This window comes from Salmo salar, chromosome 25 (genome assembly GCF_965601325.2).
Source record: "Salmo salar chromosome 25, fSalSal1, whole genome shotgun sequence".
Taxonomy (NCBI): Eukaryota; Metazoa; Chordata; class Actinopteri; order Salmoniformes; family Salmonidae; genus Salmo; species Salmo salar.
Window position 1 is genome coordinate 49,448,744 of NC_138315.1, and position 144,179 is coordinate 49,592,922.

The window sequence follows — 144,179 nt, forward strand, 5'->3', positions numbered from 1 at the left end:
ACATTTGTTATTGAAGTAGCTGTCCTGGGTGTGCATTCTGACGAAGACAACAAAAGGTAATGACATTTTTATAATAGTAAATATGATTATGGTGAGTGCTAAACTTGCCGGGTGTCTAAATAGCGAGCCCGTGATGCCTGGGCTATGTACTTAGAATATTGCAAAATGTGCTTTCACCAAAAAGCTATTTTAAAATCGGACATATCGAGTGCATAGAGGAGGTCTGTATCTATAATTCTTAAAATAATTGTTATGCTTTTTGTGAACGTTTATCGTGAGTAATTTAGTAAAATGTTAGCGAATTCCCCGGAAGTTTGCGGGGGGTATGCTAGTTCTGAACGTCACATGCTAATGTAAAAAGCTGGTTTTTGATATAAATATGAACTTGATTGAACAAAACATGCATGTATTGTATAACATAATGTCCTAGGGTTGTCATCTGATGAAGATCATCAAAGGTGAGTGCTGCATTTAGCTGTCTTCTGGGTTTTGGTGACATTATATGCTGGCTTGAAAAATGGGTGTCTGATTATTTCTGGCTTGGTACTCTGCTGACATAATCTAATGTTTTGCTTTCGTTGTAAAGCCTTTTTGAAATTGGACAGTGTGGTTAGATTAACGAGAGTCTTATCTTTAAATGGCTGTAAAATAGTCATATGTTTGAGAAATTGAAGTAATAGGATTTTTAAGATTTTGAAAATCGCGCCACAGGCTGCAAGTGGCTGTTACGTAGGTGGGACGAATTCGTCCCGCCTAGCCTAGAGAGGATAAACCCAGAAGACAGCTAAATGCAGCACTAACCTTTGATGATCTTCATCAGATGACACACCTAGGACATTATGTTATACAATACATGCATGTTTTGTTCAATCAAGTTCATATTTATATCAAAAACCAGCTTTTTACATTAGCATGTGACGTTCAGAACTAGCATACCCCCCGCAAACTTCCGGGGAATTTACTAACAATTTACTAAATTACTCACGATAAACGTTCACAAAAAACATAACAATTATTTTAAGAATTAAAGATACAGAACTCGTTTGTGCAATCGAGGTGTCCGATTTTAAAATAGCTTTTCGGTGAAAGCACATTTTGCAATATTCTCAGTAGATAGCCCGGCCATCACGGCTAGCCATTTAGACACTGACCAAGTTTAGCCCTGACCAAAGTCAGATTTACTATTACAAAAGTTTGATTACCTTTGTTGTCTTCGTCAGAATGCACTCCCAGGACTGCTACTTCAATAACAAATGTTGGTTTGGTCCAAAATAATCCATCGTTATATCCAAATAGCGGTGTTTTGTTCGTGTGTTCCAGACACTATCCGAAATGGTAAATCAGGGTTACGAGCATGGCGCAATTCGTGACAAAAAAATTCTAAATATTCCATTACCGTACTTCGAAGCATGTCAACTGCTGTTTAAAATCAATTTTTATGCCATTTGTCTCGTAAAAAAGCAATAATATTCCGACCGGGAATCTCCGTTTAGGTAAACAAAGGAAAGAAAACAAAGCTTTCGGTCGACGCGGGCACGAGCCTGAGTCTCACAGTACTGTAACCAGCCACTACCCAAACGCGCTACTTTTTTTCAGCCAGAGCCTGCAAAGCCACGATTCAGCTTTTTGCCGCCTTCTGAGAGCCTATGGCAGCCGTAGGAAGTGTCACGTAACAGCAGAAATCCTTTGTAATGGATAGAGATGGCAAAGAAGGCCAAGAAATGGTCAGACAGGGTACTTCCTGTACAGAATCTTCTCAGGTTTTGACCTGCCATTTGAGTTCTGTTATACTCACAGACACCATTCAAACAGTTTTAGAAACTTTGGAGTGTTTTCTATCCAAAGCCAATAATTATATCCATATTCTAGTTACTGGGCAGGAGTAGTAACCAGATTAAAGCCAGATGATAGCAGTGTGAGCTTGTTGAGGTTGTTGTCCTTGATGATCTTTTTGGCCTTCCTGTGACATCGGGTGCTGTAGGTGTCATGGAGGGCAGGTAATCTGCTTTTAGGTAAACAGACAAAGGAAAAGAAAGCATTCGGTCGAAGCGGGCACGCGCCTAAGCCCATAGTACTCTGAGTGGCCACTTGCCAAAAGCGATAAAGTGTTTCAGCCAGAGCCTGCCTCGATATCGTTCAGCTTTTTCCCGGGCTCTGAGACCCTATGGAAGCCGTAGGAAGTGTCAGGTTATTGCACAGATCCTGAGTCTTCAATAAAAAGAGCCAAGATGAAACACTACTTCTCAGACAGGCCACTTCCTGCTTGAAATCTTCTCAGGTTTTGGCCTGCCATATGAGTTCTGTTATACTCACAGACACCCTTCAAACAGTTTTAGAAACTTTAGGGTGTTTTCTATCCAAAGCCAATAATTATATGCATATTCTAGTTACTGGGCAGGAGTAGTAACCAGATTAAATCGGGTACGTTTTTTATCCAGCCGTGTCAATACTGCCCCCTAGCCCTAACAGGTTCATGTGAACTTCTATGGGCAAGGTGGGACGTCAGCGTCCCACTCTGTTCAACAGCCAGTGGAATCGCGTGGCGCGAAATACAAATACCTAAAAAATGCTATAACTTCCATTTCTCAAACAAAGACAAGACTCTCGTTAATCCAACCACGTTGTCCGATTTCAAAAAGGCTTTACAGCGAAAGCAAAACATTAGATTATGTCAGGAGAGTACCCAGCCAGAAATAATCACACATTCATTTTCAAAGCAAGCATTAATGTCACAAAAACCAAAACCACAGCTAAATGCAGCACTAACCTTTGATGATCTTCATCAGATGACACTCCTAGGACATTATGTTATACAATACATGCATGTTTTGTTCAATCAAGTTCATATTTATATCAAAAACCATCTTTTTACATTAGCATGTGGTTGTGTTGCCCTCTGGTGGTTAAGTTAAGTAAGTGAGGTGGAGGAGCAGAGTTTAATTGAGTGAATGATTTGAGTCTCAGTTGTGTAGCCTGAGGAGATTGTGTGAAAGTGCAGAGGATTTGGATGAGGTTTTTCCTCCATGTTAATGCTGGATCAAACTTTCATTTCCTTAGGTTGTTCTTGTTGTTTCTTCATATTATTCTAATCATTATTTTCAGCATATTTGTTTTATTTATGATCCTGTATCTGTGTAGTCATGTTATTATTTCATATTATGGATATTTATGATTATTTTAAAAAGTTTTAATTGTTATTTAATTGTACTATCAGATATTGGTCTAACATTAAAAAAAAAAATAGATATACAGGTTTAAATGAGAACACTTAATTTCCATGGTACTGTCACTCACTATATATTAAACATAATGGGTCACTTGCAATAACTGATGGCCACTAGATTATAGCCAGCTGGTCTCTCATTAAACCATCGACACCCAGAAAATTCCCTTCACAGCTTATTTCAATAGCAACCATCATCCGCCAATGATTTGGCAACTACACCACCCACAACCGCAGGGCTCTCCAGAGGGTGGTGCGGTCTGCACAACGCATCACCGGGTGCAAAATACCTGCCCTCCAGGACACCTACAGCACCCGATGTCACAGGAAGGCCAAAAAGATTGTCAAAGATAACAACCACGTGAGTCACTGCCTGTTCACCCCGCTATGGCCACTTTAATAAATGGAATACTAGTCACTTTAATAATATCACTTTAATAATGTTACATATCTTGCATTACTAATGCCATATGGATATACTGTATTAAACACGTGAATGTGATAAATAACATTTGATTTGATTGATGACCGAAATAAAAATGTTTGATCCATTTTAGAATAAGGCTGTAACGTAATAAAATGTGGAAATAGTTCAAGGGGTCTGAAATACTTTTCTGAATGCACTGTATGTGGTAATAAGTAATCTTAGGTGAGTACATGGGGAGATATATCTCTGCAGATGATCTGGTCTAAATCACTGATACAGGTCCCGCTCCACCCTCCTGTGGTATGGATAGCTTGTTATTATGTCCCCAGAGAAACCTAGATTCAATTAAAGGTCCTATCTATTGTCATTACGTGGCCCTGGGTATAGATTGTTCTCTCTCTCTCTCTCTCTCTCTCTCTCTCTCTCTCTCTCTCTCTCTCTCTCTCTCTCTCTCTCTCTCTCTCTCTCTCTCTCTCTCTCTCTCTCTCTCTCTCTCTCTCTCTCTCTCTCTCTCTCTCTGGTCGTAAATTCCTGGAGGAGACCCTCTCCCCCTGGCCATGCAGAAAGAGACACATAGAGAGAACAAAGCATTTCACAGCGAACTCCTAAATCCTCAAAATGGGGATTTGATACAAAATGTCCACTTGTGAGAAGGTGGGAATGGTCCATGGATACTTAAGGGACGGGTATGACGAGTGTGTTTCATTTGGTGACCTCAGAGAGGACAGGAAACACACATTATTATATCTCTGAATATGTACACTTCTCAATTATGGGGTTTGCATCTTATTCTTGTATTAAATGAATGAGTAAAAATGCCAGAACCCTGTTTGTTGTTTGAGTTAGTCTTGTCCCAACCAGCTACGGAGCATTTGGGAGATGCTGGGATACGTTCACACTCCATTTGGGAGTCCAATGACCGTCACATTCTCAGTTAGACGAGCTGTGGTCTTTAACTATAAGAGGAAAATAAATAAAATACAATTAGGTAAAGTTATTATATTCTATTTGTATAATTCAGAATAAACCTTGAATAAACTGTATAAACATTCATGTCAGTGAAGATAATCAGTATCAATTGAATGCATTTCTTATAAAGCCCTGCATTCATTTAAAGTTTATACAAAATAAGTACTATATACTGTAGAAATGAGACATTAGGGGTGTCTTGAAGATTACCTTCAGTAGCATGATGTCATAACTGATCTGCGTTATATTCTCATGTAAGGGATGCCGATGACATTGTGACACCTGAATATTTTGACAACTCTTCTTGAAGTCATGGGCTCCAAACAACACCATTAAAGGATAAGCACTAACAGAAAATCAAAAAGGGTCGCAAGACATAGAATGAAATAGAAGAAGTCCTCAAGAGACGTAACAAGATGCAACAAAACATACCGCATCTGGATTAATTTGTTGTCTATGACAAAGAAAGACTCACTTCCTTAAGCAGTGTGCTGAATTCAGGACAAAGTCCTCCCGGATGAGCAGGTGAGATGGAGTGGAAATATCACACATTTTTAAGTTGGTTGTAAGTGGCCTCAGATGATTCATACCAAAAATCACCTTTTAAAACAAAGTACACCATCCGTATGTCTCTTTAGAACGTCATTCATGTCCCTAACCTGTCAGGACCTCAACAGGAACAAGAACATTAGAAATGCTTCTCTTACTTTACAATTCAACAAATAACCTTGTTTACTACCTCACTGAGCACTTTCTTACGAAGAAAATACGTTTTGACACAAATGTAACGTCTAACTTGCGCCAAAATGGTTTGTAGTTGTAAATCCCAGGTTGCACGGCTGTAACACACGATGGGTATAGTGTGGGCAGGGATTTTTCTTCTGACCAATTAGGTGAGTTTATGGCCTTTTCCTCCGACCAATCACGTGAGCGTATTGCCTTTTCTTCCGACCAATCACGTGAGGTGTTGTCTCTCTATATACAGTGCTACCTCCTTTACAACCCCCACCTCCCTCCTTCCACACCCCTCCCTCCACACACACACACACACACACACACACACACACACACACACACACACACACACACACACACACACACACACACACACACACACACACACACACACACACACACACACACACACACACACAGTGAAATGGTGCCATGGTCTAGCAGATTATTCATACTGAAAGTGAAAGCTGAGGTAAGGTGAGCTGGAGTGGAAGTGGTGAGTGGTCTCAGATGAAGCAAAAATAACCTTTTTAAATAAAGTACACCACCTGAACGTCTGCTCAGATAAATATTTACTTTGAGGTTTATCAGTCAGGATTATTGAGATTTATCAGTCAGGATCATTGAGGATTATCAGTCAGGATCATTGAGGTTTATCAGTCAGGATCATTGAGTTTATTCTCTATTACAGGTCCATTACTACAAGGAGGGCACACCAGAGGAGAAGACCTACTGCATAGAATTATGGGATGTTAGAGGATCTGTGGGCTGTGCCAGCAGTCTGAATGCACCAGAGTGGTTTTCTACAACTCTGTCAATGGTAAAGTCAAACATCTGGTTGGCTGTATAAGTCATAACATAAAGCAAACCTACTGTATAGATCAGTAATGACACATTATTTGTGTCCTCACATGAATTGTATTTGTTCACGACTTGACAAACAAGAAATCCAACCAGAACCTGCAGTACCAGTCAAAAGTTTGGACACACCTACTCATTCAATGGTTTTTCTTTATTTTTACTATTTTCTACATTGTAAAATAATGGTGAAGACATCAAAGCTATGAAATAACACATATGAAATCATATAGTAACCAAAATAGTGTTAAACAAATCCAAATATATTTTATATATGAGATTTTTTTTAGTAGCCACCCTTTGCCTTTGACAGCTTTGCACACTCTTGGCATTCTCTCAACCAGCTTCATGCTTTTCCAACAGTCTCTTCATGCTTTTCCAACAGTCTTGAAGGAGTTCTCACATATGCTGAGCACTTGTTGGCAGCTTTTCCTTTACTCTGCGGTCCAACTCATCCAAAACCATCTCAATTGGGTTGAGGTCGGGTGATTGTGGAGGCCTGGTCATCTGATGCAGCACTCCATTAATCTCCTTAATCAAATAGCCCTTACACAGCCTGGAGTTGTGTTTTGGGTCACTGTTGAAAAACAAATAGTAGTCCTACTAAGCGTAAACCAGATGGGATGGCGTATCACTGCAAAATGCTGTGGTAGCCATGCTGGTTAAGTGTGACTTGAATTCTAAATAAATCACAGACAGTGTCACCAGCAAAGCACCCCCATAGCATCACACCTCCTCCTCCATGCTTCACGGTGGGAACCACACATGCGGAGATCATCCATTCACCTCTATGCGTCTCACAAAGATACAAATTTGGACTCATCAGACCAAAGGAAAGATTTCCACCAAACTAATGTCCATTGCTAGTGTTTCTTGGTCTCTTCTTATTGGCTTCCTTTTGTAGTTGTTTCTTTGCAGCAATTCGACCATGAAGGCCTGATTCACGCAATCATCTCAACAGTTGATTTTGAGATATGTCTGTTACTTGAACTCTGTGAAGCATTTATTTGGGCTGTAATCTGAGGTGCAATTAACTCTAATGAACTTATCCTCTGCAGCAGAGGTAACTCTGAGTCTTACTTTCCTGTGTTGGTTCTCATGAGAGCCAGTTTCATCATAGCGCTTGATGTTTTTTGCGACTGCACACATTTTCCGGATTGACTGACCTTGATGTCTTAAAGTAATGATGGACTGTCATTTTTCTTTGCTTATTTATGGGCTCCCGAGTGGCACAGCAGTCTAAGGCACTTCATCTCAGTGCTAGAGGCATCACTACAGACCCTGGTTTGATCCCGGGCTGTATCACAACTGGCCGTGACCAAGAGTTCCATAGGGTGGCGCACGATTAGCCCAGCGTTGTCCGGGTTAGGGGAAGGTTTGTCAGGGGTAGGCCGTCATTGTAAAATAACAATTTGTTCTTAACCTCTATGGGCTAGGTGGGACGGTAGCGTCCCACCTGCGGGACACAGCCAGTGAAATATCAGGGCGGCAAATTGAAAAACAACAAAATGTCAAAATTCTACTTTGTCAAACATATGACTATTTTACACCATTTTAAAGATACCCTTCTCCTTGATGTAACCACATTGTCTGATTTCAAAAAGGCTTTACAGCGAAAGGAAAACATTAGATTATGCTAGGAGAGTACATTGACAAAAATAATCACACAGCCATTTTCCAAGCAAGGACATGTGTCAATTAAACCCAAAACACAGCTAATGAAGCACTAACCTTTGACGATCTTCATCAGATGACACTCCTAGGACATTATGTTACACAATACATGTATGTTTGGTTCGATAAAGTTGATATTTATATCCAAAAACAGCATTTTACATTGGCCCGTGATGTTCAGAAAATATTTTGCCTCCAATACTTCGGTGAATCAGCACAACAATTTACAAAAATACTCATCGTAAACGTTGATAAAATATTAAACTGTTATTCAAAGAATTATAGATGAACATCTTTATGCAACCGCTGTGACAGATTTCAAAAAAGCTTCACGTGGAAAGCACACTTTGCAATAATCTGAGTACTGCGCTCACAAAAATACACCAGGCATTACAGATACCCGCCATTTTGGAGTCATCTAAAATCATAAATAGCATTAGAAATATTCACTTACCTTTGATGATCTTCATCAGAAGGCACTTCCAGGAATCCCAGGTCCACAATAAATGTTGTTTTGTTCGATAAAGTCCATAATTTATGTCCAAATAACTCCTTGTTGTTTGCGCGTTCAGTAAGCTACTCCAAATGTAGGAAGCGCACCGAAAATTTCACGACAAAAAGTTATATTTACGTTCGTTGAAACATGTCAAACGTTGTAAAACATCAATCTTTAGGGCCTTTTTAACTTAGAACTTCAATAATATTCCAACCGGACGATTACAGTGTCTTGAAAAATGTTTTGGAACACAGCTACCTCCTCACGTGAACGCGCATAATTGTGGCCTGTCATTCTCTCGGTCATCAGACTCCAGGAGGTCTTGTTCGCTCTCTGTTGACTGCAAAAGCCTGAAACATGTTCTAAAGACTGTTGACATCTAGTGGAAGCCTTAGGAAGTGCAAATTGAACCCTAAGTCACTGTATACTGAATAGGCCCAGTCTTGAAAACTACAATCCACTTCCTGGTTGGATTTTTTTCTCAGGTTTTTGCCTGCCATATGAGTTCTGTTATACTCACAGACACCATTCAAACAGGTTTAGAAACTTCAGAGTGTTTTCTATCCAAATCTACTAATAATATGCATATTATAGTTTCTGAGCCAGAGTAGTAACCTGTTTAAATTGGGTAAGTTTTTCATCCGGACATGAAAATACTGCCCCCTAGCCCAGACAGGTTTTAACTGACTTGCCTAGGTAAATAAAGGTTAAATACAACGTTTAGCTTTTCTTGCCATAGTATGGACTTGGTCTTTTACCAAATAGGGCTATCTTCTGTATACCACCCCTACCTTGTCACAATACAACTGACGGGCTCAAATGTTTTAAGATGGAAAGAAAATCCACAAAATTACTTTTAACAAGGCACACCTGTTAATTGAAATGCATTACAGGTGACTAAATCAAATCAAATCAAATATTATTGGTCACATACACATGGTAAGCAGATGTTAATGCGAGTGTAGCGAAATGCTTGTGCTTCTAGTTCCAACAGTACAGGAATATCTAACAAGTAATATCTAACAATTCCCAACTACCTACTACACACAAATCTAACAAGAAATCTAACAATTCCCCACCAACTACCTAATTCACACAAATCTGAAGGGGTGAATGAGAATATGTACATATAAATATATGGATGAGCGATGGCCGAGCGCCATAGTCAAGGTGCAGTAGATTATATAAAATACAGTATATACATGTGATATGAGTAAAGTAAAATATGTAAACATTATTAAAGTGGTTGAGAGCGGTGCAGTTGCTGTACCAGGCTGTGGTACAGCCCGACAGGATGCTCTCGATTGTGCATCTGTAAAAGTTTGTCAGGGTTTTGGGTGACAGGCCAAATTTCTTCAGCCTCCTGAGGTTGAAGAGACGCTGTTGCGCCTTCTTCACTACACTGTCTGTGTGGGTGGACCATTTCAGTTTGTCTGTGATGTGTACGCCCAGGAACTTTAAACTTTCCACTTTGTCCACTGCTGTCCCTTCGATGTGGCTAGGGGGGTGCTCCCTCTGCTGTTTCCTGAAGTCCACAATCATCTCCTTTGTTTTGTTGACGTTGAGTGAGAGGTTGTTTTCCTGACACCACACTCCGAGTGCCCTCACCTCCTCCATGTAGGCTGTCTCGTCATTATTGGTTATCAAGCCCACTACTGTTGTGTCGTCTGCAAACTTGATGATTGAGTTGGAGGCGTGCGTGGCCACACAGTCGTGGGTGAACAGGGAGTACAGGAAAGGGGTGAGCACACACCCTTGTGGGGCCCCAGTGTTGAGGGTCAGCGAAGTGGAGATGATGTTTCCTACCTTCACTACCTGGGGGGGCGGCCCGTCAGAAAGTCTAGGACCCATTTGCACAGGGCGGGGTTGAGACCCAGGGCCTCCAGCTTGATGATGAGCTTGGAGGGCACTAGGGTGTTGAATGCTGAGCTCTAGTCAATGAACAGCATTCTTACATAGGTATTCTTTTTGTCCAGATAGGATAGGGCAGTGTGCAGCGTGATGACGGTTGTGTCATCTGTGAACCTGTTGGGGCGGTATGCAAACTGAAGTGGGTCTAGGCTGGCCGGTAATGTGGCGGTGATATGATCCTTGACTAGCCTCTCAAAGCACTTCATGATGACAGAAGTGAGTGCCACAGGGCGGTTTTCAGGGAACTCAAAGCAGCAGGAGGGGTGAAGTCAGGCGCAGGAGACCAAGGTCCGTGAACACACGTTTAATAGGCAATAGTCCAAACTGCTAACAACATGTAAGGCAGGGCAAAAAATACAAGTAAGGAAGAGCCCGAAAACAGAGTAGAAGAGGCCCCCCCCCCCCCACTAACGATCTAACACAATACAGGTGCTCACATAAACCAGACCAAACCAAAATAAAATGAACAGAGGATCGGTGGCAGGTAGTAGGCCGGCGACGATGACCGGCGAGCACCGCCCGAACGAGGAGAGGCGCCACCTTCAGTCGACGTTGTGACAGCGGTAGTCATTTAGTTCAGTTATCCTTGCCTTCTTGAATGGTTAATGGTAGCCATCTTGAAGCATGTGGGGACAACAGACTAGAATAGGGAGTGATTAAATATGTCTGTAAACACACCAGCCAGCTGGTCTGCGCATGTTCTGAGGACACGGCTAGGGATGCCGCCTGGGCCAGCAGCCTTTCGAGGGTTAACACGTTTAAATGTTTTACTCACATCAGCCACTGAGAAGGGGGGGGCAGACTTTGGGCGGGGGGGGGGGGCAGACTTTGTTAGTGAGCCAAGACGATGGCACTGCATTAACCTCATTACCTCATGAAGCTGGTTGAGAGGATGCCAAGAGAATGCAAAGTTGTCATCAAGACAAAGGGTGGCTACTTTGAAGAATCTGAAATAACAAATATATATTTTATTTGTTTAACACTTTTTTGGTTACTACATGATTCCGTATGTGTTATTTCATAGTTTTGATGTCTTCACTATTATTCTACAATGTAGAAAATAGTAAAAATTAAGAAAAACCCTGGAATGAGTATGTGTGTCCACACTTTTGACTGGTACTGTATATTGCTTGTCACTAGAGGCCTTGAACAAAGACTCCTCCCCAACAGGGGTAATTGTCTCATGGGTGTATCCTACTGAAATAACTGAATTTGAAATGTTTTAACATATATTTAAAGTTAAATATAAGTTATTATCATGGAGAAACTATACTTACTTGTCTTGTCTTGAATATGTTCCCTTGCCTGAACACCTCCAATGATTACGACAGAGAGCAGTTTGCTGATAGCTCCGTGCCTTTTCTCCTGATAGTCACCAAGTTTGATCAGATCCCAGAGAACAAGAGGAATGATGTTCTCACCAGGACAGCTTTCCTGTCTGAAGACTTCAATGCTGAGGAGATCAGCCTGGTAGATGCATCCTCACTTCAATTAGCCTTCTAGGCCTCTATCGATACTGAGTTATCCATCACTCGGTCAAAGACAACCTGCAGCCTTGTCCTTTTGCTATCAATTAAAGCCCAATGTATGGATAATGTATGGGCAGTGGACACACATCATTAGTATGGTAACAGCTATAGGTAATGGACTTATTTTTTTGACCTTTTTGATGTTTGTGATTCTTATGGCATTACTCACGGTCAGTGTGAACGAGAGTGACTTGACACAACGGGCGAAGCAAGCTGTACAAACAAAACAGAAATGAAACAGGACCTCTTAATAATGAAAGGGGTTGAAGTCTGCCGTGAAGCGTTCATCCATGAATACGGGTAAGAGTCTAGCTACAGTATCAGATATTATACGTTTCTAATGTTCTCAGAAAGTTGTTTTCATTGCAAGTTAAAGTTTACTGTTAACTAACTAGCTGACGTTAGACGGCTGGCTCGCTAGCTAACATTACGTTTATGATCTGTGTAGTAATGTTTTCTCAGAATGCCATTTTGCATTGCTAGTTACAGCCTAATGTTAACTAGCTAACAATGAACATGTTTGGTTAACTATAGCTAGTTATGACAATCTGTTTCTATTGCTAGTACTCTGTGGATTGGGATTATGGATCATTGTTTAGATAGCTAGCTACATGTCTAACAAATTACCCCAAGTTAAAGCTTACTGTTAGCTAGCTAGCTGATGGCCCATCAAGTTAGCCAGGTGTGTCTGATGGTGATTACGGCTATCTATTGTATAATAATGCTAAAATATTTGTATCTGGAATTTGTCTTTCAGCATCAGTAGAACACGCCTGAATCTCCTCCACCAGTCAAACAAGAAGAATGCTCTAATGCCTCTCATTAAAAAGAGAGCTGGTCCAAGCAAGCACAGGTTACACCTGAAGCATGAGGACTTGCAGCGAGTGGTGAACTTCATCAACAACTACTTAGAGGAAAGTGCAATAGTATTACCAGGATGCCACCCAGGACACAAACACTTTGGTGGAAAGCTGCAGCCATCCCATGTGACAAAAACAGCAGTGTGGCATATCTACAAGGAATCGTTGACAACACTTGGTATGTAAAGCAGAAACAACATGTTTTGATTATAGAATTGACCTCCAACATGATTGGCAATTTGTCTGAGATTGCTGGTGTTGTGAAGGACAACACTGTGGCAGGGGCCAACATCCCACAGCTGGTTGGACTGGAGGATGGTAAGGTGCTGGTGGAAAGCTATGGCTGGCAACAATACCTGACTCTGTACTTCTGGCCACTGCCACAGATGAAGCAATACCAGCACTACAGGTGAATATCATTTTCATTGCATTGTATGAGGTTATTCTTCTTATCTAAACTTGGGAGGTGAATTGATGTTGTGCAAGGTTGCAATGTCTTCTGATGTTTAGTTGTTGTTATTTCCTGTTTTTCAGCTTCGATGCTCTGGAGCCATAGATGGTCTGCCTGTACACGCACCACCTGGACTGGACACAGCTAGACAAATGTATCTTTTTGAGAAGATCAGGAAGTTTTGTGATGAAGAGGCTATGGACATCAAATGCCCTGCACCAAAGTCAAGGAGAGGACAGAAACAGGCTCTTCGATTATAGATTCCCTTGTTCATGTGTGGTTCAGACGGACCAGTCATCATCACTATCTGCAGTGCCTCTATTCAAATGACTCTCTCCTAACACACACGCATTGCTGATACGATTTGTTTTATCCCGCTGCTTAGCCACTTTACCCCTGATTGTATGCATTTAACTACCTCATCTATCACTGATATCGTTATTGATACTGTTCTTGTACATACTGTATATTATTATATTTATATTGACACTATCTATTTCTGATATTGCTACTATGCAAGTACCGTATATTCCGGACTATAAGCTGCAACTTTTTTCCCACGCTTTGAACTTTGCGGCTTAAACAATGACACGGCTAATATATGGATTTTTCCCGCTTTCAAATTTGTGGGTCCTGACAGCGTGGAGCATTGTCAAAAAATCCACTATCATCAACGGGTTTCGAAAGGCTGGACTGCTGCGTGTTGAAGAGGGCTCAGCGGGGGATTTGCCTCCGGATGAAAGTGACGAGAGTGACAATGAAAATGATCCAATATCGGATGAAGCAATTCTGAGGCTATTCAAATCCGACACCGAAGGAGATGGTTTCAGTGCACAGGAGGAGGAAGATGGTGACCAATGACTTTCTTGGTAGGCTACTGTTTACTGCTCATTTTTTATTTTTTGTTACAAGCCGTGATTCGTTAAAGCCTATTTATTTTTGTTACAAGCCGTGTTTCGTTAAAGCCTATTTATTTTTGTTACAAGCCGTGTTTCGTTAAAGCCTATTTATTTTTGTTACAAGCCGTGTTTCGTTAAAGCTGTGTAAAGTTCATTTGTTTCAATGTACCGGTAGGCACCTGCGGCTTGGTGACATGTGCGGCTTATTTATGTTCAAAATAATATATATTTTTTTTAATTCAGTGGGTGCGGTTTATATTCAGGTGCGCTTGACTTGTTATGGATAGGGGGCAGTATTTTCACGGCCGGATAAAAAACGTACCCAACTTAATCTGGTTATTACTCCTGCCCAGATACTAGAATATGCATATAATTAGTAGCTTTGGATAGAACACACTCCAAAGTTTCTAAAACTGTTTGAATGGTGTCTGTGAGTATAACAGAACTCAAATGGCAGGCCAAAACCTGAGAAGATTCTGTACAGGAAGTACCCTGTCTGACCATTTCTTGGCCTTCTTTGTCATCTCTATTCAAAACAGAGGATCTCTGCTGTAACGTGACACTTTCTAAGGCTCCCATTGGCTCTCAGAAGGCGCCAGAACGTTGAATGATGACTCTGCAGTCTCTGGCTGAAAAACATTAGCGCATTTAGATAGTGGTCGATCTGAGAACAATGAGACGGGTGCGCGCCTGCACGTGAAGAGTCCATTTTACATTTTCAGTCTTTGAACGAAAACAACGACTCCCGGTCGGAATATTATCGCTATTTTACGAGAAAAATCGCATAAAAATTTATTTTAAACAGCGTTTGACATGCTTCGAAGTACGGTAATGGAATATTTTGAATTTTTTTGCCACGAAACGTGCCGGCGCGTCACCCTTCGTTACCCTTCGGATAGTGTCTTGAACACACGAACAAAACGCCGCTATTTGGATATAACTATGGATTATTTGGAACCAAAACAACATTTGTTGTTGAAGTCCTGGAGTGCATTCTGACGAAGAACAGCAAAGGTAATCCAATTTTTCTTATAGTAAATCTGAGTTTGGTGAGTACCAAACTTGGTGGGTGTCAAAATAGCTAGCCTGTGATGGCCGGGCTATCTACTCAGAATACTGCAAAATGTGCTTTCACCGAAAAGCTATTTTAAAATCGGACACTGCGATTGCATAAAGGAGTTCTGTATCTATAATTCTTAAAATAATTGTTATGTTTTTTGTGAACGTTTATCGTGAGTAATTTAGTAAATTCACCGGAAGTATTCGGTGGTAATGCTAGTTCTGAACGTCACATGCTAATGTAAAAAGCTGGTTTTTGATATAAATATGAACTTGATTGAACAAAACATGCATGTATTGTATAACTTAATGTCCTAGGAGTGTCATCTGATGAAGATCATCAAAGGTTAGTGCTGCATTTAGCTGTGGTTTTGGTTTTTGTGGTTAACCTCTTACATCTAGACGTTCCGCTAGCGGAACTCCGCTCCAATATCCAATGATGGGCTTGGCGCGAAATACAAACTCCTCTAAAATACAAAAAATTCAATTTTTCAAACATATGACTATTTCACAGCATTTTAAAGATAAGATTCTCCTTTATCTAACCACACTGTCCGATTTCAAAAAGGCTTTACAACGAAAGCAAAACATTAGATTATGTCAGCAGAGTACCAAGCCAGAAATAATCAGACACCCATTTTTCAAGCTAGCATATAATGTCACAAAAACCCAGAAGACAGCTAAATGCAGCACTAACCTTTTATGATCTTCATCAGATGACAACCCTAGGACATTATGTTATACAATACATGCATGTTTTGTTCAATCAAGTTCATATTTATATCAAAAACCAGCTTTTTACATTAGCATGTGACGTTCAGAACTAGCATACCCCCCGCAAACTTCCGGGGAATTCGCTAACATTTTACTAAATTACTCACGATAAACGTTCACAAAAAGCATAACAATTATTTTAAGAATTATAGATAAGTACATAGCCCAGGCATCACGGGCTAGCTATTTAGACACCCGGCAAGTTTAGCACTCACCAATATCAGCTTTACTATTATAAAAGTTTCATTACCTTTTGTTGTCTTCGTCAGAATGCACTCCCAGGACTGCTACTTCAATAACAAATGTTGGTTTGGTCCAAAATAATCCATCGTTATATCCGAATAGCGGCGTTTTGTTCGTGCGTTCCAGACACTATCCGAAATGGTAAAGAAGGGTCGCATGGCGCAATTCGTGACAAAAAAATTCTAAATATTCCATTACCGTACTTCGAAGCATGTCAACCGCTGTTTAAAATCAATTTTTACGCCATTTTTCTCGTAGAAAAGCGATAATATTCCGACAGGGAATCTCCTTTTCGGCAAACAGAGGAAAAAATCACAAAGGTTGGGGCGGTCGGGTCACGCGCCTAAGCCCAGAGTCCCTTGATCGGCCACTTGAGAAAGGCGATAATGTGTTTCAGCCTGGGGCTGGGATGACGACATTCTGTTTTTTCCCGGGCTCTGAGCGCCTATGGACGACGTAGGAAGTGTCACGTTAGAGCAGAGATCCTTAGTAAAAGATAGAGATGGAAAAGAAGTTCAAGAAATGGTCAGACAGGCCACTTCCTGTAAAGGAATCTCTCAGGTTTTGACCTGCCATTTGAGTTCTGTTATACTCACAGACACCATTCAAACCGTTTTAGAAACTTTAGGGTGTTTTCTATCCATATGTAATAAGTATATGCATATTCTAGTTACTGGGTAGGAGTGGTAACCAGATTAAATCGGGTATGTTTTTTATCCAGCCGTGAAAATACTGCCCCCTAGCCATAACAGGTTAATAGTCCAGAAATTACGGTAACCATTTGGCTGTACCGTTTACACCTTCTGTAGAGACCCATCCTCTTGGCAAGATGTGGCTGGGGAATATCGCATTTCTCTCACATGATCCATTAATTTAGACAAGTGTGTCTGGGTAAGTATCATCTAATATTTATAAAATATTTTTATCTGGACACTTTGTGTTTACCTGGAATTTTTCCATATTGTAGGCCACTACTTTTAGCACTTTTAGTCTTAATCTTTACTGCACTATTTGCTGTTTAGCACATGACCTCACATGTGAATCCTTCAAGAGATGGGTGGGGCTAAAGCTTAAGAGGGTGTGACCGATGCTGAATGGGTGTAGACAAAGGAGAGCTCAAAATTCTCAAAATTGAGGTTACATGTTTATCAAGTTTCAAAGCAGAATTACTTTCCCATTGTTCCTCAAACATGCAGTGCATGATATACCATTTTGTAGCTCTGTGTCTCTGCTTATATCCTATGTAAAAAATACAATTTCAAATGTTGCTACATAAGACCGAATCAAGGTTGTCTGTCACATACAGTATACTGTTATTTCTATACATGAGTATCCACATTCTAAGAGTGTACATAAACATGTCCTCAATCACTGAATACTTGTGCTTATTATTTTAGGTCATAGAGAAGAGATACTTCACAAGAGACCCAAGTCAAGTGAGTAAGTGTTTGTCTTTGTGTCCATAACAAACATGCAACACTGGTCCGGTTCTTTCCCATGTTGAAACCATAACTATATCATCTCTCGACTTGAGACATAAAACCATCTCCCTTCCTCTCTCCAGATGACAGGTTTCACAGAGAGGAAACGCTTCAACTTCAAAAGCCCCCACTATGGCTGAGAGGAACACCACAGGTCTCTGTGGTTTCAGCATGCCTCTGTGCAGTCTCTCACTCAACAAGTCAACTTCCCTTTGTTTCTCTTTCTCTCTCGCTCTCTCTCTCCCGCTCTCTCTCAATGACATTTCTGTGTAAATACTTCACCAGTTAATTTTTTTGGACTGCAATAGAGTGGGCACCTAAATAGTGGAAGGCATCCTGGGTATGCTTGGGGAAATTTTGGTTCAAATGCACACAGCATAGTTATAGGAATTGATTTATTAAATAAGTTGTTTTTTTATACTTTCAACAAATGTAATTTATGTAATTGTTATCTTAAATATTTGTTTGCTATGTTCGCAAATGGATTGTACATTGTGTGCATCCCATTTTAACATGTAAAATAATAACAAACATGACACAGTAAAGATGTATTCAGTGTTTACATTTATTTTCCAATACTAATTGCTAAAAAAAACATTTGTGTAAAATTGAGACAACATTAATCCTGGACACTAAGGTATTTTCGTCTACACATGGGTGTCCTTGGGATGATCACATTCCTTGGAAGAAGTAAGAGCATCCCTGGGTCCAAGCATGGGATGCTTCCTGTGGTATTGTTGAATAGGACCCGTCCTTAGTGCTTGTCAATTATTGGTCTAAGAGTTTGACCACCCATTCCGGGAAATTAAAGCGACTAGAAGAAAACCAGTGTGGATGAGCATACAAGGTGTGTGTGCCCTGCTGTAAACTGTGTAGACTTAGGGTGTGTGCTATGAATCACTCTGTTTTACAAGTACAGGAACAGATACTAGATTAGATTAGATGACCTGTATTGTCTACTTAGGTAAATAAATACGTTCTTATGGTCAGCACTCAGCACAGAGTCGACTCACATAATGCAGTCAGATCCAAACAGATACAAACAAATCAGAGAGAGGGTCAAAACAGAAGGTCCAGGGCAAGGTAGCACGTCCGGTGAACAGGTCAGGGTTCCATAGCCGCAGACAAAACAGCAGAAACTGGATCACCAACACGACCAGGTGGAATTGGAACGGGGACAGCCAGCTACCACCCAGGACACCATCGCGGCCCGTGGAAAATTATTTTTCGTAGGCCCTCCTACAACTAAATAGTCAGAGGATAATCAAGTCCTTATCAAAAAAAGTCTTATCAATTTGGTTCATAGGCTAATGATTTACCTCAATCGTGATCAAATGATCAAACACTTTCACTTTTACAGTATATGCGTTCTATAAAAGCTGCAAGATTTGAGCTGTAGACCACTATACAAGAAGAGCCTGAAACAACTCAAACAATTCAGCAAGCAACCTGCCTGCCCGAAAGCATCCATTCCTTAAAGGTAATTCTGCATGTATGTCAATCTCCAGGAGGACTACATCTGTAACTCTGTCCATTGTATTACTATACCACTGTACCATTCCATTGTATTACTAAACCACTGTACCATTCCATTGTATTACTATACCACTGTACCATTCCATTGTGTTCCTATACCACTGTACCATTCCATTGTATTATAAGACATGTTGCTCATTCAAGGCCCCACACGGGAGTCTTTCAATGGTGAACACCTTATGCCATACAAATTAAATTAAATGTTTAACGGATTTCATTTTCTGAAAATTGTCTGTGAGCAAAAAAAATGTGAAAATACATATTTTTTTAAACTATAGTGACTTTAGTTCAACCTAATCAATATATTTTAGCCTCTTGGGAAGGCTATGTTGGTTTCTAGCTTGAGTTTGAAATACTTGCTATATTAGAAGTTATAGGTTACATGAATGAGGAATATATATGCTGGTGTCAATGGAGAGTGGATAAGAGCCATGGGGCCTGAAGAGTTACTAGGTAAGGGAAAAATTAATCACATGGTTACGTCACTGATAAGGGTGGATAGCTGTGGATTAGTGAGGAATGGGGGCCGAGGTCAGGTCACACGAAGTGGGAAGGAACAGTTTATTACCCACATCACAACCTGTTGGGGCTCGGGGGCAGTATTGAGACATTTTGAAAAAAATATGTGCCCATTTTTAACTGCCTCCTACACCAACTCAGAAGCTAGGATATGCATATTATTACTTACACATTCGGATAGAAAACACTCTGAATTTTCTAAAACAGTTTGAATGGTGTCTGTAAGTATAACAAAACTCATATTGCAGGCAAAAACCTGTGAAAAATAGATCCCCAAAAATTTTGAATTTTGTGACTGTACTATTTAGTGTCATTGTTTTATAGATAACATAGTGAGAAAGGATTCATTTCGCAACACCTACGGCTTCCACTAGATGTCAACGATCTTTATAAAGTTGTTTGAAGCGTCTATGATAAACAGAGAGCAAATTAGAATCCAAGGAAGTTGACATGTCATCACTTCATTTTTTTTGCGCCTGCGCATAAATCTGAGAAACGTGGGTTTGTCATCATTTTTTATCTAGACATAGGATAGGTTGTGTGAAAATATTACTGATGTTTAACGTTAAAAATGGACCAAAAGATTAATGCTAAACAACATTTGACATGTTTGAACGAACATAAATAGATTATTTACTAGGTTTTTTTTAGCTTTTCGGCGTGATTTTACACTCCCCCCACCACGTTTTGTGGGAGCATAATGAACGCTAAGTACTTGGTGTTATTTGGACATAAATTATGAACTTTGTCAAAAGAAACCACATTTGTTCCGGACCTGGGATGCCTGCCTTCTGATGGAGATAATCAAAGGTAAGGGGATATTTACAATGTTATTATCGATTTTAGATGATGCTAACTGTATAGCATAGCCTGTTGTTCTTAGCATAGCACCCCGTTTATTGCAAAATGTGATTTCCCAGTAAAGTTATTTTGAGATCTGGCCATTCGGTAGCAATTACAAGATGATAATATATTATTCTTTGAATGACAATATTATAATTTACCAATGTTTTCGAATAGTAATTTTGTTATGTTCACCGGAAGCATTTCAGAGAAGAAAAAAATCTGAATTTCACGCTACTGTAAAATGCTGTTTTTGGATATAAATATGAACTTGATGGAACAAAAAATGCATGTATTGTATAACATAATGTCCTAGGAGTGTCATCTGATGGAGATTGACAAAAATTAGTGCATAATTCTAGCTGGTTTCTGCTTTTGGTGACGCCTGACCTTGAATTGAAAATGGATGTTTGTACTTTTGTGGCTATGTACTGTCCTAACATAATCTAACTTTATGCTTTTGCCGTAAAGCCTCTTTGAAAATCGAACAATGTGGTTAGATTAAGGAGATGTTTATCATTTAAATTGTGTAAAATAGTTGATTGTTTGAGAAATTGAAATTATTAGATTTTTGATGTTTTGAATTTCCAGCCTTGTTAGCAATCCCGACTCGGGGTTCATTGCTAACCTGTAGCCCCAACACTTCCTGCCTAGCAACAAATATGTCATGTTTAGAGAGAAGGAGGAGACTCCGCCTAAAGGGGGGTATAAATATTGATGCTGGTGGGAACATGTCTTGGTCTTTTCAGCTGTTGGACACCATTGGGTGAATAAACCTGGTTTTAGCTTTTCCTAGTTGTCCGTCAGTTTTTACTCTGTTTATTTAGAACCTAACAGCTAAAAGAGTCATCCAACTGGGAACATACTGGTTTAATCAATGTTATTTCCACGTCATTTCAACAACAACTAAAAAGCAATGTGATGACGTTGAATCAACCTGGAAAACTGATTGGATTTGCTAAATTTCATAATTGTAACTTTTAATTTCAATCTATTGACATGGTTCACATTTTTATTGATTTCAGGTTGAATTCACACATTAGGTGACGACTCAATCAAATACATCAAAACTAGACGTTAAACTGGCATCTTAGAACAGTTGGATAGTTCAGCCATAATCCAAGAGGATGTTGTGCATCTCCTTATTGGAAGCTTGAGGACGTCATATTTGCTATAATTTACATTTAACTATTTTTTGATGAAAATTGAAGAGGGGCATTGGTTAAACATTTAATAGCCTTAGGCTACAATAAATATACCAGGTGTTCACCATTGAAAGTCTACCCATGTGAATTAATAAAATATGATATGACAGATAAGTAGTGACTTATAATCATTCTAAAAGCAAATGAATTGCTCTTAAAAAATTATAAAAAGGTAAGAAAAACAATTTGGATTATTTTAACAGCTGCATAATGCAGTAAGAGAATCAACACTTATTGAGTAGCTGGCTTCTGATATAAGTTTAAAAAATGCCCAACCATACCTCATTCCCAAACATTCAATGAATGCTTGAAAATGTGAAAAATGACCATATGGATGTGCTCGCTTGTCACAAATTTGTTTATAAAATGGAAAGTTGTAAGGACCAAGGCTGGAGTCTAGAAGCAGGTACGGGGAGTTGAACATTTCATAAGGAACAGACATCAAACAGGACAGAGACAGCGTCGATCCCACTGAGGCGTGGGAGCCCGAGGATCCGGCGGAGGGGTGAAAGCCTGTCGATCCCACTGAGGCGTGGGAGCCCGAGGATCCGGCGGAGGCGAAGCAGCGTGACGTGCGGCTGGGTATAAAAATCTGACGATCCAGCTGAGGCCTGACATGGGATGGGCGCCTTCCGATCCAACCGAGGAAAGAACCTCTCAAGCCAGCTAGGGCGTGACAGCCCGACGAGCTGGCTTAGGCATCCCCGGTTCCATCCGTGGCGGCCTCCGGACCCGACTTCACCACCAACCGGAACGCCAGTACTCCCCGATAATTCGTATGATGGCTTCAGGATTCTGTATGTTCTGACGCTGGGGTCGAGGAGCAACTACGGGGAGTTGAACATTTAATAAGGAACAGATATCAAACAGGACAGCGTCAGAACTGGGTATGCAAAGACAAACAAACATTAATCCTGAATTAGGGAACAGGGCTTGGGAACAGAGAGATATAAGGGAGGTATTGACAGAGGTGATTGAGTCCAGGTGAGTCCAATAATCGCTAATGCTCGTGACTGGGGAAGATAGGTGTGCATAACGCTGGGGAGCCTGGCGCCTTTGAGCACCAGGTATTTTGATATTTTATTAGGATCCCCATTAGCTGTGGCAAAAGCAGCAGCTACTCTTCCTGGGGTCCACACAAAACATGAAATATAATACAGAATGACATAATACAGAACATCATTAGACAAGAACAGCTCAAGGACAGAACTACATAGGGATGGGGGAGTGGTAGCATGTGTGACAGAAAGTATCATATTTTTACTCAAGGGTGTATATGAACATATTTTTATTAGATTTAATAGTGCTACAATGGTCAGTTCCTTTTTAAAAGTCCATAAAAATGTCAATTGAATTCTAGAAAGTCAATGGATTCCAGACAGTTTTGGAATTCAAGTATTCAGGTAATGTTAAATATCTGAGGTGGGTTGGGCATGGGCGTTGCTACAGGTAATCAACTTGGTGGAACTTGAAGGTGCATCTTCAGGATAATGGGCTGGTCTCATGGGAGAAAAAATATGTTTTAATTGATACGGGTGAGAGATAAATACCCCATGGTCCTTTAAGAAATGTTATTGTGATTTTTATCATTATTTGGCTAATTGGCTGCTGTACCATTTCAAAGATACCGGCTCAAAATGAACCCAAGTGTTAGAGAGTTCTGGTTCCAGTCCGGTCCGGCCAAAAAACAGGAGACGCTTCACTCTTCAAGAACTGAGAAAATAAAGGATCTCCGGACTACAGTGATGAGGGAACCAGTGTATCTGATTGAGGTGAGACGTTGGTTTGTTAGGGAGTGAACGTTATTTATATTGAGGGATGCCTGGATGGCCCTCCACCTGAGGAAAACATATATTTACCTGGACCGCACCGAGCGTTTGAAAAAACAAACATGTAACCCTCCCAAAATGATAATTAAAACAAAGTAGCAGGGAATATTAAATCCCTTTTTAGTAGGCAATCAAGGTTACAGTCCTGGGACCGGATTCACAAAACACTTCTTACACAAAAAAAAAACTGAAGAAGCTTCTTAAAAAAAAACATAAGAAGGTCATGATGGTAACAATTGTGATCACTCCCTTAGACAGGACACCATCTGGACAAATTATTTGTACTTTTATTGTGTTCTATTGTTTATTTGATTTTCTGTGTAGTCCACGTTTGCAAATTGAAATATACAGAATATTTTTCTTTCATATGTAGGAATATTTATTTAAATGTTTAAATCATGTATTGAAGTTCTATAGTACCATTAAAGGTTATCATAATAACAACATCAGTTCGCTTAATACAGTTTATTTGTACTTAAATTCAAAGAAAATACATTAAATATATTAAAAGTGTGTCCAATTTAGTATGACAAGTAATAAGTATATATAAATAAATAAAAAATATGTAAAAGTATTGGGAAGGCCACAACTCAATATAAACAGTTCAATAAGATGTGCTCCACTCTTTCCGATTTTAAAAAGGGGACTCACCAAAGATTGCAGAATTCAACCGCCCTCGGTTATGTCCAGTCTGACCCAGCAGTTTCTACAGTGATGATGGAGGAACCAGTGTGTCGGATTAAGAACGACATCGCTCGTGTGTTTGAGCCCCTGGAGGAGGCTTTGAGTCATGGATCCTACATTCACCCAGGGGGTTACAAAGACTTCCATGACAACCTACAGAAGCTAACCAAGCAATACAGAACAGAGAGAGGCAGAGGAGTTATGGTATGTATGAGGACATGGGGGGGGTTGGCTAACATTTAAACACATGTCCATGTTTCATATAATAACCATGTAACTGCTCTTAGGTGCTGTAGTCCTCTTAATAGCTGCTCTGGTCTTATCTGTGTGTTGTGTGTGTCTGTGTGTGTGTCTGTGTCTGTGTCTGTGTCTGTGTCTGTGTGTGTGTGTGTGTTTTCAGAGTGAGGAACTATTGAGAGAGTATCTGGATGAGAAGGCTAGAGTGGGGAATACTATCCTCTTGGTTGACCAGACACTCAGCAAAGAAGAACACAAAAGTGAAGGTAAAGTCTGTATCATAATTACTCTGCCATTTGAGATGTGTGATCAGTTCCAAATTGCATAGACTATTAACAATTAAATAATTAAATAGCATTTTTAAACAAAAAATAAATTGGTGGGGGGCAGGAAATGGAAAACAAAAAAATATTAAGGCATTGTACATTTTTCAATTTTTATCAATTAACCATTCAAATACTTAAATAAAAGTACTAAAATAAAAGTACAAATAAAAATGTTGGGCTGTGTAACTGAAAATCACAAGAGGCTACTGAAGGGAGAACGGCTCATAATAATGGCCGGAACGGAGCAAGTGGAATGGCATCAAAACACCTGGAAACCATATGTTTGATGCCATTCCACTTAAACACTAAAATACACAGATACAACTTTTTCCATCGTTTTTTTGTTCCATCCCACTTGACTTAATCGATTTTGTGCTGATTGTATCCTTTGTTTTGACCTTTATTTGGCTTGGCCACAAGATTTCTTAAATTTACAATAACTTTTCTTATCAGACAGACCAGATCTGTTTGCTGTCTTTTAGGCATCATTACGATGAACCATTGCATTTCTCATCTCATCAATCCATGAGGCACCGTTTGACCTCAGTGTGTTTTCTTAATGGGACGTGCTTATCAACAATTCTCATAAATAATTTCATAAACACAATCAGTGCCATTTCAGGGTCATCCTCACTACCTGGGGCGGCAAGTAACCTAGTGGTTAGAGTATTGGGCCAGTAACCAAAAGGTTGCTAGATTGAATCCCTGAGTTGACAAGGTAAAAAATCTGAACAAGGCAGTTAACCCAGTGTTCCTAGGCTGTCATTGCAAATAACAATTTGTTCGTAACTGACGTGCCTAGTAAAATAAAAAAACTACACACTTCTAAGCACATTCTTAACGTCATCCACAAATGAGTCCTGATTCAACCCCTTGTAGGACCTTCGGTAGATTACCTTTGGTAAAAAGAAAAATGCCACCAAGTTATGATCACTACAACCTCGTGCCACTGATACAGCTTTAGAACAATGTTCAGCCATGTTAGTAAAAATATGATCAATACAGGTTGATGATGTGGTGCTGAACCTATGCTCAGGTTGGTAGTGTCATAACTTGGGTCAGGTTACATACTGTATTTTGTCCACAGAACGAAGATTTGTCCTTAGTGGACAGTTGATGACAATCAATTTTCAAATCACCCCCAAAATACATTTCCCTGTTTTCATCAGATACCTTATCCAACATTTCACAAATTACATGAAGATATTTCACATCAGCACTATGTAGCAGCAGCGAGCTAGTTTATGTTTCCAATATGGTAAATGCACCCACAGAGCTTCTATTTCATTCAAAATGAAGTCCTTGCATTGTTTGGGTGGAATCGATAAAAGACAGTACTGTGCAGCCGTCTTCATTAACCTGGCCAAGGCGATCGAATGTCAATCACCGTATTCTTATCGGCAGACTCAACAGCCTTGGTTTCTCAAATGACTGCCTCGCCTGGTTCACCAACTACTTCTCAGACAGAGTTCACTGTGTCAAATCGGAGGGCCTGTTGTCCGGTCCTCTGGCAGTCTCTATGGGGGAACCACAGGGTTCAATTCTCGGGCCGACTCTTTTCTCTGTATGTATCAACGATGTCGCTCTTGCTGCGGGTGATTCCCTGATCCACTGTGTTAACTAACCTCCAAACAAGCTTCAATGCCATACAACACACCTTCTGTGGCCTCCAACTGCTCTTAAACGCTAGTAAAACCAAATGCATGCTTTTCAACTGTTCGCTGCCCGCACCCGCCCGCCCGACTAGCATCACTACTCTGGATGGTTTTAACTTACAATATGTGGACAACTACAAATATCTAGGGGTCTGGCTAGACTGTAAACTCTCCTTCCAGACTCATATTAAACATCTCCAATCTAAAATTCAATCTAGAATCGTCTTCCTATTTCGCAACAAAGCCTCCTTCACTCACGCTGCCAAACATACCCTCGTAAAACTGACTATCCTACCAATCCTCGACTTCGGCGATGACATTTACAAAATAGCTTCCAATGTTCTACTCAGCAAACTGGATGCAGTCTATCACAGTGCCATCTGTTTTGTTACCAAAGCCCCTTATACCACCCACCACTGCGACCTGTATGCTCTAGTCGGCTGGCTCTCACTACATATTCGTCGACAGACCCGCTGGCTCCAGGTCATCTATAAGTCGATGCTAGGTAAAGCTCCGCCTTAACACAGCTCGCTGGTCACGATAACAACACCCACCCATAGCACACGCTCTAGCAGGTATTTCTCACTGGTCATTCCCAAAGCCAACACGTCCTTTGGCTGCCTTTCCTTCCAGTTCTCTGCTGCCAACGACTGGAACGAATTGCAAAAATTGCTGAAGCTGGAGACTTATATTTCCCTCACTAACTTTAAACATCAGCTATCTGAGCAGCTAACCGATCGCTGCAGCTGTACATAGCCCATCTGTAAATAGTCCACCCAATCTACCTATCTCATCCCCATATTGTTTTTATTTACTTTTCTGCTCTTTTGCACACGAGTATTTCTACTTGCACATCATCATCTGCTCATCTATCATTCCAGTGTTAATTTGCTAAATTGTAATTACTTCGCTACTATGGCCTATTTATTGCCTTACCTCCTCACGCCATTTGTACACACTGTATATAGACTTTCTTTTTTTCTATTGTGTTATTGACTGTACGCTTGTTTATTCCATGTGTAACTCTGTGTTGTTGTTTGTGTCGCACTGCTTTGCTTTATCTTGGCCAGGTCGGAGTTGTAAATGAGAACTTGTTCACAACTAGCTTATTTGGTTAAATAAAGGTGAAATAAAAATAAATAAATAAAAAATATGACTCCGGACGTAAACTGCAACTACCTCCAAATCTATTGGCCCAGTAAGCTGCCAGAAGGGGACACGAACAGAAAACATGGGTCAAGTCCCCAAAGGAGCTTTTACACCTGTCACATGTCCCATGAATATTTGGGTGTCATTTGGATAATCTGGTTTTACTGCAATGGAGCGCAAGTACATGGCTGAGCCGGGCACAAGAAGTACTCGCATCTCAAATATTTGCAACCCGGGTACCGATGCGTATCGGAGAATCGTTACATCCCTAGAACAAGTCCTCAGTTCTCTAGAGAACTCTCAGATCTCTTCAGGCCATGACCAAGGCTTGACAAACTGATAGCTGATTGACAGCTCTTCAGGCAACTAAGAAATAGATGCACTTCCTCAGTTAAAAAGCTAATTCAATCTACCTTCTCAAAATTTTTGGCTATCTACCAGGAAGTTTGAAAAGACAGGCTGAGTGGGCGGGGAGATTATATTCATGAGCTTGCCTTGACTGACACCCCTTTGAAACACCTATCTCAATTAACTTTGATGCAGTGTTGCAGTAAAATCATCTCAAGAACATTTGGTGATACACAAAGCAACTTAAACAACATTGAAATTGCATCAATGGTGTAATGTTTTGTTTTACACATCTCACGTTTGGCATGTCTCTTATGATGCAGTTCACAACAGCACTAATGTAAGTGTTGACTTGACAACTGCAGCAGAGTTTTGAAGAACCCTTCCCTCCCTCTTGTTCCATGCTGGCTGAAGACCTACAGTAACTAGCCAGTAACTAGCTAACACCAGACAGATGAAGACCTAGCTAGCCAGTAACTAGCTAAAACCAGACACAGATGAAGACCTAGCTAGCCAGTAACTAGCTAACACCAGACACAGATGAAGATCTAGCTAGCCAGTAACTAGCCAACACCAGACTCAGTTGAAGACCTAGCTAGCCAGTAACTAGCTAACACCAGACAGATGAAGACCAAGCTAGCCAGTAACTAGCTAACACCAGACAGATGAAGACCTAGCTAGCCAGTAACTAGCTAACACCAGACAGATGAAGACCTAGCTAGCCAGTAACTAGCTAACACCAGACACAGATGAAGACCTAGCTAGTCAGTAACTAGCTAACACCAGACAGATGAAGACCTAGCTAGCCAGTAACTAGCTAACACAGATGAAGACCTAGCTAGCCAGTAACTAGCTAACACAGATGAAGACCTAGCTAGCCAGTAACTAGCTAACACAGATGAAGACCTACCTAGCCAGTAACTAGCTAACACAGATGAAGACCTAGCTAGCCAGTAACTAGCTAACACCAGACACAGATGAAGACCTAGCTAGTCAGTAACTAGCTAACACCAGACAGGTGAAGACCTAGCTAGCCAGTAACTAGCTAACACCAGACACAGATGAAGACCGAGCTAGCCAGTAACTAGCTAACACCAGACACAGATGAAGACCTAGCTAGCCAGTAACTAGCTAATACCACACAGATGAAGACCTAGCTAGCCAGTAACTAGCTAATACCACACAGATGAAGACCTAGCTAGCCAGTAACTAATAACAAACACAGATGAAGACCTAGCTAACCAGTAACTAGCTAATACCACACAGATGAAGACCTAGCTAGCCAGTAACTAGCTAATACCACACAGATGAAGACCTAGCTAGCCAGTAACTAATAACAAACACAGATGAAGACCTAGCTAGCCAGTAACTAGCTAACACCAGACAGATGAAGACCTAGCTAGCCAGTAACTAGCTAACACCAGACACAGATGAAGACCTAGCTAGCCAGTAACTAGCTAACACCAGACGCAGATGAAGACCTAGCTAACCAGTAACTAATGACAGACACAGATGAAGACCTAGCTAACCAGTAACTAATAACAGACACAGATGAAGACCTAGCTAACCAGTAACTAATAACAGACACAGATGAAGACCTAGCTAGCCAGTAACTAGCTAACACCAGACACAGATGAAGACCTAGCTAACCAGTAACTAGCTAACACCAGACAGATGAAGACCTAGCTAGCCAGTAACTAGCTAACACCAGACACAGATGAAGACCTAGCTAGCCAGTAACTAGCTAACACCAGACACAGATGAAGACCTAGCTAGCCAGTAACTAGCTAACACCAGACACAGATGAAGATCTAGCTAGCCAGTAACTAGCTAACACCAGACAGATGAAGACCTAGCTAGACAGTAACTAGCTAACACCAGACACAGATGAAGACCTAGCTAGCCAGTAACTAGCTAACACCAGACACAGATGAAGACCTAGCTAACCAGTAACTAATGACAGACACAGATGACGACCTAGCTAACCAGTAACTAATAACAGACACAGATGAAGACCTAGCTAGCCAGTAACTAGCTAACACCAGACACAGATGAAGACCTAGCTAACCAGTAACTAGCTAACACCAGACAGATGAAGACCTAGCTAGCCAGTAACTAGCTAACACAGATGAAGACCTAGCTAGCCAGTAACTAGCTAACACCAGACACAGATGAAGACCTAGCTAGACAGTAACTAGCTAATACCACACAGATGAAGACCTAGCTAGCCAGTAACTAGCTAACACAGATGAAGACCTAGCTAGCCAGTAACTAGCTAACACCAGACACAGATGAAGACCTAGCTAGCCAGTAACTAGCTAACACAGATGAAGACCTAGCTAGCCAGTAACTAGCTAACACCAGACACAGATGAAGACCTAGCGAGCCAGTAACTAGCAAACACCAGACTCAGTTGAAGACCTAGCTAGCCAGTAACTAGCTAACACCAGACAGATGAAGACCAAGCTAGCCAGTAACTAGCTAACACCAGACAGATGAAGACCTAGCTAGCCAGTAACTAGCTAACACCAGACACAGATGAAGACCTAGCTAGACAGTAACTAGCTAATACCACACAGATGAAGACCTAGCTAGCCAGTAACTAGCTAACACAGATGAAGACCTAGCTAGCCAGTAACTAGCTAACACCAGACTCAGTTGAAGACCTAGCTAGCCAGTAATTAGCTAACACCAGACACAGATGAAGACCTAGCGAGCCAGTAACTAGCTAACACCAGACACAGATGAAGACCTAGCTAGCCAGTAACTAGCTAACACCAGACAGATGAAGACCTAGCTAGCCAGTAACTAGCTAACACCAGACAGATGAAGACCTAGCTAGCCAGTAACTAGCTAACACCAGACACAGATGAAGACGTAGCTAGTCAGTAACTAGCTAACACCAAACAGATGAAGACCTAGCTAGCCAGTAACTAGCTAACACGGATGAAGACCTACCTAGCCAGTAACTAGCTAACACAGATGAAGACCTAGCTAGCCAGTAACTAGCTAACACCAGACACAGATGAAGACCTAGCTAGTCAGTAACTAGCTAACACCAGACACAGATGAAGACCTAGCTAGTCAGTAACTAGCTAACACCAGACACAGATTAAGACCTAGCTAGCCAGTAACTAGCTAACACCAGACACAGATGAAGACCTAGCTAGCCAGTAACTAGCTAATACCACACAGATGAAGACCTAGCTAGCCAGTAACTAGCTAATACCACACAGATGAAGACCTAGCTAGCCAGTAACTAATAACAAACACAGATGAAGACCTAGCTAACCAGTAACTAGCTAATACCACACAGATGAAGACCTAGCTAGCCAGTAACTAGCTAATACCACACAGATGTAGACCTAGCTAGCCAGTAACTAATAACAAACACAGGTGAATGCCTAGCTAGCCAGTAACTAGCTAACACCAGACACAGATGAAGACCTAGCTAGCCAGTAGCTAGCTAACACAGATGAAGACCTAGCTAGCCAGTAACTAGCTAACACCAGACACAGATGAAGACCTAGCTAGCCAGTAACTAGCTAACACAGAAGAAGACCGAGCTAGCCAGTAACTAGCTAACACCAGACACAGATGAAGACCTAGCTAGACAGTAACTAGCTAATACCACACAGATGAAGACCTAGCTAGCCAGTAACTAGCTAACACCAGACACAGATGAAGACCTAGCTAGCCAGTAACTAGCTAACACCAGACACAGATGAAGACCTAGCTAGACAGTAACTAGCTAATACCACACAGATGAAGACCTAGCTAGCCAGTAACTAGCTAACACAGATGAAGACCTAGCTAGCCAGTAACTAGCTAACACAGATGAAGACCTAGCTAGCCAGTAACTAGCTAACACCAGACACAGATGAAGACCTAGCGAGCCAGTAACTAGCTAACACCAGACACAGATGAAGACCTAGCTAGCCAGTTAGTAGCTAACACCAGACTCAGTTGAAGACCTAGCTAGCCAGTAACTAGCTAACACCAGACAGATGAAGACCTAGCTAGCCAGTAACTAGCTAACACAGATGAAGACCTAGCTAGCCAGTAACTAGCTAACACAGATGAAGATCTACCTAGCCAGTAACTAGCTAACACAGATGAAGACCTAGCTAGCCAGTAACTAGCTAACACCAGACACAGATGAAGACCTAGCTAGTCAGTAACTAGCTAACACCAGACAGGTGAAGACCTAGCTAGCCAGTAACTAGCTAACACCAGACACAGATGAAGACCTAGCTAGCCAGTAACTAGCTATTACCACACAGATGAAGACCTAGCTAGCCAGTAACTAGCTAATACCACACAGATGAAGACCTAGCTAGCCAGTAACTAATAACAAACACAGGTGAATGCCTAGCTAGCCAGTAACTAGCTAACACCAGACACAGATGAAGACCTAGCTAGCCAGTAACTAGCTAACACAGATGAAGACCTAGCTAGCCAGTAACTAGCTAATACCACACAGATGAAGACCTAGCTAGCCAGTAACTAATAACAAACACAGGTGAATGCCTAGCTAGCCAGTAACTAGCTAACACCAGACACAGATGAAGACCTAGCTAGCCAGTAACTAGCTAACACAGATGAAGACCTAGCTAGCCAGTAACTAGCTAACACCAAACAGATGAAGACCTAGCTAGCCAGTAACTAGCTAACACCAGACACAGATGAAGACCTAGCTAGCCAGTAACTAGCTAACACAGATGAAGACCGAGCTAGCCAGTAACTAGCTAACACCAGACACAGATGAAGACCTAGCTAGACAGTAACTAGCTAATACCACACAGATGAAGACCTAGCTAGCCAGTAACTAGCTAACACCAGACACAGATGAAGACCTAGCTAGCCAGTAACTAGCTAACACCAGACACAGATGAAGACCTAGCTAGCCAGTAACTAGCTAACACAGATGAAGACCTAGCTAGCCAGTAACTAGCTAACACCAGACACAGATGAAGACCTAGCTAGCCAGTAACTAGCTAACACAGATGAAGACCTAGCTAGCCAGTAACTAGCTAACACCAGACTCAGTTGAAGACCTAGCTAGCCAGTAACTAGCTAACACCAGACACAGATGAAGACCTAGCGAGCCAGTAACTAGCTAACACCAGACAGATGAAGACCAAGCTAGCCAGTAACTAGCTAACACCAGACCGATGAAGACCAAGCTAGCCAGTAACTAGCTAACACCAGACAGATGAAGACCAAGCTAGCCAGTAACTAGCTAACACCAGACAGATGAAGACCTAGCTAGCCAGTAACTAGCTAACACCAGACAGATGAAGACCTAGCTAGCCAGTAACTAGCTAACACCAGACACAGATGAAGACCTAGCTAGTCAGTAACTACCTAACACCAGACAGATGAAGACCTAGCTAGTCAGTAACTAGCTAACACCAGACAGATGAAGACCTAGCTAGCCAGTAACTAGCTAACACCAGACAGATGAAGACCTAGCTAGCCAGTAACTAGCTAACACCAGACACAGATGAAGACCTAGCTAGTCAGTAACTAGCTAACACCAGACACAGATGAAGACCTAGCTAGCCAGTAACTAGCTAACACAGATGAAGACCTAGCTAGCCAGTAACTAGCTAACACCAGACACAGATGAAGACCTAGCTAGCCAGTAACTAGCTAACACAGATGAAGACCTAGCTAGCCAGTAACTAGCTAACACCAGACTCAGTTGAAGACCTAGCTAGCCAGTAACTAGCTAACACCAGACAGATGAAGACCTAGCTAGCCAGTAACTAGCTAACACCAGACACAGATGAAGACCTAGCTAGTCAGTAACTAGCTAACACCAGACACAGATGAAGACCTAGCTAGCCAGTAACTAGCTAACACAGATGAAGACCTAGCTAGCCAGTAACTAGCTAACACCAGACACAGATGAAGACCTAGCTAGCCAGTAACTAGCTAACACAGATGAAGACCTAGCTAACACCAGACTCAGTTGAAGACCTAGCTAGCCAGTAAGTAGCTTACACCAGACACAGATGAAGACCTAGCGAGCCAGTAACTAGCTAACACCAGACACAGATGAAGACCTAGCGAGCCAGTAACTAGCTAACACCAGACACAGATGAAGACCAAGCTAGCCAGTAACTAGCTAACACCAGACCGATGAAGACCAAGCTAGCCAGTAACTAGCTAACACCAGACAGATGAAGACCAAGCTAGCCAGTAACTAGCTAACACCAGACAGATGAAGACCTAGCTAGCCAGTAACTAGCTAACACCAGACAGATGAAGACCTAGCTAGCCAGTAACTAGCTAACACCAGACACAGATGAAGACCTAGCTAGTCAGTAACTAGCTAACACCAGACAGATGAAGACCTAGCTAGTCAGTAACTAGCTAACACCAGACAGATGAAGACCTAGCTAGCCAGTAACTAGCTAACACCAGACAGATGAAGACCTAGCTAGCCAGTAACTAGCTAACACCAGACACAGATGAAGACCTAGCTAGTCAGTAACTAGCTAACACCAGACACAGATGAAGACCTAGCTAGCCAGTAACTAGCTAACACAGATGAAGACCTAGCTAGCCAGTAACTAGCTAACACCAGACACAGATGAAGACCTAGCTAGCCAGTAACTAGCTAACACAGATGAAGACCTAGCTAGCCAGTAACTAGCTAACACCAGACTCAGTAGAAGACCTAGCTAGCCAGTAACTAGCTAACACCAGACACAGATGAAGACCTAGCGAGCCAGTAACTAGCTAACACCAGACACAGATGAAGACCTAGCGAGCCAGTAACTAGCTAACACCAGACACAGATGAAGACCTAGCTAGCCAGTAACTAGCTAACACCAGACAGATGAAGACCTAGCTAGCCAGTAACTAGCTAACACCAGACACAGATGAAGACCTAGCTAGTCAGTAACTAGCTAACACCAGACACAGATGAAGACCTAGCTAGCCAGTAACTAGCTAACACAGATGAAGACCTAGCTAGCCAGTAACTAGCTAACACCAGACACAGATGAAGACCTAGCTAGCCAGTAACTAGCTAACACAGATGAAGACCTAGCTAACACCAGACTCAGTTGAAGACCTAGCTAGCCAGTAACTAGCTAACACCAGACACAGATGAAGACCTAGCGAGCCAGTAACTAGCTAACACCAGACACAGATGAAGACCTAGCGAGCCAGTAACTAGCTAACACCAGACACAGATGAAGACCTAGCTAGCCAGTAACTAGCTAACACCAGACTCAGTTGAAGACCTAGCTAGCCAGTAACTAGCTAATACCACACAGATGAAGACCTAGCTAGCCAGTAACTAATAACAAACACAGATGAAGACCTAGCTAACCAGTAACTAGCTAATACCACACAGATGAAGACCTAGCTAGCCAGTAACTAGCTAACACCAGACACAGATGAAGACCTAGCTAGCCAGTAACTAGCTAACACAGATGAAGACCTAGCTAGCCAGTAACTAGCTAACACCAGACACAGATGAAGACCTAGCTAGCCAGAAACTAGCTAACACAGATGAAGACCTAGCTAGCCAGTAACTAGCTAACACCAGACTCAGTTGAAGACCTAGCTAGCCAGTAACTAGCTAACACCAGACACAGATGAAGACCTAGCGAGCCAGTAACTAGCTAACACCAGACACAGATGAAGACCTAGCGAGCCAGTAACTAGCTAACACCAGACACAGATGAAGACCTAGCTAGCCAGTAACTAGCTAACACCAGACAGATGAAGACCTAGCTAGCCAGTAACTAGCTAACACCAGACACAGATGAAGACCTAGCTAGTCAGTAACTAGCTAACACCAGACACAGATGAAGACCTAGCTAGCCAGTAACTAGCTAACACAGATGAAGACCTAGCTAGCCAGTAACTAGCTAACACCAGACACAGATGAAGACCTAGCTAGCCAGTAACTAGCTAACACAGATGAAGACCTAGCTAACACCAGACTCAGTTGAAGACCTAGCTAGCCAGTAAGTAGCTTACACCAGACACAGATGAAGACCTAGCGAGCCAGTAACTAGCTAACACCAGACACAGATGAAGACCTAGCGAGCCAGTAACTAGCTAACACCAGACACAGATGAAGACCAAGCTAGCCAGTAACTAGCTAACACCAGACCGATGAAGACCAAGCTAGCCAGTAACTAGCTAACACCAGACAGATGAAGACCAAGCTAGCCAGTAACTAGCTAACACCAGACAGATGAAGACCTAGCTAGCCAGTAACTAGCTAACACCAGACAGATGAAGACCTAGCTAGCCAGTAACTAGCTAACACCAGACACAGATGAAGACCTAGCTAGTCAGTAACTAGCTAACACCAGACAGATGAAGACCTAGCTAGTCAGTAACTAGCTAACACCAGACAGATGAAGACCTAGCTAGCCAGTAACTAGCTAACACCAGACAGATGAAGACCTAGCTAGCCAGTAACTAGCTAACACCAGACACAGATGAAGACCTAGCTAGTCAGTAACTAGCTAACACCAGACACAGATGAAGACCTAGCTAGCCATTAACTAGCTAACACAGATGAAGACCTAGCTAGCCAGTAACTAGCTAACACCAGACTCAGATGAAGACCTAGCTAGCCAGTAACTAGCTAACACAGATGAAGACCTAGCTAGCCAGTAACTAGCTAACACCAGACTCAGTAGAAGACCTAGCTAGCCAGTAACTAGCTAACACCAGACACAGATGAAGACCTAGCGAGCCAGTAACTAGCTAACACCAGACACAGATGAAGACCTAGCGAGCCAGTAACTAGCTAACACCAGACACAGATGAAGACCTAGCTAGCCAGTAACTAGCTAACACCAGACAGATGAAGACCTAGCTAGCCAGTAACTAGCTAACACCAGACACAGATGAAGACCTAGCTAGTCAGTAACTAGCTAACACCAGACACAGATGAAGACCTAGCTAGCCAGTAACTAGCTAACACAGATGAAGACCTAGCTAGCCAGTAACTAGCTAACACCAGACACAGATGAAGACCTAGCTAGCCAGTAACTAGCTAACACAGATGAAGACCTAGCTAACACCAGACTCAGTTGAAGACCTAGCTAGCCAGTAACTAGCTAACACCAGACACAGATGAAGACCTAGCGAGCCAGTAACTAGCTAACACCAGACACAGATGAAGACCTAGCGAGCCAGTAACTAGCTAACACCAGACACAGATGAAGACCTAGCTAGCCAGTAACTAGCTAACACCAGACTCAGTTGAAGACCTAGCTAGCCAGTAACTAGCTAATACCACACAGATGAAGACCTAGCTAGCCAGTAACTAATAACAAACACAGATGAAGACCTAGCTAACCAGTAACTAGCTAATACCACACAGATGAAGACCTAGCTAGCCAGTAACTAGCTAACACCAGACACAGATGAAGACCTAGCTAGCCAGTAACTAGCTAACACAGATGAAGACCTAGCTAGCCAGTAACTAGCTAACACCAGACACAGATGAAGACCTAGCTAGCCAGTAACTAGCTAACACAGATGAAGACCTAGCTAGCCAGTAACTAGCTAACACCAGACTCAGTTGAAGACCTAGCTAGCCAGTAACTAGCTAACACCAGACACAGATGAAGACCTAGCGAGCCAGTAACTAGCTAACACCAGACACAGATGAAGACCTAGCGAGCCAGTAACTAGCTAACACCAGACACAGATGAAGACCTAGCTAGCCAGTAACTAGCTAACACCAGACAGATGAAGACCTAGCTAGCCAGTAACTAGCTAACACCAGACACAGATGAAGACCTAGCTAGTCAGTAACTAGCTAACACCAGACACAGATGAAGACCTAGCTAGCCAGTAACTAGCTAACACAGATGAAGACCTAGCTAGCCAGTAACTAGCTAACACCAGACACAGATGAAGACCTAGCTAGCCAGTAACTAGCTAACACAGATGAAGACCTAGCTAACACCAGACTCAGTTGAAGACCTAGCTAGCCAGTAACTAGCTAACACCAGACACAGATGAAGACCTAGCGAGCCAGTAACTAGCTAACACCAGACACAGATGAAGACCTAGCGAGCCAGTAACTAGCTAACACCAGACACAGATGAAGACCTAGCTAGCCAGTAACTAGCTAACACCAGACTCAGTTGAAGACCTAGCTAGCCAGTAACTAGCTAATACCACACAGATGAAGACCTAGCTAGCCAGTAACTAATAACAAACACAGATGAAGACCTAGCTAACCAGTAACTAGCTAATACCACACAGATGAAGACCTAGCTAGCCAGTAACTAGCTAACACAGATGAAGACCTAGCTAGCCAGTAACTAGCTAACACAGATGAAGACCTAGCTAGCCAGTAACTAGCTAACACCAGACACAGATGAAGACCTAGCGAGCCAGTAACTAGCTAACACCAGACACAGATGAAGACCTAGCTAGCCAGTAACTAGCTAACACAGATGAAGACCTAGCTAGCCAGTAACTAGCTAACACCAGACAGATGAAGACCTAGCTAGCCAGTAACTAGCTAACACCAGACACAGATGAAGACCTAGCTAGCCAGTAACTAGCTAACACCAGACACAGATGAAGACCTAGCTAGCCAGTAACTAGCTAACACCAGACACAGATGAAGACCTAGCTAGCCAGTAACTAGCTAACACCAGACACAGATGAAGATCTAGCTAGCCAGTAACTAGCTAACACCAGACAGATGAAGACCTAGCTAGACAGTAACTAACTAACACCAGACACAGATGAAGACCTAGCTTGCCAGTAACTAGCTAACACCAGACACAGATGAAGACCTAGCTAGCCAGTAACTAACTAACACCAGACACAGATGAAGACCTAGCTAGTCAGTAACTAGCTAACACCAGACAGATGAAGACCTAGCTAGCCAGTAACTAGCTAACACAGATGAAGAGCTACCTAGCCAGTAACTAGCTAACACAAATGAAGACCTAGCTAGCCAGTAACTAGCTAACACCAGACACAGATGAAGACCTAGCTAGTCAGTAACTAGCTAACACCAGACAGGTGAAGACCTAGCTAACCAGTAACTAGCTAACACCAGACACAGACGAAAGGGGAAACATATAAGGATATTTTCCATAGATGAATAGGGTAAACTTTTTATTATATTGGCTGACACCCTACAGTCAAGTTTTGGCACCGGTTGAGTAGCTATCAAGCTATATAAACCACGCCACCTCTAATAACACTCCTTCTCTGACGTTGGGTAGTAGGTCATACTTATTTAAATTAGGTAAGAGAATATCATGTTACCATTGGTGTATTAAAATGAGAGAGTTAGGGTGATGTCTCCCTATCCCTTGAATAATCCTGCCTCCTGAAACCAAGTGTTTGACACGGGAGAGGGGATCAGTAACTTAATGATCAAACTTTATCAATGTAGAAGCAACAGTCATTTTTCAGACTTTGGTCATCATACTTTGATCTGGTTTCATCCAAATATCATCACATTTCATTAAAAACTTGATTTTGACTGTTCATGACCTTTAATGCACTAAAGCCTGTGGATTCCTCTCCTTTCCTGCCTAAGCAAGTAGTTTCAGACTAAATCAAGATACGTGCTGCTTTTAAATCAGCATTTTATCGCAGAAGAATTTTAATTTGAAAGAAATGGTGGTATAACTGGCCCTGGTCAGTCAGCTGACTGCTCTTCCCCCAGACAGCCTTCAGTTGGCTCAATGGAAGATCAATCAACCTCGAGTGAATCTTTGTTTTCACTTTAGCAATTTTCTGCTGGTGGTATGCTAGACGCCTTGCTTAAGATGTAAAGAAATACACAGGAGTTGATGTACAGTACATGTAGTTCGCTATATACAGTAAAGAGACAACATGGAGGCTATATACAATAAAGAGACAACATGGAGGCTATATACAGTAAAGAGACAACATGGAGGCTATATATAGTAAAGAGACAAATGGAGGCTAGATATAGTAAAGAGACATCATGGAGGCCATATACAGTAAAGAGACAACATGGAGACTATATACAGTAAAGAGACAACAAGGAGGCTGTATACAGTAAAGAGACAACATGGAGGCTATATACAGTAAAGAGACAACATGGAGGCCATATTCAGTAAAGAGACAACATGGAGACTATATACAGTAAAGAGACATCATGGAGACTATATACAGTAAAGAGACATCATGGAGACTATATACAGTAAAGAGACAACAAGGAGGCTGTATACAGTAAAGAGACAACATGGAGGCTATAAAGAGACAAATGGAGGCTAGATACAGTAAAGAGACAACATGGAGGCCATATACAGTAAAGAGACAATATGGAGGCTATATACAAGGGGTACTGGTACCAGGTAAATGTGCTGGGGTACAGGTTAGCTGAGGTAATTTGTACATGTAGGTAGCTTTATACAAGGGGTACCGGTACCAGGTCAACGTGCGGGGGTACAGGATAGTCGAGGTAATTTGTACATGTAGGTAGGCTATATACAGGGGGTACCGGTACCAAGTCAATGTGCGGGGGCTACAGGTTAGTCTTTTTCGGTTATTGTACCACCAACTGAATTTTGCTCTGCCAGGACAGCTTCAAAAGTAACCCCTCATATGCTTTTTACCAGTAAGCGTAGGGTCTCATGAGTCTTCTCAAGGGTTCCTTGTGTATAGGCCAATATCTTTTTGAGCTTCAATCTACCTTTACAGCCTGGCAGAAAGCCTTTGTTGAATTGAAGCTGTTTAATGCAGGTAAATCACATTAAAAAACATTCTGATGATTTGTGCACTCATTGATCATATCTGGGCATCTGGATTGACGACAGGCTTTCCTACACAAAACATGTTGACGAGTTAGTTAAGAAATTGAGAATTCAAATAGGCTTCGTGTACAGGAACAGATCATGCCTTTCATTAAATATCAGAAATAAATCATTCAATCAACATTTATTCCACAATCAACTATGGCAGTATGATCTAGACCAGGGGTGAGCAATTCCAGTCCTCCAGGGCCTGATTGGTGTTACACTTTTCCCTCCATCCCTAGCAAACACAGCTGATTTAAACTAATTGCATACTAAACTGAAGATCATGATTAGGTGATTATTGGAGTCAGGTGTGTTAGCTGGAGCCTGGGGCAAAACTGTGACACTAATCAGGGCCTCGAGGACTGGAATTGCCCAACCCCTGATCTATATGAATGCAGCTTCCACTGTATTGAAGTCCTTATACACAGTTTACCATAGAGCACTACGTTTTAATAATAAGGGCGATAGGTTCAGCACACATCTCTGCATTTTGTATCAAAAAGTAGACTGTCCCTCTTTGAGGTCTTGTAGATCGATGCATTGCACTTTGTTTATGAAGCCCTCTCCCATAAACTCCCATCATACCTTACTACATTGTTGACGTACAGGCATATGGCTGCCGGACCCGGGCTCAGGGATGGCTAATATTGGAGATCCTGTAAAAGAGACCTTGGTCTCAGTGTGACTTCCCTGTTTAAAGAAATAATACTAATAAAAACAATTTAAAAAACGTATATAGTGCAATGCTGAAAGAGGAAGATGGGGGGGGTTTCAATTGCTTCTGCTGAGTGGGACAATGCCTGAGATCCATTGACCAACTCTATATCTCTCTCTTGCTCTCTCTCTTTCTCTCTCTCTCTATACAGTGGAGAGGGTGAAGAAGGAGGCAGCAGAACAGGCTCGGAGAGTGGCAGAAGAGCAGATTCAGATTCAGCAACAGCTGATGGAAAAGATTGAGAAAGATCGAGAGATCACCAAACAGGAATATAAACAAGTGCTGGAGGCCAGACTTAAGGTATGGAAGGAAGGAGAGGGAGATGTTTTCTTATCTAGACAAAAACCTTTACCATACCATCTTCTTAGCTAGCCAGTTCAAATAATGACTGCAAATTATGACAACGTATTGACTGCAGCCAACTTGTATTCATTATAACAGGAAAATGAACACGTTACAAGATAATTATTTACAAGTTGCTGACAAATTCGTTAGCAACAAACTGCTCAATTCTTCAATGTTTGAGTGTAGCCTTCCACCAACTGCTGCTTTCAGATCTTGCCATAGGTTTGTGAAGAGATTCAGATATAGACTCATTGCTGGTCACTCCAGTGTTTATTCTTGAACCATTCCTGGGTGCTCTTTGATGTGTGTTTGGGTTGTTGTCCTGCTGGAAGAACCACAACCTTCAACAGAGACCCAGTTTTTGGACGTATTGCACTCAAAAAACCCTGATTATCTGCTGATTTAATTATGTCTTGCACATGTTCAATACCCCCAGTACCAAAGGCAGCAAAGCAACCCCAAAGTATTATCAAACCTCTCCATCCTTGATCTGATTCAAGATGGTGCCAACAGACACAGTTGCCCTGTTTCTAGTTTCTAGCCAACTTTGCAATATTGTAAAACATTTTGTCGTACGTTTCTGGTATAATTTTCTACAACCGACAATAACTATTGAACATTAGATCACTCACCACAAATTAGACTTCTCTGGACCGGATCCTTTGTTTGGACTTCCTGAGGGAGCGCCATCCATCCTGGGTGTTCAACCAAAATGACACCTCCGGAGGAGAGGAAAGAGAGGTGGTGTTCTCGTCAGAAGGAAGGCAAACCGTCCACTGCTTCCCAATGTATTACTTGCCAATGTTAAGTCTCTGGACAATATGGTAGACGAGCTCATGGTGAGGTTCTCCTTTCAGAGAGACAACAGGGACTGTAACATACTCTGTTTCACGGAATCATGGCTTTCTCCGGATATTATGTCCATTTAGCCAGCGGGGTTCTCCGTCCATTGCGCAGACAGGACAAAATAACTCTCCATGAAAAACAAAGACCGAGGGTTAAGTTTCATGATTAATAACTCATGGTGTGATTGTGGCAACATCCAGGAAATTAACCTCTTACATCTAGATGTTCCGCTAGCGGAACACCGCTCCAATATCCAATGATAGGGTGTGGCGCGAATTACAAACACCTCAGAAATCCCAAAATTTAAATTTTTCAAACATATGACTATTTTACACCATTTTAAAGACAAGACTCTCCTTTATCTAACCACATTGTCCGATTTCAAAAAGGCTTTACCACGAAAGCAAAACATTAGATTATGTCAGGAGAGTACCCAGCCAGAAATAATCACACACCCATTTTTCAAGCTAGCATATAATGTCACAAAAACCAAAACCACAGCTAAATGCAGCACTAACCTTTGATGATCTTCATCAGATGACACTCCTAGGACATTATGTTATACAATACATGCATGTTTTGTTCAATCAAGTTCATATTTATATCAAAAACCAGCTTTTTACATTAGCATGTGACGTTCAGAACTAGCATACCCACCGCAAACCTCCGGTGAATTTACTAAATTACTCACGATTATCGTTCACAAAAAACATAACAATTATTTTAAGAATTATAGATACAGAACTCCTTTATGCAATTGCGGTGTCAGATTTTAAAATAGCTTTTCGGTGAAAGCACATTTTGCAATATTCTGAGTAGATAGCCCGGCCATCATGGCTAGCTATTTTGACACCCACCAAGTTCGGCACTCACCAAACTCAGATTTACTATAAGAAAAATTGGATTACCTTTGCTGTTCTTCGTCAGAATGCACTCCCAGGACTTCTAGTTTACACCCAATGTTGTTTTGGTTCCAAATAATCCATAGTTATATCCAAGTAGCGGCGTTTTGTTCTTGCGTTCAAGACACTATCCGAAGGGTGACGTGCCGGCGCATATCGTGACAAAAAAATGCAAAATATTCCATTACCGTACTTCGAAGCATGTCAAATGCTGTTTAAAATAAATGTTTATGTGATTTTTCTCGTAAAATAGCAATAATATTCCGACCGGGAGACGTCGTTTTCGTTCAAAGACTGAAAATGTAAAATGCACTCTTCATGTGCACGCGTGCACCCGTTTCATTGTTCTCAGATCAACCACTATCCAAATGCGCTACTGTTTTTCAGCCAGGGACTGCAGAGTCATCATTCTCCATTCTGGCGCCTTCTGAGAGCCTATGGGAGCCTTAGAAAGTGTCACGTTACAGCAGAGATCCTCTATTTTCGATAGAGATGACAAAGAAGGCCAAGAAATGGTCAGACAGGGTACTTCCTGTACAGAATCTTCTCAGGTTTTGGCCTGCCATTTGAGTTCTGTTATACTCACAGACACCATTCAAACAGTTTTAGAAACTTTGGAGTGTTTTCTATCCAAAGCTACTAATTATATGCATATTCTAGTTTCTGGGCAGGAGTAATAACCAGATTAAATCGGGTACGTTTTTTATCCGGCCGTGAAAATACTGCCCCCTATCATAACAAGTTAAGACCTTTTGTTCACAGAATCTGGAATGCCTCACTATCAAATGCTGACCCCATTACCTCCCAAGATAATTTTCAGCAGTTATTGTTACAGCCATGTATATTCCCCCTCAAGCTGACACCACGTTGATACCCAAGGATCTGTACGGGGCTTTGAACAAACTGGATACTGCATTTTCTGAGGCCACATTTGTCGCTGGTGACTTTAACATACGGAATCTGAGGAAAGTGCTTCTGGTAATGCAAACGAAACATTGCTTGACCCTTGACCCGAGACAGCTACAAGGCTCTCCCTTTGGCAAATCAGATCACGCCTCCATCCTGCTGTTTCCCACCTATAGGCAGAAAGTCAAACAGGAAGGACAATTTGGAATCTACGCCAAAGGACTGTTTTGATCAGGTAGACTGGGATATGTTCCCGGGTCTGGGTTGCTTCCCGATCAAAGAGGCAGAGCCGCTGACTGAGTTGCTGACGTTGTCCCCCACAGCTCATGAGGACTTTGGGCTCCCTGTCTCAATGGCCGACATGAGTAAGTCTATTAAGCTTGTTGACCCTCGCAACACTGCCGGACCGGACGGAATCCCAAACCGCGTCCTCAGAGCATGCACAGACCAGCTGGCTGTTGTATTTATGGACATATCTTCCAATCCCAGTCTGTTGTCCGCACATGCTATAAGATGTTCACCATTGTTCCTGTACCCAAGCAAGCTAAGGTAAATGGAACTAACTGATTATTGCCCCGTTGTACTCACTCTGTCATCATTACGTGCTTTGCGATGCGAGACAAGGATCACATCACCTCTACATTACCTGACCCCCTCAACCCACTTGCATACCACCCCAACAGATCCACGGATGACACAATCGCTATTGCACTGCACACCGTTCTATCCCATCTGGACAAAAGGTTTACCTATGCGAGAATTCAGTTCATCGACTACAGCTCGGCTTTCAACACCATAGTGCCCTCCAAGATCATCAGCTCAGGGCCCTGGCACTGAATCCTACCCTGTGCAACTGGGTCCTAGACTTCATGACAGGTGGTGAGGGTAGCCAACAACACCTCCGCCACGATGATCCTTAACACGGGGCCACCCGGGGTGTGACTGCGGGCTAGGCATGACTCCAACTCAATCATCAAGTTTGCTGATGACACGACAGTGGTAGGCCTGATTGCCAACAACAATGAGACAGCCTGCAGGGAGGAGGTTAGAGCCCTGGCAAAGTGGTGCCAGGAAAATAAGCTCTTCCTCAATGTCAATAAAACAAATGAGCTGATTGTGGTCACCAGCGAGAGCACATCGCCATCTACATCAACAGGGCTGCAGTGGAGACGGTCTAAAGTTTCAAATTCCTGAAATGTTCCCACCACATCGACACCGTGGTGAAGAAGATACAACACGTTAACAATGTTTAAGTATTGTTTTACCTACTTGATATGTACAGTATATACTGTATTCTCGACATAGCTTTTTATATAATTACTGCTGTACACATCTTTTCTATTTATTTACTGTCTATACACACCACACATTTACACACACACACACACACACACACACACACACACACACACACACACACACACACATATATATATATATATATATATATATATATATATATATATATATATATATGCAACATGTAAAGTGTTGGTCCCATGTTTCATGAGCTGAAATAAAATATATTTTTATTACATCCCAGTTAGTGAGCATTTCTCCTTTGCCAAGATATGCCACACCTGTCAGGTGGATGGGTTATCAAGAAGCTGATTAAACAGCATTATCATTACACAGGTGAACCTTGTGCTGGGGACAATAAAAGGCCACTCTAAAATGTGCAATTTTGTCATTTAACACAATGCCACAGATGTTTCAAGTTTTGAGGGAGTCTGCATTTGGCCTGCTGACTGCAAGAATGTCAACCAGAGCTGTTGCCAGAGAATTTAATGTTAATTTCTCTACCATAAGCTACCTTTAACATTGTTTTAGAGAATTTGGAGGTACGTCCAAACAGTTTCACAACCGCAGATATGATGTGTGGGCGAGCCCCATGCCCCATGATTGTGATCGATTATGGGAAAGGGGGATACAAAGTCAGTTGTACAACTGAATGCCTTCAACTAAAATGTGTCTTCCGCATTTAACCCAACCCCTCTGAATCAGAGAGGTGTGGGAGGCTGCCTTAATCGACATCCATGGCACCCAGGGAACAGTGGGTTAACTGCCTTGCTCAGGGGCAGAATGACAGATCAGCTCGGGGATTCAATCCTGCAAACTTTTGGTTACTGGCCCAACGCTCTAACCACTAGGCTACCTGCCGCCCAAGCTATGGACAACGAACACAATTGATTCATCCACCGCCATCACCTCATGCATGGCCCCATGTCGAAAGGATTTGTACACAATTCCAGGAAAATGTCCCAGTTCTTCCATGGCCTGACAGACATGCCACCCATTGACGTCACCCATTGATCATTTTTGGGATGCTCTGTATCGACGTGTATGACAGTGTGTTCCAGTTCCTGCCAGTTCACTATGCGAAGGAAATGTGTCGCCTGAGGCAATTGGTGGTCACAGCAGATACTGACTGGTTTTCTGATTCACGCCCATATTTTTTTTAAAGATATCTGTCAACATATGCATATCCATATTCCATAGATTAGGGCCTAATGCATTTAATTCAATTGACTGATTTCCTTATATGAACTATAACTCAATAAAATCTTAGAAATTGTTCCATGTTGCATTTATATTTTTGTTCAGTATAGATTCTGGACTCTGACATTGCTCGTTCTGATATTTCTTGTTTTAATTTTTTTAATTGTATTTGTGTATCATCGATATTGTACTGTTAGAGTGCGCCGTTTGAGCTAGAAACATAAACATTTTGCTGCAGCTGCTTTAAAATGAGCTAATCTGTGTACGCAACCAATAAACTTTGATCTGATTGAATTATAGTGAGGATGTTCTTTTATTTGATTTGCTTCATTTGGTTGGTAAACTTTGGATGACCTCACTACTGAAGGACACACAAGAAAGCCTCATTGAACTTAGCAAAAAACCCACCTAAAACAAGCTTTAATCCTTGGAAAATGTTCTGTGGACCAATTAACCTTTTAGTGGCCCTTAAAATGACTGTGTTAGCTATGGCCATGTAGCAGCTCAGAGCTTAGACAGGTAGTATTAATATGACTGTGTTAGCTATGGCCCTGTAGCAGCTCAGACGCTTAGACAGGTAGTATTAATATGACTGTGTTAGCGATGGCCCTGTTGCAGCTCAGACCGTAGACAGGTAGTATTAATATGACTGTGTTAGCTATGGCCCTGTAGCAGCTCAGACCTTAGACAGGTAGTATTAATATGACTGTGTTAGCTATGGCCCTGTAGCAGCTCAGAGCTTAGACAGGTAGTATTAATATGACTGTGTTAGCTATGGCCCTGTTGCAGCTCAGACCGTAGACAGGTAGTATTAATATGACTGTGTTAGCTATGGCCCTGTTGCAGCTCAGACCGTAGACAGGTAGTATTAATATGACTGTGTTAGCTATGGCCCTGTTGCAGCTCAGACCGTAGACAGGTAGTATTAATATGACTGTGTTAGCTATGGCCCTGTAGCAGCTCAGACCTTAGACAGGTAGTATTAATATGACTGTGTTAGCTATGGCCCTGTTGCAGCTCAGACCGTAGACAGGTAGTATTAATATGACTGTGTTAGCTATGGCCCTGTTGCAGCTCAGACCGTAGACAGGTAGTATTAATATGACTGTGTTAGCTATGGCCCTGTAGCAGCTCAGACCGTAGACAGGTAGTCTTAAACAAAATTAGAGTTCCTTGGCAATACCGATCAGAACGATACTAACTGATGACCAAATGAAACATTCAAGGAATAGAACACCCTCACTACAATAAAACATGGGAGAGGTTTGATAATGCTCTGGGGTTGCTTTATTGCCTCTTGTATGGGAGCCTTGAAGGTCTGCAAGACATTTTGAAATCAGTAGATTATTAAGGTGTTTTGGAGGGCAATGTTCAATCCACTGTCAAACAAAAAATGGGTCTCTGTTTGAAGGTTATGGGTTTTCCAGCAGGACAACAACCATAACACATTTAGATATAGCGTTTCAAATTGTACGGCTCTTTTAACTTATTCAAAATACAAAAGAACGGTTGTTTTTTCCTTTGTATTATCTTCTACCAGATCTATTGTGTTATATTCTACTACATTCCTTTCACATTTCCACAAACTTCAAAGTGTTTCCTTTCAAATGGTACCAAGAATATGCATATCCTTGCTTCAGGTCCTGAGCTACAGGCAGTTAGATTTGGGTATGTCATTTTAGGCGAAGATTTGGGGGAAAAAGGGTCCGATCCTAACGAGGATTACGATAGAAACACCAAAAACATTTAAATGTTCAGACTTAAAATATTATTATTATTATTTTAAAACTACTACAATCATAGATTTTGTTTTAGATGGTTGAAGCAGGCACACACATTTTCCCTTAAAATCTAAGTTTTCTACTTGTTCATTTGTTTTCATTATTACATTTCAGGAGCTGAAGGACCTAACGGATAAAGGCTTTAAGGAAATAGGAGAATACATGGAGAAAAACAAAAACAGCATTCAAAGTAACGATAATCCAACTCCTCAAAATAATGTCTCCAAAATGTTGGATGGAGTTGGGACTATTTGTTCCTTTGTTCCTGGCGTTGGCACTGCGATTGGGGGCGGTCTTATTGCCAGTGCCAAAGCTTTAGACTACGCATCAGAACTCGTAAAGTAACTGTCCAGTGTTTCCAGATTTCTATAAAATGTGATCAATTATTTATAAAAATGTGAGGGAAATATTTTCCTTAAAAAAAATAAAGTAATTAGGTGTGTTTTCTGTGTTGGAATGATGCTGGTCTGTACAGAAACAGAAGGGTGCGAGTGTATACCGGTCATTGTAAATATTCACGCAAGTAGACCACTGATTGGCCAGCTTAGCCAATGATGCAGGATGGCATCATTCTCTATGAGGAAATAGCGTACATTTTAAAACTGTCTGTTTGAGATACAAAGTTTGACGTTGTTTAAAAAAAATATATATTCTCCAATTTATGCTTTGGCCACAATTACGAGTATTGGATGAGTCAGCAACAGTATTTCGGTATGAGGTAACAGAATATGCACGATTTCCACTGGACAGTTACTTTAAAGGGGCAACAGCCCAAATGCATACTGTACTTTGCAATAGAAACAAATAAGCTGCAATTGGCAGGCTGATGGCCAGGCACCACAGGCTGTGCTTGGTCAGCTGAGGGCAGGCTGATGGCCAGGCACCACAGGCTGTGCTTGGTCAGCTGAGGGCAGGCTGATGGCCAGGCACCACAGGCTGTGCTTGGTCAGCTGAGGGCAGGCTGATGGCCAGGCACCACAGGCTGTGCTTGGTCAGCTGAGGGCAGGCTGATGGCCAGGCACCACAGGCTGTGCTTGGCCAGCTGAGGGCAGGCTGATGGCCAGGCACCACAGGATGTTCTTGGCCAGCTGAAGGCCAGCTGAGGGCAGCTGAAGGCCAGGCACCACAGGCTGTACTTGGCCAGCTGAAGGCCAGCTGGAGGCCAGGCCCCACAGGCTGTACTTGGCCAGCTAAAGGCCAGCTGAAGGCCAGCTGAAGGCACAGGCACCTCAGGCTGTTCTTGGCCAGCTGAAGGCCAGCTGAAGGCCAGCTGAAGGCCAGCTGAAGCCCTTCTCAATAATGAGATAGGTTGATATTTTGATCCATAGTATTATTAAAAAGTAACATAAATTCAACTGGTAAACGTTGATTGTTATATGATTAAGGGGGGAAACATTACCTTATGAGGGTGGTGCCTGGCCTTAAAGCCACAGTCTAATGAATTCTGTTTGATTTTCCTTTTGACTTAGTCCCTTAATTCTTCCAGCGTGTTTTCCTTTGACCTACTTTTAGAATTTTTTACTGTAAAGTGTATTGCAATTTTAAATAAAGATTGATTTGATAGACAAATGATTTATAATAATGTTATAATTTGTTGATTATATCTAATCCAGTAATGATGAGTCGATTATTAACTTTAGAAATACGTTGACAAAATATTGCCAAAATGTCTAATTACCTCTAATCACTTAAATTACTTTATGACAAATAATGTAACCTTATTGTAAAGAATTACCAAATATGATATCCTTTCAACATGTAAAAGATGACACAGTAAAGATTTATCATTAGAAAAAGTTTGATTTTAATAAACGTTCTAACTGCAGTGAAAAGCAGTCATTTGGGGGCACGCCAACACTGGATAGCTACGCCGATCTGAATAATACATTTTCTAATGTAAACAAAATAAAATCTGCTGAGACATGTATTTCCTGTTTTTTTTAAGGTATACAACAGACAAAGTGTACTAGGCAGAAATAGATTCATTTATATTAGTACACAACGTGTTAAAATATATCTATTAAAGCGTTATAGAACTGTGTTTTGTGACATTTTGTCAATATCCACTAATCACCTCTTCAATCCAGGATGAACAAATAATTGTTAATGTAAACACAGGGGTACTTAGGATCATCACATATTGTTGAATTAGTAAAAGCCACAATACCCTTCAAAAGCCTGCACTACGACACTGCACTAAGCCTACACACACACAAACACACACACACACACACACACACACACACACACACACAGTCTGTCTGTCTGTCTGTCTGTCTGTCTGTCTGTCTGTCTGTCTGTCTGTCTGTCTGTCTGTCTGTCTGTCTGTCTGTCTGTCTGTCTGTCTGTCTGTCTGTCTGTCTGTCTGTCTGTCTGTCTGTCTGTCTGTCTGTCTGTCTGTCTGTCTGTCTGTCTGTCTGTCTGTCTGTCTGTCTGTCTGTCTGTCTGTCTGTCTCTCTCTCTTTCTCTCTTTCTCTCCTTCTCCCTCTAACAACTGTGAAAGGGTAAAGGTTTAGCTCTATCAGAAACTTGTCCTTTATCCAGGGCTTGATGAACAGTGTATTTATGCAGGAATGGATACCATTATGTTAGTACACTAGCATCAATGTACTTCCTGGTCCTTTATTCCTGCTTGTTTAAAGACATGTTGGCACCATATCCATGCAACACCTCTTTAATCCAGGGCATAAAGAAAGGGATTTTCATGTACACATGAGGATATTGGGAATCATCACATCTCTCAGGATAATTAAAAGCAACGATACCCTGTGCTTTGTTGTTACAAATAAGAGGTCCCCCTGAATCTCCCTGGAACACAGAACAACAGAAATTAGAGAAAAGAGATACAGAAGTGTGATTGTCAAAGGAGAATAAGCGAACACTTCAAAGGCTATTTTAGTGTTCCAGTACAGTAATGATACACAGAAATAAACACTGCTTATCTGATCAACTAAAATCTGTACTGGTTGTCCTCTACTATTACTATAATCATTTGATCCAAATTCAATTTAGTTACCTGACAAAATCCTTTCCCTCCGGTAGTACGAGTGCACATCATTTGTTTTATGTCAAAGTATTTCTGCCACACGCTCTTGCATTCAGAGTTATCCTCCAACGTCACTGCCACTTCCATCAAAACGCCAGAACCCTGTTTGTTGTTTGAGTTAGTCTTACCCCAACCAGCAACAGAGCATTTGGGGGATGCTGGGATATGTTCATCCTCCTTTGGGAGTCCAATGACCGTCACATACTCGGTTAGACGAGCTGTGGTCTTTAACTGTAAGAGGAAAATAAATAAAATGAGATAAAGTTATTATATTCTATTTGTATAATTCAGAATAAACCTTGAATAAAACTGTATAAACATTCATGTCAGTGAAGATAATCTGTATCAATTGAATGCATTTCTTATAAGGCCCTGCATTCATTTAAAGTTGATATGAAATAAGTACATTAATATACTGTAGAAATGAGACATTAGGGGTGACTTGAAGATTACCTTCAGTAGCATGATGTCATAAGTGATCTGCGTTGCATTCTCATGTAAGGGATGCCGATGATAATGTGACACCTGAATCTTTTGAAAACTCTTCTTCCACTTCTTTAAGTCATGGGCTCCAAGCACCACCATTAAAGGATAAGCACTAACAGAAAATCAAAAAGGGTCGCAAAACATAGAATGAAATAGAAGAAGTCCTCAAGAGACTTAACAAGATGCTACAAAACAAATCGCATCTGGATTCATTTGTTGTTTACGACAAAGAAAGACTCACTTCCTTAAGCAGTGTGCTGAAGTCAGGACAAAGTCCTCCCGGATGAGCATTCCTCCACAAACATGGTGTCCTCTGTGTTGCAGAGAGACCATATAGGGCCTAGAGTGGGGCTTAGCTATCTTACCACCCACAATGCCACTCTCAGAGGCTCCTTGGAAGAAGGGGGAAAGAGGATATCATGTTAATAACTATGTCTTCTGGGACATACAAGGAGCAAAAAAACAACATAATTTGTGTTCAATTAGGTTAACAATTAGCTACCTTCTTTACTGTCTATTACCTAGTGATTATTTATAGAGAATAATCTGCTATACCTTCTTTACTGTCTATTACCAAGTGATTATTTATAGAGAATAATCTGCTATACCTTCTTTACTGTCTGCTACCTAGTGATTATTTATAGAGAATAATCTGCTATACCTTCTTTACTGTCTATTACCTAGTGATTATTTATAGAGAATAATCTGCTATACCTTCTTTACTGTCTGCTATCAAGTGATTATTTATATAGAATAATCTGCTATACCTTCTTTACTGTCTATTACCTAGTGATTATTTATAGAGAATAATCTGCTATACCTTCTTTACTGTCTATTACCTAGTGATTATTTATAGAGAATAATCTGCTGTACCTTCTTTACTGTCTGCTACCTAGTGATTATTTATAGAGAATAATCTGCTGTACCTTCTTTACTGTCTGCTACCTAGTGATTATTTATAGAGAATAATCTGCTATACCGTCCCACTGTAGCTCAGTTGGTAGAGCATGGCGCTTGCAACACCAGGGTTGTGGGTTCGATTTCCATGGGGGGCCAGTATTTAAAAAAAATGTAATAAAATGTTTGCACTCTACTGTAAATCGCTCTGGATAAGAGCGTCTACTAAAATGTAATGTAAATGTTTACTGTCTGCTACCAAGTGATTATTTATAGAGAATAATCAGCTGTACCTTCTTTACCAGCTGGTTCTTCGTAGATATATAATGTATAGAATAGATCAACTCACCAGTAGAGGAAAGGAGTTGGAGGAGGATGAGGAGGTACAGGTACATGGTGGTGGACTGGCAGAGATCTAGATGATTAGAGTCTGCAGGTTTCTCCTCTTTATACAAACCACATTTACAACCCCCCACCCTCCTTTCCCCCTCCATACCCCCACATGCACTTATACATACTGAAAGTGAAAGCTGAGGTAAGGTGAGATGGAGTGGAAATATCACACATTTTTAAGTTGGTTGTAAGTGGCCTCAGATGATTCATACCAAAAAGCACCTTTTAAAACAAAGTACACCATCCGTATGTCTCTTTAGAATGTCATTCATGTCATTCATGTCCCTAACCTGTCAGGACCTCAACAGGAACAAGAACATTAGAAATGCTTATCTTACTTTACAATTCAACCGATAACCTTGCTTACTACTTCACTGAGCACTTTGATATGAAAGAAGTTTTGACACAAATGTAACGTCTAACATGCGCCGAAATGGTTTGTAGTGTCATGACTGTCCTGATCAGGTCAGGTTAAAGGAGACCACAACCCTACAGATTATCTCTCAACCCCCAACAGAGGAGGAGAGATCTAGGGGTCTGAAGACGTGGGGGTTTTATGACCCCTCACGCCCATGATAAATCTTAGGCCACAGACAAAATTCCTTTGTCCTCTCACTATGGAAAACCAGCCTCAGAACATTAAACATGCAATAAAGGGACTTTGGAACAATGGTTTCCGTCAACCACAATGGTGTTCATGACGATAGATGGAATATGAAAATGTATGTAATTTTTGTGTTGTTATTAAAGGTTAATAGATGATGTTATTACGAAAACATTGTAACTTTAAGAGTTTTCCCAGTATATGCCTGATGTTTATACATTGTACGTTGAGTGGAAAATGTCCAAATCAAAGAGAATGTTTTGGTAAAGATAAAATGTGAAGTTAGTTGTCTAAAATTGGATTTGAGTAAAATCTAGACCTTGCCTCTTAACTTGGTACGCCCAGAGAATTGCCCTAAAGGCGGTAACGCCCACTTCTGACCCGAGGGTATAAGAAATGGGGGTTAAGAATGAATGAAGTGACCCAAGCTACAAGGAGGTCTAAAAAGTCAACAAACCCCAAAACGCAACACAAGGTTGAAGAAAAATAAATATTTTTCTACCCAAGCTATGGATGAGTAGCTGTGACTAAGCGGGTGAATTCAAGCCGAACCACCTAGCCTCCACTCTCCATTGAATCGTGGTATCTACACTATTTCATTCCTACGCTGTGAGCTCTGAGCTACAGAGCTGTCTGTCCTCAGAAGACCCCTTTCAGAGCAAGGGCGAGGAATCAGACCACTAAGCCAAAAAGGACACTGACATCATGAGGACAACCAGAGAGTTGCGCCGGAGAAGTGCGTCATTGAGAAGCCTAAACGACCCGCGCGGAGCTTCCCATCTGAGACCTCCAACACGTAATTACATCATTATATTCTGACCCATAAGAGCGGCAGTTCGGGGCAAGGCTAGGGTTAAAATAAGCATAGCTGACAAATGCACCCAAATGTATATTTCTCTCGTGTACTTTGTCTTTTTCTCTCTCTTTTAAATCCCCATTTTGGGTAACACGCGCCTAATCAATAGCCTAGACTGTGTTTTTGTGTATGTGTATCTTTTAACATCATTTTAGCTTTCTAGTAAATAAATAATCAACTAAGATTGGTGTGGTGCGAAGTCATTGGTGGGACCCGGGTCCGTGCAGATTCCCGGATTATGCGACGTTCAGAATGAGACTGTAGAGGAAATTGATTAATTAGCGACTGTTGTAAAATCGATATTCTGATATTCTTTGAGTTAATTTGGGAAATAGAAACTCAATAAAACTAATTTTTCCCATGGTGCCCCAGGTAAATGAGTTAATAATTGCTTGATTCATTTAATCACGCAATTATAAACCGCTAATCATTCGATGAGCAACAGTCGTCACATTAACTAATACAACGTCACGACAGTAGTTATAAATGACCAGGTTGCAAAGCTGTAACACACACTGGGTATGTTGTGGGCAGGGCTTTTTCCTACGATTAATCACGTGAGTGAATTTTAATTCGACCAATCAGGTGAGGTGTTGTCTCTCTACATGTAGTCTACCTCCTTTCCAATTCCCACCTTCCTCATTCCACAGTAGAACCCTGAGGGTGAAGGGCTGGCCCAGACGTTTGAGACGGTGGATGTAGTTGGTTTGAGGTTGTGGTACCTGCAGGTCCAACAACAGGACAGGACATTGTTGTGTCTTTGGCTATGCCGGATTAAGTGATATGACATGCTATTCTATAAAATCCTTTCTCTGTAATTAATATTACCTGATTAAGCTAATCATGTAAATGTAATTAACTAGAAAGTCGGGACACCACGGAAGAGTGTTTATAGAGCCGTTATCTTCTGAATAAACTCTTAAAAACTTTAATATTTTACATCGATAGCCGTCAATATTAATCCTCATTTTATTTTCAGTCTCATAATGAAAGTCAATTCTTGGTTATCTTCACGAACCCTGGCTAACAAGTTGAATCAGCAATACAAAATTGGGTTTAATTATTTATTTACTAAATACCTAACTAATCACACAGAATTATATATACACAAAATACAAATGATGTCATGCAGAAAACGACCCTGGTGGACGGAGCCGACACGGCGGCTTGTTGCACAAAGAAAGGGGGTTGGGCTTGAATGAAAGAGCGGGAAGACTGAGGAACACAGAAACAGCTATGCTATCGTAAATACAGAATCTTATGCTTTCTAAATTACCGCCCATTTGGAAAAGGAAAATGCAATAAATATTTACTCTGAGCTGCGCTTCGGTAGATTGGTCGTAGATGCTGGCCGGGTTGGCCAACAGATCTTCCTGTCCTCGGAAGAATGTCAATGGTGTTAAAGTGGATACGTTGTAGTATCTTCGTCTGTGGTAGACTGGATCCATCGTCCGTCCTTTCCTAGCCCACGTCTACAGCGGCCGCTGCTAACTCAACGGCTAGGAAGTATCACTTCTGTAGTGAATAAGTTCAAAGTTCATACCATTCACAACCAAAGCTCACGCCGAGGTTGGCTTAGTTCTGTACTTGACATGTGTGTCCTTGTAACGCAGAGGCTGCAGACCTCAGGTAGTGGAACTCCTGGAGAACATTGGTCATTGTCTTATATAGTGGCGAGGGGAGGAGGGTGTGTTTCATCGTTTATAACCCCTGTCTCTTTACAGGGGCGGGCCACTAATCAAGCAGGGCACTTTCCTTATGAAAACCCAATTCTCTCAATTGGAAGCTAAAATTACATTTAATCTCCTAACAAACAATTTCAATATCAAACATTTCAATTGCATAACAATTCCATGTGACTCTGATAACTAGAGGGTGTATACTTTCCCAGGTACAGTTTATGTCGTCCTGTCATCAGTCATAATGTCTCAGATGACAACTGAACTGACATCAATACTCATTAAGTTCCAAAGCATATTTCCAACTGGTTTTATTACCAAAATATGGTTCCTTTTCCCCATTTGTTTGATGTTCCCAGACTCTATATTTAACAAAGGCTATTCAACAGTCCTTCAGTAGGGTAGAAAGAGAGGGGAAGGGAGAAAGGTATTTATGGGGGGGTCATAAACCTTACCCACAGGCCAACGTCATGACAACATGAAAACACCAAAACCCACAGACACACAGAGGAGAGCTGAGAGATGGTGAGAAACATTTACATTACATTTACATTTAAGTCATTTAGCAGACGCTCTTATCCAGAGCGACTTACAAATTGGTGCATTCACCTTATAATATCCAGTGGAACAACCACTTTACAATAGTGCATCTAAATCTTTTAAGGGGGGGTTAGAAGGATTACTTTATCCTATCCCAGGTATTCCTTAAAGAGGTGGGGTTTCAGGTGTCTCCGGAAGGTGGTGATTGACTCCGCTGTCCTGGCGTCGTGAGGGAGCTTGTTCCACCATTGGGGTGCCAGAGCAGCGAACAGTTTTGACTGGGCTGAGCGGGAACTGTGCTTCCTCAGAGGTAGGGAGGCGAGCAGGCCAGAGGTGGATGAACACCATGCAAGACCTGCAAAAGTCACTGTAAAGTTGTTTCCGGAGAATGTATTGCCTAGCAACAGAGACCATGTGGAGCTGGGTGGGTTTTAGGGTCCTGTGTAACGGCCGTCGTCAGAAAGAGACCAAGGTGCAGCGGAGGATGTGTTCATCATAAAGGATTTAATGAATCGCATGAACACTACAAAATAAACAAAAACGACCAGCAACAGTTCTGTCCGGTTACACACTAAACAGAAAACAATCACCCACAAACCCCAAAGGAAAAACAGGCTGCCTATGTATGACTCCCAATCAGCAACAATGAACTACAGCTGTTCCTGATTGAGAGCCACACACGGCCAACCAAAGAAACAAACCAACATAGAAAAATAAACATAGAACGCCCACCCATGGCCTAACCAAAATAGAGAACTAAAAACCCCTCTCTATGGCCAGGGCGTTACATCCTGTCTATTTCTGAGACGGTGTTGGTTCACAGAACAACAACAGGAAAAGCACAGAGGTGGTTGGTGGTTTCTCAATAACTAGGTGAGAGCTAGACATATATGACAGGTTTCAGTGGAACAGAAGAGGACACGCCACACAATCTTACACACACACACAGGGTCAAAAGTCCATACTGTCATCTATGGTCATTTTGCTGTATTTCAGTCTGCATTTTAAATAGATTGAATTTTGTGTCACTGGCCTACACACAATACCCCATGATGTCAAAGTGGAATTTTGTTTGTTGAACATTTTAGTAATGAATAAAATAGTGAAGCTGATATGTCTTGAATCAATGAGTATTCAACCCCTTTGTTAAGGCAAGCCTAAATAAGTTCAGCACACACAAAATCCAAGAGGAAAACCTGGTTCAGTCTGCTTTCCAACACACTGGGAGATGAATTCACCTTTCACCTGAACAATAACCTAAAACACAATTCCAAATCTATACGGGAGTTGCTGAACAAGAAGACAGAGTTAACGTTTTTTCTTAAATCAGCTTGAAAATCTATTGCAAGACTTGCGAATGGCTGTCTTTCAATGATCACCAATCAACTTGACAGAGTTTGAAGAATGTTTTTAAGAATAATGGACAAATATTGTAACAGCATAATGAAGTATACCCCTGGATTTACAGCATAATGAAGTCTACCCCTGGATTTACAGCATAATGAAGTCTACCCCTGAATTTACAGAATAATGAAGTCTACCCCTGGATTTACAGCATAATGAAGTCTACCCCTGAATTTACAGAATAATGAAGTATCCCCTGGATTTACAGCATAATGAAGTCTACCCCTGGATTTACAGCATAATGAAGTCTACCCCTGGATTTACAGCATAATGAAGTATACCCCTGGATTTACAGCATAATGAAGTATCCCCTGGATTTACAGCATAATGAAGTCTACCCCTGGATTTACAGCATAATGAAGTCTACCCCTGGATTTACAGCATAATGAAGTCTACCCCTGAATTTACAGAATAATGAAGTATCCCCTGGATTTACAGCATAATGAAGTCTACCCCTGGATTGACAGCATAATGAAGTCTACCCCTGGATTTACAGCATAATGAAGTCTACCCCTGGATTTACAGCATAATGAAGTATCCCCTGGATTTACAGCATAATGAAGTATCCCCTGGATTTACAGCATAATGAAGTCTACCCCTGGATTTACAGCATAATGAAGTATACCCCTGGATTTACAGCATAATGAAGTATACCCCCGTGTTAACATGCTTATGAAGTATACCCCCGTGTTAACATGCTTATGAAGTATACCCCTGGATGTACAGTATAATTATGTATACATCTGGATTTACAATCTAATGAAGTCTACAGTACACCACTGGATTTACTGTATAATGAAGTCTACAGTATACCCCTGGATTTACAGTATATTGAAGCACTTTATTACCCTGGATTTACAGTCTAATGACGCACCCACCGTCTCAAACTGCTGGACGCAGTCTACCCCTGGATTTACAGTCTAATGATGTATACCCCTGGAAATACAGTCTAATGAAGTCTACCTCTGGATTTAAAATCTAATGAAGTATACCCCTGGATTTACAGTCTAATGATGTATACCCCTGGAAATACAGTCTAATGAAGTCTACCTCTGGATTTACAGTCTAATGAAGTCCACCCCCTGGATTTTGAATTTATTGGTACAGCTGTCCTACCTTATTGTCAGATCACATCACTTCAGAAGATAAATCTTTTCACGCTTAATTTTATGGATTAGTAGACTAAACAATTTCTGCAAGAGACCCTGCATTCTGTTACATTTTCCCAGACTAAATAAGTGGTATGCTTTGGGAAATGATCTGGATGTTTGTGACATTTAATTCATAATTGTATAGGGGTAAATGAAAGGATGGATGCACACAATGACTAAGCATTGACAATATTTTAAAATCACGAGTTAACAAATACAAATATTTTCTAATAATATTATTCTAAAGTACATGAATGTATTTTTACAAATATTATATCGGTTCAACATGTAAAATATTAACCAATGTGTGACAAAGATTTGGCTTTAGAAAACGTTACATTTCATAGTAGTAAAAGCAGTAATTGATAAAAAAAAAAACTGAGAATGTGGTACATGCCATTACCGTACAGCTACACCAATCAAAACTGAAAGAAAAAAAATATATACAATATGCAATGTGCCTTATTAAGCAGACATGTACAGGTAATTACCAACATAAAGTGTCTTAATAGGGCGTTGGGCACCACGGGCCAGAACAACTTCAATGAACCTTGGTATAGATTCTACAAGTGTCTGGAACTCTATTGGAGGGATGTGACACCATTCTTCCATGAGATATTCCAACGTTTGGTGTTTTGTTGATGGTGGTGGAAAACAATTGTCTCAAGCGCCGCTCCACAATCTCCCGTAAAGTGTTAAATTGGGTTGAGATCTGGTGTCTGAGACGGCCATGACATATGGTTTACATCGTTTTTCATATCTCATCAAACCATTCAGTGACCACTCGTGCCCTGTGGATGGCGGCATTGTCATTCTATGTAGGATTAGCCATGGTAGCCGAAATAATGGCCTGCCCAGCATTTTTCTATTTATGACCTTAATCATGATGCTAATTGCTTAATCAACTCAGGAACCACACCTGTGTGGAAGCGTATGTTTCAAAATCATTTGTATCCCTCATTTACTCGTGTTTCCACTATTTTGACAGTTACCTGTATATTCGTACACAACATGTTATGCATTTATGATATCTATTTATGCATGCATTATTTTTTTTTAATATATATATATTTTTTTAAAGCTATCCATTAATCACCTCTTCAATCCAGGACTTAAAGAAGGAAATGTTTATGTACACACGGGGGAATTTACGATCATCACATTTCAGTGGATTACGAAAAGAAGCAACAATACCCTGTGCCACGTTCTTGTTCTTGCAAATAACAGGTCCACCTGAATCTCCCTGGGAAAAGGCACATGAAAACAAACATTTGTAAGTAAGTAGTGTATTGTACATACTGCTGGAACAGGAAAAGGAGATCTCATCTTTTTCCAACTAACACCGCTATCATTCCGTGTTGTTTCAAACTGTACTTGTCAAATTATTTGATTCAAATGTTTGTTATTTACCTGACAAAAGCCTTTCTGTCCATCATCAGTGCATATCATTTGGCTACTTATAAAGTCATCTTTCCACTTATTTACGCATTCAAAGTTGAACTGCATCGTGACTTCAACTTCCATCAAAACATCTGCAGCACCAGATGTTTTATCTGGTTTAGTCTTGCCCCAGCCAGAGACAGAGCACTTGGTTCTGGCTGGGATATGTTTAACTTTATCGGGTAGTCCAATGACCTTCACATACTCGTTCAGAAATGCATTGGTATGTAACTGTAAAAGAAAAACATTCTATGAATTAAAGGTACATGTAAATATAATATCTATAAGCATCACTTGACCAGCTAAGGTGGAACAAAGAGCCAAAAGTGGCTCACTAGACAGATATTAATGTTGTTGATGTCTGTAAGCAGGACATTGTGTATGATAAAGTTATATTAGTGAGTTTACTGTCCTAACAAAAAAACATTAACAATAGAGAAATGAAATATGTCTGAGACATACCTTCAGTAGCATGATGTCGTAACTTAACTGAGTTATATTCTCATGTAAGGGATGCCGATGGTAATGTGACACTTTCCTCTCTTGCCGACTCTTCTTCTCTTCTTTGGTTAGGTTGTGAGCTCCAAGGACCACCGTTAAAGGATAAGTACTAAAAAAAAAAAAAAAAAAAAGAGTCACATTAACTTCTCTGGGCTAGGTGGGATGCTAGCGTCCCACCTGCGGGACACACTATCCAAGATCCAGTGAAATAGCATGGTGCGAAATACAAAACAGCAAAAATCTCATAATTTCATTTTCTCAAACAATCAACTATTTTACACCATTTTAAAGATAAACTTCTCGTTAATCTAACCACATTGTCTGATTTCAAAAAGGCTTTACGGCGAAAGCTTAAAATTAGATTATGTTAGGACATAAACTTCACAAGAAAAACCACACAGCCATTTTCCAAGCAAGGACATGCATCACAAAACCAAAGATACAGCTCAAATATTCACTAACCTTTGATGATCTTCATCAGATGGCACTCATAGGACTTCATGTTACACAATACATGTATGTTTTGCTCGATAAAATTCATATTTATAGCTAAAAACCCCATTTTACATTGGCGCGTGATGTTCAGAAAATGTATTCCCACCAAACCTCCGGTGAATGAGCACATCAATTTACAAAAATACTCATCATAAACATTGATCAAATTTACAACAGTTATTGAAAGAATTATAGATATACTTCTCCTTAATGCAACCGCTAAGTCAGATTTTGAAATAGCTTTACGGAGAAAGCACATTTTTCAATATTCTGAGTACCTAGCTCAGCCATCAAAGCAAGCTATACAGATACCCGCCAAGTTCTGGGGTCAACTAAACTCAGAATTAGTATTATAAATATTCTCTTACCTTTGCTGATCTTCGTCAGAATGCACTCCTAGGACTCCTACTTCCACAAGAAATGTTCTTTTTGTTCGAAATACTCCATATTTATGACCAAATACCTCTGTTTTGTTCGTGCGTTCAGATCACTATCCAAAGGCATAATGCGCGAGCGTAAATCCAGACACGAAAAGTCAAATAGTTCCATTACCGTTCGTAGAAACATGTCAAACGTTGCTTACAATCAATCCTTAGGGTCTTTTTTAACATAAAACGTCGATATTATTCCAACCGGACAATAGCGTATTCATTACAGATGAAAAAGAAGGAGCGGCGGGCCAAATGTGCCTGCGCAGTAAACAACTCACTGGTCCCAGGCAGTCCACTCATTGACTGAGCTCCTATTTTCTCCCCAGTAACAGGAGAAGGATGAAACAACTTTCTAAAGACTGTTGACAGCCAATGGAAGCCTTAGGAAGTGCAACGTGACCCCACAGACACTGTAGTTTCGATAGGGATTCAAAAGAAGAACTACAATTCTCAGATTTCCCACTTCCTGGTTGGATTTTTCTCAGGTTTTTGCCTGCCATATGAGTTCTGTTATACTCACAGACATCATTCAAACAGTTTTAGAAACTTCAGAGTGTTTTCTATCCAAATCTACTAATAATATGCTAATATTTGACTCTGGGCCCGAGTATTAGGCAGTTTACTCTGGGCACGCTTTTCATCCGAAAATGAAAATACTGCCCCCTATACCTTAAAAAACTAAACAACAAGATAGTCAACATTGAGTTATTACTCAAACATGCCCCTCAAGAGACATGTAACATGATGCATTTGTATTCATTCCTGACTCACCCTTTCAAGCAGTGTGCTGAAGTCAGGACAAAGTCCTCCCGGATGAGCATTCCTCCACAAACATGGTGTCCTCTGTGTTGCAGAGAGACCATATAGGGCCTAGAGTGGGGCTTAGCTATCTTACCACCCACAATGCCACTCTCAGAGGCTCCTTGGAAGGAGGGGGAAAGAGGATATCATGTTAACTATGTCTTCTGGGACATACAAGGAGCAAAAAAACAACATAATTTGTGTTCAATTAGGTTAACAATTAGCTACCTTCTTTACTGTCTATTACCTAGTGATTATTTATAGAGAATAATCTGCTATACCTTCTTTACTGTCTATTACCAAGTGATTATTTATAGAGAATAATCTGCTATACCTTCTTTACTGTCTGCAACCTAGTGATTATTTATAGAGAATAATCTGCTATACCTTCTTTACTGTCTATTACCTAGTGATTATTTATAGAGAATAATCTGCTATACCTTCTTTACTGTCTATTACCTAGTGATTATTTATAGAGAATAATCTGCTATACCTTCTTTACTGTCTATTACCTAGTGATTATTTATAGAGAATAATCTGCTATACCTTCTTTACTGTCTATTACCTAGTGATTATTTATAGAGAATAATCTGCTGTACCTTCTTTACTGTCTGCTACCTAGTGATTATTTATAGAGAATAATCTGCTATACCGTCCCACTGTAGCTCAGTTGGTAGAGCATGGCGCTTGCAACACCAGGGTTGTGGGTTCGATTTCCATGGGGGGCCAGTATTTAAAAAAATGTAATAAAATGTTTGCACTCTACTGTAAATCGCTCTGGATAAGAGCGTCTACTAAAATGTAATGTAAATGTTTACTGTCTGCTACCAAGTGATTATTTATAGAGAATAATCAGCTGTACCTTCTTTACCAGCTGGTTCTTCGTAGATATATAATGTATAGAATAGATCAACTCACCAGTAGAGGAAAGGAGTTGGAGGAGGATGAGGAGGTACAGGTACATGGTGGTGGACTGGCAGAGATCTAGATGATTAGAGTCTGCAGGTTTCTCCTCTTTATACAAACCACATTTACAACCCCCCACCCTCCTTTCCCCCTCCATACCCCCACATGCACTTATACATACTGAAAGTGAAAGCTGAGGTAAGGTGAGATGGAGTGGAAATATCACACATTTTTAAGTTGGTTGTAAGTGGCCTCAGATGATTCATACCAAAAAGCACCTTTTATAACAAAGTACACCATCCGTATGTCTCTTTAGAATGTCATTCATGTCATTCATGTCCCTAACCTGTCAGGACCTCAACAGGAACAAGAACATTAGAAATGCTTATCTTACTTTACAATTCAACCGATAACCTTGCTTACTACTTCACTGAGCACTTTGATATGAAAGAAGTTTTGACACAAATGTAACGTCTAACATGCGCCGAAATGGTTTGTAGTGTCATGACTGTCCTGATCAGGTCAGGTTAAAGGAGACCACAACCCTACAGATTATCTCTCAACCCCCAACAGAGGAGGAGAGATCTAGGGGTCTGAAGACGTGGGGGTTTTATGACCCCTCACGCCCATGATAAATCTTAGGCCACAGACAAAATTCCTTTGTCCTCTCACTATGGAAAACCAGCCTCAGAACATTAAACATGCAATAAAGGGACTTTGGAACAATGGTTTCCGTCAACCACAATGGTGTTCATGACGATAGATGGAATATGAAAATGTATGTAATTTTTGTGTTGTTATTAAAGGTTAATAGATGATGTTATTACGAAAACATTGTAACTTTAAGAGTTTTCCCAGTATATGCCTGATGTTTATACATTGTACGTTGAGTGGAAAATGTCCAAATCAAAGAGAATGTTTTGGTAAAGATGAAATGTGAAGTTAGTTGTCTAAAATTGGATTTGAGTAAAATCTAGACCTTGCCTCTTAACTTGGTACGCCCAGAGAATTGCCCTAAAGGCGGTAACGCCCACTTCTGACCCGAGGGTATAAGAAATGGGGGTTAAGAATGAATGAAGTGACTCAAGCTACAAGGAGGTCTAAAAAGTCAACAAACCCCAAAACGCAACACAAGGTTGAAGAAAAATAAATATTTTTCTACCCAAGCTATGGATGAGTAGCTGTGACTAAGCGGGTGAATTCAAGCCGAACCACCTAGCCTCCACTCTCCATTGAATCGTGGTATCTACACTATTTCATTCCTACGCTGTGAGCTCTGAGCTACAGAGCTGTCTGTCCTCAGAAGACCCCTTTCAGAGCAAGGGCGAGGAATCAGACCACTAAGCCAAAAAGGACACTGACATCATGAGGACAACCAGAGAGTTGCGCCGGAGAAGTGCGTCATTGAGAAGCCTAAACGACCCGCGCGGAGCTTCCCATCTGAGACCTCCAACACGTAATTACATCATTATATTCTGACCCATAAGAGCGGCAGTTCGGGGCAAGGCTAGGGTTGAAATAAGCATAGCTGACAAATGCACCCAAATGTATATTTCTCTCGTGTACTTTGTCTTTTTCTCTCTCTTTTAAATCCCCATTTTGGGTAACACGCGCCTAATCAATAGCCTAGACTGTGTTTTTGTGTATGTGTATCTTTTAACATCATTTTAGCTTTCTAGTAAATAAATAATCAACTAAGATTGGTGTGGTACGAAGTCATTGGTGGGACCCGGGTCCGTGCAGATTCCCGGATTATGCGACGTTCAGAATGAGACTGTAGAGGAAATTGATTAATTAGCGACTGTTGTAAAATCGATATTCTGATATTCTTTGAGTTAATTTGGGAAATAGAAACTCAATAAAACTAATTTTTCCCATGGTGCCCCAGGTAAATGAGTTAATAATTGCTTGATTAATTTAATCACGCAATTATAAACCGCTAATCATTCGATGAGCAACAGTCGTCACATTAACTAATACAACGTCACGACAGTAGTTATAAATGACCAGGTTGCAAAGCTGTAACACACACTGGGTATGTTGTGGGCAGGGCTTTTTCCTACGATTAATCACGTGAGTGAATTTTAATTCGACCAATCAGGTGAGGTGTTGTCTCTCTACATGTAGTCTACCTCCTTTCCAATTCCCACCTTCCTCATTCCACAGTAGAACCCTGAGGGTGAAGGGCTGGCCCAGACGTTTGAGACGGTGGATGTAGTTGGTTTGAGGTTGTGGTACCTGCAGGTCCAACAACAGGACAGGACATTGTTGTGTCTTTGGCTATGCCGGATTAAGTGATATGACATGCTATTCTATAAAATCCTTTCTCTGTAATTAATATTACCTGATTAAGCTAATCATGTAAATGTAATTAACTAGAAAGTCGGGACACCACGGAAGAGTGTTTATAGAGCCGTTATCTTCTGAATAAACTCTTAAAAACTTTAATATTTTACATCGATAGCCGTCAATATTAATCCTCATTTTATTTTCAGTCTCATAATGAAAGTCAATTCTTGGTTATCTTCACGAACCCTGGCTAACAAGTTGAATCAGCAATACAAAATTGGGTTTAATTATTTATTTACTAAATACCTAACTAATCACACAGAATTATATATACACAAAATACAAATGATGTCATGCAGAAAACGACCCTGGTGGACGGAGCCGACACGGCGGCTTGTTGCACAAAGAAAGGGGGTTGGGCTTGAATGAAAGAGCGGGAAGACTGAGGAACACAGAAACAGCTATGCTATCGTAAATACAGAATCTTATGCTTTCTAAATTACCGCCCATTTGGAAAAGGAAAATGCAATAAATATTTACTCTGAGCTGCGCTTCGGTAGATTGGTCGTAGATGCTGGCCGGGTTGGCCAACAGATCTTCCTGTCCTCGGAAGAATGTCAATGGTGTTAAAGTGGATACGTTGTAGTATCTTCGTCTGTGGTAGACTGGATCCATCGTCCGTCCTTTCCTAGCCCACGTCTACAGCGGCCGCTGCTAACTCAACGGCTAGGAAGTATCACTTCTGTAGTGAATAAGTTCAAAGTTCATACCATTCACAACCAAAGCTCACGCCGAGGTTGGCTTAGTTCTGTACTTGACATGTGTGTCCTTGTAACGCAGAGGCTGCAGACCTCAGGTAGTGGAACTCCTGGAGAACATTGGTCATTGTCTTATATAGTGGCGAGGGGAGGAGGGTGTGTTTCATCGTTTATAACCCCTGTCTCTTTACAGGGGCGGGCCACTAATCAAGCAGGGCACTTTCCTTATGAAAACCCAATTCTCTCAATTGGAAGCTAAAATTACATTTAATCTCCTAACAAACAATTTCAATATCAAACATTTCAATTGCATAACAATTCCATGTGACTCTGATAACTAGAGGGTGTATACTTTCCCAGGTACAGTTTATGTCGTCCTGTCATCAGTCATAATGTCTCAGATGACAACTGAACTGACATCAATACTCATTAAGTTCCAAAGCATATTTCCAACTGGTTTTATTACCAAAATATGGTTCCTTTTCCCCATTTGTTTGATGTTCCCAGACTCTATATTTAACAAAGGCTATTCAACAGTCCTTCAGTAGGGTAGAAAGAGAGGGGAAGGGAGAAAGGTATTTATGGGGGGGTCATAAACCTTACCCACAGGCCAACGTCATGACAACATGAAAACACCAAAACCCACAGACACACAGAGGAGAGCTGAGAGAAGGTGAGAAACATTTACATTACATTTACATTTAAGTCATTTAGCAGACGCTCTTATCCAGAGCGACTTACAAATTGGTGCATTCACCTTATAATATCCAGTGGAACAACCACTTTACAATAGTGCATCTAAATCTTTTAAGGGGGGGTTAGAAGGATTACTTTATCCTATCCCAGGTATTCCTTAAAGAGGTGGGGTTTCAGGTGTCTCCGGAAGGTGGTGATTGACTCCGCTGTCCTGGCGTCGTGAGGGAGCTTGTTCCACCATTGGGGTGCCAGAGCAGCGAACAGTTTTGACTGGGCTGAGCGGGAACTGTGCTTCCTCAGAGGTAGGGAGGCGAGCAGGCCAGAGGTGGATGAACACCATGCAAGACCTGCAAAAGTCACTGTAAAGTTGTTTCCGGAGAATGTATTGCCTAGCAACAGAGACCATGTGGAGCTGGGTGGGTTTTAGGGTCCTGTGTAACGGCCGTCGTCAGAAAGAGACCAAGGTGCAGCGGAGGATGTGTTCATCATAAAGGATTTAATGAATCGCATGAACACTACAAAATAAACAAAAACGACCAGCAACAGTTCTGTCCGGTTACACACTAAACAGAAAACAATCACCCACAAACCCCAAAGGAAAAACAGGCTGCCTATGTATGACTCCCAATCAGCAACAATGAACTACAGCTGTTCCTGATTGAGAGCCACACACGGCCAACCAAAGAAACAAACCAACATAGAAAAATAAACATAGAACGCCCACCCATGGCCTAACCAAAATAGAGAACTAAAAACCCCTCTCTATGGCCAGGGCGTTACATCCTGTCTATTTCTGAGACGGTGTTGGTTCACAGAACAACAACAGGAAAAGCACAGAGGTGGTTGGTGGTTTCTCAATAACTAGGTGAGAGCTAGACATATATGACAGGTTTCAGTGGAACAGAAGAGGACACGCCACACAATCTTACACACACACACAGGGTCAAAAGTCCATACTGTCATCTATGGTCATTTTGCTGTATTTCAGTCTGCATTTTAAATAGATTGAATTTTGTGTCACTGGCCTACACACAATACCCCATGATGTCAAAGTGGAATTTTGTTTGTTGAACATTTTAGTAATGAATAAAATAGTGAAGCTGATATGTCTTGAATCAATGAGTATTCAACCCCTTTGTTAAGGCAAGCCTAAATAAGTTCAGCACACACAAAATCCAAGAGGAAAACCTGGTTCAGTCTGCTTTCCAACACACTGGGAGATGAATTCACCTTTCACCTGAACAATAACCTAAAACACAATTCCAAATCTATACGGGAGTTGCTGAACAAGAAGACAGAGTTAACGTTTTTTCTTAAATCAGCTTGAAAATCTATTGCAAGACTTGCGAATGGCTGTCTTTCAATGATCACCAATCAACTTGACAGAGTTTGAAGAATGTTTTTAAGAATAATGGACAAATATTGTAACAGCATAATGAAGTATACCCCTGGATTTACAGCATAATGAAGTCTACCCCTGGATTTACAGCATAATGAAGTCTACCCCTGAATTTACAGAATAATGAAGTCTACCCCTGGATTTACAGCATAATGAAGTCTACCCCTGAATTTACAGAATAATGAAGTATCCCCTGGATTTACAGCATAATGAAGTCTACCCCTGGATTTACAGCATAATGAAGTCTACCCCTGGATTTACAGCATAATGAAGTATACCCCTGGATTTACAGCATAATGAAGTATCCCCTGGATTTACAGCATAATGAAGTCTACCCCTGGATTTACAGCATAATGAAGTCTACCCCTGGATTTACAGCATAATGAAGTCTACCCCTGAATTTACAGAATAATGAAGTATCCCCTGGATTTACAGCATAATGAAGTCTACCCCTGGATTGACAGCATAATGAAGTCTACCCCTGGATTTACAGCATAATGAAGTCTACCCCTGGATTTACAGCATAATGAAGTATCCCCTGGATTTACAGCATAATGAAGTCTACCCCTGGATTTACAGCATAATGAAGTATACCCCTGGATTTACAGCATAATGAAGTATACCCCCGTGTTAACATGCTTATGAAGTATACCCCCGTGTTAACATGCTTATGAAGTATACCCCTGGATGTACAGTATAATTATGTATACATCTGGATTTACAATCTAATGAAGTCTACAGTACACCACTGGATTTACTGTATAATGAAGTCTACAGTATACCCCTGGATTTACAGTATATTGAAGCACTTTATTACCCTGGATTTACAGTCTAATGACGCACCCACCGTCTCAAACTGCTGGACGCAGTCTACCCCTGGATTTACAGTCTAATGATGTATACCCCTGGAAATACAGTCTAATGAAGTCTACCTCTGGATTTAAAATCTAATGAAGTATACCCCTGGATTTACAGTCTAATGATGTATACCCCTGGAAATACAGTCTAATGAAGTCTACCTCTGGATTTACAGTCTAATGAAGTCCACCCCCTGGATTTTGAATTTATTGGTACAGCTGTCCTACCTTATTGTCAGATCACATCACTTCAGAAGATAAATCTTTTCACGCTTAATTTTATGGATTAGTAGACTAAACAATTTCTGCAAGAGACCCTGCATTCTGTTACATTTTCCCAGACTAAATAAGTGGTATGCTTTGGGAAATGATCTGGATGTTTGTGACATTTAATTCATAATTGTATAGGGGTAAATGAAAGGATGGATGCACACAATGACTAAGCATTGACAATATTTTAAAATCACGAGTTAACAAATACAAATATTTTCTAATAATATTATTCTAAAGTACATGAATGTATTTTTACAAATATTATATCGGTTCAACATGTAAAATATTAACCAATGTGTGACAAAGATTTGGCTTTAGAAAACGTTACATTTCATAGTAGTAAAAGCAGTAATTGATTAAAAAAAAAACTGAGAATGTGGTACATGCCATTACCGTACAGCTACACCAATCAAAACTGAAAGAAAAAAAATATATACAATATGCAATGTGCCTTATTAAGCAGACATGTACAGGTAATTACCAACATAAAGTGTCTTAACCTCTTGGGGCTAGGTGGGACGCTAGCGTGCCACCTGTGGTGCACTCCATCAACAGCAGGTGCATTTCAAGAGCGGCAAATTTGAATCCAAATAAATGTCAAAATTCAAATTTTTCAAAAATACAACTATGTTACACCATTTGAAAGATAAACATCTCCTTAATCTAACCACGTTTTACGATTTCAAAAAGGTTTTACGGCGAAAGCATAAATTTAGAGTATGTTAGGACAGTACATTTACAAGAGTTGTGTGTAATGTTTCGTCAAGTCAAAGACAGGGTCACCAAAACCATAAAACCAGCTAAAATGATACACTAACCTTTTACAATCTCCATCAGATGACACTCCTAGGACATTATGTTAGACAATGCATGCATTTTTAGTTCTATCAAGTTCATATTTATATACAAAAACAGCGTTTTACTATGGCATTGATGTTGAGGAAATCGTTTCCCTCCAATAACCGGCAGTCAAGTCAGCGTCAGAAATTAAATAATTAAAATTAGAAAACATTGTTAAAATATTATATTGTCATTTAAAGAATTATAGATTTACATCTTTTGAACGCAATCAACTTGCCAGATTTAAAAATAACCTTACTGGGAAATCACACTTTGCAATAATCTGAGCACTGTGCCCAGAAAAATACGCGTTGCGATACAGACTAGACGTCATGTTGGGGAGATCTAAAATCGAAAATACTATGTAAATAATCCATTACCTTTGATTCTCTTCATCAGATGTCACTTCCAGGTATCACAGGTCCATAACGAATGTAGTTTTGTTCAAAAAAGCTCATCATTTATGTCCAAAAATCTCCGTCTCGTTAGCACATGATGTAAGCCAGCCGGACTTCTCGTCGTGAACGAGGGGAAAAAATATATTTCCGTTCGTTCAAACATGTCAAACGTTGTATAGCATAAATCATTAGGGCCTTTTTTAACCAGAACATGAATAATATTCAAGGTGGACGAATGCATAGCCTTTTATAACGTATTGGAACGAGGGTACCCAACATGAAGTAGCGCGCCAGGTGTCTAATGGGACATCACCGTTCCATGGCTCTTGTTCGGTCAGATCTCCCTCCAGAAGACTCAAAACACTTTGTAAAGGCTGGTGACATCTAGTGGAAGCAATAGGAAGTGCCAAAATATTCCTAAACCCCTGTGTTTTTCAATGGGATAGCTTTGAAGTCAATACAACACATCAGGTATCCACTTCCTGTCAGAAAATGTCTCAGGGTTTTGCCTGCCAAATGAGTTCTGTTATACTCACAGACACCATTCAAACAGTTTTGGAAACTTTAGAGTGTTTTCTATCCATATATAATAAGTATATGCATATTCTAGTTACTGGGTAGGATTAGTAACCAGATTAAATCGGGTACATTTTTTTTATCCAGACGTGCAAATGCTGCCCCCTAGACCCAACAGGTTAATAGGGCGTTGGGCACCACGGGCCAGAACAACTTCAATGAACCTTGGTATAGATTCTACAAGTGTCTGGAACTCTATTGGAGGGATGTGACACCATTCTTCCATGAGATATTCCAACGTTTGGTGTTTTGTTGATGGTGGTGGAAAACAATTGTCTCAAGCGCCGCTCCACAATCTCCCGTAAAGTGTTAAATTGGGTTGAGATCTGGTGTCTGAGACGGCCATGACATATGGTTTACATCGTTTTTCATATCTCATCAAACCATTCAGTGACCACTCGTGCCCTGTGGATGGCGGCATTGTCATCCTATGTAGGATTAGCCATGGTAGCCGAAATAATGGCCTGCCCAGCATTTTTCTATTTATGACCTTAATCATGATGCTAATTGCTTAATCAACTCAGGAACCACACCTGTGTGGAAGCGTATGTTTCAAAATCATTTGTATCCCTCATTTACTCGTGTTTCCACTATTTTGACAGTTACCTGTATATTCGTACACAACATGTTATGCATTTATGATATCTATTTATGCATGCATTATTTTTTTTAAATATATATATATTTTTTTAAAGCTATCCATTAATCACCTCTTCAATCCAGGACTTAAAGAAGGAAATGTTTATGTACACACGGGGGAATTTACGATCATCACATTTCAGTGGATTACGAAAAGAAGCAACAATACCCTGTGCCACGTTCTTGTTCTTGCAAATAACAGGTCCACCTGAATCTCCCTGGGAAAAGGCACATGAAAACAAACATTTGTAAGTAAGTAGTGTATTGTACATACTGCTGGAACAGGAAAAGGAGATCTCATCTTTTTCCAACTAACACCGCTATCATTCCGTGTTGTTTCAAACTGTACTTGTCAAATTATTTGATTCAAATGTTTGTTATTTACCTGACAAAAGCCTTTCTGTCCATCATCAGTGCATATCATTTGGCTACTTATAAAGTCATCTTTCCACTTATTTACGCATTCAAAGTTGAACTGCATCGTGACTTCAACTTCCATCAAAACATCTGCAGCACCAGATGTTTTATCTGGTTTAGTCTTGCCCCAGCCAGAGACAGAGCACTTGGTTCTGGCTGGGATATGTTTAACTTTATCGGGTAGTCCAATGACCTTCACATACTCGTTCAGAAATGCATTGGTATGTAACTGTAAAAGAAAAACATTCTATGAATTAAAGGTACATGTAAATATAATATCTATAAGCATCACTTGACCAGCTAAGGTGGAACAAAGAGCCAAAAGTGGCTCACTAGACAGATATTAATGTTGTTGATGTCTGTAAGCAGGACATTGTCTATGATAAAGTTATATTAGTGAGTTTACTGTCCTAACAAAAAAACATTAACAATAGAGAAATGAAATATGTCTGAGACATACCTTCAGTAGCATGATGTCGTAACTTAACTGAGTTATATTCTCATGTAAGGGATGCCGATGGTAATGTGACACTTTCCTCTCTTGCCGACTCTTCTTCTCTTCTTTGGTTAGGTTGTGAGCTCCAAGGACCACCGTTAAAGGATAAGTACTAAAAAAAAAATAAAAAAAAAAAGAGTCACATTAACTTCTCTGGGCTAGGTGGGATGCTAGCGTCCCACCTGCGGGAGACACTATCCAAGAGCCAGTGAAATAGCATGGTGCGAAATACAAAACAGCAAAAATCTCATAATTTCATTTTCTCAAACAATCAACTATTTTACACCATTTTAAAGATAAACTTCTCGTTAATCTAACCACATTGTCCGATTTCAAAAAGGCTTTACGGCGAAAGCTTAAAATTAGATTATGTTAGGACATAAACTTCACAAGAAAAACCACACAGCCATTTTCCAAGCAAGGACATGCATCACAAAACCAAAGATACAGCTCAAATATTCACTAACCTTTGATGATCTTCATCAGATGGCACTCATAGGACTTCATGTTACACAATACATGTATGTTTTGCTCGATAAAATTCATATTTATAGCTAAAAACCCCATTTTACATTGGCGCGTGATGTTCAGAAAATGTATTCCCACCAAACCTCCGGTGAATGAGCACATCAATTTACAAAAATACTCATCATAAACATTGATCAAATTTACAACAGTTATTGAAAGAATTATAGATATACTTCTCCTTAATGCAACCGCTAAGTCAGATTTTGAAATATCTTTACGGAGAAAGCACATTTTTCAATATTCTGAGTACCTAGCTCAGCCATCAAAGCAAGCTATACAGATACCCGCCAAGTTCTGGGGTCAACTAAACTCAGAATTAGTATTATAAATATTCTCTTACCTTTGCTGATCTTCGTCAGAATGCACTCCTAGGACTCCTACTTCCACAAGAAATGTTCTTTTTGTTCGAAATACTCCATATTTATGACCAAATACCTCTGTTTTGTTCGTGCGTTCAGATCACTATCCAAAGGCATAATGCGCGAGCGTAAATCCAGACACGAAAAGTCAAATAGTTCCATTACCGTTCGTAGAAACATGTCAAACGTTGCTTACAATCAATCCTTAGGGTCTTTTTTAACATAAAACGTCGATAATATTCCAACCGGACAATAGCGTATTCATTACAGATGAAAAAGAAGGAGCGGCGGGCCAAATGTGCCTGCGCAGTAAACAACTCACTGGTCCCAGGCAGTCCACTCATTGACTGAGCTCCTATTTTCTCCCCAGTAACAGGAGAAGGATGAAACAACTTTCTAAAGACTGTTGACAGCCAATGGAAGCCTTAGGAAGTGCAACGTGACCCCACAGACACTGTAGTTTCGATAGGGATTCAAAAGAAGAACTACAATTCTCAGATTTCCCACTTCCTGGTTGGATTTTTCTCAGGTTTTTGCCTGCCATATGAGTTCTGTTATACTCACAGACATCATTCAAACAGTTTTAGAAACTTCAGAGTGTTTTCTATCCAAATATACTAATAATATGCTAATATTTGACTCTGGGCCCGAGTATTAGGCAGTTTACTCTGGGCACGCTTTTCATCCGAAAATGAAAATACTGCCCCCTATACCTTAAAAAACTAAACAACAAGATAGTCAACATTGAGTTATTACTCAAACATGCCCCTCAAGAGACATGTAACATGATGCATTTGTATTCATTCCTGACTCACCCTTTCAAGCAGTGTGCTGAAGTCAGGACAAAGTCCTCCCGGATGAGCATTCCTCCACAAACATGGTGTCCTCTGTGTTGCAGAGAGACCATATAGGGCCTAGAGTGGGGCTTAGCTATCTTACCACCCACAATGCCACTCTCAGAGGCTCCTTGGAAGGAGGGGGAAAAGGGATATCATGTTAACTATGTCTTCTGGGACATACAAGGAGCAAAAAAACAACATAATTTGTGTTCAATTAGGTTAACAATTAGCTACCTTCTTTACTGTCTATTACCTAGTGATTATTTATAGAGAATAATCTGCTATACCTTCTTTACTGTCTATTACCAAGTGATTATTTATAGAGAATAATCTGCTATACCTTCTTTACTGTCTGCAACCTAGTGATTATTTATAGAGAATAATCTGCTATACCTTCTTTACTGTCTATTACCTAGTGATTATTTATAGAGAATAATCTGCTATACCTTCTTTACTGTCTGCTATCAAGTGATTATTTATAGAGAATAATCTGCTATACCTTCTTTACTGTCTATTACCTAGTGATTATTTATAGAGAATAATCTGCTATAGCTTCTTTACTGTCTATTACCTAGTGATTATTTATAGAGAATAATCTGCTGTACCTTCTTTACTGTCTGCTACCTAGTGATTATTTATAGAGAATAATCTGCTATACCGTCCCACTGTAGCTCAGTTGGTAGAGCATGGCGCTTGCAACACCAGGGTTGTGGGTTCGATTTCCATGGGGGGCCAGTATTTAAAAAAATGTAATAAAATGTTTGCACTCTACTGTAAATCGCTCTGGATAAGAGCGTCTACTAAAATGTAATGTAAATGTTTACTGTCTGCTACCAAGTGATTATTTATAGAGAATAATCAGCTGTACCTTCTTTACCAGCTGGTTCTTCGTAGATATATAATGTATAGAATAGATCAACTCACCAGTAGAGGAAAGGAGTTGGAGGAGGATGAGGAGGTACAGGTACATGGTGGTGGACTGGCAGAGATCTAGATGATTAGAGTCTGCAGGTTTCTCCTCTTTATACAAACCACATTTACAACCCCCCACCCTCCTTTCCCCCTCCATACCCCCACATGCACTTATACATACTGAAAGTGAAAGCTGAGGTAAGGTGAGATGGAGTGGAAATATCACACATTTTTAAGTTGGTTGTAAGTGGCCTCAGATGATTCATACCAAAAAGCACCTTTTATAACAAAGTACACCATCCGTATGTCTCTTTAGAATGTCATTCATGTCATTCATGTCCCTAACCTGTCAGGACCTCAACAGGAACAAGAACATTAGAAATGCTTCTCTTACTTTACAATTCAACCGATAACCTTGCTTACTACTTCACTGAGCACTTTGATATGAAAGAAGTTTTGACACAAATGTAACGTCTAACATGCGCCGAAATGGTTTGTAGTGTCATGACTGTCCTGATCAGGTCAGGTTAAAGGAGACCACAACCCTACAGATTATCTCTCAACCCCCAACAGAGGAGGAGAGATCTAGGGGTCTGAAGACGTGGGGGTTTTATGACCCCTCACGCCCATGATAAATCTTAGGCCACAGACAAAATTCCTTTGTCCTCTCACTATGGAAAACCAGCCTCAGAACATTAAACATGCAATAAAGGGACTTTGGAACAATGGTTTCCGTCAACCACAATGGTGTTCATGACGATAGATGGAATATGAAAATGTATGTAATTTTTGTGTTGTTATTAAAGGTTAATAGATGATGTTATTACGAAAACATTGTAACTTTAAGAGTTTTCCCAGTATATGCCTGATGTTTATACATTGTACGTTGAGTGGAAAATGTCCAAATCAAAGAGAATGTTTTGGTAAAGATGAAATGTGAAGTTAGTTGTCTAAAATTGGATTTGAGTAAAATCTAGACCTTGCCTCTTAACTTGGTACGCCCAGAGAATTGCCCTAAAGGCGGTAACGCCCACTTCTGACCCGAGGGTATAAGAAATGGGGGTTAAGAATGAATGAAGTGACCCAAGCTACAAGGAGGTCTAAAAAGTCAACAAACCCCAAAACGCAACACAAGGTTGAAGAAAAATAAATATTTTTCTACCCAAGCTATGGATGAGTAGCTGTGACTAAGCGGGTGAATTCAAGCCGAACCACCTAGCCTCCACTCTCCATCGAATCGTGGTATCTACACTATTTCATTCCTACGCTGTGAGCTCTGAGCTACAGAGCTGTCTGTCCTCAGAAGACCCCTTTCAGAGCAAGGGCGAGGAATCAGACCACTAAGCCAAAAAGGACACTGACATCATGAGGACAACCAGAGAGTTGCGCCGGAGAAGTGCGTCATTGAGAAGCCTAAACGACCCGCGCGGAGCTTCCCATCTGAGACCTCCAACACGTAATTACATCATTATATTCTGACCCATAAGAGCGGCAGTTCGGGGCAAGGCTAGGGTTAAAATAAGCATAGCTGACAAATGCACCCAAATGTATATTTCTCTCGTGTACTTTGTCTTTTTCTCTCTCTTTTAAATCCCCATTTTGGGTAACACGCGCCTAATCAATAGCCTAGACTGTGTTTTTGTGTATGTGTATCTTTTAACATAATTTTAGCTTTCTAGTAAATAAATAATCAACTAAGATTGGTGTGGTACGAAGTCATTGGTGGGACCCGGGTCCGTGCAGATTCCCGGATTATGCGACGTTCAGAATGAGACTGTAGAGGAAATTGATTAATTAGCGACTGTTGTAAAATCGATATTCTGATATTCTTTGAGTTAATTTGGGAAATAGAAACTCAATAAAACTAATTTTCCCATGGTGCCCCAGGTAAATGAGTTAATAATTGCTTGATTAATTTAATCACGCAATTATAAACCGCTAATCATTCGATGAGCAACAGTCGTCACATTAACTAATACAACGTCACGACAGTAGTTATAAATGACCAGGTTGCAAAGCTGTAACACACACTGGGTATGTTGTGGGCAGGGCTTTTTCCTACGATTAATCACGTGAGTGAATTTTAATTCGACCAATCAGGTGAGGTGTTGTCTCTCTACATGTAATCTACCTCCTTTCCAATTCCCACCTTCCTCATTCCACAGTAGAACCCTGAGGGTGAAGGGCTGGCCCAGACGTTTGAGACGGTGGATGTAGTTGGTTTGAGGTTGTGGTACCTGCAGGTCCAACAACAGGACAGGACATTGTTGTGTCTTTGGCTATGCCGGATTAAGTGATATGACATGCTATTCTATAAAATCCTTTCTCTGTAATTAATATTACCTGATTAAGCTAATCATGTAAATGTAATTAACTAGAAAGTTGGGACACCACGGAAGAGTGTTGAGAGCCGTTATCTTCTGAATAAACTCTTAAAAACTTTAATATTTTACATCGATAGCCGTCAATATTAATCCTCATTTTATTTTCAGTCTCATAATGAAAGTCAATTCTTGGTTATCTTCACGAACCCTGGCCAACAAGTTGAATCAGCAATACAAAATTGGGTTTAATTATTTATTTACTAAATACCTAACTAATCACACAGAATTATATATACACAAAATACAAATGATGTCATGCAGAAAACGACCCTAGTGGACGGAGCCGACACGGCGGCTTGTTGCACAAAGAAAGGGGGTTGGGCTTGAATGAAAGAGCGGGAAGACTGAGGAACACAGAAACAGCTATGCTATCGTAAATACAGAATCTTATGCTTTCTAAATTACCGCCCATTTGGAAAAGGAAAATGCAATAAATATTTACTCTGAGCTGCGCTTCGGTAGATTGGTCGTAGATGCTGGCCGGGTTGGCCAACAGATCTTCCTGTCCTCGGAAGAATGTCAATGGTGTTAAAGTGGATACGTTGTAGTATCTTCGTCTGTGGTAGACTGGATCCATCGTCCGTCCTTTCCTAGCCCACGTCTACAGCGGCCGCTGCTAACTCAACGGCTAGGAAGTATCACTTCTGTAGTGAATAAGTTCAAAGTTCATACCATTCACAACCAAAGCTCACGCCGAGGTTGGCTTAGTTCTGTACTTGACATGTGTGTCCTTGTAACGCAGAGGCTGCAGACCTCAGGTAGTGGAACTCCTGGAGAACATTGGTCATTGTCTTATATAGTGGCGAGGGGAGGAGGGTGTGTTTCATCGTTTATAACCCCTGTCTCTTTACAGGGGCGGGCCACTAATCAAGCAGGGCACTTTCCTTATGAAAACCCAATTCTCTCAATTGGAAGCTAAAATTACATTTAATCTCCTAACAAACAATTTCAATATCAAACATTTCAATTGCATAACAATTCCATGTGACTCTGATAACTAGAGGGTGTATACTTTCCCAGGTACAGTTTATGTCGTCCTGTCATCAGTCATAATGTCTCAGATGACAACTGAACTGACATCAATACTCATTAAGTTCCAAAGCATATTTCCAACTGGTTTTATTACCAAAATATGGTTCCTTTTCCCCATTTGTTTGATGTTCCCAGACTCTATATTTAACAAAGGCTATTCAACAGTCCTTCAGTAGGGTAGAAAGAGAGGGGAAGGGAGAAAGGTATTTATGGGGGGGTCATAAACCTTACCCACAGGCCAACGTCATGACAACATGAAAACACCAAAACCCACAGACACACAGAGGAGAGCTGAGAGAAGGTGAGAAACATTTACATTACATTTACATTTAAGTCATTTAGCAGACGCTCTTATCCAGAGCGACTTACAAATTGGTGCATTCACCTTATAATATCCAGTGGAACAACCACTTTACAATAGTGCATCTAAATCTTTTAAGGGGGGGTTAGAAGGATTACTTTATCCTATCCCAGGTATTCCTTAAAGAGGTGGGGTTTCAGGTGTCTCCGGAAGGTGGTGATTGACTCCGCTGTCCTGGCGTCGTGAGGGAGCTTGTTCCACCATTGGGGTGCCAGAGCAGCGAACAGTTTTGACTGGGCTGAGCGGGAACTGTGCTTCCTCAGAGGTAGGGAGGCGAGCAGGCCAGAGGTGGATGAACACCATGCAAGACCTGCAAAAGTCACTGTAAAGTTGTTTCCGGAGAATGTATTGCCTAGCAACAGAGACCATGTGGAGCTGGGTGGGTTTTAGGGTCCTGTGTAACGGCCGTCGTCAGAAAGAGACCAAGGTGCAGCGGAGGATGTGTTCATCATAAAGGATTTAATGAATCGCATGAACACTACAAAATAAACAAAAACGACCAGCAACAGTTCTGTCCGGTTACACACTAAACAGAAAACAATCACCCACAAACCCCAAAGGAAAAACAGGCTGCCTATGTATGACTCCCAATCAGCAACAATGAACTACAGCTGTTCCTGATTGAGAGCCACACACGGCCAACCAAAGAAACAAACCAACATAGAAAAATAAACATAGAACGCCCACCCATGGCCTAACCAAAATAGAGAACTAAAAACCCCTCTCTATGGCCAGGGCGTTACATCCTGTCTATTTCTGAGACGGTGTTGGTTCACAGAACAACAACAGGAAAAGCACAGAGGTGGTTGGTGGTTTCTCAATAACTAGGTGAGAGCTAGACATATATGACAGGTTTCAGTGGAACAGAAGAGGACACGCCACACAATCTTACACACACACACAGGGTCAAAAGTCCATACTGTCATCTATGGTCATTTTGCTGTATTTCAGTCTGCATTTTAAATAGATTGAATTTTGTGTCTCTGGCCTACACACAATACCCCATGATGTCAAAGTGGAATTTTGTTTGTTGAACATTTTAGTAATGAATAAAATAGTGAAGCTGATATGTCTTGAATCAATGAGTATTCAACCCCTTTGTTAAGGCAAGCCTAAATAAGTTCAGCACACACAAAATCCAAGAGGAAAACCTGGTTCAGTCTGCTTTCCAACACACTGGGAGATGAATTCACCTTTCACCTGAACAATAACCTAAAACACAATTCCAAATCTATACGGGAGTTGCTGAACAAGAAGACAGAGTTAACGTTTTTTCTTAAATCAGCTTGAAAATCTATTGCAAGACTTGCGAATGGCTGTCTTTCAATGATCACCAATCAACTTGACAGAGTTTGAAGAATGTTTTTAAGAATAATGGACAAATATTGTAACAGCATAATGAAGTATACCCCTGGATTTACAGCATAATGAAGTATACCCCTGGATTTACAGCATAATGAAGTCTACCCCTGGATTTACAGCATAATGAAGTCTACCCCTGGATTTACAGCATAATGAAGTCTACCCCTGAATTTACAGAATAATGAAGTATCCCCTGGATTTACAGCATAATGAAGTCTACCCCTGGATTTACAGCATAATGAAGTCTACCCCTGGATTTACAGCATAATGAAGTCTACCCCTGAATTTACAGAATAATGAAGTATCCCCTGGATTTACAGCATAATGAAGTCTACCCCTGGATTGACAGCATAATGAAGTCTACCCCTGGATTTACAGCATAATGAAGTCTACCCCTGGATTTACAGCATAATGAAGTCTACCCCTGGATTTACAGCATAATGAGTCTACCCCTGGATTTACAGCATAATGAAGTATCCCCTGGATTTACAGCATAATGAAGTCTACCCCTGGATTTACAGCATAATGAAGTATACCCCTGGATTTACAGCATAATGAAGTATACCCCTGGATTTACAGCATAATGAAGTATACCCCTGGATTTACAGCATAATGAAGTATACCCCCGTGTTAACATGCTTATGAAGTATACCCCCGTGTTAACATGCTTATGAAGTATACCCCTGGATGTACAGTATAATTATGTATACATCTGGATTTACAGTCTAATGAAGTCTACAGTACACCACTGGATTTACTGTCTAATGAAGTCTACAGTATACCCCTGGATTTACAGTATATTGAAGCACTTTATTACCCTGGATTTACAGTCTAATGACGCACCCACCGTCTCAAACTGCTGGACGCAGTCTACCCCTGGATTTACAGTCTAATGATGTATACCCCTGGAAATACAGTCTAATGAAGTCTACCTCTGGATTTAAAATCTAATGAAGTATACCCCTGGATTTACAGTCTAATGATGTATACCCCTGTAAATACAGTCTAATGAAGTCTACCTCTGGATTTAAAGTCTAATGAAGTATACCCCTGGATTTACATCATAATGAAGTATACCCTTGGATTTACAGCATAATGAAGTATACCCCTGGATTTACAGCATAATGAAGTATACCCCCGTGTTAACATGCTTATGAAGTATACCCCCGTGTTAACATGCTTATGAAGTATACCCCTGGATGTACAGTATAATTATGTATACATCTGGATTTACAGTCTAATGAAGTCTACAGTACACCACTGGATTTACTGTCTAATGAAGTCTACAGTATACCCCTGGATTTACAGTATATTGAAGCACTTTATTACCCTGGATTTACAGTCTAATGACGCACCCACCGTCTCAAACTGCTGGACGCAGACTACCCCTGGATTTACAGTCTAATGATGTATACCCCTGGAAATCAGCGAGTCTACCTCTGGATTTACAGTCTAATGAAGTCCACCCCCTGGATTTTGAATTTATTGGTACAGCTGTCCTACCTTATTGTCAGATCACATCACTTCAGAAGATAAATCTTTTCACGCTTAATTTTATGGATTAGTAGACTAAACAATTTCTGCAAGAGACCCTGCATTCTGTTACATTTTCCCAGACTAAATAAGTGGTATGCTTTGGGAAATGATCTGGATGTTTGTGACATTTAATTCATAATTGTATAGGGGTAAATGAAAGGATGGATGCACACAATGACTAAGCATTGACAATGTTTTAAAATCACGAGTTAACAAATACAAATATTTTCTAATAATATTATTCTAAAGTACATGAATGTATTTTTACAAATATTATATCGGTTCAACATGTAAAATATTAACCAATGTGTGACAAAGATTTGGCTTTAGAAAACGTTACATTTCATAGTAGTAAAAGCAGTAATTGATAAAAAAAAAAACTGAGAATGTGGTACATGCCATTACCGTACAGCTACACCAATCAAAACTGAAAGAAAAAATATATATACAATATGCAATGTGCCTTATTAAGCAGACATGTACAGGTAATTACCAACATAAAGTGTCTTAATAGGGCGTTGGGCACCACGGGCCAGAACAACTTCAATGAACCTTGGTATAGATTCTACAAGTGTCTGGAACTCTATTGGAGGGATGTGACACCATTCTTCCATGAGATATTCCAACGTTTGGTGTTTTGTTGATGGTGGTGGAAAACAATTGTCTCAAGCGCCGCTCCACAATCTCCCGTAAAGTGTTAAATTGGGTTGAGATCTGGTGTCTGAGACGGCCATGACATATGGTTTACATCGTTTTTCATATCTCATCAAACCATTCAGTGACCACTCGTGCCCTGTGGATGGCGGCATTGTCATCCTATGTAGGATTAGCCATGGTAGCCGAAATAATGGCCTGCCCAGCATTTTTCTATTTATGACCTTAATCATGATGCTAATTGCTTAATCAACTCAGGAACCACACCTGTGTGGAAGCGTATGTTTCAAAATCATTTGTATCCCTCATTTACTCGTGTTTCCACTATTTTGACAGTTACCTGTATATTCGTACACAACATGTTATGCATTTATGATATCTATTTATGCATGCATTATTTTTTTTTAATATATATATATTTTTTTAAAGCTATCCATTAATCACCTCTTCAATCCAGGACTTAAAGAAGGAAATGTTTATGTACACACGGGGGAATTTACGATCATCACATTTCAGTGGATTACGAAAAGAAGCAACAATACCCTGTGCCACGTTCTTGTTCTTGCAAATAACAGGTCCACCTGAATCTCCCTGGGAAAAGGCACATGAAAACAAACATTTGTAAGTAAGTAGTGTATTGTACATACTGCTGGAACAGGAAAAGGAGATCTCATCTTTTTCCAACTAACACCGCTATCATTCCGTGTTGTTTCAAACTGTACTTGTCAAATTATTTGATTCAAATGTTTGTTATTTACCTGACAAAAGCCTTTCTGTCCATCATCAGTGCATATCATTTGGCTACTTATAAAGTCATCTTTCCACTTATTTACGCATTCAAAGTTGAACTGCATCGTGACTTCAACTTCCATCAAAACATCTGCAGCACCAGATGTTTTATCTGGTTTAGTCTTGCCCCAGCCAGAGACAGAGCACTTGGTTCTGGCTGGGATATGTTTAACTTTATCGGGTAGTCCAATGACCTTCACATACTCGTTCAGAAATGCATTGGTATGTAACTGTAAAAGAAAAACATTCTATGAATTAAAGGTACATGTAAATATAATATCTATAAGCATCACTTGACCAGCTAAGGTGGAACAAAGAGCCAAAAGTGGCTCACTAGACAGATATTAATGTTGTTGATGTCTGTAAGCAGGACATTGTGTATGATAAAGTTATATTAGTGAGTTTACTGTCCTAACAAAAAAACATTAACAATAGAGAAATGAAATATGTCTGAGACATACCTTCAGTAGCATGATGTCGTAACTTAACTGAGTTATATTCTCATGTAAGGGATGCCGATGGTAATGTGACACTTTCCTCTCTTGCCGACTCTTCTTCTCTTCTTTGGTTAGGTTGTGAGCTCCAAGGACCACCGTTAAAGGATAAGTACTAAAAAAAAAAAAAAAAAAGAGTCACATTAACTTCTCTGGGCTAGGTGGGATGCTAGCGTCCCACCTGCGGGACACACTATCCAAGAGCCAGTGAAATAGCATGGTGCGAAATACAAAACAGCAAAAATCTCATAATTTCATTTTCTCAAACAATCAACTATTTTACACCATTTTAAAGATAAACTTCTCGTTAATCTAACCACATTGTCCGATTTCAAAAAGGCTTTACGGCGAAAGCTTAAAATTAGATTATGTTAGGACATAAACTTCACAAGAAAAACCACACAGCCATTTTCCAAGCAAGGACATGCATCACAAAACCAAAGATACAGCTCAAATATTCACTAACCTTTGATGATCTTCATCAGATGGCACTCATAGGACTTCATGTTACACAATACATGTATGTTTTGCTCGATAAAATTCATATTTATAGCTAAAAACCCCATTTTACATTGGCGCGTGATGTTCAGAAAATGTATTCCCACCAAACCTCCGGTGAATGAGCACATCAATTTACAAAAATACTCATCATAAACATTGATCAAATTTACAACAGTTATTGAAAGAATTATAGATATACTTCTCCTTAATGCAACCGCTAAGTCAGATTTTGAAATAGCTTTACGGAGAAAGCACATTTTTCAATATTCTGAGTACCTAGCTCAGCCATCAAAGCAAGCTATACAGATACCCGCCAAGTTCTGGGGTCAACTAAACTCAGAATTAGTATTATAAATATTCTCTTACCTTTGCTGATCTTCGTCAGAATGCACTCCTAGGACTCCTACTTCCACAAGAAATGTTCTTTTTGTTCGAAATACTCCATATTTATGACCAAATACCTCCGTTTTGTTCGTGCGTTCAGATCACTATCCAAAGGCATAATGCGCGAGCGTAAATCCAGACACGAAAAGTCAAATAGTTCCATTACCGTTCGTAGAAACATGTCAAACGTTGCTTACAATCAATCCTTAGGGTCTTTTTTAACATAAAACGTCGATAATATTCCAACCGGACAATAGCGTATTCATTACAGATGAAAAAGAAGGAGCGGCGGGCCAAATGTGCCTGCGCAGTAAACAACTCACTGGTCCCAGGCAGTCCACTCATTGACTGAGCTCCTATTTTCTCCCCAGTAACAGGAGAAGGATGAAACAACTTTCTAAAGACTGTTGACAGCCAATGGAAGCCTTAGGAAGTGCAACGTGACCCCACAGACACTGTAGTTTCGATAGGGATTCAAAAGAAGAACTACAATTCTCAGATTTCTCACTTCCTGGTTGGATTTTTCTCAGGTTTTTGCCTGCCATATGAGTTCTGGTATACTCACAGACATCATTCAAACAGTTTTAGAAACTTCAGAGTGTTTTCTATCCAAATCTACTAATAATATGCTACTATTTGACTCTGGGCCCGAGTATTAGGCAGTTTACTCTGGGCACGCTTTTCATCCGAAAATGAAAATACTGCCCCCTATACCTTAAAAAACTAAACAACAAGATAGTCAACATTGAGTTATTACTCAAACATGCCCCTCAAGAGACATGTAACATGATGCATTTGTATTCATTCCTGACTCACCCTTTCAAGCAGTGTGCTGAAGTCAGGACAAAGTCCTCCCGGATGAGCATTCCTCCACAAACATGGTGTCCTCTGTGTTGCAGAGAGACCATATAGGGCCTAGAGTGGGGCTTAGCTATCTTACCACCCACAATGCCACTCTCAGAGGCTCCTTGGAAGGAGGGGGAAAGAGGATATCATGTTAACTATGTCTTCTGGGACATACAAGGAGCAAAAAAACAACATAATTTGTGTTCAATTAGGTTAACAATTAGCTACCTTCTTTACTGTCTATTACCTAGTGATTATTTATAGACAATAATCTGCTGTACCTTCTTTACTGTCTGCTACCTAGTGATTATTTATAGAGAATAATCTGCTATACCTTCTTTACTGTCTATTACCTAGTGATTTATTTATAGAGAATAATCTGCTATACCTTCTTTACTGTCTGCTACCTAGTGATTTATTTATAGAGAATAATCAGCTGTACCTTCTTTACCAGCTGGTTCTTCGTAAATATATAATGTATAGAATAGATCAACTCACCAGTAGAGGAAGGGAGTTGGAGGAGGATGAGGAGGTACAGGTACATGGTGGTGGACTGGCAGAGATCTAGATGATTTGAGAGACTGCAGGTTTCTCCTCTCTATATATACCACCTTTACATCATCTACCCCCTTCCATACTACCCACATACACACAACAAGAAGGGTCTGGTGGTCTCTTTCATACTGAAAGTGAAAGCTGAGGTAAAGTGAGATGGAGTGGAAATATCACTCATTTTAATATGTTGATTGTCAGTGGTGAGTGGTCTCAGATGAAGCAAAAAGTAACTTTTTAAATAAAATAAAAAACCATCTGAATGTCTGCTCAGATATCCTCCTTTTCTTTCCAGTCATGTCCCTAACTAGCCTGTCAGGTCCTAAACAGAAACAAGACTAGTATGTTTTAAAATACTTCACTTTATGTCAAACTGAACCAATAACCGAGCTACTTTCTTAGACTATGAGTTTGAAAAGCATATTCACACAAAATATATTACAAACGTTATTTTGCATTTTCGACACACACTGAGTATACAAAACATTAAGAAAACTTTACATGATGTTGACTGACAAGGGGAAAGCTATGATGCCTTATTGATGTCACTTGTTAAATCCACTTCAATCACTCACAATAACATCTGCTAACCATGTGTATGTGACCAATAAAATTTGATTTGATTTGAGATGAAAGGGATTAAATAAGGATTTTTGAACCTTAAGACAATTGAGACACGGATTGTGTATGTGTGCCATTCAGAGGGTGAATAGGCAAGACAAAAGATTTAAGTGATTTTGAACGGGGTATGGTAGTAGGTGACAGGCGCACCGGTTTGAGTGTGTCAAGAACTGCAACGCTGCTGGGTCTTTCACGTTCAACAGTTTCCCGTGTGTATCAAGAATGGTCCACCACCCAAAGGACATCCAGAAAACTTGACAGAACTGTGGGAAGCATTGGAGTCAACATGGGCCAGCATCCCTGTGGAAAACTTTCAATCGTAGGTCAACAGCACAGTATGTCGAAACTACAGTACAGTAGGTCAACAGTATAGTACCATAGTTCAACAGTACAGTAGTTCAACAGGACAGTGCTGTAGGTCAACAGTACAGTACAGTAGGTCACCAGTACAGTAGGTCAACAATACAATAGGTCAAAAGTACAGTAGGTCAACAATACAGTACAGTACAGTACAGTACAGTAGGTCAGCAGTACAGTAGGTCAACAGTACAGTACAGTACAGTACAGTAGATCAACAGGACATTATGTTAACAGTACAGTACAGTAGAGTAGGTCAACAGTACAGTAGAGTAGGTCAACAGTACAGTAGGTCAACAGTACAGGTCAACAGTACATTAGGTCACCAGTACTGTACAGTAGGTCAACAGTACAGTACAGTAGGTCAACAGGACACTAGGTTAACAGTAAGGTAGGGCCAGTAGTAAGGATTGTCTGTGGGTCAGCTGTTTTTTTCCTTGACTTGAGGAAGGACTGATGTAGTAAATCATAGATGCATCTGTCCTGTAGGACACAACAAATACAAACACACATGTCACTTCTCAGATACAAGTAGACAATCCAAGGTAATGTGACACAGTTATTAAGTTTTCTAATTGTTTTGAAATGACCATAAATGTTTGGAAACAATCATACTGAATATTAATATGTCACGTTGAGGGTAATATTTGAAATTGGACTGAACATTATTCATCTCTTATTCTCAATCTGACAAGTAGATTTGTGCTCACCTTCTGTGGTCCCAGTCCAGGAAACAGAACCAGGTTTTCTTTAGACGCAGTGATGATTCTCTCTAAGGACTGAAACAGACCAAGACAATGGAACATTCTCTCTAAGGACTGAAACAGACCAAGACAATGGAATATCCTCTCTAAGGACTGAAACAGACCAAGACAATGGAACATTCTCTCTAAGGACTGAAACAGACCAAGACAATGGAACATTCTCTCTAAGGACTGAAACAGACCAAGACAGTGGAATATCCTCTCTAAGGACTGAAACAGACCAAGACAATGGAACATTCTCTCTAAGGACTGAAACAGACCAAGACAGTGGAATATCCTCTCTAAGGACTGAAAAACACCAAGACAGTGGAATATCCCTCTCTAAGGACTGAAACAGACCAAGACAGTGGAATATCCTCTCTAAGGACTGAAACAGACCAAGACAGTGGAATATCCTCTCTAAGGACTGAAACAGACCAAGACAGTGGAATATCCTCTCTAAGGACTGAAACAGACCAAGACAATGGAACATTCTCTCTAAGGACTGAAAAACACCAAGACAATGGAATATCCTCTCTAAGGACTGAAACAGACCAAGACAATAGTACAACACCTTATAACCATCTCTCAGCCAACTCAAGACAATATATTGTGACAGAATGTTATTAATTATGATAATAATAATATACTCTCTTCCAGAGAAGTTGAACAGTAGGGTAATGGAGTCAATTCATGGTGGTCAGTCAGTCACCTGTAAAAGCAACAACACACGTCTCATTAAAATATGTGATTTCCTGTAAAAGTACTGTAGAAATGACTGTGTTAGCTATGGCCCTGTTGCAGCTCAGACCGTAGACAGGTAGTATTAATGACTGTGTTAGCTATGGCACTGTAGCAGCTCAGACCGTAGACAGGTAGTATTAATATCACTGTGTTAGCTATGGCCCTGTAGCAGCTCAGACCTTAGACAGGTAGTATTAATATGACTGTGTTAGCTATGGCCCTGTAGCAGCTTAGACCTTAGACAGGTTTAATTAATGACTGTGTTAGCTATGACCCTGTAGCAGCTCAGACCGTAGACAGGTAGTATTAATGACTGTGTTAGCTATGACCCTGTAGCAGCTCAGACCGTAGACAGGTAGTATTAATATGACTGTGTTAGCTATGGCCCTGTAGCAGCTCAGACCTTAGACAGGTAGTATTAATATGACTGTGTTAGCTATGGCCCTGTAGCAGCTCAGACCTTAGACAGGTCGTATTAATGACTGTGTTAGCTATGGCCCTGTAGAGCTTAGACCTTAGACAGGTTTAATTAATATGACTGTGTTAGCTATGGCCCTGTAGCAGCTCAGACCTTAGACAGGTAGTATTAATATCACTGTGTTAGCTATGACCCTGTAGCAGCTCAGACCGTAGACAGGTAGTATTAATGACTGTGTTAGCTATGGCCCTGTAGAGCTTAGACCTTAGACAGGTTTAATTAATATGACTGTGTTAGCTATGGCCCTGTAGCAGCTCAGACCTTAGACAGGTCGTATTAATGACTGTGTTAGCTATGGCCCTGTAGAGCTTAGACCTTAGACAGGTTTAATTAATATGACTGTGTTAGCTATGGCCCTGTAGCAGCTCAGACCTTAGACAGGTAGTATTAATATGACTGTGTTAGCTATGGCCCTGTAGCAGCTTAGACCTTAGACAGGTAGTATGAATGACTGTGTTAGCTATGACCCTGTAGCAGCTCAGACCTTAGACAGGAAGTCTTTCTCCACATGTTTCTTCACCAGGATGATAGTGTTTCCTCCAGGATGATAGTGTTTCCTCCAGGATGATAGTGTTTCCTCCAGGATGATAGTGTTTCCTCCAGGATGATAGTGTTTTCTCCAGGATGATAGTGTTTCCTCCAGGATGATAGTGTTTCCTCCAGGATGATAGTGTTTCCTCCAGGATGATAGTGTTATCTCCAGGATGAGAGTGTTTCCTCCAGGATGAGAGTGTTTCTTCCAGGATGAGAGTATTTCCTCCAGGATGATAGTGTTTCCTCCAGGATGATAGTGTTTTCTCCAGGATGAGAGTGTTTCTTCCAGGATGAGAGTGTTTCCTCCAGGATGATAGTGTTTCCTCCAGGATGATAGTGTTTTCTCCAGGATGAGAGTGTTTCTTCCAGGATGAGAGTGTTTCTTCCAGGATGAGAGTGTTTCCTCCAGGATGATAGTGTTACCTCCAGGATGATAGTGTTTTCTCCAGGATGAGAGTGTTTCTTCCAGGATGATAGTGTTACTTCCAGGCCAGGATGAGAGTGTTATCTCCAGGATGAGAGTGTTACCTCCAGGATGATAGTGTTTTCTCTGGGATGCTAGTGTTTCCTCCAGGATGATAGTGTTACTTCCAGGCCAGGATGAGAGTGTTATCTCCAGGATGAGAGTGTTACCTCCAGGATGAGAGGGTGTCCTCAATGATGAGAGTGACACCTCCGGGATGAGAGTGTTACCTCCAGGATGAGATTTTAAACTCCAGGATGAGCGTGTAACCTCCAGGATGATAGTGTTACCTCCAGGATGAGAGTGTAACCTCGAGGATGAGAGTGTAACCTCCAGGATGAGTGTAACCTCCAGGATGAGAGTGTTACCTCCAGGATGATAGTGTTACCTCCAGGATGAGAGTGTAACCTCCAGGATGAGAGTGTAACCTCCAGGATGAGAGTGTAACCTCCAGGATGAGAGTGTAACCTCGAGGAGAACAGTGTTATCTCCAGGAAGGTCTGGCCCACCTGTAGAACACAGGGTGAAGGTCTTGTCCACCAGTAGAACCTTGAGGGTGAAGGTCTGGCCCAGCAGTAGAACACTGAGGGTGAAGGTCTGGCACAGCAGTTTAACACTGAGGGTGAAGGTCTGGCCCAGCAGTAGAACCATGAGGGTGAAGGTCTGGCACAGCAGTTTAACACTGAGGGTGAAGGTCTGGCCCAGCAGTAGAACCATGAGGGTGAAGGTCTGGCACAGCAGTTTAACACTGAGGGTGAAGGTCTGGCCCAGCAGTAGAACCATGAGGGTGAAGGTTTGGCCCAGCAGTAGAACCCTGAGGGTGAAGGTCTGGCCCAGCAGTAGAACCCTGAGGGTGAAGGTTTGGCCCAGCAGCAGAACCTGGAGTGTTAAGGTCTGGCCCAGCAGTAGAACCCTGAGGGTGAAGGTCTGGCCCAGCAGTAGAATCCTGAGGGTGAAGATCTGGCACAGCAGTAAAACACTGAGGGTGAAGGTCTGGCCCAGCAGCAGAACCTGGAGTGTTAAGGTCTGGCCCAGCAGTAGAACCCTGAGGGTGAAGGTCTGGCCCAGAAGTTTGAGACGGTGGATGTAGTTGGTTTGAGGTTGTGGTACCTGCAGGTCCAACAACAGGACAGGACATGAAAACACCAAAACCCACAGACACACAGAGGAGAGCTGAGAGAAGGTGAGAAACAGCTGCAAAAGTCACCGTATAGTTGTTTCCAGGAAATGTATTGCCTAGCAACAGAGACCACGTTGAGCTATGTGGGGTTTAGGGTCCTGTCTATTTCTGAGAGGGTGTTGGTTCATTGGAAAAGCACAGAGGTGGTTGGTGGTTTTTCAACTAGGTGAGAGGTAGACATATATGACAGGTTTCAGTGGAACAGAAGAGGACACGCCACACAATCTCCACACACACACCACGCACAAACACACACGCACAAACACACACACACACACACAAAACACACACACACGTACACGGTCAAAAGTCCAAACATGAATCTATGGTCACGCACACACGCACAAATGTCGACCTGAGGAAGAGAGTGCACATAGTCAACACACTTCTACAAATTCCAAAGGCACACTCCTCACAAACTTCAGAATGGGTTTGGTTCTGAGGCCGCTCATACCCCAGACCCTTCGTCCCCTGGTCCTGAGGCCTCACACCCCACAGAGTAAGTATGATGACAAAGTCCCAGCAGGCCCAACGTTTGCCCCTAGTCTTGGATCCTGCTTCAAACTACAAGTCCCAGTCTCAGTCCCTGTCCCTGCTGCCCCCTCTGGACAGCCCATCTCTCTGTGGAGTTGAAGGGACTCATGGAGGAGGTGCATGGCCTTTGCTCTGGATGATAAACTCTAAGTAGGATAGTGATTGGCCAGCAGACTGGGGTGTAGGTTGAGCTGTGGTCTAAGAACTCGTTGATGATGAAAATAAACTGGCCTGCCATAGAGGAGGGCTAGAACATCGGCTTCACCTGCAAGAGAACAAGGTGTGTGGCTTTATTAATCATGTAGGTATGCAATTGTCCTCATTTGACATATGTTTGTTGCTATACTCTACATTCATTAAAGCATAGAGGTAAAAGTAATTAATTGTCGAGTCGACTACACTGAACAAAAATATAAAATAATAAATAAATATAAATGTAAAGTGTTGGTCCCATGTTTCATGAGACTAAAATAAAAGATCCCAGAACTTTCCATACACACAGCTTATTTCATGCTGACTGCAGGAATGTCCACCAGAGCTGTTGCCAGAGAATGAAATGCTAATTTCTCTACCATAAAACGTAATTTTAGAGAATTTTACATGACATCGTGTGGGCAAGCGGTTTGCTGATGTCAACATTTTGAACAGAGTGCACCGGGATGGCGGTGGGGTTATGGTATGGATAGGCATAAGCTACGCATAATGACCACAGTTGCATTTTATCTATGGCAATTTTAATTCTCAAAAATGACCTTAATGAGATCCTGAGGCCGGTGTGTGTGGGCGAGAGAAAAGAGCAGAAACACACAATTAAGAGGGGCAGAGACACCATTCAAACAGTTTCAGAAACTTCAGAGTGTTTTCTATCCAAATCTACTAATAATATGCATATTCTAGTTTCTGGGCCAGAGTAGTAACCTGTTTAAATTGGGTACGTTTTTCAAACGGCCGTGAAAATACTGCCCCCTAGCCCAAACAGCTTAAGAGGGATAGAGAGCAGAAACACACCATTAAGAGGGGCAGAAAGAAGAGAGAGAAAAGTTGCTTTTTGAGTTATTGTATCTCTACCTGAAAATACATTATCTAAATGATTGATAGTTGGTATTCAGCAGTCATAAAAGTATGCCTTACTTGCTCTGAAGAACAACAAAATAGTGATTTTTTCCCCCAGACAGAACAGGCAGCAACTCTATAGATATGATGACTTGGAATTAAATAATAAAACAAATGTAATATACACAACTGAAATATTTTATTAACCTCTACAGGACGTGACGTTTGAGCTAGCGTGCAGTTGTAAGTAACAGCAAACTTTCCAGGACATGTCTTATATGGGCAGAAAGCTTAAATTCTTGTTAATCTAAATGCACTGTCCAATTTACAGTAGCTATTACAGTGAAAAAATACCATGCTATTGTTTGGGGAGAGTGCACAAAAAAAAAAAATGTTTATCACAGCAACTGGTTTGATACATTCACCTCTGAAGGTAAATTATGTACTTACATTCAATAATCTTTCTCTGATTTGTCATCCTCATGGTCCCAGAGATAAAATGTACCATAGTTTTGTTTTGTTTGATAAAATCAATATTTATATTTAAATGTAGGAACTGGGTTCTACAGTTTGAACCCCTGCTGTCTCTGGCTCCACATCCAACCCCCCCCCCAGATATCTAGATGTGTGAAAATGTGTGTATAAGCTAATGATCCATCACGTATGACATTCCTGGGAGTGTGTAAACTTACATTTTGTGTTACCATATAATTTTTGTATGTTTTATATTGTTATGTACTTGAAAATGTAGCAATTTGGAAAATTTGGGCAGACTTGATAGAAAATATTGTCCAGTATTGAAGCGGTTTATGAAGTATTGATGAAGCAGATGTTAAGGCACAGGACTGGAATATGTTCCAGGATTCTTCCTATGGCATTGAGGTGAGGAGTACACCACATCAGTCATTGGCTTCATCAATAAGTGCTTCGATGATGTTGTCCACACAGTGACCGTACGTACATACCCCAACCAGAAGCCATGGATTACAGGCAACATCCGCACTCAGCTAAAGGCTAGAGCTGCCGCTTTCAAGGAGCGGGACTCTAACCCGGAAGCTTATAAGAAATTCCGCTATGCCCTATGATGAACCATCAAAAAAGCTAAGTGTCAATATAGGACTTAGATCGAATCGTACTACACCGGCTCCGACGCTCATTGTACAGTCGTGGCCAAAAGTTTTGAGAAAGACACAAATATAAATTTTCACAAAGTCTGCTGTCTCAGTTTGTATGATGGCAATTTGCATTTACTCCAGAATGTTATGAAGAGTGATCAGATGAATTGCAATTAACCTCTTTGCCATGCAAATGAACTGAATCCCCCAAAAACATTTCCACTGCATTTCAGCCATATGAGTTCTGGTATACTCACAGACGCCATTCAAACAGTTTTAGAAACTTAAGGGTGTTTTCTATCCAAAGCCAATAATTATATGCATATTCTAGTTACTGGGCAGGAGTAGTAACCAGATTAAATCGGGTACGTTTTTTATCCGGCCGTGTCAAAACTGCCCCCTACCCCCAACAGGTTAAACAGGTCAACATTCACAAGGCCGCAGGGCCAGAAGGATTACCAGGACATATACAGTGAGCATCCGCTGACCAACTGGCAAGTGTCTTCACTGACATTTTCAACCTCTCCCTGTCCGAGTCTGTAATACCAACATGTTCTAAGCAGACCAACATAGTCACTGTGCCCAAGAACACTAGGGTAACCTGCCTAAATGACTACCAACCCGTAGCACTCACGTCTGTAGCCATGAAGTGCTTTGAAAGGCTGGCCATGGCTCACATCAACAGCATTGTCCCAGAAACCCTAGACCCTCTCCAATTTGCATACTGCCCTAACAGATCCACAGATGATGCAATCTCTATTGCACTCCACACTGCCCTTTCCCACCTGGACAAAAGGAACACCTATTTGAGAATGCTATTCATTGACTGCAGCTCAGCATTCAACACCATAGTGCCCTCAAAGCTCATCAATAAGCTAAGGACTCTGGGACTAAATATCTCCCTCTGCAACTGGATCCTGAACTTCCTGACGGACCACCTCCAGGTGGTACGGGTAGGTAACAACATATCCGCGATGCTTATCCTCAACACAGGGGCCCCTCAGGGGTGTGTGCTCAGTCCCCTCCTGTACTCCCTGTTCAATCGTGACTGCACGGCCAGGCACAACTCCAACACCATCATTAAGTTTTCCGATGACACAACAGCCTGATCACCGACAACGACAAGACAGCCTATAGGGAGGAGGTCAGAGACCTGGCCGTGTTGTGCCAGGACAACAATCTCTCCCTCAATGTGATCAAGACGAAGGAGATGATTGTGGACTACAGCAAAAGGAGGACCGAGCACGCCTCCATTCTCATCGACAGGGCTGTAGTGGAGCGGGTTGAGAGCTTCAAGTTCCTTGGTGTTCACATCACCAAGAAACTATCATGGGCCAAGCACACCAATACAGTCGTGAAGAGGGCACGACAAAACCTATTCCCCCCTCAGGAGACTGAAACGATTTGTCATGGGTCCTCAGATCCTCAAATGGTTCTACAGCTGCACCATCGAGTGCATCCTGACTGGTTGCATCACTGCCTGGTATGGCAACTGCTCGGCCTCCGACCGCAAGGCACTAAAGAGGGTAATGCATACGGCCCAATACATCACTGGGGCCAAGCTTCCTGCCATCCAGGATCTCTATACCAGGCGGTGTCAGAGGTAGGCCCTAAAGATTGTCAAAGTTCCAGCCACCCTAGTCATAGACTGTTCTCTCTGCTACCGCACAGCAATAGGTACCGGAGCGCCAAGTCTAGATCCAAGAGGCTTCTAAACAGCTTCTACCCTCAAGCCATAAGACTCCTGAACATCTAATCAAATGGCTACCAAGAGTTTTTGCATTGCCCCCTCCCCCCTCTTTTACGCCGCTGCTACTCTCTGTTATTATCTACGCATAGTCACTTTAATAACTCTACCTACATGTACATATTACCTCAATTACCTCGACTAACTGGTGCCCCCGCACATTGACTCTGTACCAGTACCACCTGTATATAGCCTTGCTATTGTTATTTTACTGCTGCTCTTTGACTACTTGTTAGGTTTATTTCTTATTCTTATTCGTATTTTTTTCAACTGCATTGTTGGTTAGGGGCTTGTAAGTAAGAATTTCACTGTGAGGTCTACACCTGTTGTATTCGGCGTATGCGACTAATGATTTGATTTGATTTATTGCCATGCTTCACCTGATCAATCTGAAACTTTGCACACAGACAGCTGCCATCTATTGGCCAAAATCTAAATTGCGCCTAAACTGCAGTAATACATTATGGCCTTTCTCTTGCAGTTCAAAGATTAATAAAAAAAAAAAAATTTAAAAGCATGTTTAACTTTTACCAGATCTAATGTGTTATATTCTCCTACATTCATTTCACATTTCCACAAACTTCAACGTTTTTTCCTTTCAAATGGTACCAAGAATATGTATATCCTTGCTTCAGGTCCTGAGCTACAGGCAGTTAGATTTGGGTATGTCATTTTAGACGAAAATGTAGAAAAAGGGTACAATCCTTGAGAGGTTTTAAATGAATGTGAATAAATGATGATTAATAAATGATAAGCAGTAATGGGCAGTCACTACCATCATGGGACTTGTATTAACTGTGTTATTCTGTTTTCTCACAGCATTCAACCTGAATAATGCTTAGTGCATTTCCAATAATCGAAACTGAAATCCGTGATAATTTTTTAATAATCGAAACCAAAACCGATAGCTCAGCATTTCCTGGCTGCAACACTATTTGCAACAGCCTGCTACCTTCAACCTTCAAACTTCCTAGCCAGCAGATCCGAACTGCTTGCTTGGAGCTGCACAAGGGTCGAACAGCATTTCAGTGTACATTAAGGCGCCGCCGGAGATATGGCTCGGAAAAGGTACCTCAATCCAGGGATGAGAAATGTATTGTACACCGAATTGTCCCATTATCCCAACAGTTACACCTAGAAGACTGAACAACTCGATTTAGCCAAATACAGGAGGTATTCTGTCATTCGTTGCAGGAGGTTATCTAGCAAGCTCAGAAACTTTTTTGTCATCTGACTTTTGTTTGACTGCCTTTACAAGGTTTGTATTCCACACCGCTGTACTCAGGGGCGCTCTGTGGGTCCTGGGCGTGCTTTGTTTTTTTGTTTGTTTTTGAGAGAGAGCCTACTACTGAAATGATCTAAATTAATTGAGGAACATGATAACGCTCAGAATTTATGAACGACCTGTTTCTCAATTCACAACAATGTTATTAGCGATCAAAGATAGTTACACAATCATTACTAAATGACAGTTTACCTGAGGTCTGTTGCTCAAATCATTCACAAGCAATTGAAGTTTGAAGGTTCAAATGTCTGGCGAATATCCAGTCTCAAACCAATTTTACCAGGTGTCAAACTGACAAAGGCAAACATTTTAACAAGACATGAGTCAGGACATGATGATGATCATGGAGTAATCGATTCCACAATCTGTCACCAGAGGGAGCAAGAGTTCTACATAAGATACAAGGATCCTCAACTTGAATCTAATATTGTCTACTGTATTGACAAGATAGTCAAATGACCGCTCTAACAATGGAATTACACATCCTCAAAGATGGAAGGCGGGAGGAGGCGGGATCAGTCTAGCCAATGAGAGGGCAGACAGGTGTGTGAACAACAGGCCATAGAGATAGATCACTCATCTTTGTATCTGTGCCTTCATTGCATCTGTGGCAGCATGGGCAGCGCCATTGAGGTAGTCTCTATTTTAATTTAAAGTAGACAATTTTCTTCTTCTTCATTGGCTATTACCATTGCCTTGATTCGCCAGTGTCGTACAGATCATCATGGTATTTGTAGTTCCTTATGATAGCCACATTAGCAGCTAATTAGCGTGTCATTTTTCGAGGGTGTAAAAACAGGCAAATATATTGATAAAAGTCACCTTGTCCTAGAGAGATTTACATGGTTATCAAAACGTCACGCCAGGGTAAACCTAAACAAAACACAACCCTGTTTCTAAAAATCCCTTATTGGAAAAATGAATGGTGGAAAAAAACGATTGGAACCATTTCTGTGTTTGACTGCCAGGTTTTATGGATATTAGGACTCATGCTGTGGTACTCTATTCCCTATCATCTGAATGTTGTTGTTATTTTTTGTTGTTGTAGAAGAATACATTTTAGAAAAATCCCTTGGGCAAAGACAGCTCCGTAACAGGTGTGTGGCAGCATCTCCCCTGCGCTGCTACTAGGACAGAGAGACGCATACCAAAACGGTATGATTGTGTAACCTTTGCTGAAGGATAATGAAGTGTGGAGCCCCATGGCTGTCACTCTGTGGGTGTGAAACCTCAGACGCATGAGTCAGTCAGGGGCAAGAGAAGCACAGGGTGATGGATGACTTCCAGATGGTAGGGCTATGAAAAATGCTCTTCCAGTATTGCTCATCACTATAATAGTGTGGTTGGCCCAAAACACAAATGTTCAGTACATTTTTTTTCTTGATTGATAATGGGACAGTGTCTATTATTGAGTTTAGGCCACTGTGTAATCTGGGAACATACTCATTTTATTTTACGACCAATACCGGTCCAAAACAAACTATTAACTCTGTATCAATGACACAAGCCACATGCCCATCAACATTGCAGTTTGAGTTGAATCCTTGGTGTTCGCCGTGCCCTCGGTGACCACTGGTGTATCTCGCACGTCGGCACTGAGCCTGACAGAGTCTCACTGAGCCGCACTAAGCCTGACAGAGTCTTGCTGAGCCTCACTGAGCTTGACAGAGTCTTGCTGAGCCTCACTGAGCTTGACAGAGCCTCACTGAGCCTGACAGAGCCTCACTGAGCCTGACAGAGCCTCACTGAGCCTGACAGAGCCTCACTGAGCCTGACAGAGCCCCACTGAGCCTGACAGAGCCTCTCTGAGCCTTACTGAGTCTCACTGAGCCTGACAGAGTCTCTCTGAGCTAGACAGAGCCTCACTGAGCTAGACAGAGCCTCACAGCCTGACAGAGCCTCACTGAGCCTGACAGAGCCCCACTGAGCCTGACAGAGCCTCTCTGAGCCTTACTGAGTCTCACTGAGCCTGACAGAGTCTCTCTGAGCTAGACAGAGCCTCACTGAGCTAGACAGAGCCTCACAGCCTGACAGAGCCTCACTGAGCCTGACAGAGCCCCACTGAGCCTGACAGAGCCTCTCTGAGCCTTACTGAGTCTCACTGAGCCTGACAGAGTCTCTCTGAGCTAGACAGAGCCTCACTGAGCTAGACAGAGCCTCACTGAGCTAGACAGAGCCTCACTGAGCCTGACAGAGCCTCTCTGAGCCTCACTGAGTCTCACTGAGCCAATGGGCTGACGTCAGCGCCACCATCAGGCGCCTGTCTCTCTGATAAGTGCATGCTCCATTAGATCACACAACAATCCCTCACTTTACTCCCAACAGGAAGACAATGGAGGGAGAACAAGTGATTCCCTTCACCAGTCTGACATGATGCCACAGATAGCCCCCCTCCACTCTACTCTCCCCCATCCCCATTTCAACTTCCATCCTTCCATCCTTCCCTCATTCCCTCATTCCCTCTATTCCTCTCCTTTTTCTCCCTGGTCGTTAGTTGAGCTGAGTAAGGAAAGAAAGTGTGTGAGTTGTTTGTGTTGTGTTTGTCGCTGACATTCCTTTTTTCGACCATGTCTTCTAGTTTGTCTAAGTTCCTAGGAGTTTGATTGTGAATATGCAATGACAACACATACTCCTAAAGTGGATCTAGGACCTAGCTCCCTTAAGACGAATTAGCTAACTGTAGGCCGCGCTGGATAAGAGCATCTGTTAACACATTCAGGGCCTCAGGGCCAGTCACTCATATAGTTAACACACTCAGGGCCACAGAGCCTGTCACTCATATAGTTAACACACTCAGGGCCACAGAGCCAGTCCCTCATAGAGTTAACACAGTCAGTGCCTCAGGGCCAGTCACTCATATAGTTAACACACTCAGGGCCACAGGGCCAGTCGCTCATATAGTTAACACACTCAGGGCCTCAGGGCCAGTCACTCATATAGTTAACACACTCAGGGCCACAGGGCCAGTCCCTCATAGAGTTAACACAGTCAGGGCCTCAGGGCCAGTCCCTCATAGAGTTAACACAGTTAGGGCCACAGGGCCAGTCCCTCATATAGTTAACACAGTCAGGGCCTCAGGGCCAGTCACTCATATAGTTAACACACTCAGGGCCACAGGGCCAGTCCCTCATAGAGTTAACACAGTCAGGGCCTCAGGGCCAGTCCCTCATAGAGTTAACACAGTTAGGGCCACAGGGCCAGTCCCTCATATAGATAACACAGTCAGGGCCTCAGGGCCAGTCCCTCATATAGTTAACTGGCCCCATAGTGTTGGTGTACTGCCATCCTATATAGTATTCTACTTTATAATAGGGCCCATCGTGTTGGTGTACTGCCATCTGCTCTTCTCTACATTTTCCCTTCTCTTTCTCTCTAGTTAATCGTTTCATTCCTTGTCTCTTTTGTGTGCACCTTATTTACTTCTAGAAGACCAGAGAAGACCACTCAATTGGAAAGATGAATCCATTACACTGGTATTTTATCTTGAAATATCTCTTAACCAGCAACTCAGCTTGGATAGCTGAAAACATAGCTGAAGGCATAACGCACACTGTCCTGTATCTCTCTCTCTCTTTCTCTCGATCTGTATCTGTCTGTCTGTCCAGTGTGAACGGATAGCCGTTAGTCCGCTCATTGCTGTGCTTCTGTCTGTGTGTATTTGAGTGTGTTTGGGCCTTTGCTGTTTGTGTTTCTCCTGACTGTTTAATTAACAGGACTGGAGGTTTGAGGGACATCTGCTGTCAGCCTGCCGCTCTGGGTGCTTGACCCTCAAGAAGTGGGGGTATGCGGGGGCCGTGTTAGGGGGGTAGGGAGGGTGGCCAACACCGTGCCAGAAAAACGGCGCGGCCCGCGGCCAGATGGTACCAGGCAGCGTCCCCTCCGTCGGTAGCTCTGTCCGTAGGCACGCTTGTGACCTCTAAAAATACCCAAAGAACTGATATGACCCTAATGTCTATCACTGGCTAAACAGACCTGTCAGAGAGAGAGAGAGAGAGAGAGCACTAAACCTGGATATCACATACACACACACACACACACACACACACACACACACACACACACACACACACACACACACACACACACACACACACACACACACACACACACACACACACACACACACACACACTTTTGTTCATTAATAACACTGTACCCAGGACATCAGATCAACCTTGAAGGAATCTTATTAGACCCAGAAAAGGATGTTCATATAGGTAAGATATAGAAAACCTTGCGGAGAGCCTATCCAACTGACAATCTCGTAGAAAAATATATAAAATATTTGAACCAAGACTTTAAAAAAAAACTGATGTTGGCAGTTGGAGGGAAAGTTTGAGCATAACTAACAAAATTTGAGAAAATACACTCATTATAAACTAATGTATAGAATATGTTACACAAGAGACATCTGCAAATTCTACAGCACAACGGCAGAGTCATGTCTTATAAGTGTAAAACCAGTAATGACTCAATAATCCATGCTTTCTGGGAATGTTATAAAGTCTGGAAGTAAACATATTTTTAATCTGTCTGTCTGCATATGTTATGGCATGGCATATGAGGGTGTAGTTTTTTTATTATATTTTTTATTTAATCTTTTTTTTAACAAGGTGGGCTAGTTGAGAACATTTACCACTGCGACCTGGCTAAGAATAAAGCAAAGCAGTTCGACACATACAACAACACACAGAGTTACACATGGAAAAAACAAACATACAGTCAATAATAGAGTAGAAAAAAAAGTATATATACAGTGTGTGCAAATGAGGTAAGATAAGGAAGATAAGACAATGAAATAGGCCATAGTGGCGAGGTAATTACGACATAGCAATTAAACACTGGATGTGCAGAAGATGAATGTGCAAGTAGAAATACTGGGGTGCAAAGGAGCAAAATAAATAAATAAATACAGCATGGGAATGAGGTAGTTGGATGGGCTGTTTACAGATGGGCTATGTACAGGTGCAATGATACGGAAAAATATAATGATTTTTTATTGAAATATTGAAATACCATCCCAGCTAGGACATAACGTTCTGAGATCCATCCCAGCTAACACATAACGTTTTGAGATCCATCCCAGCTAACACATAACGTTCTGAGATCCATCCCAGCTAACACATAACATTCTGAGATCCATTCCAGCTAACACATAACGTTCTGAGATCCATCCCAGCTAGTACATAACGTTCTGAGATCCATCCCAGCTAGTACATAACGTTCTGAGATCCATCCCAGCTAGTACATAACGTTCTGAGATCCATCCCAGCTAGTACATAACGTTCTGAGATCCATCCCAGCTAACACATAACATTCTGAGATCCATTCCAGCTAACACATAACGTTCTGAGATCCATTCCAGCTAGTACATAACGTTCTGAGATCCATCCCAGCTAACACATAACGTTCTGAGATCCATCCCAGCTAACACATAACGTTCTGAGATCCATCCCAGCTAACACATAACGTTCTGAGATCCATCCCAGCTAACACATAACATTCTGAGATCCATTCCAGCTAACACATAACATTCTGAGATCCATTCCAGCTAACACATAACGTTCTGAGATCCATTCCAGCTAACACATAACGTTCTGAGATCCATCCCAGCTAGTACATAACGTTCTGAGATCCATCCCAGCTAGCCCGGTCAGAATCAGCTGCTTGAATGCAGAGGGGAGACGATGTTGTGCTGTTATTTCTTTGCATTTCCGTCTTGCTCTGGTAAACAGTGAAATGCTTACTTCCAAACAATGCAAAATTATATCACAAGGAGTAAATACACACTGAGTAATTATAACTTGGCCATACTGTATTCGCAGGGTACCAGTCGATGTGCCAGTCGATGTGCAGGCGTATGAGGTAATTGAGGTAAATATGAACATATAGGTAGGGATAAAGTGACTCGGCAGCAGGATAAACTTCAGCAGCAGCAGATGTGATAAAAAGTGTTAGTGCAAAAAGGGTCAATGCAAATAGTTAATTACATAGTTAACCAATAGCTACCATGACTAACTAATTAGCAGTTATGGCATGAGGGTAGAATCTGTTCAGGATCCTGTTGGTTCCAGACTTGGTGCATCGGTACCGCTTGCCATGCGGTAGCAGAGAGAAAAGTCTATGACTGGGGTGGCTGAAGTGTTTGACAATTTTTAGGGCCTTCCTCTGACACCGCCTGGTACAGAGTTTCTGGATGGAAGTGAACTCAGCCCTAGTGATGTACTGGGCCGTACGTACTACCGTCTGTAGCGTCTTGCGGTCGGATGCCAAGCAGTTGTCATACCAACCGGTGATGCAGCCAGTCAATATGCTCTCAATGTTGCAGCTGTATAACTTTTTGAGGATCTGAAGGCCCATGCCAAATCTTTTCAGTCTCCTGAGGGGGAGGAGACGTTGTCGTGCCCTCTTCACGACTGTGTTGGTGTGTTTGGACCATGATAGGTCCTTAGTGATGTGGACACCGAGGAAGTGAAGCTCTCGACCTGCTCCACCACAGCCCTCTGTTTCCTGTTGTCCACAATCAGCTCCTTTGTCTTGCTGACATTGAGGGAGTGGTTGTTATCCTGGCACCACACTGCCAGGTCTCTGATCGCCTCCCTGTAGGCTGTATCATTGTCGTTGGTGATCGGCCCACAACCGTTGTGTCGTCTGCAAACTTAATGATGGTGCTGGAGTCGTGCACGGCCACACAGTCATGCGTGAACAAGGAGTACAGGAGGGGACTAATTACTTAGCCCTGAGGGGCCCCCATGTTGAGTGTCAGCGTGGTGGATTTGTTGTTGCCTACCCTCACCAACTGGGGGTGTCCTGTCAGGAAGTCCTGAGTCCTTCGCCTTGTGAAGAGCTTGGAGGGCACTATGGTGTTAAACGTTGACCTAAAGTAAATGAACAACATTCTCACATAGAGTTGAAGTCGAATGTTTACAATTGAAGTCGGAAGTTTACATACACCTTAGCCAAATACAATTAAACTCAGTTTTTCACAATTCCTGACATTTGATCCAAATAAAAATTCCCTGTCGTAGGTCAGTTAGGATCACCACTTTATTTTAAGAATGTGAAATGTCAGAATAATAGTAGAGAGAATGATTTATTTCAGTTCTTATTTCTTTCATCACATTCCCAGTGGGTCAGAAGTTTACATACACTGAATGAGTATTTGGTAGCATTGCTTTTAAATTGTTTAACTTGGGTCAAATGTTTCGGGTAGCCTTCCACAAGCTTCCCACAATAAGTTGGGTGAATTTTGACCCATTCCTCCTGACAGAGCTGGTGTAGCTGAGTCAGGTTTGTAGGCCTTCTTGCTCCCACACACTTTTTCAGTTCTGCCCACAAATTTTCTATAGGATTGAGGTCAGGGCTTTGTGATGGCCACTCCAATACCTTGACTTTTGTTGTCCTTAAGCCATTTTGCCACAACGTTGGAAGTATGCTTGGGGTCATTGTCCATTTAGAAGACCCATTTGCGACCAAGTTTTAACTTCCTGACTGATGTCTTGAGATGTTGCTTCAATATATCCACATAAATTTCCTGCCTCATGATGCCATCTTTTTTGTGAAGTGCACCAAACCCTCCTGCAGCAAAACACCCCCACAACGTGATACTGCCACCCCTGTGCTTCACGGTTGGGATGGTGTTCTTCGGCTTGCAAGCTTCCCCCTTTTTCCTCCAAACATAATGATGGTCATTATGGCCAAACAGTTCTATTTTTGTTCCATCAGACCAGAGGACATTTCTTCAAAAGTATGATCTTTGTCCCCATGTGAAGTTGCAAACCGTAGTCAGCCTTTTTTATGGCGGTTTTGGAGCAGTGGCTTCTTCCTTGCTGAGTGGCCTTTCAGGTTATGTCGATATAGGACTCGTTTTACTGTGGATATAGATACTTTTGTACCTGTTTCCTCCAGCATCTTCACAAGGTCCATTGCTGCTGTTCTGGAATTGATTTGCTCTTTTTGTACCAAAGTACGTTCATCTCTAGGAGACAGAATGCGTCTCCTTCCTGAGCGGTATGACGGTTGCATGGTCCCATGGTGTTTATACTTGCGTATTTTTGCTTGTACAGATGAACCTGGTACCTTCAGGCGTTTGGAAATTGCTCCCAAGGATGAACCAGACTTGTGGAGGTCTTTGCTGATTTCTGTTGATTTTCCCATGATGTAAAGCAACGAGGCACTGAGTTTGAAAGTAGGCCTTGAAATACATCCACAGGTACACCTCCAATTGACTGAAATTATGTCAATTAGCCTATCAGAAGCTTCTAAAGCCATGACATCATTTTCTGGAATTTTCCAAGCTGTTTAAAGGAACAGTCAACTTAGTGTATATAAACTTCTGACCCACTGGAATTGTGATACAGTGAATTATAAGTGAAATAATCTGTCTGTAAACAATTACTGGAAAAATCAGTTGTGTTATGCACAAAGTAGATGTCCTAACCGACTTGCCAAAACTATAGTTTGTTAACAAGAAATTTGTGGAGTGGTTGAAAAACAGGTTTTAATGACTCCAACATAAGTGTATGTAAACTTCCGACTTCAACTGTAGGTGTTCCTCTTGTCCTGGTAGTGTGGAGTGCAATTAAGATTGCGTGGATCTGTGGATCTGTTGTGGCAGTATGCAGATTGTAGTGGGTCTAGTGTTTATGGGACGATGGTGTTGATGTGAGCCATCACCAGCCTTTCAAAACACTTCATGGCTACATATGTGAGTGCTCTGGGGTGATAGTCATTTAGACAGGTTACCTTGGCGTTCTTTAGCACATGGGCTGTGGTAGTCTGCTTGAGTCATGTAGGTATTACAGACTGGGTCAGGGAGAGGTTGAAAATGTCAGTGAAGACACTTTCCAGCTGGTTATGCGCATGCTCTGAGTATGCGTCCTGGTAATCCGTCTGGCCCTGTGGCCTTGTGATTGATAACCTGTTTAAAGGTCTTGCTCAAATTGGCTACAGAGAGCGTAATCACACAGTCATCTGGAGTGCTGGTTTTCTCATGCATGGTTCAGTGTTGTTAACCTCGAAGCGAGCATAGAAGGTATTTAGCTTGTCTGCTTGCGTCACTGGACACCTCACGGCTGGCTTTCCCTTTGTAATCCATAATAGTTTTCAAGCCCTGCCACAACCGACAAGCATCAGAGCCAGTGTAGTAGGATTTGTTCTTGGTCCTGTGTTGATGCTTTGCCTGTTTGATGGGTCATCGGAGGGAGTAGCAGGATTTCTTATAAGTGTCGGGATTAGTATCCTGCTCCTTGAAAGCACTGCTCTAGCATTTACTTCAGTGCGGATGTTGCCTGTAATCCATGGCTATTGGTTGGGATATATACTGTGGGGACAACTTTGTCAATGCACTTATTTATGAAGCCGGTGACTGATTTGGGATACTCCTCAATGCCATCGGATGAATCCCGAAACATATTCCGGTCTGTGCTAGCATCTGCTTCATCGGACTACTTCCGTATTGAGCAGATACAGCACTTCCTGTTTGAGTTTTTGCTTATGAGCAGGAATCAGGAGGATATAGTTATTGTCAGCTTTGCCAAATGGAGGGCGAGAGAGAGCTTTGTCTCTGTGTGTGGAGTTTTTCCTCCTCTAGTGACACAGGTGACAGGCTTGTAGAAAATAGGTCAAATGTATTTTGGCCACTAGGAGCGTCAGCTAGATTGGAATTTTCTTGTTTGCTTATGGCCCTATACAGTTAGTTGATTGTAGTCCTCGTGCCAGCAACGGTTTGTGGTGGTAGATAGACAGCTACGAAAAATATAGATAAAAACTCTCTCAGTTAATAGTATGTTTACACAAAGCAATATAAACTCAGCAAAAAAAGAAACGTCCTTTCACTGTCAACTGCATTTATTTTCAGCAAACTTAACATGTGTAAATATTTGTATGAACATAATAAGATTCAACAACTGAGACATAAACTGCACAAGTTCCACAGACAAGGTGACTAACAGAAATAGAATAATGTGTCCCTGAACAAAGGGGGGGGTGGTCAAAAGTAACAGTCAGTATCTGATGTGACCACCAGCTGCATTAAGTAAGGCAGTGCATCTCCTCCTCATGGACTGCACCAGATTTGCCAGTTCTTGCTGTGAAGGAGGATGTCTTCCCTGTAACCCACAGCGTTGAGATTGCCTGCAATGACAACAAGCTCAGTCCGATGATGCTGTGACACACCGCCCCAGACCATGATGGACCCTTCACCTCCAAATCGATTCCGCTCCAGAGTACAGGCCTTGGTGTAACGCTCATTCCTCATTCCTTCGACGATAAACGCGATTCCGACCATCACCCTGGTGAGGCAAAACCGTGACCGCGAAGAGCACTTTTTGGCAGTACTGTCCTGTCTCCCTGTAGCGCTGTCGTAGGCGTCTCACAGTACAGACGTTGCAATGTATTGACCTGGCCACATCTGCAGTCCTAATGCCTCCTTGCAGCATGCCTAAGGCACATTCATGCAGATGAGCAGGGACCCTGGGCATCTTTCTTTTGGTGTTTCCCAGAGTCAGTAGAAAGGTCTCTGTAGTCCTAAATTTTCATAACTGTGGCCTTAATTGCCTACCGTCTGTAAGCTGTTAGTGTCTTAACAACCGTTCCACAGGTGCATGTTCATTAACTGTTTATGGTTCATTGAACAAGCATGGGAAACGGTGTTTAAACCCTTTACAGTGAAGATTTGTGAAGTTATTTGGATTTTTTATAATTATCTTTGAAAGACAAGGGACGTTTCTTTTTTTTGCTGACTTCAGAATATTCCAGTTCTTCAGATCACGTTGATAGGATAGTCTTGAGTGGCTCTTATCCTGCACGCCGGCCTCTATAGCGCCGTCTCCTTCTTCTTGGAGCGTCGGTGATTTGTGCCTTGTTCGAGATGTATGTCTTTCGCCTCTGACTCATTGAAGTAGAAGTTCTTGTCCAAATCGAGGTTAGTGATCGCTGTTCTGATGTCCAGAAGCTGTTTTTCGGTTTTCGATGACAAAAACATTCTGTACAAAAATTGTTAAGATCACCAGAAAAAAGAAATACACAAAATAACCCCAATTGGTCAGAATCTCGTAAAATGATCTCTATTCCCTCCACCGCGGGAATAGGCAGTCATTATAAATAACAATTTGTTCTTAACTGACTTACTTAGTTAAATAAAAGTAAAAAAAATAAATAATAAAAGAACAACTGTACTGGGTTGATGTGTCAACGTATTTTAGGTGTTGTCGGCTCTATCGGCTATTCTCATTGACCGTGGAGACAAACTGTTAGGGTTTTATCAACAACTCTCTGTCCGTTGTGATCTACTGGGAAGACAACATTTTCCCAAACTGGAGATTTTAAACGCTGACGGAGGATCCTCCTGGTTTATCGACCCCCTCACCGCTTGCCATCCTACAGAACTAGTTCCCGGCTGCGCCTCACAAAAGGACAATTTGAAATGAGACAATTAATTACTTTTGATTACTTGTTCATAGGCTCTAGTTGTTTTAATAGAATAGCCTGAAATTGTTTTGTTTTTTTCAGCTCAGATTTACTCAAGAGGCATAGGCCAACAAGTCAGCATAGGCATAGCCTATAGGCTTAGTATTTGTATTGTGTAAAGATATTTTTATGTATTAATTTGGGATCACAGTGCGGACCATACTGAGGTCCCTGTACAGAATGGATCAGTAGGAATACGTATACAGTTGCACGCCTAAAAGATATAAGTTCATAAAACTTCCAAGGAACCAAATGTGTTAGCTGGGCATCTTGGATTCCTCTTTGTGACGAGGGTGAACGTGACTAGGGCACAGCGAGAGTGTTAAAACTGTCCAAGGGGTCAGTTCAATACCGTTGTAGTACAGCATGGGATTCTGGATAGAGAGGACCCCAACACTTTTTTCTAAGTTGACATATTACCATAACATCACATATTTTGATTATTGTCGTTTTGACGAGCTACATTGAGTTTCAACAGAAAACCAGGTATCCTCTTTATGAAGTTTGTTGACCGGAGATGTTGAAGAACTCACTTATTTTTTTCCCCCCACTCTCTCCCACTCTAAGCTACTCCTCTCCCAGACAGACACACGAACATACACACAACATGACAGCCCTGCCATGTCCTCTCTCTGCCATCCGGCTAAGCATATCAAAGTAGCATTTAGTGACTATTTAGCACTTGGCCTGTACTGCTGTGTTCCCTGTCTGAGCCCCCCCCCCCTCTCTCTCTCTCTCCCTCTCTCTCTCTCTCTCTCTCTCTCTCTCTGTCTCTCTCTCTGTCTGTCTCTCTCTCCCTCTCTCTCCCTCTCACTCCCTCTCTCTCTTCCTCCTCCTCTTTCCCTCTCTCGCTCCCTCTCTCGCTCCCTCTCTCGCTCCCTCTCTCTCCTCCTCCTCCTCTTTGCCCCCTCTCCCCTCCCTAGCGGTGTGAGTGTTGGCAGTGTGCCTGGCTGGCTGTCAGTCTGCCTGCCGCTGTAACCACCACCTCCAGACCCACTGCCCCCCCCCCCCCCGCCCCTCCTCTCCCTGCCTCAGCCCCATGCCGCGCGGGCTGTGTCGAGCTGTCAGACCCCGGCTGCGACCTGCCAAGCGGCAAGTCCCGGCCAGAGGGGCAGAGGGGCAAATGGTCGGGGCGCCGTGGGTTGCGCCTGTTCTCCCTCCGCCGTGCAGTGGACCCCCACGACAGATTGGGTCTCCAGCTGGCCGGGCACCAGGCCTACTCCGGCCCCACGCTGGGTGGACACATGCCCCCAAACTGGTGCCCCCCGCCTGGGCACGCCTGCACATTCACACAGTGCCACCACCACCAACACACCGACATACACACCAACATGCCTGCTTATTTGTCTTCACTCAGCTGATCAGTAAAACTTACATTCAACACCAGAATGGTCAATCTTCCTTTTCTCCTTCGTTAGGTCACATTCCACAGTCTGTCTTGCAATCTAGTTATCCATATTGCATGTATTTTGTGATGTTCAGCCCTATTGTGTACATTTTTCAAAAGGTTTGTATGTGTGTGTGTGTGTGTGTGTGTGTGTGTGTGTGTGTGTGTGTGTGTGTGTGTGTGTGTGTGTGTGTGTGTGTGTGTGTGTATGTGTGTGTGTGTGATAATTTCCTGGTTGCATCATCATCTACCTACTCTACTCCTGACTCTAAAGAAGGTCTATTCTGTCACTCACCCCTAAATCTCCTGTTAGTCACCCCAAACCTCCTGTTAGTCACCCAAAACCTCATGTTAGTCACCCAAAACCTCATGTCAGTCACCCCAAACCACCTGTCAGTCACCCCTAAACCTCCTGTTAGTCACCCCAAACCTCCTGTTAGTCACCCCAAACCTCCTGTTAGTCACCCCTAAACCTCCTGTTAGTCACCCCAAACCTCCTGTTAGTCACCCAAAACCTCATGTCAGTCACCCCAAACCACCTGTCAGTCACCCCTAAACTTCCTGTCAGTCACCCCAAACCTCCTGTTAGTCACCCCAAACCTCCTGTTAGTCACCCAAAACCTCATGTCAGTCACCCCAAACCACCTGTCAGTCACCCCTAAACCTCCTGTTAGTCACCCCAAACCTCCTGTTAGTCACCCCAAACCTCCTGTTAGTCACCCCTAAACCTCCTGTTAGTCACCCCAAACCTCCTGTTAGTCACCCCTAAACCTCCTGTTAGTCACCCCAAACCTCCTGTTAGTCACCCCTAAGCCTCCTGTTAGTAACCCCAAACCTCCTGTTAGTAACCCCAAACCTCCTGTCAGTCACCCCTAAACCTCCTGTTAGTCACCCCAACCTCCTGTTAGTCACACCAAACCACCTGTCAGTCACCCCAAACCTCCTGTTATTCAGCGGGTCGAGAGTTTCAAGTACCTTGTTGTCCACATCACCAATGAACAATCATGTTCCAAACATACCAAGACAGTTGTGAAGAGGGCACGACAAAACCTTTTCCCCCTCAGGAGACTGAAAACATTTGGCATGGGTCCCCAGATCCTCAAAAGGTTCTACAGCTGCACCATCGAGAGCATCCTGACCGGTTGCATCACTGCCTGGTATGACAACTGCTCAGCATCTGACCGTAAGGAACTTAAGTGGGTAGCGTGAACAGCCCAGTACATCACTGGGGCCAAGCTTCCTGCCATCCAGGACCTATATAATAGGCAGTGTCAGAGGAAATACCATAAAATTGTCAGAGACTCCAGTCACCCAAGTTATAGACTGTTTTCTCTGCTACCACACGGCAAGCGGTACCGGAGCGCCAAGTCTAGGACCAAAAAGCTCCTCAACAGTTTCTTCCCCCAAGCCATAAGACTGCTGAACAATTCATAAAATCGCCACCAGACAATTTACATTGACCCCACCCCCTCCCTTTTTAACACTCGCTGTTTGTTTGTTATCTATGCATAGTCACTTCGCCTCCACCTACAAGTACAGATTACCTCAACTCGCCTGTACCCCCGCACACTGACTCTGTACCGGTGCTCCCTGTATATAGCCTCGTTATTGTTATTCTTATTGTGTTACTTTTTATTAGTACTTTTTATTTTAGTGCACTTGGTAAAAGGGAGGCAGGTAGCCTAGTGGTTAGAACGTTGGACTAGTAAATGAAAGGTTGCAAGATCGAATCCCTGAGCTGACAAGATAAAAACCTGTCGTTCTGCCCCTGAACAAGGCAGTTAACCCACTGTTCCCCCGTAAGCCGTCATTGAAAATAAGAAGTTGTTCTTAACTGACTAGTTAAATAAAGGCAAAATATTTTCTTCTTCTTGAACTGTTGGATAAGTAAGTAAGCATTTCACATAAAAGGCTACACTTGTTGTATTCGGTGCATGTGACAAATTCAATTTGATTTGATTTGATTCACCCCTAAACCTCCTGTTAGTCTCCCCTAAACCTCCTGTTATTCACCCCTAAACCTCATGTTAGTCTCCCCTAAACCTCCTGTTATTCACCCCTAAACCTCCTGTTATTCACCCCTAAACCTCCTGTTATTCACCCCTAAACCTCCTGTTATTCACCCCTAAACCTCCTGTTATTCACCCCAAAACCTCATGTTAGTCTCCCCTAAACCTCCTGTTAGTCTCACCTAAACCTCCTGTTAGTCTCCATTAAACCTCCTGTTATTCACCCCTAAACCTCCTGTTATTCACCCCTAAACCTCCTGTTATTCACCCCAAAACCTCCTGTTAGTCACCCCTAAACCTCCTGTTATTCACCCCTAAACCTCCTGTTATTCACCCCAAAACCTCATGTTAGTCACCCCTAAACCTCCTGTTATTCACCCCTAAACCTCCTGTTATTCACCCCAAAACCTCATGTTAGTCTCCCCTAAACCTTCTGTTAGTCTCCCCTAAACCTCCTGTTATTCACCCCTAAACCTCCTGTTATTCACCCCTAAACCTCCTGTTATTCACCCCTAAACCTCCTGTTAGTCTCCCCTAAACCTCCTGTTATTCACCCCTAAACCTCCTGTTATTCACCCCAAAACCTCATGTTAGTCTCCATTAAACCTCCTGTTAGTCACCCCTAAACCTCCTGTTATTCACCCCAAAACCTCATGTTAGTCTCACCTAAACCTCCTGTTAGTCTCCCCTAAACCTCCTGTTATTCACCCCTAAACCTCCTGTTATTCACCCCTAAACCTCCTGTTATTCACCCCTAAACCTCCTGTTATTCACCCCTAAACCTCCTGTTATTCACCCCTAAACCTCCTGTTATTCACCCCTAAACCTCCTGTTATTCACCCCTAAACCTCCTGTTATTCACCCCTAAACCTCCTGTTATTCACCCCTAAACCTCCTGTTATTCACCCCTAAACCTCCTGTTATTCACCCCAAAACCTCATGTTAGTCTCCCCTAAACCTCCTGTTAGTCTCACCTAAACCTCCTGTTAGTCTCCATTAAACCTCCTGTTATTCACCCCTAAACCTCCTGTTATTCACCCCTAAACCTCCTGTTATTCACCCCAAAACCTCATGTTAGTCTCCCCTAAACCTTCTGTTAGTCTCCCATAAACCTCCTGTTATTCACCCCAAAACCTCATGTTAGTCTCCCCTAAACCTCCTGTTATTCACCCCTAAACCTCCTGTTATTCACCCCTAAACCTCCTGTTATTCACCCCAAAACCTCCTGTTATTCACCCCTAAACCTCCTGTTATTCACCCCAAAACCTCATGTTAGTCTCACCTAAACCTCCTGTTAGTCTCCCCTAAACCTCCTGTTAGTCTCCCCTAAACCTCCTGTTATTCACCCCAAAACCTCATGTTAGTCTCACCTAAACCTCCTGTTAGTCTCCCCTAAACCTCCTGTTAGTCTCCCCTAAACCTCCTGTTATTCACCCCTAAACCTCCTGTTAGTCTCCCCTAAACCTCCTGTTATTCACCCCTAAACCTTCTGTTAGTCTCACCTAAACCTCCTGTTAGTCTCCATTAAACCTCCTGTTAGTCACCCCTAAACCTTCTGTTAGTCTCCCCTAAACCTCCTGTTAGTCTCCATTAAACCTCCTGTTAGTCACCCCAAACCTCCTGTTAGTCATCACTAAACCTCCTGTTAGTCTCCCCTAAACCTCCTGTTAGTCACCCCTAAACCTCCTGTTAGCCAACCCTAAACCTCCTGTTAGTCTCCCCTAAACCTCCTGTTAGTCACCCCTAAACCTCCTTTTAGCCAACCCTAAACCTCCTGTTAGTCACCCCTAAACCTCATTATTGTCACCCCAAAACCTCCTGTATGCTATTCATAACTACTATTATCCAAGCAGAGGTGTAACACTGGGACTCTCTTCTCTCTGTTTGCTACAACACAACCCAGCCTTATTAGGCACACTACAATACCAAACCCGAGGTGTAATTTTGCCTCAATTCCCAGGATGCCATTGTTAGCTAGCTACACTACCCACCCCACCCCCCTTCTCTCTCTCTCTCTCTCAGTTTGTCGCTCTCTGTTTCTCACTCTCTCTCTCCCTCTCTGTCTCTATCTGTGTCAGTCAGGTGAAATTCCCAGTTTACCTTCGTTAGTTACACTAGCCAAGCCTGTTTCCTCCTTGTGTCCCCAGCCGTGGACTCCCAGGGGCAGGCAGGGGCCTGGGGAGCCAGCCTGTACCCAGTTGGTCTACGGCCTGTTCTCCAGTTGTGACAGGGAGCGTAGCCTTATGATGACAATTAGGGACTGTTAGAGAACACTGCAGAATGGGACGGGAGAGTTAGAGGGGAGGAGACAGAGAGAGATAGAAGGAGGGAGGGAGGGAGGGGGATGAGGGAGGAGGCAGAGAGAGATATAGGGAGGGAGGGAGGGAGGGAGGGAGGGAGGGAGGGAGGGAGGGAGGGAGGGAGGGAGGGAGGGAGGGAGGGAGGGAGGGAGGGAGGGAGGGGAAGTTGGGCAGGTGTTGAGAAAAGCAGGACACAATTAAGAAATATGGAGAGAATAGCAGCTGATGAGGATGGGCCAAGCTCAAGGGGATGGGCTGGAAGAGGAGGGGTGCGTTTACACTGTAACTTAAACTCAGTAGGGAGAAGAGGGGTTCCATGTCAAATGAACAGTTTGGTAATCTGTCTCCTTCAGTCTCTTCTTTCTTCTACCCACTTGTTGTTTTAGCTTGTTTGTTAGCATTTACAAACAGTCAAATGTTACCCAAAGTGATGCTATAAGCAGCTCAAACAAGGGCCTTCACCCCCAAAAATGTTCTTAACACCGTAAGTCTTGATACTTCCGTGTCATTCTCAACTGACCTGTTTTAGTATCTTTTAGCATCTTTAATCCACTATATTTACGGTGGATTAGATGCCAGGACTCACTACCAACGACATACAACGATGCCCAACAACACACAGCAACGCCCAACAAGACCCTTCTATCTTCCTCATGGCCTACATCCCTGCAGGACGTGTTTTATTGTTGTTCGTTTATTAACCCTACGCGTCCCAACGCATTGCCCTATTGTCTCCCGCCGAGCCAGGGAGGGGCTAAGGCCCTGTTGCCCTCCCGTATAAGGACTAGAATCGATAGCCATCTAAACATCAACAACAACATCAGTAACAACGTAAAACCCCCGAACACACAAAGATGGCATCCACCGCAGTGAACAACACAATTCCTCCATTGTGGGGCGTCTCACATGCCGTATTGTATCGTGCTGGTGGACATCATTGCCTCATAGCAGCTGTTGTCGAGGGAAACGGGCCTGAGTGTCAGCTGCTGGTGGGGACGGAGGGGTGATGCAAGCAGGGTTACATCAGAGTCAGAGCTGATCTTTGAGCTGGGTTCAGGCTGCATGGTATAGAAGGTCATGGCTGATATTAGAGATGGGTCCAGGCTGCATGGTATAGAAGGTCATGGCTGATATTAGAGCTGGGTTCAGGCTGCCTGGTATAGAAGGTCATGGCTGATATTAGAGATGGGTCCAGGCTGCATGGTATAGAAGGTCATGGCTGATATTAGAGCTGGGTCCAGGCTGCCTGGCATAGAAGGTCATGGCTGATCTTAGAGCTGGGTTCAGGCTGCATGGTATAGAAGGTCATGGCTGATATTAGAGATGGGTCCAGGCTGCATGGTATAGAAGGTCATGGCTGATATTAGAGATGGGTCCAGGCTGCATGGTATAGAAGGTCATGGCTGATCTTTGAGCTGGGTTCAGGCTGCCTGGCATAGAAGGTCATGGCTGATATTAGAGATGGGTCCAGGCTGCATGGCATAGAAGGTCATGGCTGATATTAGAGCTGGGTCCAGGCTGCGTGGTATAGAAGGTCATGGCTGATATTAGAGATGGGTCCAGGCTGCATGGTATAGAAGGTCATGGCTGATATTAGAGATGGGTCCAGGCTGCATGGTATAGAAGGTCATGGCTGATCTTTGAGCTGGGTTCAGGCTGCCTGGCATAGAAGGTCATGGCTGATATTAGAGATGGGTCCAGGCTGCATGGTATAGAAGGTCATGGCTGATATTAGAGATGGGTCCAGGCTGCATGGTATAGAAGGTCATGGCTGATATTAGAGATGGGTCCAGGCTGCATGGTATAGAAGGTCATGGCTGATATTAGAGCTGGGTCCAGGCTGCGTGGTATAGAAGGTCATGGCTGATCTTAGAGTTGGGTCCAGGCTGCATGGTATAGAAGGTCATGGCTGATATTAGAGCTGGGTCCAGGCTGCATGGCATAGAAGGTCATGGCTGATCTTAGAGCTGTGTTCAGGCTGCATGGCACAGAAGGTCATGGCTGATATTAGAGATGGGTCCAGGCTACCTGGTATAGAAGGTCATGGCTGATATTAGAGATGGGTCCAGGCTGCATGGTATAGAAGGTCATGGCTGATCTTTGAGCTGGGTTCAGGCTGCCTGGCATAGAAGGTCATGGCTGATATTAGAGATGGGTCCAGGCTGCATGGCATAGAAGGTCATGGCTGATATTAGAGCTGGGTCCAGGCTGCGTGGTATAGAAGGTCATGGCTGATATTAGAGATGGGTCCAGGCTGCATGGTATAGAAGGTCATGGCTGATATTAGAGATGGGTCCAGGCTGCATGGTATAGAAGGTCATGGCTGATCTTTGAGCTGGGTTCAGGCTGCCTGGCATAGAAGGTCATGGCTGATATTAGAGATGGGTCCAGGCTGCATGGTATAGAAGGTCATGGCTGATATTAGAGATGGGTCCAGGCTGCATGGTATAGAAGGTCATGGCTGATATTAGAGATGGGTCCAGGCTGCATGGTATAGAAGGTCATGGCTGATATTAGAGCTGGGTCCAGGCTGCGTGGTATAGAAGGTCATGGCTGATCTTAGAGTTGGGTCCAGGCTGCATGGTATAGAAGGTCATGGCTGATATTAGAGCTGGGTCCAGGCTGCATGGCATAGAAGGTCATGGCTGATCTTAGAGCTGTGTTCAGGCTGCATGGCACAGAAGGTCATGGCTGATATTAGAGATGGGTCCAGGCTACCTGGTATAGAAGGTCATGGCTGATCTTAGAGCTGGGTTCAGGCTGCATGGCATAGAAGGTCATGGCTGATATTAGAGCTGGGTTCAGGCTGCCTGGTATAGAAGGTCATGGCTGATATTAGAGCTGGGTTCAGGCTGCATGGTATAGAAGGTCATGGCTGATTTTAGAGCTGGGTCCAGGCTGCATGGTATAGAAGATACATGGCTGATATTAGAGCTGGGTCCAGGCTGCATGGCATAGAAGGTCATGGCTGATATTAGAGATGGGTCCAGGCTGCATGGTATAGAAGGTCATGGCTGATCTTAGAGTTGGGTCCAGGCTGCATGGTATAGAAGGTCATGGCTGATATTAGAGCTGGGTCCAGGCTGCATGGCATAGAAGGTCATGGCTGATCTTAGAGCTGTGTTCAGGCTGCATGGCACAGAAGGTCATGGCTGATATTAGAGATGGGTCCAGGCTACCTGGTATAGAAGGTCATGGCTGATCTTAGAGCTGGGTTCAGGCTGCATGGCATAGAAGGTCATGGCTGATATTAGAGCTGGGTTCAGGCTGCCTGGTATAGAAGGTCATGGCTGATATTAGAGCTGGGTTCAGGCTGCATGGTATAGAAGGTCATGGCTGATATTAGAGCTGGGTCCAGGCTGCATGGCATAGAAGGTCATGGCTGATATTAGAGCTGGGTTCAGGCTGCATGGCATAGAAGGTCATGGCTGATATTAGAGCTGGGTTCAGGCTGCATGGCATAGAAGGTCATGGCTGATCTTTGATCTTCGTCCAGGCTGCATGGCATAGAAGGTCATGGCTGATATTAGAGCTGGGTCCAGGCTGCGTGGTATAGAAGGTCATGGCTGATATTAGAGCTGGGTTCAGGCTGCATGGTATAGAAGGTCATGGCTGATATTAGAGCTGGGTCCAGGCTGCGTGGCACAGAAGGTCATGGCTGATATTAGAGATGGGTCCAGGCTACCTGGTATAGAAGGTCATGGCTGATCTTAGAGCTGGGTTCAGGCTGCCTGGTATAGAAGGTCATGGCTGATCTTTGATCTTCGTCCAGGCTGCATGGCACAGAAGGTCAAGGCTGATCTTAGAGCTGGGTCGGTAAGTGACGTTGTGTTGTGACCTGTGATAGTTGCTTTAAGGGTTAATCACTGAATCAATAACACACAGTCACTACTACCTGTGACTTCACAACCCCTTACTCTACCTGCAACAAACACACACACACACACACACACACACACACACACACACACACACACACACACACACACACACACACACACACACACACTACTCCAACACTCCTTTCTCACCCAGGTCCTAATTGGTCATAAATGTCAGTGTGAGTCAGTCTCTGATTCTCTTCTAGTAAATGAACTCTTTCTCTGACTCAGAGCTGCAGTTAATTAGACCAGGTAATCAGAGGCATTAAACATTAAGGATGGGACACACTAGTCAACATTTATTTGTGGAGCCGCAAGCAACATCTCCCCCATCCCACGGGAGGTGTGGGCGGTTGGAGGGGGAGGACGGGGGGAGAAAGACCTAACCACACTGACCTCCTGGGGGAAATTAGGAGTCTCTATCCTGTACTGTCTCCTGGTCTCACAATGCTGTTTATCTTACCTCACAGCCACTCCCTCTCTCCCTCGGCTCCCACTGTGGCAGAGAGCAGATAATTGCTAAATAGATTGGTTATGATTACAGATTGGCTGTGGTTATGGTTACAGATTGGCTATGGTTATAGTTACAGATTGTCTATGGTAATAGTTACAGATTGGCTATGGTAATAGTTACAGATTGTCTATGGTTATAGTTACAGATTGTCTATGGTAATAGTTACAGATTGGCTGTGGTAATAGTTACAGATTGTCTATGGTAATAGTTACAGATTGGCTATGGTAATAGTTACAGATTGGCTATGGTAATAGTTACAGATTGTCTATGGTAATAGTTACAGATTGTCTATGGTAATAGTTACAGATTGGCTATGGTAATAGTTACAGATTGTCTATGGTCATAGTTACAGATTGGCTATGGTAATAGTTACAGATTGTCTATGGTAATAGTTACAGATTGGCTATGGTAATAGTTACAGATTGTCTATGGTTATAGTTACAGATTGTCTATGGTATAGTTACAGATTGTCTATGGTCATAGTTACAGATTGTCTATGGTTATAGTTACAGACTGTCTATAGTTACAGATTGGCTATGGTTATAGTTACAGATTGTCTATGGTTATAGTTACAGATTGTCTATATTTACAGATTGTCTATAGTTACAGATTGGCTATGGTTATAGTTACAGATTGGTTATGGTTACAGATTGGCTATGGTAATAGTTACAGATTGTCTATAGTTACAGATTGCCTAAAGTTACAGATTGGCTATGGTTATAGTTACAGATTGTCTATAGTTACAGATTGTCTATGGTAGTTACAGATTGGCTATGGTTATAGTTACAGATTGTCTTGGTTATAGTTACAGATTGTCTATGGTCATAGTTACAGATTGTCTATGGTTATAGTTACAGATTGTCTATGGTTATAGTTACAGATTGTCTATGGTCTATAGTTACAGATTGGCTATGAGTTACAGATTGGCTATGGTAATAGTTACAGATTGTCTATGGTCATAGTTACAGATTGTCTATGGTAATAGTTACAGATTGTCTATGGTAATAGTTACAGATTGTCTATGGTAATAGTTACAGATTGGCTATGGTTATAGTTACAGATTGTCTATGGTATAGTTACAGATTGGCTATGGTAATAGTTACAGATTGTCTATGGTTATAGTTACAGATTGGCTATGGTAATAGTTACAGATTGGCTATGGTAATAGTTACAGATTGTCTATGGTAATAGTTACAGATTGTCTATGGTAATAGTTACAGATTGGCTATGGTAATAGTTACAGATTGTCTATGGTAATAGTTACAGATTGTCTATGGTAATAGTTACAGATTGGCTATGGTAATAGTTACAGATTGTCTATGGTTATAGTTACAGATTGGCTATGGTAATAGTTACAGATTGGCTGTGGTTAGAGTTTTGGGTTTGGTGAATCTCTGAAGAGGTGTTCACTGTTGGTTCAGGTTGTACAGAATGTGTGCTAGTTGAGTTCACATTATCAGGAGTCTCAAAGTATTGTGTTAAGTAGCCCATCTCACTGTCAACTGGAGGCTGTGAGGACAAGAGCTCTTGCTAGAGGAGAGAATACTTTGGAGAGTGCTCTGGGAGCTCTCAGTCGGTCGGTACGACAGAGCTGAGCAGAGAGGGTCTCCAGTTTGCAGGACCCTGGAGGGAGACTACTGTGAAAGGTGTGTGTGTGTGTGTGTGTGTGTGTGTGTGTGTGTGTGTGTGTGTGTGTGTGTTTATGTGTGTGTGTGTGTGTGTGTGTGTGTGTGTGTGTGTGTGTGTGTGTGTGTGTGTGTGTGTGTGTGTGTGTGTGTGTGTGTGTGTGTGTGTGTGAGACAGAGACAGAGACAGAGACAGAGACAGAGACAGATTGAGAGAGAGAGGCGAAACAACACTTTTTTAAACCTTTATTTTAGCTGGGGAAGTCCATTTGACACCAAAGTATATTTTACAATGGAGCCCTGCATTACAAACCAGCAAAGAATAAGTGGTACATTTAAATGAATTAAGAACAGGAAACACAAATACTAAAACACAACTATAGCATCACAGAACCTGTGCCTCTCATCCATCCATCCATCCATCCATCCATTTCTTAGTGGCCTTTGCTTGGTCTTCCTGTCCAATACTCATTGGTCGTGTCCGAAATCTTGCTACTGACTAAAATGACATATGGTGTACTAATCGTACTACATACTATTTTCAATGTACTGTTTAGTGAAAACAAATGCAGTAAGAAACAAAATTCAACATACTAGTCTGAGAATACATAATCTAACGCTCAATTGTGTTCATCCCCACTATTAGTTAATTTTGGTACCGTGTGTTCACCTTCTTGGATTGTCAGCCGCGGCGAAGCGCAAATGGGTCTCTAACGATGATTCTCTTCAGTGTGCAGTTGATTCTATTAGATGAAATGTCCAAATGAGTATAACATCCTGGCATTTATACTACATATAATAATACTGTGTATAACATTATTATTATTATTTTTTTTTTGCATACCCCAAAATGCCTACTATTTAGAATGCGAGTGTGGATATTGGACACGGCCACTGACAACGATGAGTGTGCATGCTACTGCCTGAAAGGTCTGTTTACTGTCTGTCTCTATCTACATGCTGACTAATGCGACTACTGTACTGTTAACAGTATGTCACACAATTAACATGTTGTCCAGCCTTCTGCCTTGACTTTATGCATAAAGAAAGAGACAGAACAGTTAGGTCTTTCAGATCCAGGATGAGGGGTTCCTCTGTCTGTTTAAGAGGGCTACAGATGCAGGTGGGTTCTGTTTCCCAGGGTGCTTTGCAGGTGTCCCGGGTGTAGTGTTCAGTGTCACCATGGTGACGTCACACAGCTGTGAGGGTTGGGAGGAGGGAGAGCATGCTGAGAACACACATCCTCTGTGTGCGCAGATGTAAAGGCCTACTGACATTCACACACACTCCACACACACACACACACACACACACACACACACACACACACACACACACACACACACACACACACACACACACACTGACAATCAGACATAGAAATTGAAATAGAAACACTGTCACACTTTGATAGAACATGCACACACACACACACACACACACACACACATAGACAGACACACAGACACACACACAAACACCCACCGAGACAGACAGAGAGCTTCTCACTAAGGAGGGAAATGGGTCTGCCTTACGACTGAGGACACTCTCGCTGTCACTCTTTCTTTCTGTTCCTGTCTCTCCTGCTGCTCCAACTGCTGTGTCTCCTCTGTGTCTCCCTGATACACAGAGGCCTCTCTCTTCTCCTCCAGTAGCCTTTCAATAGTATACTGTCACTACGGCTGTATGGTGACCAGAGCTTATTGTCCTTCTACACACACACACACACACACACACACACACACACACACACACATGCGTGAGCGCATACACACATAACCACTCTTCCTCACACATAGGCAGGTCGTCTTAGCTGTGAAGCATCTCTGTGTGTGTCTGCACGTGTCCGTTCTTAGAGCAACCTAATGTCTGTGTGTCAGTAGGAGTGTGTGTGAGGCGATAGAGAAAAGCCCTGGGTGATCTTGATGATATCACTGCCCTGAGAAGAAGACAAGAGGAGCCTTTCATTGTTGCTGCTGGCTGTTGTAGTGCTGGCTGGCTGGCTGGCTGGCTGGCTGTTTGGTTGGTTGGCTGGCTGGCTGGTTGGTTGGTTGGTTGGTTGGTTGGCTGGTTGGCTGGCTGGCTGGCTGTTTGGTTGGCTGGCTGGCTGGCTGGTTGGTTGGTTGGTTGGCTGGTTGGTTGGCTGGTTGGCTGGCTGGTTGGCTGGCTGGTTGGTTGGTTGGTTGGCTGGTTGGCTGGATGGCTGGTTGGCCTGTTGGTTGGCTCGAGGCCTGGTTGGCATGCTGACTGGCTGGCTGGCTGGTTGGCTGTTTGGTTGGCTGGCTGGCTGGCTGGCTGGCTGTTTGGTTGGCTGGCTGGCTGGCTGGCTGGTTGGTTGGTTGGTTGGTTGACTGGCTGGTTGGCTGACTGGCTGGATGGCTGGCTGGTTGGCTGTTTGGTTGGCTGGCTGGCTGGCTGGCTGGCTGGTTGGTTGGTTGGTTGGCTGGTTGGCTGGCCCGGCTGGTTGGTTGGCCACTGGGGTGCGATGTGTGTTTAAGAGAAACCAGTCCAGGGGGGCAGTGGTGATGGTGGTGTTGCACAATGTTTTTACTGTGGTGTTATGCAGACAGATGGCCTGGACACTTGTAGGTCCGTGACGGAACAGTCCTGCCATTGTCCCGGGATAAAGAAAGCGGATTGTTGGGTCGGCCTATTACACTGTAGTATCTATAAATCTGTTACTCTCACATGGCCCTGGCGCTCTGTGCTTCGGGCAGCCCTCTCTCTCTCTCTCTCTCTCTCTCTCTCTCTCTCTCTCTCTCTCTCTGTCTCGCTCTCTCTCTCTCACTGTCTCTCTCTGTCTCTCTCTCTCTCTCTCTCTCTCTCTCACTGTGTCTCTGTCTGTCTGTCTCTCTCTGTCTCTCTCTCTCTCAATTACCGTGTCTCTCTCTGTCTCTCACACACTCCCTCTCTCTCTATCTCTCTCTCTCACTGTGTCGATCTCTGTCTCCCTCTCTCACTCTCTCTCAGTCTCTCTCTCTCTCTCTCTCTCTCTCTCTCGGTGTCTATCTATGTCTCCCTCGCTCTCTCTGTCTCTCTCTCTCTCCCTGAGACATATTCTCAGTTTACCTGGCATTCCTCCCTCTGACTGACGTTAGCATCCCAGCCCAACAACATTGTGATAAAAGGACAACAAGGGCTGCCAGATGGGCTGACAGTGAGTACTCCCATGAGTAACCTGACCAGAGACCAGAAGACTTTAGTTAGCTCCCAAGCTTGCTCAACACGCTAACAGTATTTTTGCCTGCCATGGTCAGTTCCTTATTTCTCATCAGTCGAATCAGAAGGTCATAGCTTGCAGTCTTGGAGACACTACACCAGCTGTAGAGCTCCCCCCTCTCTCTCTCTCTCATGATTATACATGGGGCAGTGAGCAGTAGGATGATTAGCGGGCTATGCTAATCTCGAGGCACACATCAGAGTGAAGTCTAACGTCTGTTGTGTTTCACACTGGGAGAGCTGCACTGGGAGCCTGTAGTCCAACAAGCCTCCCTGGTCAGATACAGTAAACTAGTAAACACACGTCTGCTTCTCTCAGCAGGGGAGGACACACACCCACAGAGAGAGAGAGAGAGAGAGAGAGAGAGAGATTTATTGTTTTGGCTTAAGCTCCTTGACACCCTGTGCTGCTCTGGACTTCCAAGGTGAAAGTGGTCAACTGCCACATAGAGAGAGGATGGAAAAGAGGAGAGGGTCAGATATAAACAGTGGCAATTTTAGCATGTAAATCTTGGTGGGGCAAATAAACCCCAAAAATGTGAGATGCATGCCGGTAAAGCCACAACACAACACTAAATAATACATGAATTGCACAATAACGGTGACAAACGGTGCCCACAAGCTGTTTATGCCTACATAATTCTGTCCCAAAACCAGAGTCCCAACATCTTACCACTGCTACACCTGGCTATCAGCGGGGCTTTGTCTAGCAGCGAAACAGTTCATTCAGCCTTTTAAAAAAACATCGCTGATATGGCTGACTTGCTTGAACAAATGTGGTTTCTACTGACAATTGAGATGTACAAACTATGGCATAAGGGAACGACGAGCGAATAAGAGGCAATCCGTCATTTAGATTAAGACAGTAATGAGCGAGCGACGACAGACATAGTCAATATAACTATTTGTTTAGCACTTTTGAAATGTACAGCGACAGAATTCAGAACATGGGCCGTTCTTACAGTGTACACCAAGTCAGAACCGTAGGATAAATAAAGGGGGCATATAAGCAGACAATGAAAGCTCTTACAATATTCAATGATTACATTTCTCTAAAACAGGTTACAGGCTACATGTTCACCACCAAGTCAGAACAGTAGGTGAAATTAAGAGGTGAAAATAGACCAAATTATTAGGGTGAGGCACATTGAACGTTGTTTGGGTCTTTGCGTGTCAAAAAAGATACACGTCAAATAACAGTATTTGACACGTTAAATAAGCTTTTAATTTGACACGTCAAAAAACACAATTCTTATATAGAATTGTGTGTGTGCTGAATTTACACGTGAAAGTCAACCTACTATCAGTAGCACTGTCAAAGCTGTAGAAAAAACAGTCTACAAACAAGCACACACCAGCCACGAACGATGTGTTTACAATACCGCGTTGGTGAAAGTAAATTATTAGGGTGAGGCACATGGGCTACTAACAGCTTAGTACACAACATACACTTAGTATTACTTTCTTAGCTACAGTATACATATCTCCCTGGCATATTACATCATTTATGCAGCAGCATTCAAGACATTTTTGGACTCACCTTGTGAAGGTGGCACAGTGGTCATTTGTTGGCAAATTTTGTTATCAAACTTTGTCATCAAAGACTGGCATTCTCTGGAGTTATGGTGGGAACTCTGGAAAGAAAACACAGCCACTCCATTGAATAGCAGGCTAACGTTAGTGGTTTCTTTGCAACGCTTGCAGTTAGCCAATGATTCCTTCCAAACGACTCATTGTTTAATTTGCGATTTCCAACTTGTTGCGTAATGTTTATGTCCAATGGCAGATGAGCACCGATACGTTTTATTTATCATTTCTCTTCATTATTTCTCTTCATATGACAAGGATTAAAAAGGATCTGTCAGTAAATTGTCGACTTGATTCATGATGATAACTGCTAGCTAAGATGTTGAAATGATCAGTCCAATCAAAGCTACTGTCCATATAATGTGATTTGACGTCATTTTATCTGTGGCCAATGACCTTGAGCCTTCTTGAAAGGCAGGACCCAAAGGGCTGAAATGTTTGATGTCTCCTCTTACAAAGGACTTAGACTTGGCCTGTGTCGTAGTGTTCCAATGAGTGAAAGAACACTGAGCCAATCACGGCACAATGCTCTGTATTTTCTGCTGGCTTGCCCCACCACCACAGAAAGCACTGAGCTGGGCTGAAACACCTGCATTTTGGAGCTGCCTTACTCAAGGAAGCAAAAAAGAGACCATGTTTGTATGTGGCTTTATTAACACAATGATATATATATATTTTACATTGTTTGCAAACTGATATGTGACACGTATTAATGCCAAAATAACAAGCAAAACAGACAAACCCCCCCCCAAAAAATATATAAATATTATATTTTTTTGTTGCAAAAAATGTGGGGCTCAAAACAGGTGGGGCTCTGCCCTGAATGACAGGTTGCCAATGGATATAAACAGGACATTTTTCTCTCCCCTCTCTTTCTCTCCCTCTCTGCTGCCCTTCCCCTATCTCTTGCATCATTTTTCTACCTCTCCCGGTTTCAGTCTTCCCCCCTCTCACTCCCTCTCTACCTCTCTCCCCCTCTCACTCCCTCTCTACCTCTCTCCCCCTCTCACTCCCTCTCTACCTCTCTCCCCCTCTCTCTCTCCCCCTACTCTGTAACATTTGGAGGACATTAGCGCTCGGTGACGCCGACTAGGCGCTGAGGAGAGGGCTCTGACAGGCTGGCCCGGGGGTTGCCGTGGCATTGCCGTGTCCCGTCGCCATGCCGACAGGACAGGACAGGACTGGGCCGAGCTCCAGGAAGTGAGGCGTCTCTGGAAGCTGTCAGTGCCGGGCCCGTTTGACAGCATGCAAATGTATGCAAACGAGGGGTCCAGCCAAGCAGCACCTGGACACATACTAGGAGTGACCATGCCCTTCCAACAGAGACTTATGTGTGTGAGCTGATAACCCCCCTCATCTCACTGTCCCCCTCATCTCATTTCCCTCTCTCCCACACCACCTCTGGTCCTCTCACTGTCCCCCTCATCTCATCTCTCTCACACCACCTCTGGTCCTCTCACTGTCCCCCTCATCTCATCTCATCTCCCTCTCTCTCACACCACCTCTGGTCCTCTCACTGTCCCCCTCATCTCATCTCATCTCATCTCTCTCACACCACCTCTGGTCCTCTCACTGTCCCCGTCATCTCATCTCATCTCAATTCAATTCAATTTAAGGGGCTTTATTGGCATGGGAGACATATGTTAACATTGCCAAAGCAAGTGAGGTAGATAATATACAAAAGTGAAATAAACAATACAAATTAACAGTAAACATTTAACATACAGAAGTTTCAAAAGAATAAAGACATTACAAATGTCATATTATGTATATATACAGTGTTGTAACGATGCACAAATGATTAATGTACAAAAGGGAAAATAAATAAGGGTTATGGGTTGTATTTACAATGGTGTTTGTTCTTCACTGGTTGACCTTTTCTTGTGGCAACAGGTCACAAATCTTGATGCAGTGATGGCACACTGTGGTATTTCACCCAGTAGATATGGGAGTTTATCAAAATCTGGTTTGTTTTCGAGTTCTTTGTGGATCAGTGAAATCTGAGGGAAATATGTGTCTCTAATATGGTCATACATTGGGTAGGAGGTTAGGAAGTACAGCTCAGTTTCCACCTCACTTTGTGGGCAGTGTGCACATAGCCTGTCTTCTCTTGAGAGCCATGTCTGCCTACGGCGGACTTTCTCAATAGCAAGGCTATGCTCACTGAGTCTGTACATAGTCAAAGCTTTCCTTGATAAGTGTGGGTCAGTCACAGTGGTCAGGTTTTCTGCCACTGTGTACTCTCTGTTTAGGGACAAATAGCGTTCTAGTTTGCTCTGTTTTTTGTTAATTCTTTCCAATGTGTCAAGTAATTATATTTTTGTTTTCTCATGATTAGGTTGGGTCTAATTGTGTTGCTGTCCTGGGGGTCTGTGGGGTGTGTTTGTGTTTGTGAACAGAGCCCCAGGACCAGCTTGCTTAGGGGACTCTTCTCCTGGTGCATCTTTCTGTAGGTGATGGCTTTGTTATGGAAGGTTTGGGAATCGCTTCCTTTTAGGTGGTTGTAGAATTTAATGGCTCTTTTCTGGATTTAGATAATTAGTGGTTATCAGCCTAATTCTGCTCTGCAAGCATTATTTGGTGTTCTACGTTGTACACAGATAATATTTTTTGCAGAATCCTGCATACAGAGTCTCAATTTGTTGTTTGTCCCATTTTGTGAATTCTTGGTTAGTGAGCAGACCCCAGACCTCACAACCATAAAGGGCAATGGGTTCTATAACTGATTCAAGTATTTTTAGCCAGATCCTAATTGGTATGTTGAATTTTATGTTCCTTTTGATGGCATAGAATGCCCTTCTTGACTTGTCTCTCAGATCGTTCACAGCTTTGTGCAAGTTACCTGTGGCGCTGATGTTTAGGCCAAGGTATGTATAGTTTTTTGTGTGCTCTAGGGCAACGGTGTCCAGATGGAATTTGTATTTGTGGTCTTGGCGGCTGGACCTTTTTTGGAACACCATTATTTTGGTCTTACTGAGATTTACTGTCAGGGCCCAGGTCTGGCAAAATCTGTGCAGGATATCTAGGTGCTGCTGTAGGCCCTCCTTGGTTGGGGACAGAAGCACCAGATCATCAGCAAACAGTAGACATTTGACCTCAGATTCTAGTAGGGTGATGGGTGCTGCAGACTGTTCTAGTGCCTGCGCCAATTCGTTGATATATATGTTGAAGAGGGTGGGCATCCCTGTCTCACCCCACGGCCCTGTGGGAAGAAATTAGTGTGTTTTTGCCTATTTTAACCGCACACTTGTTGTTTGTGTACATGGATTTTAGAATGTTGTATGTTTTACCCCAACACCACTTTCCATCAATTTGTGTAGTAGACCCTCATGCCAAATTGAGTCAAAGGCTTTTCTGAAATCAACAAAGCATGAGAAGACTTTGCCTTTGTTTTGGTTTGTTTGTTTGTCAATAAGGGTGTGCAGGGTGAATACGTGGTCTGTCATACAATAATTTGATAAAAAGCCAATTTGACATTTGCTCAGTATATTGTTTTCACTGAGGAACTGTACGAGTCTGCTGTTAATGATAATGCAGAGGATTTTCCCAAGGTTGTTGTTGACGCATATCACAGGGTAGTTATTGGGGTCAAATTTGTCTCCACTTTTGTGGATTGGGGTGATCAGTCCTTGGTTCCAAATATTGGGGAAGATGCCAGAGCTAAGGATGATGTTAAAGAGTTTTAGTACAGCCAATTGGAATTTGTTGTCTGTATATTTGATAATTTCATTGAGGATACCATCAACACCACAGGCCTTTTTGTGTTGGAGGGTTTTATTTTGTCCTGTAGCTCATTCAAGGTAATTGGAGAATCCAGTGGGTTCTTTAATAGTTGATTCTAAGATTTGTATTTGATCATGTATATGTTTTTGCTCTTTGTTCTTTGTTATAGAGCCAAAAAGATTGGAGAAGGGGTTTACCCAGACATCTCCATCCTTAGCTTTGTGTTGTTGTTTGTTTAGTGTTTTCCAATTTTCCTAGAAGTGGTAAGAGTCTATGGATTCTTCAATTACATTGAGCTGATTTCTGACGTGCTGTTCCTTCTTTTTCTGTAGTGTATTTCTGTATTGGTTTAGTGATTCACCATAGTGAAGGCGTAGACTCAGGTTTTCTGGGTCTCTATGTTTTTGGTTGGACAGGTTTCTCAATTTCTTTCTTAGAGTTTTGCATTCTTCATCAAACCATTTGTCGTTGTTGATCATTTTCTTCAGTTTTCTATATGAGATCTTTAGATTTGATAGGGAAGCTGAGAGGTCAAATATACTGTTAAGATTTTCTACTGCCAAGTTTACACCTTCACTATTACAGTGGAACGTTTTACCCAGGAAATTGTCTAAAAGAGATTGAATTTGTTGTTCCTAATTGTTTTTTGGTAGGTTTCCAAACTGCATTCCTTCCATCTATAGCATTTCCTAATGTTACTCAGTTCCTTTGGCTTTGATGCCTCATCATTGAGTATTGCTCTGTTCAAGTAGATTGCTGTGGTCTGATAGGGGTGTCAGTGGGCTGACTGAACGCTCTGAGAGACTCTGGGTTGAGGTCAGTGATAAAGTAGTCTACAGTACTACTGCCAAGAGATGAGCTATAGGTGTACCTACCATAGGAGTCCCCTCGAAGCCTACCATTGACTATGTACATACCCAGCGTGCGACAGAGCTGCAGGAGTTGTGACATCTCTCTCACACCACCTCTGGTCCTCTCACTGTCCCCCTCATCTCATCTCTCTCACACCACCTCTGATCATCTCACTGCCCTCCTCATCTCATCTCCCTCTCTCTCACACCACCTCTGGTCCTCTCACTGTCCCCCTCATCTCATCTCTCTCACACCACCTCTGGTCCTCTCACTGTCCCCCTCATCTCATCTCATCTCTCTCACACCACCTCTGGTCCTCTCACTGTCCCCCTCATCTCATCTCATCTCTCTCACACCACCTCTGGTCCTCTCACTGTCCCCCTCATCTCATCTCTCTCACACCACCTCTGGTCCTCTCACTGTCCACCTCATCTCCCCCTCATCTGCTACACCCCCCATCTCCTCCCCATCGCCCCAAAACAGTATTTTTCCAGGACACAATATTTTCCAGGACACTGTCTTTTCCAGGACACTGTCAAGACAATGTGACGGGAGTCAACTGTGCAGGAGTCACTGCCTGTATTTGACCTTTAAGAGCCCTACTCGATAGACAGCCTGGATCAGGACCCAGAACAGGGTCAATACGGACAGGATTCAACTCCTGGTATCACATGAACACACATAAGACATGGCATAATGTGTAGAATTGCAGGAAATGAGCTTCAAAACTGCTCTTTTTCCTTTCTGCCAACAAGAGGGGTGTGGACACATTGAACAGTTTGGGGTCGCATGGGTTGAGAGGTGGGGGTTTGTTACTATGCCGATAAATTACAATATCCATCCGGAACCTTTGCCATTGAGGAAATTTGTGTGACCAGACCTTTTCAAATAATATTTGAGTAGTCCTGAATTCATAGGTGAATTAAAGGGCAGGTTAGATGAATCATATTTCATCAGAATGCAGAGCACTCCCTTGGCCTCCCTCTCTCTCCCTCTCTTTCTATCTCTTCTCTCTCTCCACCTCCATATCTTTCTCTCTGTCTCTCACTTTCAATCTCTCTCTTTCTTTCTTTCTCTCTCTCGCTCTTTCACTCTGTCTGCTCTCTCTTTCTCTCTTTGTCTCTCTCGCTCTCTCTCCCTTCTCTCTCTCTTTCGCTCTTCTCTCTCTCTCTGAGGTGCTCCAGCTCTGACCCTGCCGGCTGGTTTTGGCATTCCGGCAGGCTGGAGGAGAGTTGGTCCATGCTGTGCCTCCCTGCTCCCATTCTGTACCCCCAACCCCACCCCCTCCATGTACCACCCCCCCCCCCCCCCCCCCCCCCTCCCTGCAACCCACTTCCTCCGCCCTTGGGCCGGTGTGTCCGGGGTTTGTGCTGGTCAGCAGAACGGCTGTCTGACGGCTGGGGGGGGGAGGCTGTCAGAATGCCCCCAGAAGGACGGGGTGTGGGGGAGGGGGGTGTGGTGAATAGTATGGAGGAGTAGGAAGAGGAGGAGAGGGATGGGAGGATGAGGAGAGCTGCAGTACAGTGGCTCAGGTCCAGACCTTGTACAGGAGTGTCTGTAATTGACGACAATAAACACACACACACAGACATGTCCTTTGCCCTTGGCTGTCTCTGTGTGTATGTGGTGTGCTGTCTGGTGTGTGGGAGAGCAGACGGATAGGTACCGTGGCGACGGATGATGCTCTCACCCGGGACCTGGTTAGAAGGAAAAGGGCAGGAGTGTGAGGGTTTATGTCGTTCATACCATCACACTGGGTCAGCAGAGATAATACAGGCAGAGTGGATCATACCATTAGGCTAGTACTCTGAGGCAGCAGAGATAATACAGGCAGAGTGGATCATACCATTAGGCTAGTACTCTGAGGCAGCAGAGATAATACAGGCAGAGTGGATCATACCATTAGGCTAGTACTCTGAGGCAGCAGAGATAATACAGGCAGAGTGGATCATACCATTAGGCTAGTACTCTGAGGCAGCAGAGATAATACAGGCGAGTGGATCATACCATTAGGCTAGTACTCTGAGGCAGCAGAATTAACACAGGCAGAGTGGATCATACCATTAGGCTAGTACTCTGAGGCAGCAGAGATAATACAGGCAGAGTGGATCATACCATTAGGCTAGTACTCTGAGGCAGCAGAGTTAATACAGGCAGAGTGGATCATACCATTAGGCTAGTACTCTGAGGCAGCAGAGTTAACACAGGCAGAGTGGATCATACCATTAGGCTAGTACTCTGAGGCAGCAGAGATAATACAGGCAGAGTGGATCATACCATTAGGCTAGTACTCTGAGGCAGCAGAGATAATACAGGCAGAGTGGATCATACCATTAGGCTAGTACTCTGAGGCAGCAGAGTTAACACAGGCAGAGTGGATCATACCATTAGGCTAGTACTCTGAGGCAGCAGAGATAATACAGGCAGAGTGGATCATACCATTAGGCTAGTACTCTGAGGCAGCAGAATTAACACAGGCAGAGTGGATCATACCATTAGGCTAGTACTCTGAGGCAGCAGAGATAACACAGGCAGAGTGGATCATACCATTAGGCTAGTACTCTGAGGCAGCAGAGATAATACAGGCAGGGTGGATCATACCATTAGGCTAGTACTCTGAGGCAGCAGAATTAACACAGGCAGAGTGGATCATACCATTAGGCTAGTACTCTGAGGCAGCAGAGATAACACAGGCAGAGTGGATCATACCATTAGGCTAGTACTCTGAGGCAGCAGAGATAATACAGGCAGGGTGGATCATATGCAGGCATTGGAAAACACATGCGTACAGCATGGTATATCCAGCATCCAGAAATGATGTGCAACAAACTGCGATTAGAATATCAATATTTGTTAAATATTTGTTAAAGGTAGACAAGCAACTCATTTGATAATACAGACAGACAAATATATCTGGCTTACAATAATAAACATGATCACAATACATGTTTAAATGTTTTCTTTGAATACAAACAAGACATTGTAGAATGTAAATAAAATATTTATATATTTAGTGACACCATGAATAGTAAAATAGTGGTCTCGGAAAAATGTACATATTTTAACTCATATGTTCATTTAATCTGTATAGTAATTCCTCTGTGTAAATGATTATCCACAATTTCAGTTGTGTCCATGATATTGGACATCCAGGATGTTGCTGTATTTACAACAGTACATTCTCCTTCTTTGAATTTTCGTTGATATGAAATTGTAAAAAAAAATCGTTACATCTGAAATACAATATATATTGAAAATATAAGGTTGGATATTTAGTTTTAACTAAGATTCTTTCTCTTAATCCATCTCAAGCCTTGATTGATAGCTTCAGAAACAGCCGGTGTTTGCCTGGTGCTTGCGGGGACTCTCATATAAGATATTTGTATGGTATTTGTTGAGCACTCTGATCTGATCCCCCTATGGCAGGACGATCTAAACAGGCTTCATGAAGTCCCCCTATGGCAGGACGACCTAAACAGGCTTCATGAAGTCCCCCTATGGCAGGACGACCTAAACAGGCTTCATGAAGTCCCCCTATGGCAGGACGACCTAAACAGGCTTCATGAAGTCCCCCTATGGCAGGACGACCTAAACAGGCTTCATGAAGTCCCCCTATGGCAGGACAACCAAAACAGGCTTCATGAAATCACCGTATCTGGGCCATGATAAAAGGTCTCATGGACCCTCAGACCAGGGTGACAGTGAGAGACTTAGTTATGTATTATTCTCAGGTTGTGTTGTTTCCTTCTTTCAAGAATGTTAACAACATTCAACTTTGAAGTCGTTTTAATGGTATTTTAAATGTTTTACTGAAACTGTTTGACTTTATGATTTCTGTCCACGGGTAGGCTGTAAAAACAAAATATATCACAAAGATTATATACCAGTCTTTAATTATGTTTTCTCTCTCTCTCTGTCTCTCTTTCTTTCTTTCTTTCTCCCTCCCTCTTTCTCTCTCTGTCGCTCTCTGTCTCTCTCTCTCTCTCTCTGCCCCGGGTGCACTAATGCGGCACTAACGGTGAAAAACTAACCCGTCTAGGGAAGCACAATGGTGGGTTCTCCCTCTGTGTGTTGGAGCCTCCTCCGCCCCACGGACTACCCACGTAGCCGCCGCTGTTTGACAAGACCGCCTGCCAAACAACTCAATTAACCAGAAAAGGGGGTAAGAAAGAGGAGCCCAAACAGAGGACAGAGAGAAAGAGAAGAAAGAAAAGAAGACAGGGAAACAGAGGAGCGAGAGGAGCTGGTTCCTGTCAGGCGCTGTCGACGCCTGGGCAACGTTTAGTGAGGGGAGAAATGCCTGAGAGAGAGAGAGAGACAGAGAGAGGGAGAAAAAAGAGAGAGAATAAAGGCCTGTGTGATGTGTTAACTGGAATTCCTGGTCCCCGGGCGCTGGGGTTCAGCTAGGGGTTCAGAGGTCATAGAGAGGTCCAGGGGGTCATTACCACTGTGATACAAACACACACACACACACACACACACACACACACACACACACACACACACACACACACACACACACACACACACACACACACACACACACACACACACACACACACACACACACACACACACACACAGGGCCAGGAAGAGGGCCTGGGCTGACTGCTGGGGAGGCTGGCTCTCACACACACACACACACACATACACTTACGAGAAACGCACAAACACACACACACAAAGGCACACACACACACACTCATACACTTATACGCAGACACACACACTCAGTGGGCTGTGGAGCTAGGAGTGTGTGAGTGTTTGTTCTCCTCTTCACACATGACTTTTATTTAGAGAGCAGAGAGAGGCCAGGTACACACACTTGACACTCAGAGCAGCGGAGAGAATGTTTCACAGTGTGAAGTGGTACCTGGCAGGTCCTTTACACTGAATGATGTTAGTGGGAGAGAGGACTTGGCTATGGACTACAGTCTAAATACATTGCCTGTCAACTCACCTGCTAAAAGTAACACTACAACAAGGTATAACAAGGTACAACAAAGGTACAACAAAGGTACAACAAAGGTATAACAAAGGTACAACAAAGGTATAATAAGGTACAACAAAGGTATAACAAAGGTATAACCAGGTACAACAAAGGTACAACAAGGTACAATAAAGGTAAACAAGGTATAACAAGCTACAACAAACGTACAACAAAGGTACAAAAAGGTATAACAAGGTACAACAAAGGTACAACAAAGGTATAACAAAGGTACAACAAAGGTATAATAAGGTACAACAAAGGTACAACAAAGGTATTACAAAGGTATAACCAGGTACAACAAAGGTACAACAAAGGTATAACAAGGTACAACAAAGGTACAACAAAGGTATAACCAGGTACAACAAAGGTATAATAAAAAAGAAAAAGGATATCAAAGTGAAACAGTTCTCTAAAGACACAGGAGACAATAATACAAGAAACAACACTTCTGTAGCTTGTCAACTATGTGTCTGTCTATCCCTGTTCTCTCCTCTCTGCACAGGCCATACAAACGCTTCACACCGCGTGGCCGTTGCCACTCTAACCTGGTGGTCCCAGCGCGCACGACCCACGTGGAGTTCCAGGTCTCCGGCAGCCTCTGGAACTGCCGGTCTGCATCCAACAAGGCTGAGTTCATCTCAGCCTATGCTACCCTCCAGTCCCTAGACTTCCTGGCGCTGACGGAAACATGGATTACCACAGATAACACTGCTACTCCTACTGCTCTCTCTTCGTCTGCCCACGTGTTCTCGCATACCCCTAGAGCATCGAGCCAGCGGGGTGGTGGCACTGGAATCCTCATCTCTCCCAAGTGGACATTCTCGCTTTCTCCCCTGACCCATCTGTCTATCTCCTCATTTGAATTCCATGCTGTCACAGTTACCAGCCCTTTCAAGCTTAACATCCTTATCATTTATCGCCCTCCAGGTTCCCTTGGAGAGTTCATCAATGAGCTTGACGCCTTGATAAGTTCCTTTCCTGAGGATGGCTCACCTCTCACAGTTCTGGGTGACTTTAACCTCCCCACGTCTACCTTTGACTCATTCCTCTCTGCCTCCTTCTTTCCACTCCTCTCCTCTTTTGACCTCACCCTCTCACCTTCCCCCCCTACTCACAAGGCAGGCAATACGCTTGACCTCATCTTTACTAGATGCTGTTCTTCCACTAATCTCATTGCAACTCCCCTCCAAATCTCCGACCACTACCTTGTATCCTTTTCCCTCTTGCTCTCATCCAACACTTCTCACTCTGCCCCTACTCGGATGGTATTGCGCCGCCCCAACCTTCGCTCTCTCTCTCCCGCTACTCTCTCCTCTTCCATCCTATCATCTCTTCCCTCTGCTCAAACCTTCTCCAACCTATCTCCTGATTCTGCCTCCTCAACCCTCCTCTCCTCCCTTTCTGCATCCTTTGATTTTCTCTGTCCCCTATCCTCCAGGCCGGCTCGGTCCTCCCCTCCTGCTCCGTGGCTCGACGTCTCACTACGAGCTCACAGAACAAGGCTCCGGGCAGCCGAGCGGAAATGGAGGAAAACTCGCCTCCCTGCGGACCTGGCATCCTTTCACTCACTCCTCTCTACATTCTCCTCTTCTGTCTCTGCTGCTAAAGCCACTTTCTACCACTCTAAATTCCAAGCATCTGCCTCTAACCCTAGGAAGCTCTTTGCTACCTTCTCCTCCCTCCTGAATCCTCCTCCCCCTCCCCCCCCCCTCCTCCCTCTCTGCGGATGACTTCGTCAACCATTTTGAAAAGAAGGTTGACGATATCCGATCCTCGTTTGCTAAGTCAAACGACACCGCTGGTCCTGCTCACACTGCCCTACCCTGTGCTTTGACCTCTTTCTCCCCTCTCTCTCCAGATGAAATCTCGCGTCTTGTGACGGCCGGCCGCCCAACAACCTGCCCACTTGACCCTATCCCCTCCTCTCTTCTCCAGACCATTTCCGGAGACCTTCTCCCCTTCCTCACCTCGCTCATCAACTCATCCTTGACCGCTGGCTACGTCCCTTCCGTCTTCAAGAGAGCGAGAGTTGCACCCCTTCTGAAAAAACCTACACTCGATCCCTCCGATGTCAACAACTACAGACCAGTATCCCTTCTTTCTTTTCTCTCCAAAACTCTTGAACGTGCCGTCCTTGGCCAGCTCTCCTGCTATCTCTCTCAGAATGACCTTCTTGATCCTAATCAGTCAGGTTTCAAGACTGGGCATTCAACTGAGACTGCTCTTCTCTGTGTCACGGAGGCTCTCCGCACTGCTAAAGCTAACTCTCTCTCCTCTGCTCTCATCCTTCTAGACCTATCTGCTGCCTTTGATACTGTGAACCATCAGATCCTCCTCTCCACCCTCTCCGAGTTGGGCATCTCCGGCGCGGCCCACGCTTGGATTGCATCCTACCTGACAGGTCGCTCCTACCAGGTGGCGTGGCGAGAATCTGTCTCCGCACCATGCGCTCTCACCACTGGTGTCCCCCAGGGCTCTGTTCTAGGCCCTCTCCTATTCTCGCTATACACCAAGTCACTTGGCTCTGTCATATCCTCACATGGTCTCTCCTATCATTGCTATGCAGACGACACACAATTAATCTTCTCCTTTCCCCCTTCTGATAACCAGGCGGCGAATCGCATCTCTGCATGTCTGTCAGACATATCAGTGTGGATGACGGATCACCAGCTCAAGCTGAACCTCGGCAAGACGGAGCTGCTCTTCCTCCCGGGGAAGGACTGCCCCTTCCATGATCTCGCCATCACGGTTGACAACTCCCTTGTGTCCTCCTCCCAGAGTGCTAAGAACCTTGGCGTGATCCTGGACAACACCCTGTCGTTCTCCACTAACATCAAGGCGGTGACCCGATCCTGTAGGTTCATGCTCTACAACATTCGCAGAGTATGACCCTGCCTCACACAGGAAGCGGCGCAGGTCCTAATCCAGGCACTTGTCATCTCCCGTCTGGATTACTGCAACTCGCTGTTGGCTGGGCTCCCTGCCTGTGCCATTAAACCACTACAACTCATCCAGAACGCCGCAGCCCGTCTGGTGTTCAACCTTCCCAAGTTCTCTCACGTCACCCCGCTCCTCCGCTCTCTCCACTGGCTTCCAGTTGAAGCTCGCATCCGCTACAAGACCATGGTGATTGCCTACGGAGCTGTGAAGGGAACGGCACCTCCATACCTTCAGGCTCTGATCAGGCCCTACACCCAAACAAGGGCACTGCGTTCATCCACCACTGGCCTGCTCGCCCCCCTACCTCTGAGGAAGCACAGTTCCCGCTCAGCCCAGTCAAAACTGTTCGCTGCTCTGGCACCCCAATGGTGGAACAAGCTCCCTCACGACGCCAGGACAGCGGAGTCAATCACCACCTTCCGGAGACACCTGAAACCCCACCTCTTTAAGGAATACCTAGGATAGGATAAAGTAATCCTTCTAACCCCCCCCCCCCCCCCCCTTAAAAGATTTAGATGCACTATTGTAAAGTGGTTGTTCCACTGGATATCATAAGGTGAATGCACCATTTTGTAAGTCGCTCTGGATAAGAGCGTCTGCTAAATGACTTAAATGTAAATGTAAATGTAATGTAAATGTAATAAGGTACAACAAAGGTACAACAAAGGTACAACAAAGGTATAACCAGGTACAACAAAGGTACAACAAAGGTATAACAAGGTACAACAAAGGTATAACAAGGTACAACAAAGGTACAACAAAGGTATAACCAGGTACAACAAAGGTATAATAAGGTACAACAAAGGTACAACAAAGGTACAACAAAGGTATTACAAAGGTATAACCAGGTACAACAAAGGTACAACAAAGGTATAACAAGGTACAACAAAGGTACAACAAAGGTATAACCAGGTACAACAAAGGTATAATAAGGTACAACAAAGGTACAACAAAGGTACAACAAAGGTATAACCAGGTACAACAAAGGTACAACAAATGTCCTATTATTCTTATTATTATTATTATTATGAGTATTAACAGAACTATTATCGTACAACAACGGTACAGCAACAGCACTATTAGAAAATTCCACTTTGTGACTGCATGAACTTTTTTTCTATTCAAAACCAATTCTCGTTGTAAATTTGTGTGGGGTGCGTAGGGATTTGTCTAAATCAACACAACTGTCATGACTTCCGCCGAAGTCGGCTCCTCTCCTTGTTCGGGCGGCGTTCGGCGGTTGACGTCACCGGCTTTCTAGCCATCGCCGCTCCATTTTTCATTTATCCATTCATTTTGTCTTGTTCCCTGCACACCTGGTTTACATTTCCCAATCACACTACATGTATTAATTCCTCTGTTCCCCCTCATGTCTTTGTGTGATATTGTTTGTGTGTTACGTGTTTTGTAACGCGCCAGGCTGGCGTTCGTTATTTTCCGTGTTATTTTCACGGAGCTTGTATGAATTGTTAAACCTTGATGTTTTGTGACTGTTTTTGTGCGCGTTACACTTTGCCTTGTTGGCTGGAGTAGGTTTTTTGATGTAGCTGTGTCCGTCTGTCTCTTTCTCCTGCCAAAATAAAGTGTGTGCCTGTTCACAATTCTCTGCTCTCCTGCACCTGACTTCACCACAAGTACGCACACGCCTGACAACAACAAGTCGTTCCACCCAAAATAGTATCTAGAATTCCAAGTCCTCTGGACATAGGTTTGACATCTTAAAAAGGTGGTGCAGTTAGGAGACAGGAACTCACTAAGGCCATGAGGCCAGTAATTAGTATTGTGTTGGAGACAGGAACTCACTAAGGCCATGAGGCCAGTGGTTAATATTGTGTTGGAGACAGAAACTCACTAAGGCCATGAGGCCAGTAGTTAGTATTGTGTTGGAGAGAGGAACTCACTAAGGCCATGAGGCCAGTAGTTAGTATTGTGTTGGAGAAAGGAACTCACTAAGGCCATGAGGCCAGTAGTTAGTATTGTGTTGGAGACAGGAACTCACTAAGGCCATGAGGCCAGTAGTTAGTATTGTGTTGGAGACAGGAACTCACTAAGGCCATGAGGCCAGTAGTTAGTATTGTGTTGGAGAGAGGAACTCACTAAGGCCATGAGGCCAGTGGTTAGTATTGTGTTGGAGACAGAAACTCACTAAGGCCATGAGGCCAGTGGTTAGTATTGTGTTGGAGACAGGAACTCACTAAGGCCATGAGGCCAGTGGTTAGTATTGTGTTGGAGACAGGAACTCACTAAGGCCATGAGGCCAGTAGTTAGTATTGTGATGGAGACAGGAACTCACTAAGGCCATGAGGCCAGTGGTTAGTATTGTGTTGGAGACAGAAACTCACTAAGGCCATGAGGCCAGTGGTTAGTATTGTGTTGGAGACAGGAACTCACTAAGGCCATGAGGCCAGTGGTTAGTATTGTGTTGGAGACAGGAACTCACTAAGGCCATGAGGCCAGTAGTTAGTATTGTGTTGGAGACAGGAACTCACTAAGGCCATGAGGCCAGTGGTTAGTATTGTGTTGGAGACAGGAACTCACTAAGGCCATGAGGCCAGTGGTTAGTATTGTGTTGGAGACAGGAACTCACTAAGGCCATGAGGCCAGTGGTTAGTATTGTGTTGGAGACAGGAACTCACTAAGGCCATGAGGCCAGTGGTTAGTATTGTGTTGGAGACAGGAACTCACTAAGGCCATGAGGCCAGTGGTTAGTATTGTGTTGGAGACAGGAACTCACTAAGGCCATGAGGCCAGTGGTTAGTATTGTGTTGGAGACAGGAACTCACTAAGGCCATGAGGCCAGTGGTTAGTATTGTGTTGGAGACAGGAACTCACTAAGGCCATGAGGCCAGTGGTTAGTATTGTGTTGGAGACAGGACCTCACTAAGGCCATGAGGCCAGTGGTTAGTATTGTGTTGGAGAGATGAACTCACTAAGGCCATGAGGCCAGTAGTTAGTATTGTGTTGGAGACAGGAACTCACTAAGGCCATGAGGCCAGTAGTTAGTATTGTGTTGGAGACAGGAACTCACTAAGGCCATGAGGCCAGTGGTTAGTATTGTGTTGGAGACAGGAACTCACTAAGGCCATGAGGCCAGTGGTTAGTATTGTGTTGGAGACAGGAACTCACTAAGGCCATGAGGCCAGTGGTTAGTATTGTGTTGGAGACAGGAACTCACTAAGGCCATGAGGCCAGTGGTTAGTATTGTGTTGGAGACAGGAACTCACTAAGGCCATGAGGCCAGTGGTTAGTATTGTGTTGGAGACAGGACCTCACTAAGGCCATGAGGCCAGTGGTTAGTATTGTGTTGGAGAGATGAACTCACTAAGGCCATGAGGCCAGTAGTTAGTATTGTGTTGGAGACAGGAACTCACTAAGGCCATGAGGCCAGTAGTTAGTATTGTGTTGGAGACAGGAACTCACTAAGGCCATGAGGCCAGTGATTAATTGATTGATTGATATCACCAGTCCTAACAGGTGATTGATTGATTGATTGATATTACCAGTCCTAACAGGTGATTGATTGATTGATTGATATTACCAGTCCTAACAAGTGATTGATTGATTGATTGATATTACCAGTCCTTACAGGTGATTGATTGATTGATATTACCAGTCCTAACAAGTGATTGATTGATTGATTAATTGATATTACCAGTCCTAACAATTGATTGATTGATTGATTGATTGATTGATATTACCAGTCCTTACAGGTGATTGATTGATTGATTGATTGATATTACCAGTCCTAACAAGTGATTGATTTATTGATATTACCAGTCCTAACAGGTGATTGATTGATTGATATTACCAGTCCTTACAGGTGATTGATTTATTGATATTACCAGTCCTAACAAGTGATTGATTGATTGATATTACCAGTCCTTACAGGTGATTGATTAATTGATATTACCAGTCCTAACAGGTGATTGATTGATTGATTGATATTACCAGTCCTTACAGGAGATTCATTGATATTACCAGTCCTTACAGGTGATTGATTGATTGATATTACCAGTCCTAACAGGTGATTGATTGATTGATATTACCAGTCCTTACAGGTGATTGATTGATTGATATTACCAGTCCTTACAGGAGATTCATTGATATTACCAGTGCTAACAGGTGATTGATTGATTGATTTATTGATATTACCAGTCCTTACAGGTGATTGATTGATTGATATTACCAGTCCTAACAGGTGATTGATTTATTGATATTACCAGTCCTAACAGGTGATTGATTGATTGATATTACCAGTCCTTACAGGTGATTGATTGATTGATATTACCAGTCCTAACAAGTGATTGATTGATTGATATTACCAGTCCTTACAGGAGATTCATTGATATTACCAGTGCTAACAGGTGATTGATTGATTGATTTATTGATGTTACCAGTCCTTACAGGTGATTGATTGATTGATATTACCAGTCCTTACAGGTGATTGATTTATTGATATTACCAGTCCTTACAGGTGATTGATTGATTGATATTACCAGTCCTTACAGGTGATTGATTGATTGACATTACCAGTCCTAACAAGTGATTGATTGATTGATATTACCAGTCCTTACAGGAGATTCATTGATATTACCAGTCCTTACAGGTGATTGATTTATTGATATTACCAGTCCTTACAGGAGATTCATTGATATTACTAGTGCTAACAGGTGATTGATTGATTTATTGATATTACCAGTCCTAACAAGTGATTGATTGATTGATATTACCAGTCCTAACAGGTGATTGATTTATTGATATTACCAGTCCTTACAGGAGATTTATTGATATTACCAGTCCTAACAAGTGATTGATTTATTGATATTACCAGTCCTTACAGGAGATTCATTGATATTACCAGTCCTAACAAGTGATTGATTGATTGATATTACCAGTCCTTACAGGAGATTCATTGATATTACCAGTGCTAACAGGTGATTGATTGATTGATTTATTGATATTACCAGTCCTAACAGGTGATTGATTGATTGATTGATTGATTGATTGATTGATATTACCAGTCCTAACAGGTGATTGATTGATTGATATTACCAGTCCTTACAGGTGATTGATTGATTGATATTACCAGTCCTAACAGGTGATTGATTTATTGATATTACCAGTCCTTACAGGAGATTGATTAATTGATATTACCAGTCCTTACAGGTGATTGATTAATTGATATTACCAGTCCTAACAGGTGATTGATTGATTTATTGATATTACCAGTCCTAACAGGTGATTGATTAATTGATATTACCAGTCCTTACAGGAGATTGATTAATTGATATTACCAGTCCTTACAGGTGATTGATTGATTGAT

The 144,179-nt window shown here is 42.4% G+C and overlaps 6 protein-coding genes and 1 long non-coding RNA gene across 8 annotated transcripts; 2 read left to right on the forward strand and 5 right to left on the reverse strand.

Moving 5' to 3' along the window:
- Window positions 1–3,642: 3,642 nt before the first annotated feature.
- LOC123730492 (uncharacterized) lies at window positions 3,643–5,460 on the reverse strand. The gene is made up of 3 exons (XR_006761932.2): window positions 5,095–5,460; window positions 4,830–4,965; window positions 3,643–4,606 (listed from the first exon to the last, which is right to left on the reverse strand). It is a non-coding gene; the product is annotated as an uncharacterized LOC123730492 (long non-coding RNA).
- A 318-nt stretch (window positions 5,461–5,778) lies between these two features.
- LOC106586886 (rab-like protein 3) lies at window positions 5,779–19,056 on the forward strand. Its single transcript, XM_045707447.2, is given in 9 exon segments — window positions 5,779–5,826; window positions 6,046–6,139; window positions 6,142–6,174; window positions 6,268–6,319; window positions 9,760–9,765; window positions 11,426–11,476; window positions 11,607–11,763; window positions 17,506–17,544; window positions 17,673–19,056. Coding segments are annotated over 9 exon segments (537 nt in total). The 3' UTR covers window positions 17,730–19,056.
- LOC145850494 (guanylate-binding protein 7) lies at window positions 18,792–49,947 on the forward strand. Of its 2 annotated transcripts, XM_082969196.1 has the most exons (6): window positions 18,812–19,069; window positions 23,317–23,464; window positions 24,164–24,409; window positions 24,606–24,708; window positions 41,578–41,726; window positions 48,820–49,947. In XM_082969196.1, exons 2-6 carry the CDS (start codon window positions 23,330–23,332, stop codon window positions 49,048–49,050), a joined length of 864 nt encoding a protein of 287 aa, XP_082825322.1. In that variant the 5' UTR covers window positions 18,812–19,069; window positions 23,317–23,329; the 3' UTR covers window positions 49,051–49,947. The 2 variants fall into 2 exon arrangements, with proteins under 2 accessions (XP_082825323.1, XP_082825322.1); XM_082969197.1 differs by lacking the exon at window positions 23,317–23,464 and having other exon boundaries at window positions 18,792–19,069.
- A 538-nt stretch (window positions 49,948–50,485) lies between these two features.
- Window positions 50,486–53,594, reverse strand: LOC106586879 (mast cell protease 1A). Its single transcript, XM_082969198.1, has 5 exons — window positions 53,484–53,594; window positions 52,479–52,629; window positions 52,205–52,349; window positions 51,722–51,982; window positions 50,486–51,513 (listed from the first exon to the last, which is right to left on the reverse strand). Exons 1-5 carry the CDS (start codon window positions 53,527–53,529, stop codon window positions 51,328–51,330), a joined length of 789 nt encoding a protein of 262 aa, XP_082825324.1. The 5' UTR covers window positions 53,530–53,594; the 3' UTR covers window positions 50,486–51,327.
- A 4,097-nt stretch (window positions 53,595–57,691) lies between these two features.
- Window positions 57,692–64,469, reverse strand: LOC106595942 (granzyme-like protein 1). Its single transcript, XM_045707448.2, has 5 exons — window positions 64,348–64,469; window positions 63,400–63,550; window positions 61,664–61,811; window positions 61,172–61,432; window positions 57,692–61,004 (listed from the first exon to the last, which is right to left on the reverse strand). The coding sequence occupies exons 1-5, from the start codon at window positions 64,391–64,393 to the stop codon at window positions 60,843–60,845; spliced, it is 768 nt and encodes a 255-aa protein (XP_045563404.2). The 5' UTR covers window positions 64,394–64,469; the 3' UTR covers window positions 57,692–60,842.
- A 7,263-nt stretch (window positions 64,470–71,732) lies between these two features.
- Window positions 71,733–76,745, reverse strand: LOC145864084 (granzyme-like protein 1). The gene is made up of 5 exons (XM_082969199.1): window positions 76,624–76,745; window positions 75,676–75,826; window positions 73,938–74,085; window positions 73,446–73,706; window positions 71,733–73,278 (listed from the first exon to the last, which is right to left on the reverse strand). Exons 1-5 carry the CDS (start codon window positions 76,667–76,669, stop codon window positions 73,117–73,119), a joined length of 768 nt encoding a protein of 255 aa, XP_082825325.1. The 5' UTR covers window positions 76,670–76,745; the 3' UTR covers window positions 71,733–73,116.
- Window positions 76,746–82,180: 5,435 nt separating this feature from the next.
- Window positions 82,181–87,498, reverse strand: LOC106586877 (granzyme-like protein 1). Its single transcript, XM_014174604.3, has 5 exons — window positions 87,453–87,498; window positions 86,925–87,075; window positions 85,191–85,338; window positions 84,699–84,959; window positions 82,181–84,531 (listed from the first exon to the last, which is right to left on the reverse strand). The coding sequence occupies exons 1-5, from the start codon at window positions 87,496–87,498 to the stop codon at window positions 84,370–84,372; spliced, it is 768 nt and encodes a 255-aa protein (XP_014030079.1). The 3' UTR covers window positions 82,181–84,369.
- Window positions 87,499–144,179: the final 56,681 nt, after the last annotated feature.

Excerpts from the sequence above, each read along its gene's own strand:
- LOC106586879 (XM_082969198.1), bottom strand. The coding sequence starts at position 53,529 with ATGTACCTGTACCTCCTCATCCTCCTCCAACTCCTTTCCTCTACTG. Across the intron at positions 51,983-52,204 it reads ATGACATCATGCTACTGAAG|TTAAAGACCACAGCTCGTCT; the intron begins GTAATCTTCAAG and ends TTCCTCTTACAG. Across the intron at positions 51,514-51,721 it reads GAGGGAAAGGATTTTGTCAG|GGAGATTCAGGGGGACCTCT; the intron begins GTAACTAAATTG and ends TCTGTGTTCCAG.
- LOC106595942 (XM_045707448.2), bottom strand. The coding sequence starts at position 64,393 with ATGTACCTGTACCTCCTCATCCTCCTCCAACTCCTTTCCTCTACTG. Across the intron at positions 61,812-63,399 it reads TCAGCACACTGCTTGAAAGG|TACTTATCCTTTAACGGTGG; the intron begins GTGAGTCAGGAA and ends TTTTTTTTTTAG. Across the intron at positions 61,433-61,663 it reads ACGACATCATGCTACTGAAG|TTACATACCAATGCATTTCT; the intron begins GTATGTCTCAGA and ends TTTCTTTTACAG.
- LOC145850494 (XM_082969196.1), top strand. The coding sequence starts at position 23,330 with ATGAACCCAAGTGTTAGAGAGTTCTGGTTCCAGTCCGGTCCGGCCAAA. Across the intron at positions 23,465-24,163 it reads AACCAGTGTATCTGATTGAG|GGGACTCACCAAAGATTGCA; the intron begins GTGAGACGTTGG and ends GATTTTAAAAAG. Across the intron at positions 24,410-24,605 it reads AGAGAGGCAGAGGAGTTATG|AGTGAGGAACTATTGAGAGA; the intron begins GTATGTATGAGG and ends GTGTGTTTTCAG.
- LOC106586877 (XM_014174604.3), bottom strand. The coding sequence starts at position 87,498 with ATGTACCTGTACCTCCTCATCCTCCTCCAACTCCCTTCCTCTACTG. Across the intron at positions 87,076-87,452 it reads CCAACTCCCTTCCTCTACTG|GAGCCTCTGAGAGTGGCATT; the intron begins GTGAGTTGATCT and ends CCTCCTTCCAAG. Across the intron at positions 85,339-86,924 it reads TCAGCACACTGCTTGAAAGG|TACTTATCCTTTAACGGTGG; the intron begins GTGAGTCAGGAA and ends TTTTTTTTTTAG.
- LOC145864084 (XM_082969199.1), bottom strand. The coding sequence starts at position 76,669 with ATGTACCTGTACCTCCTCATCCTCCTCCAACTCCTTTCCTCTACTG. Across the intron at positions 73,707-73,937 it reads ACGACATCATGCTACTGAAG|TTACATACCAATGCATTTCT; the intron begins GTATGTCTCAGA and ends TTTCTTTTACAG. Across the intron at positions 73,279-73,445 it reads GACAGAAAGGCTTTTGTCAG|GGAGATTCAGGTGGACCTGT; the intron begins GTAAATAACAAA and ends GCCTTTTCCCAG.